This window comes from Melospiza melodia, chromosome 4, assembly GCF_035770615.1.
Source record: "Melospiza melodia melodia isolate bMelMel2 chromosome 4, bMelMel2.pri, whole genome shotgun sequence".
Classification (NCBI taxonomy): domain Eukaryota; kingdom Metazoa; phylum Chordata; class Aves; order Passeriformes; family Passerellidae; genus Melospiza; species Melospiza melodia.
In genome coordinates, this window is record NC_086197.1 from 67,148,465 (window position 1) to 67,277,418 (window position 128,954).

General features: G+C 41.4%; 4 protein-coding genes and 1 long non-coding RNA gene across 6 annotated transcripts; 3 read left to right on the forward strand and 2 right to left on the reverse strand.

The window, feature by feature from the left end:
- Window positions 1-16,764: 16,764 nt before the first annotated feature.
- Window positions 16,765-21,099, reverse strand: LOC134418077 (uncharacterized). Its single transcript, XR_010027681.1, has 2 exons — window positions 20,970-21,099; window positions 16,765-17,004 (listed from the first exon to the last, which is right to left on the reverse strand). It is a non-coding gene; the product is annotated as an uncharacterized LOC134418077 (long non-coding RNA).
- Window positions 21,100-51,160: 30,061 nt separating this feature from the next.
- On the forward strand, window positions 51,161-55,894 carry KRR1 (KRR1 small subunit processome component homolog). 2 transcript variants are annotated; one of them, XM_063155021.1, is made up of 10 exons: window positions 51,161-51,271; window positions 51,670-51,848; window positions 52,322-52,456; window positions 52,726-52,851; window positions 52,946-53,029; window positions 53,615-53,671; window positions 54,149-54,319; window positions 54,488-54,565; window positions 54,692-54,785; window positions 55,268-55,894. In XM_063155021.1, exons 1-10 carry the CDS (start codon window positions 51,178-51,180, stop codon window positions 55,408-55,410), a joined length of 1,161 nt encoding a protein of 386 aa, XP_063011091.1. In that variant the 5' UTR covers window positions 51,161-51,177; the 3' UTR covers window positions 55,411-55,894. The 2 variants fall into 2 exon arrangements, with proteins under 2 accessions (XP_063011091.1, XP_063011092.1); XM_063155022.1 differs by having other exon boundaries at window positions 51,673-51,848.
- Window positions 55,895-57,671: 1,777 nt separating this feature from the next.
- GLIPR1 (GLI pathogenesis related 1) lies at window positions 57,672-69,081 on the reverse strand. Its single transcript, XM_063155023.1, has 6 exons — window positions 68,771-69,081; window positions 64,130-64,375; window positions 61,621-61,730; window positions 59,809-59,891; window positions 58,660-58,686; window positions 57,672-58,576 (listed from the first exon to the last, which is right to left on the reverse strand). Exons 1-6 carry the CDS (start codon window positions 68,948-68,950, stop codon window positions 58,425-58,427), a joined length of 798 nt encoding a protein of 265 aa, XP_063011093.1. The 5' UTR covers window positions 68,951-69,081; the 3' UTR covers window positions 57,672-58,424.
- Window positions 69,082-78,980: 9,899 nt separating this feature from the next.
- On the forward strand, window positions 78,981-86,773 carry CCDC107 (coiled-coil domain containing 107). The gene is made up of 6 exons (XM_063155025.1): window positions 78,981-79,170; window positions 81,605-81,810; window positions 82,978-83,044; window positions 84,168-84,258; window positions 85,380-85,489; window positions 86,095-86,773. The coding sequence occupies exons 1-6, from the start codon at window positions 79,002-79,004 to the stop codon at window positions 86,379-86,381; spliced, it is 930 nt and encodes a 309-aa protein (XP_063011095.1). The 5' UTR covers window positions 78,981-79,001; the 3' UTR covers window positions 86,382-86,773.
- A 1,767-nt stretch (window positions 86,774-88,540) lies between these two features.
- Window positions 88,541-118,769, forward strand: CAPS2 (calcyphosine 2). The gene is given in 19 exon segments (XM_063155026.1): window positions 88,541-88,608; window positions 89,405-89,516; window positions 91,844-91,890; window positions 93,410-93,455; window positions 93,580-93,697; window positions 96,315-96,490; window positions 98,833-98,956; window positions 104,683-104,767; window positions 107,173-107,275; window positions 107,277-107,293; window positions 108,390-108,464; window positions 109,994-110,085; window positions 110,201-110,298; window positions 111,546-111,661; window positions 113,704-113,780; window positions 114,258-114,416; window positions 114,941-115,059; window positions 116,140-116,236; window positions 117,483-118,769. Coding segments are annotated over 18 exon segments (1,803 nt in total). The 5' UTR covers window positions 88,541-88,608; window positions 89,405-89,438; the 3' UTR covers window positions 117,659-118,769.
- The last annotated feature ends 10,185 nt before the right edge of the window (window positions 118,770-128,954 follow it).

A 128,954-nucleotide genomic window follows, 5' to 3' on the forward strand; every position in this document is an offset into this window, starting at 1 on the left:
TGATTCTTCTTCATTTTCCTTCATTTTTATTTTGTCTCTTGTGCTGGGGAAATCAGTGCCACTTTGATAAAGTGTGAAGTTGTGGTGGGCTGTCAATAATTCATCATTTGATCCTTTGGTCAGTGTGGCTCATTATCTGTGTGGGAGAGGTGGTATCTTCTGCTTTGTGTGAATTTCTTGTGGGAAAAAAGCCAAACACATCTAGCATCTGTTACGCTTTCCTTCCCAGTGTTTGGGATTATAAATAGCTATTAGCACATATTTTTTCTCCATTTTTTTTCTAAATACAAACAGACAAACACAGAGACTTGACTGTTGGGCTCACTTACTGCAGTTTTTACTGGACTAATGGAAAATGAAGCAATGGAATGATAACGTTAAGGTTACAATTAAGCCAGAATCTATAAATCAATGGGTTCAAATTATCCAGCCAGTAAATTCATCATGCATGTAATGAAATGATACTGTGAAGTTAACTCTAGAAGCAATGGGGCAGTACTAGTTTCTCTTCAGAGGGTTTATGGTGGGGCCAGCTTCCTTCCAGTGTCAGCCCACCAGCAGTGATGGCTCAGATGGTGCCCTGAGCCCACTGACAGAGAAGAACCATTGACATGAAAACCCCAAAGCAGCACAGCACCAGTGTCAATCCAATTTGCACCCATTTCCTCAGAGCCTGGTGAAGGGGTGGTGCCTGGTAGGTGGAAATTGCACATGGCTTTGTGCAGTCAACAATTCCACTTCAGCATTCTCTGTTGAGGTATTTTTGCTCCAGTTTCTCCCTTCCCATAGAACAATACATGTTTTCCCCAGCAATTAATCAATCAATGCTTGTAGTAGCTATTGTATAATGTTGCTTATAATTCAGAAACTAATGACTAGCATGATGACACCTCGGTGTTTATTTCTGGGAACAAATCCTCTTGTAATGCACACCCACGTGCACACCTAGTGAGGGTGTCTCCTCATTAAACAAAGGCAAAGGGATGAGTCTGTATTCCTTCTGCTCAGAGACTCCTGGGCTGTGAGCTCTCCCATGGCAGTCACTGATTGCTGTCTGAAATTGGGAGACAGAGGCTGTGCTGAGTTTAATTTCACAACAAACTGGCTTCACCAGAGGACACATCGATAACTGTTTCTCTTCTGCTCCACTTTTGCTTTTACAGGGATAGATTCTTGTTACTCCCATTTTGAGAGATGTTTCCAATTTCCACTGTTCCGCCCTTTGTAAAAGTCATGCCTGGTTACCCGTCATTCCTAGATGTCACTCATCCCAGTAGTCCTCTCTCCTCACCTCACCTGAAGTCAGAAGCACAATCTCTTGGCTGGTGGAGCCAAGGCTGAGTGTAGGTCCCCCCAGGGTTTGTGTGGCCTCTCCATCTAAGCTGGCTCTGCCTCTGCCCCACAGCTGGGAGCAGTGGCACAGAAGCAGCTCCATGAGAACAGAGGAGCCAGCAGCAGGCTGTGGGGCTGAGGCCTCACGGGAGGTGGGGAGGAGTGAGGGGTTGTGTTGGCATGGCTGGGCAGCAGACCAAAAGCAGAGCTGGGAGGAGGTTTAGGTTTATACTGCCCATGTTTCAGTGGCCATGTGGTGATCTGGAGTGAGCAGCTTCCAGGGGACAGAGGAATGTGAGTGGAGCTGGAGACAGTCCCTCCTAGCCCGCTCCTCATTCTGAGGCTGTGGAACTGCTGTCCAGGAATGCAGGGAGGAAGCTCTTGTGGGGCCATCAGAGCCCTCACGGCACCTCTCCACACAGGACAAACAGCCTTTTGTCCAATATCCTGCACCACCTGTCCTGTCCCTCAGTATGGTCTGAGTCACATTTTATATCCAGGGACTATCCCTTTAGTTCCCTCTATTATTAGTTTGGTTTATTTTGGTTTGAACCATGATGCAGAAGTCATATTTGCCTTGGGAGTGTCCTCTTTCCACCCCATCATCACCACTCCCCCAACAGCTGTTTCTAATCTCCTTGTTTTGTTTTTAATCTCCTTTTGGGGGTAGAGTGATACTATTTACCACCCTCCCAACAAGGGAGTTATTGCCAGTGCACGGGTATGTGTTACTTGCATTCATCATGAGGAGGAGCCGTGCAGAGTCAAATACAGGCTTGGGAGAGGCAAAAATTATTCCAGCCCAGCATATGGGTCAGGTTATTGTGAGGGAAAGTGGCACTTTGCTGATGACAACAGCACATGAGCAGTACTCTAGAAATGCAACTAAAGTATTCCCTTGGGTGTATTGGTAAAAATCTGGGGGACTGTAAGCAAGTCACTTCTTAAATAAGGAAAATTCCAAGTCCTGCAGGAGAAATAACATCCCCACATCCCCATGGACCAACATGTGTTGAGGGTGGATCAGCTGGAAAGCTGCTTTTCTAAGAAGAACCTTGGCTGAATGGCATGAACATTCAGCATGCCCTCACAGCAAAAAAGCCAGTCTTACTCTGGATTGCATTGGGAGAGAGGTGACCCTTCCCCTTTGCTGAGTGGTGGTGAAGCCTCTCCTGGAGTGCTTTGTGCAGTTCAGGGTTCCCCAGTACAAGACAGGCATGGTCATAGCAGAGAGAGTCCAGTGGAGGGCCACTAGGATGACTGGAACACCTCTCCCATGAGGAGAGGCTGTGGGAGCTGGAACTCTTCAGCCTGGAGAAGAGAAAGCTCAGGAAAGGAGATCTCACCAATGTGTACCTGATGCACCCGATGGGAGACAATGAAGATAAAGGATACAGATTGTCAGTAGTGTCCAAAGACAGGGCAAGAGGCAATGGGCATAATTTATACATGAAATGCCATTTGAACACAAGAAAACACTTTTTTTTATGGTGAGGGTGGTCAAACACTGACACAGTTTATCCATGGGGGTTGTGGAGTCCTCATCCTTGCAAAAATGAAAAACCCAACTGGACATTTCCTGGAGCAGACTGATCTAGCTGTTTCTGCATGATCAGGGGGGCTTAGACCCAGATGACTCCCAGAGGCCCTTCCAACCCCAAGCATTCTCTGATGCCAGGCTTCTAGCATCTTGCCAGAAGGGGCTTTTGGCACAGGCCATAGAAGGAGGTTTCATTATTTTAGATTAATTATTTCTTTCCTTACGTTCTTGTAATCACTCCCTTCATTTAGGATTTTTCTAATTTTGCCATCATTTTTGCTGGCAGCAAGGTACTTGAAAAGGTCTCCACTGATAAAGGCAAAAAAAGTACACATCTTGTTTCTCTGACAAGGTAACCAAAATGCCAGGCTCTGAGGGCATGCTTGGAAAATGTGAGGCCAGAAAGCACTATTGCAAAAGTTGCACAGATGGGATATACCTGCCCTTCAGCTAGAACACCCACTCTGCAGAGCTTATCCGGGCAAGGACCATGTCCAAATCAGCAGCACTTTGCCTGAAAAAAGGATACGTCCCTGCAGTTATTTTTCAGCATAGTCTGGCATTAAAACTTCTTCAGGGTAATCTGGGCTGCCATGGCCCTAGATATTTTGAACCAAATAAGTGATTTTCATGCCATAAAATCCCACTGACTTCAACAGTTTGAGGAAGAAAAACCCCAAATTTGTTTCAGGGGCTTTGAATTTTTTTTCAGCCTGGAAGAACATAAACACTGATGCTTGCTCTACTTAGAGAATGTACAGTAAATCTACATTGAAAATGTCATTTCTCCTTACCCAGCTAAAACACAGCAAGCAGCAGAAGCAACTGCAATTGTGTGTGCTGGGGTTCCCTCCACCCTCTACACAACTTGGTTACTTGATTTGCAGAAGAAATTGCCCTTAAGTAAACGTGAAAGCAAAAGATTTTGACAACAGGTGCAGCTCAGTTTTAGAAAGAAAAGTGTGAGGAGACGGAAGAGGAACAGAGGAAGGACGGGGCAGGGGGAGGAAGAGAGAAAGGAGGGAGGGAGTGGAGCAACAGTCGGAGATTTTTTAAAGGAGCAAAATAAAGGCTTTAACACTAACCTAAGAATGCATTTTATGTAGCTAATTTCTGCTACACAGAATGCAGTTTTGAAGCTGTGGTAACATTACAGTAGTGATATTCAAGTGGCATGTTCACACCATTTACAGTGCTGAACATCTCCTCCAGGTGATGGGGCAGAGCACAAAATCTGCTGCCATCACCAGTTCTGCTTGTATTCCTATAAACTGAAAGCAGGGAAAAATTAAAAGCAGAACGTCTTGAACCTCAGAAGAATAGAAAAATAGAAAAAGTCTTAAATAAGTAGTAGAATAAGCTAAGGCAGATTCACAGTCAAAATTAATCTTGTACTATGATGAAAAAATTTTAACTAGAGAAGACAGGCTAGGGTTACTACTGCATTTCACCCAGAATTTATTTCCAAATGTGCCAAATTGATCAGCTTATACATTTAGTAAAGCCTTTGAATTAAAAAACAATCAATATTTCAGTTTCTTCTCAAAGTTAAACAGTGTTCTCTACTGATAAAGAAAAATAAGTATATACATTAGATATATCTGGTCTATCTGAGGTTGGGCAAAACAGAAAATTTTCTATGCTAGAGTCATTAAGGAGGAATATCTTTAAATTAAATGTTAATATAGTTTATTCTTTTAGAGGAATATTCCTTTTAAGGGAATAATGCCCTCTGGCATCCTTATTATGTTTCTTGGAATAAAAGAAAAATTTGAAATGGGTATATGTACAAGCTAACAGCTTTTGTTAGTTCATTTAAGCATCCAGAAATCTGAATATTTGCCAGACTCTCCTGAAACTGGGAAGAGGGACAAGAATCTCTAGAAGAAATATTTTCCAGACTCTGTAATAAAATCACCCTCTTTGACAAGAGCTGTGGCTATTGCTTGCTGCTTTTTATAAAGAAGCTCATCGCTTCACTGATACCAAGGCTTGCTGTCAGAGATGTGAATTTATTAAAGAAGGCAGAGCCAGAGAGGAGAGGTTGAGCTAAACCAGCAGCCCTTCTCCTGGACTCTGATTTATGTTAGTGACCGGGAGCTCCTGCTGGTTGTGTCAAGCCCCTTGCCACGCTGGCTCTGCAAAGTGCAGGATTTGTCCCCAGATGGACAGGATGGTTCCAGGGAGGTGCTTCAAGCCATGAGGGATAGGAAAGCCTCCTTTTCAGCCTGCGCAAAGCATTAGCTCCTATTTTCTAAAAGTTACAAAGTATGAATCACAGTGCCTATATTAAAAGAAGCTGAAAGGCAGCACACTCTGATCCATGTATTCCCCTGTCTGTAGCTGTATTAAACCATCAGGCACCCCCTGTGTGGCCCTGCTGCTGGTGACACGCAGCCTCCCCTGCTGTGGTTGCTATTGGTGATGCTGCACCTCAGGAAGAGCAGGGCACCTCCAAGGGCTCTTTCACTGCTGCCCTTGCTCATCTGCTGCAGGGCCCACAGCTCACCACATGCTGGCTTTGAGGTCATGGAGAGAAATATTTGCTTTTCTTTCTTTTTCTATCAGGATTATCTTCTGGCTCTTCCGAACGATTGTGGTGTTTTATGGTGGAGAGAACAAAATAAACCTGTGACTTCGAACAACCATGGAGCCATCTGTATTTTTCAAGGGTGATTTGATAAGGGGTAGGAGCTAAAAATAACATGCAAACCCCACATTTCTGAGGCACAGGGAAAGGCTGATGGTGCTGTTCCAGGGCAGTCCTACTTCCAAGGGAAAAAGGAGTTTTTACTGAGTCCTGTCACTAGTTCCCTGCTTGATTATTGCCCTATATCCACAGCTGCTATGAGAGTAATTCTTATAAAATTGCTTTGGGTCCTAAAACTTATTCCAGAAGTATAAGGTAATATTGCTTCTGTGTCATGTTAATGAAAGAAGCACACAGATGAAGCATCCAGCAGCACAAATGCCTTACTGTCTTTGACTTAGTACACCCTCAGTTCTGTGTTATTAATTTTACTGGTTTCTAAATGTTATTGATGAAAAAATTCTCTCTTCATTTTTTTTGCAGTTACAGGGCAAAATTCAAGATATGCTTTCACTGAGCCTTGCTTTTTGTCACATAGACAGGCCCAGCCAGGTGCTGAGGAGTGTTTGCTGTTAATTAGAGGTGTTATGTTGCACAGTATTGGCACAGTCTAAGAACCAGCACAGGTGTGCTCTACTGGCAGGGGAGATTTTTTCTTACTTTGCAGCAAAGACATTTACACTGGGGTTTACAAAAGGATTTAAGAGGGTTAGGTGCCCAAATCCACAGCAGCTTAGGTGGAACTGGGGGCCTTGCTGCCTTTGGTTCTGCTGCATAAAATGGTACATGCATGAATGCGCTTCACTGCTGTCACCAGCCATAACGTGGCCCCAGATCAGTGACAACATTTGAAATAGTGGGTTGACCTCTTCCTGATCCAGAGCCTTTTTGCTCCAGTGAATTCTTCTGATGCACTCAGCCTGACATAAATCATCTGCAGGGCCTTCACATTGCTTCTCTCCACTTATTTTTTTTCAATGATGAGATGTGTGAGGGAGGAGGAGAGACAGAGAGACTGAAGATTTCAAGAAGAGCAGGGAATGCTTGGGCAAAGGATAGACCAGGCAAAAAGGGAGTCTGCAGGGCAGATCTTGGAGATCCAGGGGAAAGCATGATTTCAGAGCCAGGTAAATTAATATTTTATGAAGGCAGTGGTCCTTCTACTCCGAGCTATGGATTTCATAAGATGCTAGGTACAGTTTGCTGTCCATACACTGGCAGGGTCCTGGGTGAGAGAGCAACACCCTTAACTGTGTTTAATAAGATATAGTAGGCATTAGAGAATGAATGAAGAATATTTTCAAACTGATCCCATCTGAAAGATGCATTCAGCTGATGGCAATTTATGCATCACCTTCCTCAAAATGCTTAACACATAGTAAAGGAAAGGCAGAGGCAGGAGGCCAAAGCGTGGAGAGAATGTGATTAAGGGAGGTGAAGTGTTGTGTCCAAGGGGTTGTATGATGTCTCTCTCTCTGCCAGGACCTTCATGCCAAATTAATGTCCTCAGGCTGATGTTCAGCTATAACAGAGCTGAACAATGCCTGGAGCATTCCATCAGTCTCCTGTGATTACAAATACTGTACCTTCAGTGTGCTTTGCATCTTCTTCAGCCTTCATATGCTCACTTCTGCATGCACAGCACTTGGTTTTCCATTGCTTTGCAGCTTGAATGTCATCTGGGGAGCTGCCTGAAGGGCTCAGACCTCTAAACATAGCCCCAGGCTGCATTTTCCAATGTACAACCTTATTCATAAACTTACTCCTTGCAGAGCTTTTAATTACATCTTATATGGACTTGCATACACGTGTAAAACTGAATTACAAAAAATTCACAGTTTTCAGATGAATTCACATCAGCCTGGAATGCCTCACAGTCAATGTCTGAGGTTGAATGCTCCTTTGTAATTGCAGGGGCTAATTCCAGCAGGTGAGCAGCATTCCCTTCCGCGAGGACTCCAACTCCTGCTTCTTGTTCTCTTCCCCCAAACTAGGATACTTCACCTGACCCTGCTACAAGCTGTCAGGCACAGCAGAGCATGGCAGGGAGCTGGGGATGGAACTGGCACTCCAAGCACTTGTGGGGAGGGCAGTCCCTGCCTGCTGCCCACAGAGTTCCTGGAGAAGGGCAAAGTGTTAGGTCTGACCCTAAGTGCATCTTTAATAGGGCACAGCAGGAGTGCAGAGCAGGCTGGTGGCCAAACACCTCCAAGGGCAGAGACCTGGTGTCTAAGTGGCTCTCAGTGGGGACCTGGAGCGAGGGTTCCCACAGCTCAACATCTGGACAGCTGTGGCTTCACTGGGGCATGTGTTAAGGACTGGACAGTGGGAGTAGGAAGGAGAGCACAGGGTAAAGACTGCAGTGATCTGTTTACAGCTTGCTTTATAGCATATTCTTGATCTCAAATGCAGCCTGATTAAGAAGCTACACACAAACTCTACAAGCACAGATCAATACCTACACTGCAGCTTCATAGTTTACTGTTTGTGCATAATAATGACATGACATCCTGACTGCTAAGCCAGACAGTTTAAACCAGCTGTACCAAATCTCCTGGTTTTTATTGCTCTCCCCTGGTCTTTTGTCCTGATATGCAAAATCTCTCTACTGGGACAGTTGCAGACCCTGGAACAGATTCTGTTACCTGTGCCAACCCACACCCTGACTGCTTATTCATTCTCTCAGCCACAAACAGTGTTCTTGCATTACAAAGTAGACCTTTCATTTGAAAATGTATCATCTTCCACATCTGCAGATGTAGAAGGTATATTTTCATGAATAATTCAAACCAACAATGAGGCTGGAGGGAATACACTGTAATAATGTGTATAAGCATAGAGCCCTGAAGTACCCTGAACTTAATTTTTGGTATTAGAAAAGAAAAACATCAACTTATTTGACTTTGATTTGATAGTAAAGGAACATTTTATTTCTTCAAATACTTTGGCAATTCAAAATTTGCAGGAGAAAAGCACTTCCCTGTGTGCAGGACTTTGAGCATAAGCCTTCCCAGGTGCACAGAGCTAATGCTGAGCTCTCATGCTGGTGTGAGGGATTGCTGAGACTCAGCATCAGGAGGAATGGCTGGATACAAATACTCCTGGCTGGATGTTTGTCTCCTTTACAGAGCTTGTTGGTGGCTCAGAAAGCTTCCTTCTGAAGAATATTTTGACCCCTAATATATGTGCAATGTTCAACAAAGTTGAGGCTGCACTTTTCCACATGAGTATTTCCAAAACAACATTCTAATTCTTTCTGTTTGCTTTCACAGAATCACTGAAAGGGTGACAGGGACCACTGCAAGTCCTCTGGTTCAATCACCTTGCTCAAGCAGGGTCTCCTAGAGCACATTCCTCAGGGCTGTGTCCCGATGGCTTCTGAATATCTCCAGGGAAGGAGACTCCACAGCCTCTCTGAGCAACCTGTGCTGGTGCTCCATCACCCTCACGATAAAGAAGTTGTTCCACCTGTTCAGACAGAGCTTCCTGGAACTGCAGGTGGGACATTTGAAGCTAGAGGTCATTCTGACTCCTGACGCTGAGCTGTCAGGCTGATGTACACCCCCGCTCTTGTTTGCAGGAGGACACACCAGCTATGCTGAGGGCTGTCATGACTGTCATCACTAGAGGGAACACCAGAATATAACCCATCTTAGAGGGCTTCTTTAGCCTCTGAGATTATGAGATTTTGTGCAGAGAGAGCTTCTTCATTGATTACAAATACTTCAGTTCCCTTACTAATAGACTTGCCATTTGTCAGAGTTTTGCCTTTTGTGTTCCATATTTTCTGTATTTTTGAAACCTTTTTACACTCTACACCATAGGAAATGCCTTGAAAGCCAGTTATTTTTGCAGAAATGTAGATATACCAGCTGTTTCTTCCCAGCCTTCTGATTTTGCAGCATTACCAGTTTGGGTATGGTAAGCATTTTCACACTTCTTAAACACATGTAAGATTTGCAAGTTATGTGCCATAGTTAGGCAAAATTAGGCTGCTGTGTCTATGTAGGTGACTGCTTAGGTGATCTGCTGTTATAGTGTGTTATGTTAATTTACCCAGTTGTTCCCCCATTTTGTATAATGGTTCTGCCCTCCAGTGTTTTTCCCGCCTAAGTAATGTCTGTCATTTAGTTGTTATGGTTACTCCCGCCTCAAGTCCCGTCCATCCCCTGGTAACTCCCAGTTCTCCTCCCCCTGTTCCCTTATACGGGAGCATACTCCTCCCCAACCCGGCCCTGCCAGTCACTCCCTAATCCACCTGTTTTTCTAGAAGGTTCCTCACTTTGGGAGTTATGATTGGCTGTGGGACCAGGGCCCCTCCTTTGTTATGTATCGATTGGTTTCCCTCTACTGTCTATTATCATAAGTTCACTCCCTCTACGCCCTGGATTGGTTCTGGTTGAACCCCTCCCCTGGATTCCTCCCCCCTTTATAATTGTGTTGCACTCGTTGTTCGCGGTCACTCCCTGTTGGACTTATGTTAGGTGCAAGCCAGATTGTCCCTCCCTGGCTGGGCTCCATCTAGGCAATAAACCTGACCATCCCCAGAGAGTGTCCGTCTCTCGTCTCGTCATTCCTTGCAGCTTGATATTGGCCTCTCAGTGTGCTCTTGTCCCTACGGACCCAGCCCGAAGCCTTCAGACGCCGAGGGGTGTCCATAGGAGCAATCCTGGGGCCGTGCCACCGGGATTGACTCCGCACTGCTGCAGTGGGCTGTTGGCCGCCCTTGCTAGCCGGACGGACACTATTCAGAGGCCGCTGACCGCTGCAATCTGCCAAGCATCTGAATGCAGACTTCTCGATTTCCCCTGGGTTTATTTGTCCTGACCACCAAGACCTCCTCATCAGGAAGGAGTAGACTGGCACAGAGCTCATGTTGTCTCATTTTGAACAATTTGTAAATACTGCAGGACAAAATTCAAGAGATATTTTTCTTTATTATCATGAGTCTAGCACATTTTTTAAAATTTGCTTACTAGTCCCTTGAATATGAATTATAAAACATTTTAGCAATGCAGAAATATTCATTTTCTGTGTAGCCAGTAGATTGAAAGCAACCAGCAGAACAGTAGAAATCATGCCTTCATGAGCATAATACATCACCATGTAAACAGCTTTGAGAATACTTTTCAGTTTTGACAGTAAATTTAACCATGTCTTATCAAGAGAGTAATAGCTAGAAAATCCGATTTACATAACATGAAAATCAGTCATTACTCAAAATTGTGCATGAATGCTTGCATCAAAAACCACTTGCTTCTCTAGACACAATATCCAACTGCATATTTACACAGTTAAATTGGATTTCTCTCTCTTCTTGTTGAACTGAGTATTTGTTTAGATACTTACAAACATACCTAAAACTGTGTACACAGCCAGTCCATGGAAACCATGCAAGCCTCCCTCTGCTTCCTCGTGTCAGTCATGTTTCCCAACTCTTATTTCTCAGTGTAATCTAAAATTGTGTTATTGTGGGCAGGTGGCAATCTTTAACACCTACCACTGTAGCACAGTACTCCTGGCATAACTTGAGTTGTTAGGAGGACAGTAGCACATATAAACATTTAAGGAATAAGACTTGATGAGAGATTAAGAGTGCTAGGGAATTATTTCTGTCCTCAAAGATAACTACAACAAGAAGTACAAGCGTCTGGTTTTCCCTGGCTGGTCCACCCTTAAAGAAAAGACTCTTTCAGGGCTGGAGTGTATTTAGCCTGCTTTGCCTGGCACTTTTCTCTGAGGAAAGTCTTTCCAGTGGCCTAGGAGAAGCAGCTGGCCCCAGGGAGGACCAAGCTCAGGATAACCAGTCTTGACATGCTGGGCACAATTGCAATTTGTTAAGATGAGGCTCAGTGGAGCTCTTTCACATGGCCCAAGAAGAATGACATCTTTGGAGAACTACATTAAGAAACTAAACAAGCTTGTAATCTTCAAGGATGCAGGTTGCCCGACACTCAGATTAAATTTACACTGTATTAGGCAAGACTCACCATGTCTGAAAATCAAATTTGAGCTCAAAGAAGTGCTTCAGGGAACTGAAAGGAGGTTCCCTGACTTAAAAATGTCATCTTCTCTTCCCTAATGTTGATTTATGGAATAGTTTCCATGAACCCACCAAAATGAAAGACTCTTACAACCAGGAAAATATATTTTTTGTTTGCAAGTGCTTTTGGCCTTTTTCTTTTAAACTCTTTTTCCTTACATCCATCCACAGTATCACATTGAAGTCCACCATCACTGGACAGCAGCTCCAAGATCTGCAAGGTCCAAACCTGGCTGATGTCCCTCTGCATGGAGCACATGGCGCTGAGGCTGGGCAGGGTCCCCTCTCCTGCCAGTTCCTCAGGTGGGGCCGGCTGGGGGGAATGGGGTGCCCTGGGAAGCAAGGGGAGGTCAGGCTGCTCCCCAGCTCTGCCTCTGCACTTCTTGGCTGTAGCAAGGGGATGTTCTCAGTTCAGCCAGCAAACAACACTCCAGAGACTTTCTCCACTCACCCACCCTCTTTTCCCAGTGCAACGTATGCAAGTTGAGGCTTTTGTAGACACGTATGTATAAGAACTTCTCTAAGAAAGTATACATGATATTTCTCTGGCTCCCTGGACTGCAGTAGCAATTAGGTCAATTAGGTCATTAGTAGCAATTAGCTAAGTTTCATTGCTTATCTCTGAGTTGAGAGAAGGAGCTGCAGAAACCAGATTTTACCTGCAGGGATTAAGGACATGACCCCAAATGAACCCCATTCACTTGCTCAGCAACTCAAATGCCATCAGTCTTAAAAATCAATGAACACTGAATTATGAATAGTTTTCATATGGAAAGTTTGAGAAATATTGATGCGACTCCTGAGCATTTGGTTCCACAATATTAATATGAGCTGTGAATCTAATTAGAGCTACACACTCAGCAGAATATGGACAAAGACAAGGTTAAAGTATCCCCTTCTGCCTTTCAGAAATAATTGAGTGGCTTGCTTGAAATTCCATATTAGATACTCCCTAAGTAGGTTAAAAATGCAATTACAAAATAAACTAATAGATCCAAAGCTAAAAAGCTGTGTGCAAAGTAGGTGTCCTTTCCTTGTCCACAAGGACAAAATTTATATGACTAAATTTGATCTTTCTTTTCTTTTGACAATCTCCATGTGCTTCCATCAACAAAAGTAACTCGGTTTTCATCTCCTTATTCAGACTTTCTCTTCCCCAATTACATTTTCTTTTTCTTTCAGTGCTGAGTGCATTTCTACTTTCCCAGTCTCTCAATATCTCTGTCATGACCGCATGTACATAGCCCCTCTGTTAAAGAATATATGTCATGCCTCTCTGCCCCCTTCTAACACAGCAGAGGAGCTTCTTGTTTGAAACATTTTACCACAAAATAGTAAATGACAAGTAATTGTTGTACTTGGTCCTTTCTGCTGCTGGTGGGCAGTGGGAGAGGCTCTTCCTGGGAGGCACAATCACTGGCACAACATAGCACAAGTCTTACCAGCTGTGGTGTGGCCCTGCTGCCCTGGGAGAGCAGAGATGTAAGCATTCACTGTACACGTCCCAGCCCATGAATACCTAAGGTTGTTGCAGCAAACAGGATAGGAGGAAATTAGATTATAAATGGCGACTTGTTTTCTTACTGTTGCCCACAATAAACATATTTACAATTCAGTGGTGTGAGAAATTATGGATGTTCAAGAAAAGCCTGTTTGTGTATCAAGCATGGTGAACAATGGGTGAAATTCAGCCCCATGTTGAACTCCATTAGAATCAATGGAGTTTCTTCTTCTTTGGGCTATAATTAAAGGCCAGTTGTCTCATCTTTACCTCCAGACTGCTGCTGTGGACAGCCACAGTGGGTGTGCTGTTGGCTTGGTGGCTGTGCTGGTGCTGTTTTGCCTGATGGGGCCCATCAAGCAGCACCCACTAAATCAGGGAGCAACATTCCTGGGACCCCCCAGTAGCATTTTTCTGTGTGGTACCTCCTCCCCCCAAGGGCTCACCTTCAGTTTAACCAAGGAGATGCCAAATGCCCCCTGAAGGTTCATGCACATGGAAGCCAAGTCCTGTTCTCTGCAGTGCCTTTGCAGAGCTGATTTGTTTGGAGCCAGGTTGTGTTTGTGGCCTTTAGGGACCAGGGGCACAAAAAGTCCCTTCTCTGAATCAAACTGTCACCTATGCTGCTTTCATTGCTGAAGCTCCCTCTGCTCTGGATGCTTCAGCCCAGGGCTGAGCTCTGTCAGAGCTACAAATCATCGTGCAGCCATTGTAGGGCTGTCCTGCTTCTCTTCACAGGAGTACCCAGATGGGCACATGTCCAAATACTGTCTCAAGTTCCTGCAGTCCTACTGTTAGGGCCCCATCCTCATTCTCCATCCCACTGAAGGTACTACATCCCCCTGAAGGGATGTGATACCAGCTGATACTCAGTTGGCAATGCACGGATATTTTCATTGTAGCAGTCCTCTGTGTCATCCTGTGCAGTTTAACCTGATTCACTTTTGCCTCACACAGACACTCTCCCTCCTTTGTTGCCTGCTTACCTACTTAAATGCTGGGCACCAGAAGTCCAGGAGCCATCAGAATGGACAACCCAACTTGTTCAATTAGATTTTGTTGTTTGCTGTTCAGAACACTAAACTGAACATTGGAGCCCAGCAAGGTTTTGGGGTTTTTTCTTCCTTTACTTCTCTGCAGCAGAACACAATAGATGTCAGCACATGCAATGCCCACTTTCATGGCCATGAATAACAAAAGGCCCTAACTCTGGGTTTTCAGTTTCACAGGCAGTGCACCTGGGAATTCATAGCTGGCAGCAGCTTGGGAGAGTGCAGACAGCTACATTGCAAACTGCTACTGCGACAGAATTATTTTAACAAGGTAGCAACACAGCTTTAAAGACCAACAGAAAATATGAATAGCTCCAGAGAGAATACAGGGGAAAAATTAAACAATGAAATTATGCATACAGTTGTGTGTCTCTTGCATTTCCCAGTTTATGTTTACCTGAAGTGTGGTGAAATATTTGAAAAATCTTGCCTTTGAAAATCAGTCCTATATGATTTTCCCCAAGCCAAGCAATACCAAATGATCTTCACTGCTCAGGCATGCAGCTTTGGTGAGGTTATTACTGAGTTCACAACACAGATGGACAGTCTCATTATATAGAACAAATGGGAGCTGTCTTTATTGCAGTATTTAATTGGCCATCTCCAGACAACACAAGATAGGGCAAGGCATGGTTTTTCATAATGATGCTGGAGAATGATCACCAGGCTGTCCATGAGCTTCCCTTCTGTCTGATGACTGACTTTTTTTGGTGGAACAGGCTCCACTCTAAACCTCTGCCTCCTCAGGGGGAGCAGCTTCCCCTCCCCTCCCTCTTACCCTTGCACACTTTCACCTGTGTTTGCTATCATTGACCCCCAATGCTGAGTGTAGAAGCTGCCAGAACTGCAAATACTCAGTGTGCCAGTACATCAAAGAAGGAGCAGCATTCATCCACTTCCCCACAGCACTGTGGTTTTATGTTCCTTCTCTTCTCTGTTTGGCTGAGGAGGAGCCCTGTGCTTCCAGCCTGCCCATTGCTGATCTCCCAGCACAGGCTGCGCTCAGCCCCCACCGTGTCCCCAGCCCCAGATCACTCCTTCCTTGAGAGCTGACCTCAAGAGGACAAAAGTGCCCTTTGTCTCCTCTCAGGGCAGTGGGGTGGTTCAGGCAGTCAGGTGGGAAGCACAAGGAGGTTTTAGTGCCCCCAAAGGAGAGGAGGGAACTCAATGCTCACACTCCAGGATGGAGGTGACTGCCCTGCACCATCCAACCCTGATAGTTCAACAGCAGCCTTCCTTTTTAAGGAAAAAAAGCCAAATGTTCAGAGATGCTGGCACTGCCAGAACTAGGCAGCAGCTGCAGTCTGGCATCACATTTTTGGACTTCTGTGCTTGACACTCCCTTTCAGCCCTCAGCTGAGTGCCATGACTGGGGGTTTTGGTTGTTTTCACACAGTTATACCCTCCAGGCAACTTGAGATTGTCCTTTTAGGTGTACTTGTGCTTTGTTGTGTGTGTCCTTGGCTGAAGGAGTGTGCACAGGGGAAAGAGGGAGCCACTGCCTCAGGGAGATACTGCTGCTCTTAGCCTGCTACTGCTGAGTACTGGAGTGCAGCCCGGCAGAATTAACCTAAAAGATCACAAATTATGCACATTGCAGCTAGGAGTATAATTGCTCTGTTATTATGTACCCAATTTCTGTAAAATGGCATTATTTTACTGTTTAGAAATGTGTCTTTACCAGAAGCTATAAATATACTTGCATTCCACAGCGGGTTAATTAAACATCAATTAAAATATTTATTGAATAACTTATTAATTGACATAACTATCATGTTACATGAAAAATTGTTTAGAGATGTGAAATTGTATCTTAGACTTGTGCAGTTACAGCTGATGAAACTGTAATTTTATACGGTACATCAAGAATAAGCATTCGTACACTTTTTTTGAACCCTCTGTTTTTTAAACACTCATACTTCATGAAAGCTGATTTTTTTCGACAGTATTTTAAAATATATAGATGACAAATTAAAATGCTACATAATAGTTTTCCAGGTAAGCTTTGGAAGCAGCAGAGGTGAAGCAGGAGGTGCTGTATCTCAGTCTCTGCAGCATTCAAGTGCTTTATCCGCCTTTGTGGGGGAAGCGTTTGGTATGCACAGCGCACTCAGGAGAAAATTACAAGGAGGAATCTCTAGCAGCAGGACTCATAAATTATGTTGCCAAACCCCTCCTCTCAGTGACATCCTCACAATCAAGCTGGCACTGCTTTCATTGTGGAGGTGGGAAGCATCCTCAAGGTTACGTGGCTTTTGGCTGCCAGCCTCTCCTTCCCCTCCTCTCACCTCAGCATCACTCCAACGCACCCTTCCCTACACTCATCTCTCCTGACTCTCACCCTCTCCCTTTTTTTACCTGCCATATCACTCCCTTTACCAAACTTAACTTATCAGTGGTGATGATAAAAGTTAAAGTAGCAGAAAAATATACCACTCCCCTGCCAAAACAGTTGGCGGGTGGTTGAGCCATATTCCTCTATTGAGGAGGATAGAAGCTCAGTAGGAGGAGTTGAGCTGCTTCTACTCTTTTCCCTGCTTCATCTGGCAGGACTCTATTTTCAGATGTATTACCCATAGGCTGCTTGTGAAATGAAATACACAGGCCATGAAATCAGTGAGTGTTGTGGCACAACAGCCATGTGAATTGTTACTTGTGGAGGGTCAGACCTTTTCCTTTCCACCTTAGAGCACAGGATCACTCTGCTTTTGATGCTGGTCCAGGTTTCTAGCGTTTATTTTGAAAGCATTACTGGGACTTATCTTGCATAAACGTTGCTGTTTATCAGCTGCCACACTTCTAATTGAGAGGGATGTCCACAGGAATTAACACCATTTGCACAGATGAAGCCGATGAGACGTGGGCACGGTGCTTGCAGCTTGCCAAGCGGCACCAGACTGCATGTGAGCAGTGGCGTTCTCCAGACACACACACACACTCTTCCTCCTGTAAAAGATGTCATCATGTCTCTGCAATACTCAGACCAGAGCATGTTGCTTGCCTCTGGCTCAGGATTACCCTCCTGCCCCTCCCAATAGCACCAAGACAAACCATGAAATGATCTTTGTATTGAGAAAAAAAATGGCAAGCAATTAGTATGCTAGAAGGGAAAATATGATGCTATATGGTTTCTTTCTTGCTGCACTTAATAGATTAACTATGCCTGTAATTTAGTAAAAGGCTGTTTGTGAAGGGCCTGTGACAGAGAACAGATGCAGTGAATACTGTTTTTAAATTTTCTTTATTCAGTTATTGAGACTGAGACTCTGAAGGAGACTTCCCCTCAGACCTGAATACTGCATTCTGGGGTTTTCACATACTTTAGGCTGTAGTTATGCTACTCTGCGGATTTTGGTGAGAATCTCCCTTTTTATTAACAATTTTCCATTACTTATTATAAGGGTCTCTTTCCTGTAATGCACTGTCACAAACTGGGGACAGAGATCGATTTCCTCCTGTTTGACTTGTACTTCTGTAAATGCCTCCAGAATACATAGAAACTGAATATAGATAAGTGAGCCCCAAAAATATGAACTTTTATTGAAAACTTGGCACTTTTGAGATCAGTGGAAACCCCCTCTTTCAGTAGGGCCAAATTTTTGTCCTTAGATCCTTCTAGCTATTGAAAACCATGAGGCTGGCTGTCAGCAGCTCTGTGTTTTTCAATATTTATTTGTATATATTATTCTATGACAGTTGGTGCCACTCTGATCCTGTGGCACCCATTTCCATTGCAGTAGAATGGCTCTCACCCAAGCAGCCCTTCCAGAGGCTTCACTCCCTGCCTGGTTCCATCCAAATTTAAGGGAGGAAGGTATCAGCATGTTTCTGGCTAGGTGGGAGAGCCATTTGGTGGGAAAAAAGTGGAAAGTAGTGAGAGCCCCTGATAAGCAACTTGATCTTCTTCACACCAGAGCAGGAGAGGAGGAAGGGAATCATGAGGACTGTGAGTAAGTGCCTCTGGTTTAAGCAGCTATTACATGCTACTTGAGCCCTGTGAGAAGGAAAGTGTGTCTGCTTTCCATGCATACATACAGAGTGGCTTGTGAGGGTCAGCACACAGCTGTGACTTTGCTTGTGCAGTGCCACAGTCAGGGAGCAGGAACAAGGCATCCCATTCCTGGGATGAGCAGCACCCTTGGGAGCAGCTGGGAAAGAGAAAACTCATCCAGGCTACTACCAGCATTATGATCCATGTGTGTGACTGACAGCTTTCTGGAGCCTGGCTGCAGTGCTGCAGCAGCTGTGGCAAGCAATTCAGACAAATAAACATTAACCCCTTTTCTCTTCAGAGGCTTTGTCAGACCAGTCCTGGTGTGAAGCAGTCCCTTGGCCATGGTCTCAGAGCACTGCTGATTTGGGGGTGCCTTGGGGGTCACAGTCTACCCATCTGCCAAAAGTGTGGCTGCCATCAAGAGCCAGGATGCAGCATTTGTGCCAGGATGCAGCTGGCCAGGATACAACCATAGGGTTCTCTACAGTACCCTGTGTTTTGCAGGAGTTGTCTCTTCTCCTCTCAGCCATGGAGAGGAAATCAAGAGGCATGAGTAGCCTGAGAAACAAGCCCTTCAGCTGCACTGTAGGGACTGAGAGCTTTTGTATCCTCCTTACCCAAAGGAGCAGTGAAACTGGAGACTCTCAGGTGTGGAAGCCAAGCAGCAGTGGCATTGTACAGCTGCTTGACTCCTGAGGAGTCCCATTGCAAGGGAAGAGAGGTTGTATGTTGTTCTGATTGCAGGTGAGGAAAGTTAAAAAGACAGAAGAGAGCACCTGCCCGCGAAAAGGTGAACCTCAGATTCCTTCTGCCTGCCTTGCAGCACCACATTTTCAGGTTCCCTTTCAGTAGGGCTCACTAGCATGGGCACACCTAGGGTAGACACAGCTCAGCCCTGTGGTGGGTGTGCCAGGATCCCTTCCGAAGTGAGGACAGCACATCAGCACTTGAAGGAATCTGCCAACCAATTTTTTTTAGTACAGCTTTCCTGAGATGGACAACATGCCCACCTCTGGTTTGTGGGGTCTGTGGCACCGCCTCATGCAGCATCTCTGTTCTTTCAACCACAGCTTCTGCACTCAATGCTTCCTCCCACATTTTGCTGAGGAATGCAGTAAATAGTGTAGCTCTGTCTTTTACTCCTCTCTTGCATCACTTGAAGGACCATAAGACAGCATCTGCAAGTCCTGAGGTGTGCAGTTATCAGCAGAGTGCACTCACACAAGGACCCCATTGTACCAGACACTCCAGAGAAATTCCAGGTGTGAGAGGAAGAGGCAGAAGGTAAAGTCAGGCTTGGAAAGGGGTGCAAAAAGGATGAGGGGACAGCAGCAGGAGTTTGGCAGTGCCAGGAAAAGGCGAAGAGGATTAAGAAGCCCAGAACAAGGCTTTCCCTGTGCTTCAGCTTGCTGCACTAAGCATGCCACAGCTCATGCTGATGGGGTAATGCCAGCTCCTTTACAAGATCTGCTGACTGGAGGATTCTGTTGTGTATCTATCTGTCTATATTGATATATGTATATATAGCCTTTGGCTTCTGAGGTGTTTTTCACAACTAGCTGAACAGACAGAAAAGCAGCAGCGGGGTATTTACACATTCAGGTGTGCCCACTGATGGTTTCCTCATCATAAACTGGCACATTTGTGGGATAATTATGGACAGGGATCAGTTATATTTTGGGAAAAGAAAGCTACTAGAGCAGGAAAAATAACCACAAAAGGGAAAACATGACAGAGGAAATAGTAGGAAAATTCTCCCTGTATTGCCACAGGAGCTAAGAGCTTTATCACACATGATGGTAACAAGAGTTTGCAACGCAATGCAGCCCTAGTGCAGGGTGATCTGCATCCCTGGTTTGGCTGGGGCAGGACTGGAAGACAAGCCTGAAAATAGGAAGAGGCTTTTTTGTCTCGGGTCTATGTCTTATTCTCATGTCAGGTCACACCACAGCACCCAGCAGAAACACGTTCCTGCCACATCCTTCCTCTCTGGTTTCCTCTTCTTACACTTTCATCTGCATTTCCCTTTTCAATAAGCAGGTCTTCATATCCCACAGGAATTAATTTCATCCCAGCTCAGGAAAAGGAGCATACGTTCTTAAGTAAAGAGATATTGTGGTTAAATAATATTGGTATGCTTTAAAAGAAAATTCCAGATGCCAGTCTTGCTCCTCCTGTCCATGTCTTATCTACATCCTGCATGAATCACACAGAGCACAAAAGACTCCCTGTCTGATTTTCCTTGGCTGTGTCATAATGGAAGGTTAATGATAGTGCAAAACACAAACTTAGAACTCCTGCTAGCTGGTGCATTTAAGTATTTAGCTCAGAAAAACAGCAATGTACCTTTTCAAGCAAATGCAAATAAGCTTGATTAAAAAATCCTGCAGAAGTCTGGCACATTTGCTCAGGCCAATGAAATTCAAAGTATTGCCATAATACCTGCCTTATAAAAATGCATGTATTTCTTCAGCTGTGTGTATTTAAACATTTTAGCAGTTCTAATGAGCTTTCAGAATGAAGCTACTACAGCAATCAGCTTCTGTGTAACAAGCAACATTTAAATATTAAAAACGTAAATTAGCGAAGCTGGTTAATTACAATTTTCCAAATACTGCAGAAGTGCAAGTAAGACTATTAACTGCTTTGAAATTCAGATATCAGTTCCTCCCACTCAGGGAACATCTAGTTCAGTAGCGAAGATGAAGTTACAGAACAGTCTCCTGAGCTAGCCAAAACAGTATCTGCTTACCAGAACTAAAACCCTGCATTTTTCAGATGCAATTGAGAGATTTTAAAACTCCACAAAATGTTCAGGAAAATCCTTTTTTTTTTTTTTTAGATCAGAGCATATCAATTTCTGCAAAGAAAAATATCACCCAGGAAACAGAATTTCTGTAGAAACACAGGCTTTTACCTCTGATGCTGGGCACTGTGGTCGGCCACGCTGGGAGCAGGGCAGGCTGGGTCTCAGCTCCACAGCCTTCCAGGCATGTGAGGATTTTTCCCTCACTGAGCACACAGAGAAACGTTTGTGTCATGTTCACCCACTGCCAAGAGTGTGCAGGCAGTGCCTGAGCTACAGTTCCTCTGTCCCAACTTCTTCATAAAAATTACCCTGGCAGCAAATGTAATAGCAGCAGAGTATTTACAAAAGCCAGCTGAAGAGACATTATTTTAATTTTCCCTTAGAGAGCACAGGTTGGCTTATGCTGGCATTCAAACCCATACCATGAATCCATTTCCATTAGAGGGAAAAAAGTGAAGGGAATCCTCTTTGAAGTCACCCACCAGGAATGTCCCTCAAAGTCCCAGATCCCCATTCAGGCATTACACACACCTCCATTTACTGACAAGGGAGCAGGCACAGAGTAAATTGCAGAGCAGAAAGGTGACAAATGGCTCCAAAATTCTAACTGTACACATCTCTTGAGTGTATCATCTGCCTGTCCTGCTTCACGCTGCAGAAAAAAAGAAAGGGTGCAGAAAATTCCTCATTTCACTCTAGCTGATTGAAACCACAAGGAAGTTATCCCTCATCAATGAGCTCTGGAAGTTTTTGTTTCAATGCTGAAAAAAGCCCATATTATTTTCTCTTTTTTTACTTTATACATTGCTGCAATTCAAAACCTTATGAGTCTTGCAAAAGTGAGGAAAATGTTTTATTATACTTCTTCAAAGGAGTAAATGTTTTTGTTGCTCAAGGAAACAGGATTTCATTGCTAGCTCTGCAGTGGTTGTGTGAACATTTATGTTTCTAAAGCATCTCAAAATCATGTGTGTTGCCTTTGTTTCCTATCAAGTTATCTTTAATTTTCCATCTGTCTCTGACCCACCCTGGTTTTGCCCAAAATGCCAGCTGGCCTGTTTAGCTTCATCTGAGGTGAAAATGAAGCTCCAAACTATTTCTGGAAGACATTGTGTATTAGAAGGATCAAAACTTAGTGGCATCTTTTCACTTGCAACCCCCTAGCTGGCTTGGTTTGGGGTTGTCTTCAGGCAAGTATCTCCCAAAAGGAAGTGAGAAAATGAAAAGGTTTACTCAACTGACTTTTGAGTGCTTATAAGGATTGAACCAACACTTGTGTCACTCAAGCATACTGTAAACCAGGACAATTGTTACCATTAACAGCTAAAAACCCCATAATACTTCAGTCCAGTGAACAGAATAGCTGCTGTACACCAGCCTGAGTAACCTGCCAGCTGAATTAATGACAAGTTAGTTTTTGCAATGGTAATTTCTTGTTTATATTAGCTTAGAGTCTCTGGGTTCCCAGTCCTGGAACATCCCTCAGTCTTGGCATTGCACGTAGTGTAACAAACTGTCTTCCCAACAAAGGTTATAAACATGGGGGGTTTTTGTTACTCTTGGGAGACTGAGAAAAGAACATGCTGATTGTAAAATACCACTGTTGAGACACTGGATCAGCTCTTATTTCAGGGAATTTAGAATAAAGTTATTTAAGTCAGTGGAAGGGAATTTAGTGTTTCTCAGCTGCATAGAAGTGGTTTCTAAAGATTGTTTTTGTGGTTGCTTCAGACTGTATTCAAGAAGGTCTGTTACTGAAGTAAAGTTCAAAAGGGCTAGGCTCAGAAGGGAAAAAAAAATTGATCTATAAAAACAAAAGCTGCAACAATTGTATAGATTTCTCTGCAGAACAGATTTCATGTAGTCTTCCCAGTTAGCTCCCTTTGAAAGGATAACTTCAAAGATGTTCTCTGCAATGCCAGTACTTCAGTGCTGAACCATGGCAGCAAGGAGATATCAACAAGTTCTCTAAGGGAAGTCCTTTAAAAAAAAGACTAACATCTCATTCTGTTCATGCTCAAATGCTAACATCCCAATGGTGCTCCTTGTGCTGCAAGATTTAGAAGCAGGCATAAAATCAAGAAAACCTTACACAAGCCCATCAGTGGGAGAGAGAGCTATAGAAGGGGACACACTGCATTCTTTGAGGCATTTCTCAAGCAAACTCCACTGCTGACTGGTGTTAGTTGAAATCATTGTCATTGTCCTTCCTTTCTCTCAACCAATTTCTTTTACTGACTTGCCTGTGACTGCTTTTTCTAGGACAGAAACCCACAGTTACTTGTCATAGAGTTCATTCTCATGATTCTTAGCCAATTGTGGCTTCATCCAAAGTATCCCTGGGTTTCCTTACAGACATATCAGGCCAGATTCTCTTTTACTTTCTGTTTCCGGCTGAGGGAAGTGTTTCATGTCTGGAAAATTACAAACCAACACAAAGCTCTTTTGGACAATTCCTACATGATTATTAGCAGTGAGCACTTTAATTTCTTTTGGGGATGAAAAGGGCAGAGCGGGTAATTGCTGCTCCAGACACAGACACTTGCTGTGGATGCCTGTTTACAGCAAAATGTGTGGTTTCTCTGCCCAGGGCAAGCTTCTGCCCAGAGAAGTTACCCTTCAATATGGGCACACAGCATTTCACTGTGCCTGCAGAGCAGCCACGTTTGAAGGATTTTTTCTTTTTTGAGAGGTGACTGTGTGTAACTAATAACCGCTTCTTCAACAACAGGCCTGATGACCAGAGTACAAATACAAAACAAAACCTATTTTTTTCAACTTTTTTTTTTCCTCTGCTAGTAATTCTAAGTCATCTATCTTCAATTTTCCTGAGCCTGACTACAGGCTCACCACCAGAGGAGTGTTAACATTTTATTTGATGTTTAGGTCTTTTGAATCACAAAGAAAAGTATGGGCCTGCTCCACTGCCTCTTGTCTGATGCTTTGCTAAGCCCATGGTTAAGATACTTGTGCTATCATTCTCTCTGCTGAAAGGAGAGTAGGACCAGTTCAGACCTTAATGAGATATTTAAATCACTTTGAATGGGATTGAGGAAAGTGTGTGTGATTCATTCCCTACACCCCAAAAGGAAGAAACCACCCAGCTACATGGATGGAAGAGATGTCCCCAGCATAAGGCTGGCAGAGAAAATTATTTCTTCTCTCTGCTGAAGCCTTGGAAAGCATGGAAGACCCCATGGAAAACAGCTGCTTTATTATCCTTGGGAGAAAGCTTGGAGGTTCCTAGTTAGTAGTAAATGCTGGAAATGAAGGCTTGACTTTGCTGATGATTTTTCCTTTCTCCCCATGCATCAAAGGAATAATAAAAAAAAAAAAAAAAAAAAAAGATACTCCAGCATTAATTCCTGTAACTACATTAACCAGCAAGTTAATTCCACAATCCTTTTTTTTCTATTTTTAGCTTCTTCTGCAGAAGACATGAGTTTATAATGTTACAGTGTGAGGAATGTTTATGTTGGTAGCAGTTCTCTGACGAAGAAAAAATATTAGCTCAGTAGAGCCCAGGTAATAAGGGAAATCTGAATCTGACCTGTGCTTGGATAAACATCAACCCCGTCAAAATAAAGTATCTTCAAACTTTAACTCAACAAATTTTAAAAATAAAAACAAAGGAAATGGCTTGACAGTATCCTTTTAAATAACCTTCAGATATGGAAGCACCATTTCTGAAAGCCTATTTAAATTCCTGTAAGCATCTAAATGACTCGGGGGAGAGCAGGCAGAGGAACAGATAACAAAAATCAATACATGTTTTTAGTAAAGGACAACGGCAAAGGAGAATGAATGTAAACAATTATAAGAACAGAAGATTGCTGTAGCTCTAGTAATATTTCAGTCCCTTTCATCTTGTTCAACCTGCTGCTCAGTTTCCCTTATTTTAGACAGGGGGGTTGGTAAGGCTCTTTACAGCCAAGGAATGGAAGAAAGCAGCCTGCTTTCTTCTGTGTGCTTTTTAAAAAGCAGAGAAGAACTACATTAAAACACTTCCTGGCCTTTTCACATTTTGAACAGAGGCTTATTGGGAGTGTCCATGACTCTTCTGCACGTGCAGGCCAGCTGTGCTAGAAACTACTGTGTATTTAGAGCAATGCATTCACCTTTGAGGAAAAAAAAAATTGCTAGAGGCTCTCTGGCACCCTTCACACTGTCACTAACTGGAGCAGCCCCTCTTGTCCAGGACTCCCTGGGCATTGATCTCAGAGCTTATGATGAAGGAGCCCTGCAGTATCACACCAGTATCACTTGAATAAGAATGAATCTGCTTTATGATGCAGCTTCACAGCTACTTAATTGTTTTAAAAATTAATTATTCAGGATTCAGAGGGATGGCAGCAAGAAATATGAGAAGTAGAAGTACCTGTGCATTAAACAGGATTGCCAGAAAGACAGGGAGAGCTTGTGCACTTATTAGCTCAGCTCTGTAGTGAATATGAAGTGCAAGAGGTGATACTGGAAAGCCCAGATGGGCTTGGCTGCCACACTGGTCTCCTCAAGCCTCGCCAGGTCTGTTCCCAGTAGCAAGTGCTCAAATGCTTTGTTTGGCCCTGTTTTTACATAGCCAGTTTCAGCCTTACTACACCCCAATCAGTGGTTTTTTTTTTTTTTTTTCCCCTTTGTTTTCCCTTCTTTTATTCATGAGATATGGCACGTGTGGCGATGAATCCAGATTAAATGTTACTGCTGTTCCATGTCACTGTATGGACACAGACCAAGCAGGACCAGAAATGAAGAAGACACAGACATCTTGACTTCTGAAAGGCCCCACAGGTGAGCCTCTGCACCACTGGCTTCTGGACCCGAGCTGCTGAAGCCCAGCCATGCCCTGGCAGTGCCCAAGGAGAAGGCTGTAACTTGCATTTATGCCGCTTCAACTTCCTCCTTACCTTGGAGATGGTCTTAATCCTGGTGCAGCCATGAAAAGAGACCTCCAGACTGCCTGGATGTGACCAATACAGAGGTGTGGAGCCATGGAGCTCGCCACAGAGCAGCCCCCCAAACTGGGGTGGGACTGACCATGGGCAGCCTGGGCTGAGTCACACAGCCAGCCCAAATCTGCCTCCCAGCTTGAGATAAATTTCTGCTCCTTCCTCTCTCCCCATGCTGGATGGAATAGCCCAGCAGCTGCCTCCTGCTCTACTTACCCAGGCTGTGCAGGGGCACAGCTGCTTCACCTCCGGTGACTGCAGAGATCTGAGTCCACCTCTGGACTCTGCTCCTGTGTCATGCTCAGCACCACGGCCCCAGCGCGTCTTTGAGCATCTTCTCTGGGTGCTGGGCTGGGTTGGTTTCCCTGAAGCTTGAAATGAGACATATTTTTTCCTGAGGAATCAGTTTTTTAAAACCCAGTATAAAATCGTGGGGGAAGAGTGAGGAGGGTGGGAAGGCAGGGAGGAGGGTAGAGCAGGAGGAGTGGGCTCCAGGGATTTTATCTACATGCGCAAAGAAAAGGCTTTTGCTCCATTAGTCATCGTGTAATGGAGCGTCTGGCCTCCAGAGGCGTCAGGGGTGTCGTGATCTCATTGCAGTTGCAAGGTGGGTTCCTCCAAAGACAGTTAATAGGATCAGTTAATGCTTTTAAACCAGCACCAGCTGGAAAAATCCTGCTGTACAGCAGCTTGCCGGAGTGATGTCAGGTGCCCAGGGGCTAGGCAGGGGGAGAGCAAAGGCACCACGGGGACACAATGCACCACTGCTGCCTAAACATATGACACAAATTGCCCCTAACACTAAGCAGCCCTTCTGCTCACTGTCAGTCAGAGAACAGGAAAAGAAGCCATTGAATCTGGGTGCAGCTGCTCAGTGTGCTGGTGGGGCTGCCCTCTGCCCAGGGCCGTGGCTGCGTGCAGGGAGATTCCCTCTGCATTTCCAGCGCACATCCTGCGAGCCAGGTCCTGCCCACGCTGCCGTGGGTCCTGTGTCCTGCCTGGTGCTTCCAGCAGGGACTCCCTTTTGGGATGTGCCACAGCGAGCCCTGCTTTTCTTATCACTGCTACTGGGTTATTTTCACTGCCTGTACTGAGAGCTGCAATCCCTCGGGTTCATCCCACTCCATAAGACTCCTCTGGCCTCCAGCTGGAGGGGCAGCAGGCTGCCAGTGTTCAGGCACGCTGTCTTTGGGGAGCCTGGCAGAGGGCCTGGGTGGCAGTGGCACGACAGCCGGGTGGCACAGAGTGAGCCGGCTCTGGGTGCTGCCCGGGAGAGGGGACAGTGTCCCCCTGGGGTTTCTGCCATGCCTGCTGCCAGGGCTGTGTGACAGGAGGGCAGCGCTGCGGTGGGCAGCGTGTCAGGGGCAGGCGGTGCCAGGCTCACTGGGGCATCTCTAGTGGCATGTAGAACATTACTGCAGTTTGGGCCAGCGTGGATGTCACTTGTAGGTTTGCAGTGTGCAGGCATACTTGAGTGGAATTACAGCGTCTATGGGCAAATGACAAGTTTTAAACTGCCCTTCAAAGTTTGGAAAGTCACATTTACAAAGCTTATAGAAGAGTGCCAGAAGGATAAGAGGAAACCAGAAGAAAGCTATTATTAATAAGCACATATTAATGTGCTCTCATGTGCTGCATTCATGCTGAGGGGCTGCAAAAGTAATCCCCCCCCGAAATGTCAAGAAGTGCTAAACATCCCTTGAGAAAAAAAGCAGTGTGGTGTTTTTATGCTTTCATTTCCCTGCCAGTGATTGTTAAACACTTCTCTGTGATTAAGCATTCTCATTAACTAGACTAGCTCCTTTGCAGAACTAAATCTATGTGTAACCTGGTGCATTTGCTTATTGCCATTTGGTGACAGTGTATAGTTTGGTGCCAATGAACCTGCAGTTAGACAGAAATAAAACTGAGAGAGAAGAGATCCCTGAACACAGAGCCTGTGCTTGTGCCCGTGACATAAATATATTCCCTTGCTTTGAAGGAACATGAAATAGATCTTAAAGCTTTGTCATCTTCCTGAAGGCTGACAGTGATGTACTGATAGGAGAGACAGCAGATGAGGTACAGACAGGGCAGTGGCACACAACAGACTGCACAGCCTGATAGTCTGGTAGTCTGGTTGCTGTTAAAATACATGCACTTAAAAAATGCAGCCAAGCTCAAATCCAGACTCCCAGGGAGATAGTGCAGAGCATCCTTCCAGGGAAAGGGCAGTGCTTCCGAGGAAACTGTGACAGACTGGAAAAGAGCTGGAGACCAAATGAATATGAGCTACTAACCCAGCCCTGCTGCCAAATGATTAAAGACATGGGAATACTGAGTGGGAGGAAGTAGGATACATTACCTCCATGTTTGGCACCAGCACAGCGGCCAAATGAGTCCATTTCTGGTGTCAGCAATTCAAGGAAAATATTGAAAACTGGGGAGGATTCAAGTAAGAACTACCAGAATGTCAAAAAAAAAAAAAAAAAAAAAAAAAAGGAAAACATGAGGAAGTTTCAAGGACAGAAGTCTGTTTATCTTATCAAAAACAAGGCTAGTGCAGTCTGTGAATATCTACAGAGGAAAGAAAAATTTATTAGCAGATAACTCTTCAGCCCAACAGATATAGAACACTGTCCATCAAGAGGAGTCAAAGACAGAAACATTTCAGATTAAAAATAAGGGGTAAGTGCTTAACAAAAGGAGTAATTAACAATTAAGCTAGTTAGTAACTACCACAGATTGCATCATTTTCTTGCTGAAAGAGATGATCTGGATACAACAGGGGTTAACAGAGAAATCTGAGTTTGATGTTCTGCAAAATCTCAAACCAAATTATCTCAGCCATCTCTTCCAGCTCTGCCTTTGAATTCTGTAATAAATTCTGTTCCTAATTCAATATGGGAAAAAGGTTTCATTCCAGTATCTATGATTTCTACCAAATGGTTTTTGCATTTGTCTTCCAGTGGTTTTTGTTTCCTGTAATGAAATTTTGGCTGATCTTTAGCTCTGTGTGCATAAACATTGCTGGCAGATAACAACTGGGCTGCAATATCCAAAGCTTCATAGCAGCATTCCATAACATAGCAGCCAGTTATGAGAATAAATTATTAGATTATTACTCTAATTCTCTGTCCAGAGGGAATTTCAGCAAAAATCCATTTTTTTTTTTTTTTTTAAGAGCGGTCACAGCTTTTACCAAGGGCTTGCAAAGTAGAGACTGAAAAAACACCTGGTTGAACTCTATGTATTTCCTATAACCATGTTTTATTGTACTTGTGTATTGTAGATAAGTATTCAGAAGTAGGTAACTTAAAACATAAACCTTGCATTGCTAGTTTGTGTCAGGCCTGGTGACACTTTTTGACATGATGTGACACCTTGTTTAAATGCAGAGCTTGCTGAAATGAATCTCTCTAATGTGATTTTAGCTATCCCTGTATGCTGTAAAGTCCTAAGCAGATAGGTGTTAAAAGATATTGAGCTGTAGGATGAATATTTTACATTTGTTTTCAGGGGGCCAGAAGAGCAGGACAAGTATCTGAGCTCAGCTATCGCACTGCTTGCAACACCTTACCTGTCCTTGTGTTCAACAGAACAAAAGTTTCCTTTTTTGAGGGATTTCCGGGTCAGATCATCCACTGGTTTTAGCATACCATTGTCACAACTTTATTACAATGATACTTTCATAATTTTTATTGTTGGTTTTACCCAAAGAGTTTACAAAGCTGTGGCATATGGACACAACACCCATGGCACTTTTATCACAATTCATTTATGAATTAGTCATATGCCTATGCTAGAAAATAAAAAAAGAAAAGCAGTTGTGTTTAAGGAGAAAATGTCGCCAGATTTGAAATTTGAAGCATTTGAAATTTGAGGAATGGAATCTTTTTATTAGGGTTGGTTTAATGTGTTCTCTTAGGTTGTCTGTTTGAATAGCTCGTTCAACTCACTTTTCTGCTCTTGATGCAGAGCGGTCCAAAGCTCTTCTAGTTTCATTTTTAACTAGTCTGGTATGTGCAACATGGAGTGATAACCCAGATCAGGTGGATTGGTTGGGACACTGAACTCACATGAACACATTTTCTCCATGAATATGGATGGGGCAAGCTCACATGTTTGACCAGCGAACTTTTTATTGGTATTTTTACCAAAATGGAGGAAGCAAAGGGGACAATCCAATGCAAACAGCATGGATTAATGCCTGGACTTAGTGGGCACTCACAACAGGATTTGCTATTTACAGGGCTTTAGATTCAGTGTTTCAGGGCTATGAACTCCATTATTAAAGTCAAACTGTCAAACTCTGTTTTCATGTTTACCATGTACAAATATGCAGCTAATTCAAGCCCTCTGTGTAGAAATTACAAGAATTTGAAGGACCAGAAAGCACAGACAAAGTCAGCTAAGAAATCTTCATCCCCTGTTCCCACACTTGCTTTAGAAATCACTCCAAAGCCTTGGCTCTTACCTGTATTTCTGTTCCCATGTGAAGCCTAAAGCCTCACATGTTCAAAACACACACAGCCTAGAGTCAGAATTTGAGACAAATTTGGTCTACAGACATGTGGGGGTTGAGATGGAGTCTTCTGCCAGAAAAAGGCACAGAATCAACAGTTGTTATATCAGTAACCAGTCCAGCTTGGATTCTTTAGTCCTGTCACAGGAAAACAGATGTGGTTTTGGTGACGCTTGTGTTTCCTTGCTTTTGTTTCTTTTTCTTCTTCCCTTTCTGTAAGAGATGCCTCGTCCTTGTCTGTATTTCAAAGCAACACTCCCCACTACAGGTCAGCAGTGGGAAAGAGGAGAAAGTCATGGCTGCCCTGTGAAGAAGGCAAATAAAGTTCTGGAATTTCTAATCAGATCCTATTTTCTCTGACAAGAATGACTCTTTGGGAACTTTAAAAAAACCTATGAAAACATACCAAAACTTTTATTTAAATAAATTAAATATCGATAAAAGATTAAAAAAATTATGCAATTATGTGCTCTTATCAATTCATAAGCAACCAGTTTACCAGCAAACTTGTTCTAGCCTGGCCACTCAAATGCTTTTGAATTTTTGACTCTAAATTACTGCTAAGCTTTGCATGAGCAAGGCTGCACTGCAGAATTAGCAAGGTTAAGGGGTAAAGCAAATAGATGCCTGTGTTCTTTCTGTAACTTATCAGCTTTTAAATTCTGAGCTCTGAATGAGAAGCTGTTCATATTTCTGAATATGAAACTTACGGAGGTGTGATTTTGTTCTCAGCCTACCCTCCATCTGGCCTCCTTGCTTTGAGCCCTGAGCAGTCAGTAGCCCTTTAGAGTCCCTGCTGCAGTAGGCAACTTTATGTCAGCCACTCTTACGATCTTCAAAATGCAGTGATAGTGCCTGCTGTGAGCTCCAGTGTGCATGAGTCATTAGTCCCAAGCAAACATGCATTAGGCCCCTTGCATTCAGGGGAAGAAGAAAATGCTAAGATGGTTTTTTATATATTCCAGCCACAGAAATGTGAAAGCAGGAAGAACAGCACAGGCAAAAAAATATACCATCTCAAGATAGTCTGTTCTGATAAGCACTTAGAGATAAAAAGAGGAGTATTATTGAATGTATCTTTGAGGTACGAGTTTACACAGGACTGAGTTCTGCAGGGGTGCAAGTCACTCAAAATTGTTCTCATCAAACTTTCTGTTGGAGACACTTTCATGTATTGTGAGGGTACTTGTGGGAAATAAGTGTTTCAGACTCTTTTATTTATCTCTATCTTTCCCAGAGTTGTTAATATTTCATTTGGAGTTAGAAATGTACATGATGAAGGTGGAATTATTTCATCAGGACATCCACCCAATTAAATGTCCTCTAAGAATAATGGCAAGTGCATTTAATGCTCCTTCATGCTTCACAAAACAGTATAGGAGCATAAGAAGATGTAATTGAGCATCTGTGTCTGTAAAGATATGGTTAAGCTCTGAGAGGGTTATATATGTTAAAAACAGACAGAACTCAAAACCACAGCTTTGCTCTGTGCTCTTCCTGCATTGAAGGAGACTGAGGTAATTCACAAGAAGGCTTTATTTATGCAGTAATGACTCAAGACAAAAAAAAAAAAAAGAGAGATCTTTTAATTACACCCCAGTGACAGAAAAGTATGAAAGCACTATTCATGGTACCCTGGAGATCACACGATATCTTGGTGGCAGTTGTTCTGTCCAAACAAAATCATGTGAAGGAAACTATTTACATTTTGTCTAAATACATTCCCCTGAGGATTAATATTTATGGGCAATTTGGGAAAAATTCTTTTCAAATCAACACTGATTATTTAAATGAGAAAATGGACATTAAATAAGGAATGAAGGATTCAAGAATTTAAAATCAGCAGCAGAGAAATACAGATGCTGGGAGTCAGTCTGTAAGCCTGGCTTTCAGGAATTGGATTTTAATTGATGCTGGCCCCACTGAGGATGCAGATGTGGCATTAGCAAAGGTTGTATCCCTGGGGAGACAAAGGACCATACCTCCCCACTCTGAAGGAGAATGGTGTTGGGGTTTGTGGAGTTTCGCTTCATTCCTTTGTTCAGAGAAACAAAGACATTTTCAATGTGTATACCTGAAATCCTGCGGCTCAGTATTGCTAGCCTGGCTGGCAGAGAGATGCAGCAGCCCACAGACATGGGCATTTGCTTTGTCCCAGGCACTTTTGGTAACAGAGAATGTTGATTTTCATATGAAAAACGGGGGGGGGGGGGGGGGGGGTAAGTGTTATCTTTTATATTCCATATTAGGTTTGCATCCTTCCCTCTGGAGGATTTCTGCCTTTATTTGGGGTGATGCTGGGACTGGTGAGTTATTTTGGTCATTCTCCATATTTAAAATGTATAGCTTTTGATGTGATTTTTTTATAAAGCACAGGGAAGGGGAGAAAGACAATCACAGCCTTTCAAGGAAGGAAGGAAGGAAGGCCAATGGGGATTTTTGGTATGCTCCCAAGTCATTAATTAGTATCAGCTGATGAGTCAGAAAAATGTGGCTGTCTGCTGACTTGTAACATGTCCTAGTAACAAAACAGGTTTCTGTAGTGGCAGTTCACCGTTACTAATCCAGAGACAAGCCCTCTGTCAGCCCCACATCCAAATAAAGGGCTGCCTTTTGCCTATTGTTTGCTTGTCCGATCTCTCGGTCCCCCCTACCGACCTCTGCAGGCAGCCTGATGGAAACAGGGTTTCTACAACATTCTGCAGCACTCTGTGTGTAAATATTTATATATACATTTATTTCTTTTTCAAATTGAATCAATAAGGATACTAGATTGTGCAATAGTCAATCATACAATGATCTCCATTGTTAAGACTGCTGAAAACTGCAAAGCAGTTTCAGGTTGTTCACTGCCTGAGGCAGAGGCTGAAGGCAGTCCTTCCCCCATACATCATGTCCCACAGCAGCCCAGTGCTGCTCCTTGCTGCCCAGGAAAGGAAGCAGCAGCCCCAGCTGGGACACCCCACTGCAGAGAGCTGGCTGCATCTGCTGCAAGACAATCCCCAGGGTCAGCTGTGATGGAGTAGGACAGGGGAAAGGCAAAGGCAGGTGGCAAACAGGCTGCTCCTGCTCTGAGCCAGAGGCTGGGCTACACCCACAACCTGCTGAGCTGCCTTCCTACCTGAGTCACCCTGTGATGCTCTAATCCACACCAGTGCCACTCAGGACCAGAAGCCCTTGCACCCACTTGCCTGAGTCAAATATTTTGCTCTATGTCCTGCTTCCAGACTTTTGGCCACACATTTGTACCTACATCATCATTCTGTAAAAATCTGGCTCCTGCTCTACATCTTCAGGATGTGCACAAAAAGAAAAGGACATAGCATTTGATGTTAGGGAAATTATCCAAACCTGGTTTCTGGTAGATTTTTATTGCTTGAGATGCAGACTTGCTATCTGCTACTAAAGCTGATAGACAGGATTGTCATAAGAAACCTTAAGGACCATGACAAAAGGCATTCAGGGAGGCTGAGCTGGCACCACAGGGGTATTTGTCCTCTATGATGCTGTATGACACACTTTGCCCAAGACACAGACTGCTGTCCCTTCCTGACCAGAATAATGCTGTGGCAATGTCAGGGTGAGAGGTCAGACACACTGGGATCACAGCACAGCTCCCAGCTAGCCTGGGGTGCCACAGCATTGCATTGGCCCCCGTGCAGTGGCTGGGAAGCTGTGCTGCCTCTTTGGCAGGATACACCATCTGTCTGATCCAAGCTCTTCCTGCCTGCCCTGCACAGCTCTGTCACAAGTCTTCATTCCTCTGTAGATGCTGAAAGAAACCCATGTAATCAGGCAGGCAAAACTAAGAGACACCACATGTGCAAGTTGCTGAAGGATCACAGCACTCACAAAAAGAAAAGGGGAGGATGGACTCTTCCCTTGAAGGGCTGGGACCAGGGGAGCACCAACAGGAATCAAAGCCATCACTCATTCTCCCATGTTTAGTGAAAAAAGCAAATGATCTCTGCTTTGGGACTGCTCTCAGTGGTCAGATTCCAAAATCCCATGAGTGTCTGGTATCAAAGAGGGACTGAAAGGGCCTTGGGAAGGTGTATACAGCCACATGGATTCCTCGCAGGTGCTGGTTCACCTTCTCTGTTCTTACCCCACCAGAACCAGGACACACCTTGTTGTGTAGGTCAGCTCGTGCATCTTGTGAGCCATTCCCCAACCCCAAAACTTGCCAGTGTTCGAGCAGCTTGGAGGCTGAGCCCTGACTGCCCATCTCTGGAGAGATGTAGTTGTTCCTGGCTCAGACACGTCCCCACCAGTGACACAGGCTGCAGGCAGCTCACTCCCCCACGTGCCCCCATTTGCCCTCTTCCAGCTACCAGCCCACAGCAAGCACGGCTTTGGGCTGGATGGGAAGGCTTCAGGCAGCAGGTCATCTCTCTTAATCCCATGATCCCATCTCCTCATGGAACCACCTCGACCCCAGCGTGACTGGGGGAAAAAAGGGCATTTCTAAATGTCTGTCCATGTGGTGTGACCAGGAGTCCACAACATCTGTATTTCACACTGGGATTTGGAACTGGAGTGTCCCCAGTCAAACTAAGGTGCTGTGGGTCCCTTCACTCCCTTATACAAGGTATTGAATTATCTAAATGTGAATTATCTAAATTAGTTAATAGCTCTGATCAAATGCAGTTATCTGCTAATATAGTAAATAATTGCTGGGCCATAGCACCGTATAAATGATTGCCAACGGTACCTTGGTTCCAGGCACCTGCCAGTCATCACTCATAGTGTTTTGAGACCTGGCTGGCAAATGAATTGGGATTTTAATGTGAACTTTTTTTTTTTATTCTTGTCTGACTAGTCTTACTTTCCTCCTGCTGAAGTTCTCACTAGATGAAAACCAGACAAGCTAAAAATCTGCTTATGAGGCTGTTCTGTATAGCTTCATGGGTTTCCATGTTGGTTTTTTTCAAGCCAACTGCATATTTCTAATCACTCTTGTTTAACAAGCCCAGGGGTAAGGAGCTAACTGCCATTTATTCATGTTCAACAGCAACTCTGGCACATCTCAGTTTAATCCTGAGCACTGAATCTGATTTTGAGGACAAATGGTGCTCAGAACATGTGTGGTGTCACAGTCTGTGCAATGTTTCCTGTAAATACAAATGAAGCTAGGAAGCAGGGTGGGAGAGACACAAATATTTTGACACAAATAGACAGCAAAAGCATTTTTTCTGAGTAATTTTCAAAATAGAAATCCTGGAGGATTTCAAAATAGAAATCACTTTTACGTAATTAAATCTTTTGAGAGCTTCATCGTCATGCTTGTCCCTGCCGTGGGATGGCTGCTTTGCTGTCCATAATCAGGCACAGATGGTCCCCCCGTAGCATCCCAGTGAATCTGTGGTACGGTCAGCAGGTCCCAATGTGTTTGTGGGGCATGTGGCCTCAGCTCCAAACAACAGTGTGCCTGGGAGGGGAAGGGCTTCAGAGAGGCCCAGCTAAAATACTAAAAGAAATTAACACAGCCCCCAGGGGCCAGACTTTCAAAGGTAAGCATACACGCACTGTTTCCAGTAGTGTTCCTTGGGGAGCCAGTATTGTCCACCCGTTTTTACATTTGGAAATATGTCATCTGAATGTAAAGCAAATGGAAATGATGAGCTATTACAGACTTTCATCCCCTGTTCTGCATGAACACAGGGTGTGGAAAAAAATGTGTCTGCAAACATTAGTAGTTCTGTGCACCAAAAATAACTGGGTAGTTTTTGAGCAAGCTGCTTTTGCACATGGGTGTCTCCCTTTCTGTTTCTGTTATTAGGCTTCACAGATTTCTCTGCAGAGCAGAGAACAACAGCCTGTTATTTTTTGAGGTGCCTCTGTGTTTAAGACCTCAGCTGCAGGTATCTTGGGTATAAATAATCCCAACCACATCATGCCTGAGTGTGCAGGAACAACGCGCCACTGCTCAGCCAAGCAGCCAGCCTCGGGCTGATGTGGGAAGGCACTTGCTCCCATGGCAGATCCTGGCCGGCAGCCCTCATTCCCACAGCGGGGAGATGCTCATGGAGGGGTGACAGAGCCTGACAAACATGTCCTGTGCACTTGGAGACAGATCAGAGGAGGGAAGTAGCCCCCTGCCCAGCATGTTCTCCTGAATCACCCTCAGACCTGGGATGAGGTGCTGTGGTGGGAATGTTGCTTTATGCACAGAAAAATACACAAAGCTCTTCCTAGTGTGTGCACATGGGACCTCCCTGGGCAGACAAGGAGGGCCCCAGTGCCACCAAGGCACTGATCCATGCCAGTGCTGTGGGGGAGACAAGCATCCAACAACCATGGTGCTGGAAAGCTCCTGGAGGCTTTCCACCATGAGATGCCCCCAATGGTCCCAGTACCCCTAGGTGCCTTTCCCTGTGGTGACAAAGTGTCACCAAAGCCACCACACGCCGGCTTTGCCTGCTGCCCTCATGGGAAGGAAGGAACTGCCCGAGCATCCCCTGTCAGGGCAGGGCTGATTTTCACTGGTGCCTTTTGCATGCTCCAGGAACTCAGAGGTAACAGATGGCAGTGTTTATTGCCTTGCAGCAGCATCCCCTGCCAGCTCTGCATTGATCCAAGTCTGGCAGCACAGGACAATCCCTCCCATTCATAAAATCCTGGGATTTTCATTGTTTCCTTTGACACTGGTTTTTGAATGATACTGATTTATACTCATGAACGGTTTAGCAATCTTGTAACAAATAACACGGGTGGCATGGGGTCAGGGGCAGGGAGGCAAAACCATTTTTCTTCTTGCTCCAGTTCTCTCCCAGGCTGGGTGTGAATTATGGTCTGCAGTTAATGATGAAGTGCTGAGGCTGCCGGAACATTCTGCTTACCCAACAAAAGGAACAAAGCACATCTTTTAGCAAAAAGCAATATTTTTTTGTATTTGAAAGCCCAATGGCGCTCAGAAAGCACTGAGGCTTTGAAGCTGGTGTTGGGGGGGAGGCAGCAGTAAAGCTGACAGTTTTAGAAGCAGGGACACCTAAAAAGCCTCCTCCAATAGAACAGTGATGCATATAAAATGACCTGGATGGGATATTGGTCTAACTCCTGCTCATAGCTCTGGCTACAGCTGAGGGTAAATGATTGTCAGAATAAAATGCTGTTATGGCACAGTGCTTTCACAATCCCATATGCTGCAACAGCAGAGTTATAACCCAAAGAGCTGGTGAAAAGGGACTGCAAATGTTAGGAACAAAAGGGTAATACAGCAATAGAATAAAATTTCTCAGTATTAAAGCTGAGTCTGCCCTGGATTTGATAAATGTATGAATTGGTATCTTCTGGCATGGAGATTCAGAGAAACCCTGGGCCAGAAGGCCTCTCAGTGGGTAGCAGTAGCCTTGGATGCAGCATGTATTCCCCGAAGTGCCCCAGCTCTTGGCAGGAAGGGAGAATCGTGGCCCTGAAGCACCTCACTCCCTCTCCAGAAGTGGGACAACTGGGAAAGCTGCTGCCCCCACAGTGTGATAAACACCCACACCCTACTCACTCAGAACCCTTCACATGGTCCCTGTCCTTACTATAACTGTGGATCCAGCTCTCTGCTAGCCAAGCCTGGTCCTCCTCCATTCCCTGAGCAAGTTGGGTCACCAATTTCATTGCATGGCTTCTGTCTGGTGCAGTGGAGGTACACAGCACTGTAATCCACACTGTAGAGGGACAACAAATAAAATTAAATATTATTTATTATTTGAACAAATACAGCATATTTCTTACCAAATATTATTTAATATAAATTTAAATTTATATGGACCAACTCACGTATTATTTTAAATTTAGGGTTTTTTTTTTCCTTGAAGTAATTATATATTTGATATTTAATTCACAACCATGATGGTCCATTTTAAAGGTTATTGTAGGGTATTAAAATAGCTTAAACTGAATAAACACTGATAGATAATATTCAAACAGTACTTGTTTGTTCTCAAAGTCCTTGAGACAGCTGGAGCTCTAGGGGAGGAGCTGATCGTGTTGAGCCAGAGTTTCACCAAGGAGATGCACCAGCTCGCAGCAGCAGCAGCAGCAGCCACTTCTCCAGGTAAAGAAGGAATATCCATTTTGCTTTGCTTTAGTTGTTTAAAATCCACGACTATGGATAAGGCTTTCAGTAACCAAGTTAATAATTTTCAGTGCAAAATGTAGTGTGAGAAGAGTAACTGAAACATATGAAACCAATTTACCATAGTTTTAAATTTCTGTGCTTTTATTAAATCCCCCTTTCCATACAGAAACAGCAGGATGCAAACAAGAGTTAGCTTTTTCAATTTTCACTGCTGTTCTCTGTTACACAGAATGAAGGGCCTAAGCAAGGTGTGTTAAGTTATGCAATGGCTTAAACATGTTCATCATGCGTCACTCTGGATAGCAGGAAAAAAAGTCAAATTCTGTGCAAAGACTGTATACAAATTCAAATCAACACATCTTTGTGGTAGTAATCAGCAAGATCTACCCTTCCCTTGCAAAAGAATCAAGGAGAAGAAATGTAACAAGATTAAAAGTTAATATTTAAAGGAAGGTTCCTTGCTGCTAATTTATATTCTAATTAAAGATACTGATTGTAACCCCTTTGGTTGAGATGAGTCTATTCACGTGCATTTTTCTCTGAAGATGCCTTCACTCTTTCCTTCAACTAGAAATCATTGATCTTGGTGGAGATAAACTTTGAGGAAAAAAGTTACCCTTGAGCCTTCTGATGCAAGTGAAATAATATGAAGACCAAATCTGAAGCAGGACCTGATGGCTAGGCAAGGCAGTCAAGCTGAGAGCCATGAGAGGAAATGCTCTTGCTGTAAAAGTGGGCCAGCATAGTCATGCTCTCTTCTCCCAGCTGAAGGCCCTGGTATGAAAAGGTTCCTGAACTAAAATCTTGTCCTGTTGCAATGTATGCCCTGACTTTACTTCTCCAAGGCAGAGGTAAGCTTCATGATCCCTCTGGAAGGCATGACTGAAGGGATATGGGGAATGTTCTGCTGGTCTTTCTCGTGTGCTGCAGGAATTGTTCATGAGGTGGTACCTGCTCTAAGGTTCCTCATTCCCCAGAGAGATGTCACAGACTGGCTGTTACCAAACAGTCTCATGAGTTACAAGAAGAGAAGTTTCCTCCGGTATGAAAAGGAATAAATGATGCACTGTGGTATTCAAAACATCAGAGGAGTCATTCTAACTATGAAGAGCATTGTCAAATGGGCAGGTGTTGCCTTGCTGAGATTTCATGAAATCCCTTTAGCAACTTGGTATCCCATTTCCAAATGGCATTGCTGTATGCAGAAACCAGCCCCATCCTGCTTTTCTCACCAAAGGCCAAGAGATGCTAAAGTACTCTGGAGGCTTCAAGTGATTGCAGAATACTGCTGGCTCTCAAGAGCATAATTTCATCTGAGCTGCCAGTATTTCCCATGGCATTTATCCCTCTTGATTGTGCAGTCTCAATGACTCCTGAGTCTCCATGCATCACCCAGGGTCTGCTCTGAAACATGATGCATAAACATGAACATAAACAGCTCAAACTCTTCCACATCTTTGTCTGTTTCCCATTTATTCTTTGGTATAAGACATTTAACATGTTTTAAGTCGTTTTTTTCAGTTACTGTTGAGTCTATTATCTTTTGACCATCATTCAATTATAGTGATTTTTAGATTCCTGCCGAGTAGATTTAACTAAATTTGTTTGACTATTCTCATTTGAGAATACAATCTTCATTGCAATATTACCTTTCTTCCCCTCTCCTTTTTTTTTTTTTTTTTTAGCAATGAAGCAGTGTGTGGTGTCAATGCAAATGCTGTGACATTTGCAGAAGTTCAGCTGGGAACACACTGCCTGCATGTTCCTTTTATTCCTAATTTGCTGATGATTTCCAGCAGTGTGAGAGCACAAGCAAGCACTCTGTCTGATAGCAGTGTCTGCTGGTGCCCTTTCCTCTTTTTTTGTAGCCCTTATCTGATTTTGGCAGGACCGCAGTTCCTGCTCTTACACCTGATAACAGGATCAGCACACAGCCCAAACTTAGAGTAAAAGGCTTTGAGAACATTTAGGCAGGATTCTGAGTCCAGCCCATGCTGAAGTGGGGACACCTTACCCATGGGACAGGGTATCCTTTGGTTCCAGTGAGCTTGTTGGGTACCCACAACCCTAATAATCCCAGCACCTTGTACTGCAATTGGCATGTCTTGTCTGTCTTGCTGACCCCCTTTGTTCCCTCTCTCCTGATTTGTAAATGGTCTCAAATACTAAGTAAGATCTGCTGCTTAATCACAGTGTTTTGTAAGTTTTTACATTTCCTAATTTATTTGTGGCTTCCATGGTGAAAACCTTAATGTGTAAAACAATGTGAGGAGAGAACTAGGAGGGTCACCAACTTTAAGGCAAGAAGGATCATGAAATTAAGCACAATCACATGCAAGGAACAGAAAATTTAATTTTGAGTGTTCATATATTGAGAGCAGTACCTTGTGTTAGACTAAAGCATATCAGCCAGAAAGGCAACAAATATCTGCTGATGCCATCAAGAAGTGGAGAAACAATTTACATCTCAGCCCCTCTTTAACCACACTTGTACTTGTGTACAAATGTACTTGTGTAAAAAAATGCATTTCTTTTTTCTGCTACCTAAACCTGATAATTATTATCTGTTGATAATTTAAATATTACCACTGAGTCATTTATCTGAAATATTAATACCTTCTTAATACTAGGCATTTTAAGACACAATAGAAGCATTGTCTACAGATTTTGACAAATTATATTTTTTACAGAGCTCTTGGCAATTTTCCTGTACTCCAATTCTTTAGTAGGTCTCTTCTGCAAGTTAATTTAATTTTGTAAGAAATGTAGACACTAACTTGACACAGGTGTTCAGGATCACCTCACCAGTGCTGTATTTAATAAGCATTTACATCACTGTGTTGCTCACATTTTCTTGTCCACATATCTATTTTTTTTTTTATTTTTTCACATAATTGTTCTGAGCACTTCAGTTGCATTTCTTGACCTCTTTTAATTCACAAACTCTACAGAATAATTTCTTTCCAGCATCCTATTTCCACCACACAGATCCAGCACTCCTCATCCCTAGATGAGTGGTTTTGCATTGCCTGGTGTTAAAATCTTTCTTGTTTGGGTGCCTTGAGCTGTGCAGGTGCTCCAGCTCACTCTGCATGACTGCCATGCCATAACAGACTTCCCTTGCTGCCTGGGCATCTTCCACACACTGGCTCTGCAGGGTTCTGGAATCACTCTCAGGTGCTGAACAAAACCTGTGCCTTGGTCCTAGGCTGCCTGACTCAGGAACACAGAAGTCCATTTCATGACTGCTCCTCGCTGTTAATCACTGAGGGCTTAATCCACTGGGTCTGTCCTGTATTGTGTACTGGGGAGTTTTTGTTGATTCTGGTGGGGTTTTTCTGAGATAACACCCAGGTGGCTTGTTACAACAAGTATGGATTAGCAGCCTGTCGTGTCCATGATTGCCTTTTTCAGACAAACTTGTAAGTCAGAAAAGTAAGTGATATGTTAAACAAAGTCAGCTTGCTCTTATGAAACAACGGTTTCAGTGATTAAATGTACATCTTCTTGATCCCTGAATTGCACATCAAGCTTCTCCATAGTTTCACTCAGAATGAAAATCTTTCAACGAGTGACTTCCTACTTGTCGTTTTTAATTAGCACATCACAATCTTGTTTAAAATTTTCTACAATGCCTCCAGTACTTACGAAGTTACTGAAAAAAAATCATTCCCTTATCTTTTGGGATATTTGGGATGTGCATGACATGCTCTGGTCCAGTTAAAAGAGCCAGCATCCTACATGTTCCAAAAGTTGAGAAAAAGCACTTTACTGAATGTTTCTGTCCTTTTTTGGTCTCATTTGAAATGTATTTTAATCTTTAGCTATTGGAGGCCTTCAGTCATTTTATGTTCTTGTTTTGAGTAGGTCTATCTTGAATAATTCTCCTTGAACAAGCAGTAGATTGCTACAGTAAGAAGATGCCTCTATCCAGCTTTGTTCATGACACACTAGGGGCTACCATGACGGACTTTCTCTGAGCTCGGGAACATCCTAGCACATAACTCATGCAGCTCTGGAATAATGGGACAAACATTGGGATGGGTGCATTTCCATGCTCTGTATGGAAAGCTGTGTAAGGTTCTCTCTTCCTTACAACCTTGTGGTTGTTCTAAAGGAAGGCAGGAGCCTGGAACCCGCTGCCTGCCCCATGACTGTCTGCCCATTCTAATTCCACTTTTCTTTGGAGGCTGAAGCAGCAACTTTGAGCTTTGCAAGTGTGAGTTCACTTGAGAGAATTCCAAAGCACCCTGCAGCTTTCCCAACCTGCTCAGACTTGGAGTCTCCGTGTATGACAGCCTTTTGAATTGGCCACAAATATGTTTTCTCGTTACCCATTCAAGTATTAAATACTCATCTCAATGATGAAATGCTTGCCTGGGTCTCTCTTAATGAACAAGTGTCAGATGTTTAGCACCAGTAGACTTTATTGCTCAAAGGCACAGGCTTCTTGGAGTTCCTCTCAGCCACTTCCAGCTCTGTCTGACTCAAAATAATGGGGAGGGGGAAGGGGAAAGGAAGAGGCTGTTCCTGTCAATGGGATTCCAGCTGGTTTGTATATAAAATCTTTCCAGGACACCCAAAATGCTTTATTCACCAGTTGGTTGTCATATTCTAAATAAAACCAATTATTTGGTTGACATCCACAACCCTGCTGAGGTATGTGATAATGGTGCCCCTTGTCTGCTAAGACAAACACACCATTCTCCCTGCAGCGAGCAGCCAAGCAGCCTGGCCAGCGCCAGCAGTGGAAGAATGCACCCCTATTCCCTATTCCCTGTTCCCTATTCCCTATTCCCTATTCCCTATTCCCTATTCCCTATTCCCTACTCCCTGCCTCTTTCCCTCTCCGCCGCCCGCCCCGGCCAGCCAAACCCCTGAGAATACCCTGGCATAACTTCCTGGCAACAACCATCATTTTTATGTTGCTTTTGGGCAAACTTCAATGACTCATCTTGTATTCATGTTCATCTATGGTTGGCTTTTCTAAAATATTTTTTCTTCTAATGTACTGATCTGCCAAGCTGCGAGTAGTTTGCTTAACAATGTGCAATGCCTGGAGAACAGATGGGCTCTTTTCTTTACCCGGTAGCATGCAGAAATGAAATTTTATCCATCGAACTTCAGCCTGTGACATTTTATTTGGAATGGTTGTTTTAACAGCTACTTTGCCACCCAGCAGCTTCGTTGTATTTCCTTCTGCAATAGATATAACTTAATGATAAACTCAGCACTGAGCAGTCAGCAGTCTGTATTGTGGTGGTACTTCACACAGGATTATCTCAAATTGCCCTCCTGCACAAACATATACTTAGAAGAAGTTTGTGTCCATGAAAATTTATGGTGTAGGCAAGGAAAATGGTTTTCCAAGCATAGTAACAGCCCTGGAAATGGATACCCAGGTTCTCAGGCACAATGTAGAGCTGACTACACTGATGGACTCCCCTTTTCCAGGACTGGTGAAAACTGTTATTCGAAAAACATATTGGAGAAATAACACAATGTCTTTCCATGTGCCATTTCACAAAAAGCTAAGGAAAAAGATAAGAAGGAATAATGCTTCATGCTCTGCTGCTCCACTTGTTCAGACTGCCTTTCCTGGGGGTTGACTAGTATAATTTTTCTCACGGAAACTTTGCTTGCTGCCTTCAGAAGCCAAATGGCACTTTCCTCAAATACACACTGCTCACTTCCATGAAATACCAAGGGAAACGGATGAAATCAGAGCTAGCCTAGGACTACTGAGAAAGTCTCATATAGAACTGCTGCATTCCATACACTCAGTCCAAAGTGTTCTGGAAGCCCTCACTGCCATCTGTGCAAAGAAGAAAGAGTTTGTTCTTTAGCTGACTGACATCCTTATTTCCCTGTAGGTAAAATAAAATGGTTGTAATAGATTGGACATTCCCATATGTTGCTGGTGAATCTCAGCTTCTTGAAGCTGTTGATAAGTGGTGCAATCTTGCCTAGAGCAAGAGCAGCACACAGACATGATAGGCTTTTGTGAGCTTTAAAGATGGATTAAAGCAGAATATTCACAAAGGCTAATTAAGCAACAGCAGCTGCTCTTCACAGGTCAGTCTGCAGGCAGTGGGCAGAGGGAAGCTCTCCTGGAAGTGACTCAGAGCACATCCCTACTTTAAACTCTTGTTCTGAATCACCTCCTGGGAGAGCCTCTGCTCCTCTCACAGATGCCCATCTCCACCATTTCACATCATTCATCTTTCCAGCTGTTCCCCCTGGGCCCCTCTGCTGTCACTGTGGACACAGGCCAGGGGAAATTGCTGCGAAATCTATTGCAGGTGGAAGGATAAGCATGTTGTAAATGGCTTCACAGACTCAAACGGAGTTTGATCTTTCCAGTGATGAAACACAGCTTGCTAAATTCTGTGTTTTGAAACTCACTGCTAATATTTTAAAGTGAAAAACAATAACCATATGGGATTTAGCAATTCGCATGCCAGGTTATGATGAGCTGCTCGGTTTGTCAGTTCCCAGCTGCTCCTTTGAAAAATCACCAGGGGATTTCCTCACTGACTGGGCTGCCAGCTATCCTGGGGTGAATACAGGGAACAAGAAGTTTGTATTAGATTTTATGGGCTGGAACCTTCAGCATGCCACGATCCCTCTGAACCACACGAATGTGAACCAAGGACAAACTGACTCTCATTAATCTCTGCATTTATGGGGAAAGAGCTCTCCATGTACACAAAACTGGTGGAGGCAATGTTCCAGCTCCATATTTCAGACACGTGTCCTATGGCACAGAGAGGTAGGAGGATGGAGGATATGTGGGAATGGGGCTCCTCTGCAGCTCATCCTCTGCCTGCTGGTTTCCTTTGAGCCTGAGCTATGGCTGCAGCAGATAGGTGCTTTTACAGCTTCTAGGGACAGCTGTCCATCACCTACAGCTACACATATGCACACTTACTGACACACACACACCTAACAAGGGCAGGAACTGAGGTTTTATGTGCTCTGTGGCACAGCAAGTGTGGGAATGTTCAGGATGAGCCAGTGGGCTGTTGTCATGACCTTCACCCAAGGGAGCCTTATCAGACTTTGCCCCCCAGAGTGTCTGGCACCGACAGCAGCAGTGAACTCGCCCACACAGCCTGGCCCGGCTCAGTGCGAGGAGAAGCACTCTGCATCTCAAAATTAATTTGCCTGTGGTTCTGCTGACACCTTCTGATTATGCTGCTCTCCCAGTAAAAGAAAGGGTGTACTGACATCAATTTCCCACCCCCTATTCCACTGCAGATAGAAGACAAAAGATATATTGCTAATTAAAATGTTCTAATCTGCTGGAAAGCAGTTTTGTAGGATTGATTTGAATAAAACTGATGATGCAGCCCACTCAGATCACTGGGAAACGACCTCTCTATTATGAAGTCCCAGAATAACATAGCCAAGCAATCTTGATTTCCTAATATCTGTCAAAGGAAGAACTTCTTAGTTAGTTACAGCATATAATATGGATATTCCTGAAATGTCCTCTGCTTAATGAACAGCTGATATTGGCTAACCTCATAGAAATAAGAGAGAATTAGTACCAGCTGCAAAATCATTCACTGAATAGTGAAACTGGCAGTTGGTATTATGCCTGCTATAAATATTTTTAATTAAAAATTGTTTTCTGTCTCTTCAATTGGTATAATAGCGATAATGCTTACTGAGAGTTACTGAAGATGTAATAGGATTCCCCTTCGTGTATAGCAGAGCTATTTATTCTGCCGTAATATTGCTAGAGTGGAAATCTGCATAATAATGTCCAGATTCTAGTGCAAGAGAAAAATAGACTGCTGGAGTGCTTCAGAATAAGGCACATGAGCAGGCAATTTCCGAAATAAAAACCAGGCTCAAACTCTGTTTTCTCAGGTATGACTTTAAAGTTATATTAAAAGACCTTTTGACAGGGGGGAATTTTTCAGCTTCAATCCATAGCCCTGGGGTATGGTATGCCTCTAAGAATGGGTTTGCTGTTTGCATGCTTACAGAGAGCAGTACAGCAGATCCTGTTGTGCTGCTCTGGCTAGGCCCTGGCACTCTCTCTCAGGGAGGATGGGGGCTTGGGGGTGCTTCTCCTGCCCTCATTCAGACAGGATCATCCCCTTTCCCCATTAGAAGGGCTGGCAGAGGCACTGGCAGAGAGGACCCTTCAGTGCTGCAGCAGACACGATCCTCTGGGCACCTGGTGTCCACTCGGTGCTCTACTGCCACAATCATCCACAGGTGATGAGGGACTCCTTTGGGGAGTCAAGAGGCATTAGACCAGCTATGCCCTGGCAGGTACAGCCCATGTTAGGCATTATCTAAACAGGATGGATAGTGCAACAGCTGGAGAAATCTGTTAGCTGTCCCTACTGGGCCTTTGGGAACTCCTGGTTGCTCTGGGAGATTTTCTAAACCTGATGGTTCCAAATGCTTTCTCATCCCCACTTGACTCTGTTCCTCTCTGAGGCTTTGGACCAGTATAATGATTTAGGCATTTTCTTCCACTGCCTTCCTCAGGCCCCTGCCTTTGTCTTCCCCAGCTTCTGATACATCTACCCCTGACCCCCACTCACCTTCACTCTCATTTTCACTCCTCTGTGTATATCTCAGAGGTCCTGGTGCAGCTTGCCTTGGTCTGGTGTTTGCTTTCTGACGATTCCCAGAGACTCAAGTCAAGACAAAAGCCTCATTCTGTCAGTCACTGTATGAATACATGATTAGGCACATTTCCTGCTCCAAAGACCTTTTGATCTAAACCTGCTGGTTTGATTTCGTGACACTAAATTCCTTTCCCAGTTTGGCTCTCATCCTTTTCTTGCCCCTAAACTGACAGCAATTTTATTGCAAACAAGCAATTTCCCAGACAAAGCTACGGTCTCTTTTACCCATAGGTTCCTCCTACTTATTCTGGGTTCTTCTTTCTACCCCAAATTATCTGTGCTTCACTATTCCAGCCAGCCCTTTAAGATGCATTTGTGGCTTACAGTCCTCTCATTTTCCAGCTCCTTGTTACCTGAGGGTTCAGCAGGAACTGTCCTCTCTGCTCTCTTTCAAAGGGAAGGATGCACTCTGCTGCTGGGGCATTTCCTGAGCTCACCACGGAGAGGGCAGCAGCCCCACTGCAGTGGACACCAATACCATCATCTGTGAGCACCTCTGCAGATCAATGGATTCCACAGCAAAGACAAGAACAAAACAAAACCAGACAAGTGACTTACACCCGTGCCCAGATAAAGGAAGAGAGAGAGGGAGATGGAGAAACGACACCACAGCCTCATCCACCTGAGGACACAGAGGTCGTGTGAGCCGGGAAATTAAATAAAATGGACTTTTCTGAGGGTGGCTGGGCAGGAGAAGTTTCTGTTTGATTATTTTAATTCTTCCAGGCTACCTCCCAGGGTCAGGTCACCTAATTTTATTCCAATAATGAAAGTAATCTATTACAAAAAAGGACAACATGTGATTTTTTTTTCTCCATCCAGTCCAATGAATTGGTTTTGGTGGCCAGTTTGAATGCTATTTTGACCACTTTAAAGGTTTTATATAAAACACCTGGTATTTTAAGAGCCTGTTACACCAGGAGAAAATCTCGGTTGTCCATGTGCCTCCTGCCTTGTTGTAAACTAAAAGAATTAAGAACACCCTAAGCCAAGATAAATTTGAAATACAATTCTCCACTTATTTGAATCAAAAGGCAGTATTGATTATTTAATTACATAGAAATTATCCAGATGCTTAGCATTTACTACAGATTAATGACTGTCCCAGAGCAGTTAATGGCCCTTCTTGCTGCCATCAACAAAAGCTGCTTATTAATCCCTGGAAAATGGCTTGCATAACAATCATAACCTGCTGCTAAAAGTTTATAAATAGATAAAAGTGTCACATGGATTTATGAGTGCTAAGGCTGAATGGGATCTGTGTGGCGTTTCTAGTAAATGAATGCCATGTGCATGAGCTCATCTGATTGCCTGAATTATCACAAAATCCCAAGTCGCTCTTTTGGATTGCAAAATGGCACGTAAGAAAGTGCCAAGTGGCTGGAGTCCTACCTACTGACTGGGAAATAATTACTTTGCTGCATAATAAAGAGGCACCTTCCTTCTAACAGCAGTGCTCTGCCTATTTATCCTATCATATAAATGTGTGTAAGGGAGGCTGTGCTGCTTCGTTCCTTCACTTTATTTTTAAGAGGAAAAAACCACTTGCACATAGACACACACACCCACACACAGAGCTGAGCCAGGTCCCCCCAAGCACAGCAATGGCTCCAGCAGGTGTAGGGATCTGTACTACTCAGACAAAGGTCTTTGAAGGAGCCCTGTGCACCTGGGTCTCTCCATCCCACACTGCATTGGGTAGAACACTGAACATGGTATGTGCTGCCAGTGAAAGGTGATTTTGGAAGGCGTGTTGTTCCTGGAAGAGCTGGGAGGGCATGCACACCCTGGGGGAAGGGGTGGTGCAGTGATTTACAGCATGCAGCAGCACTGCATCCCCACCTGTGGTAACTGGGCCCCACCACTGCGGGGGCACTCACACTGTCCCTCCTGCCTGGGAGCTCAGCTCCAAACCACTGTGCAGAGGACCCTGCTCCTGTGGGGTTGCAGAATCCCTGTCCCAGTCACCTGGACAGCAGTGCCAGTCCCTGTCCCCTCAGTAGCCATTGTCCCTGTAGCTAGCTGTCATCAGCTTCCTAACCCCTCTGAATGAGCAGTAGCTGGTTATTGCATTTGAGCTGAGATTAGTAAAAATTATATACACGTACTGCTGGCTGGAAAAGCAGAGAAGGTCTGTGGGAGCATCCTGATCTTATTAGGAATTTAGAGAAGTGGCTTCCTTGGATCCAGCCAGACTGCACATACTGAGGTAAGAGAAAGATGAGAAATTACTGTCTCCTTCAAAGAATCAGACAGGAGGGGCCTGAGGACCCCTCTCAAATCACATCTTCCGAGTCTGTTAGCATTACTGCCTCTATTTTCTGTTATTTTCAGTGTATCTGTCTTGATCAGGCAAAGAGACATTTCAGTGCAGCACCGGATCACAGAGGGTTGCCCATCGTTAAAAAAGAAGTCACAAGGCCACTGTCCCTTGCCCCTTACCCCACACACCGTTCTCTTCTCCTCCAGCACAGGGGCTGGGGGCTCGGTGACCCCCCTGGAGCAGCAGCTGGCCGAGGGGCTGGGATGCAGGAGAGGACAGGGCACATGGGTAGGCTGTCACTGCCACTCAGAGGCGTGGGATGTACACACAAGCAAGCAAGCACACTAAATTGGACGTTGGCAGGCTGGAGGCTGCAGCCTGTAATTTCTCTTCTATGGATTGCAGCCCCTCTAACTCTCTCATCCCACCAGGAGCCTTACTCCACTCGCCAGCGCTGAGGACATGCCCCTTCCACAGCCCACTCCCGTGATTTTTTCAGTGAGCTGCGCCACAGGAGTCATCAGACACTAAACAAGAGCAGAACTAAACTAATTATCATCCTTCAAGCTCTTTCCAAATCTGTTTTGCTGTGCTTTCAAGACACGTGTGCAGGATTCAGGTGAGAGACGCGCACCGTGCTCTTCATGCGCTCCACCGCGCCGCCTCCCCAGGCAGGAGCCGCAGCGCTCCCTTCGCATCCACCGGGTGCCTGTAGCGGGGCAGGAGCCCGTCCTGAGCTCAGAGGCTTTGCAGCGCTGAGGAATGCCAGCCCGGCAAGCAGCCCTAGGAAGCTTCCGGGCCCAAGAGCTGAGAGAGGCAAATCTGCCTCCTTGTGCTTGTCCAGCGGCACTGAACCTTTCCATGTCAATGGCATTCGGCATCCCAAGCCCGGTGCCGGGCGGGGCAGAGCTGCGTGGGCGGAGGGGGGAGCACATTCCCCACAGCCTCCATCCCTCCAGGTCCTGTCCCCACCCCGGGCGGCAGCTCCGTCCGGGCGCTGGGCTCAGCGCGGCGGGCAGCGCCCTCTAGCGGGGCCGGCATGGTAACCAGCCTCCCCAAGCGCCGCCAGCACCCTCGGCCAGGCGCGCCCGGGCTCCCCTTCCCGCTGCTTTCCCTTCTCCGGGAACCGCTCCCGGCCCCTGCCTGAAGGATGCTGGCAGACAAAAATTAACACGAATGGCTAAAAGCTTGCATCAGCTCGATGTCAGGCTCGCAGACAGAAAGGACTGGGAAGTCCTGTTCGTTGTGGGAGATGCGGGTGAGCAAAGGGCTGGCACATTGAGCTGGCGAGGAAAAACAGGAAGGAAGGTCCGAAGGAAAGGTTTTAGGAGGGTCAAAACTGATTTTTAAATTAGTATTTTATTCAGGTGTAGATCAGGTGATAGAAGTCTCTTACTCATCATTTAGGTAATTAAAAATCGTATATTGCAGGTTTTTATGAACAAATGCAGTGAACACCTGCCAAAGACAACACTGTCCTGCCTCAGAGTGCTTTTGCTCTTAAAGGTCTCCTCCAGTTTTTCACCCCACTGGCTTTTCATGGTCTTCATAGAAGACAGCGGAGGAGCCACACTCCTGCTCTTTCATTGAACGAAACGCTCAGGTACAGGTACAGGAAGGGGCAGGGAAGAGGATGAAGAGCATCCCCCAGAAAACCTTAAATTCCTTATTTACTATCCAGATTCATCAGCTGAGCAGTAGGTTATTCAGCCGAAGAACCCGGTCTCGCCAGGAGCCCGTGTCCTGTAGCTACGAGCCCCGCAGCACCGGGGTGTTTCGGCACGCGTTTGGGGCGCAGGCTCCGGCCGGGCGGTCCCACAGGGCGCGGGGGAAGCTCCGCGCGGCCCGGCCCCGCCCCTTCCGGCGCGCGCGGACATGGCGGCCGTGCCCGAGGAGCAGGCCGGGCCCGAGTCCGGCCCGAAGCACAGAGAAAAGCACAGGAACAAGAACAAGAAGAAAGCGGCGCCAGGTGAGGGCGGGATGCGGGACGCGGGACTGGCGGCTGGCCGGGAGGGCCGCGGGCTGAGGGGGGCTCCGGGGGCGCTGCGGAGGGCACAGGCGGCTGGTGGTGCTTGGGGCCGCCAGCGGCGTTGCTGTGTTGTGGTGTGCCCGCTCTCGGCTTCCTCGCCTCACTTTGTGCCTTGTTCCTGTGTAATATACTTGAATAATCATCTTGTGTATACCAGATCAACAGCGCATATCTCAGCTGCGGATTTCTTCTTCGTTTTTTTTTTTTTTAATATATATATATATAAAGGATTTAAAGCAGTAATTTTTCTAAGGTCAGAAGAGATGCAAACCGCACTCAACAGTGTATTAAATCAATCTTCTTATAACAATAGTTTTGGTTTTTTTTCTTTTTAATAGCAGTTGATGAATCTGAACTTCTCACTGTGCCAGATGGGTGGAAAGAGCCAGCCTTTACAAGAGAGGATAATCCCAGAGGGCTGCTGGAAGAAAGCAGTTTTGCAACGTTGTTCCCGAAGTATAGAGAAGCATACTTGAAAGAATGCTGGCCACTTGTCCAGAAAGCCTTGGGGGAACATGTATGAACTTTTAACCGTTTTGATACTGCACTTTACCTTTTGGGACATATAGGTCGTAATTAAGCTAATGAAAACAGTGCAAGTTGCTCTTCTAATACCATGTTCATGAATTTCTACTGTGCTTGCCTTTTGAATTGGCAGTGTCATTTTTTGTCATCAAAATCGGTGAAGAACTGTGTAGCCAGACTTGCAGTTCTTTGTAAATGCTGTCAGCACTGTATTTGTAGCAGCAAATATCTCATCATCCAAGCACTGACAGCTTTGCTGTGCTTGAATTCAGGGAGATGAGAGAGGTGGTGCTTTGGGCCTTGGACACATATTCAGTCTGGGTTTTGTCTCTGTGTATGTGAATTTTCTTAAGCTAAAAGTCACTCAAGAAATTTTGCAAAATAGATCTACCTTCTGTTAGTTAACTGCTTACTGCCAAAGCTGAATTATGATATTGATCTGGTGTTTCTTTTCAAATACTGCAGTATGTGAACGCAGCGCTGGATCTCATTGAGGGAAGCATGACTGTCACTACCACTAAGAAGACTTTTGATCCGTATGCAATCATTAGGGCTAGAGACTTAATAAAACTTCTGGCAAGAAGTGTTCCATTTGAGCAGGTCTGTAATAAATCCTGAAAATTTTTATCTATCATAATGCCTATCTTTTGTCTTAAATCCTATCACAATATTATACTTAAATTCAGTCATAATACTCATAAAATACTACGTTTTAAAAACGTGGGAATTTCAAGGGAGTCAAGTAAAAGAAAATATATATTTAAAGTAAATATATCTGAAAGCAAAGGGAGAAGAATAAACTGAATTATTCTCTTGATTGCAATGAGTAATACATTTGAATTCAGATGACATTGCCTGCATCTCTTTAGGCAGTTCGTATCCTTCAGGATGATGTTGCGTGTGACATCATTAAGATAGGCTCTCTGGTGAGGAAGAGAGAGACTTTTATAAAAAGAAGAGCACGGCTTCTTGGGCCAAAAGGATCTACTCTGAAGGTATTTCCTAGAGGCGTAGTAACCACACAATACTGAGACCCAAATTTGTGTCATGTCTTCATATTATACTAATTTCTTTTCATTTTTGGTGTAGGCCCTGGAACTGTTAACAAACTGTTATATCATGGTGCAAGGCAACACTGTTTCAGCTCTTGGACCCTTTAGTGGCCTAAAAGAGGTAAGATGAGGTAGATGAGCCATTTGTGTAGCAAACAAATTTCTGTGCCCAGCTCGAGGGTGGGTGATACTGCCGAGGTTGCCAGATTTTGTGTATCTCACTGACTTTTCAGCTGTGTGTTAGTAAGCTACATTTGCATGAATGTCCACAGTATTATCATCTTAGCTGCTGAATTTTGTTTAGACTCTAAGATCTTTCTGTCTTGGAAGAAAAATTATCTGTATATATTTTAATAACTATGTGGAAGAAGAATGCTTGTCAAAAGTAAGTTCCTCATGACACCATAAGATTCATGGTAACATGAAAATAATGTTTATGGGGCCTGCTGGAGTCTATTAGAAGCATGACAATAGTATTGGCATTTTTGAAGTGCTGTTCCTTCCAATTAACCCTGTGCTTTAGCTTCTTAAAGACTGGAATCAATGATCTTGGAGATCTTCTCCATCCTTAATGTTTCTGTAATTTTAAATGTTACTACTTTGGGGTGGCAGAGGAAGCACAGTATGTTATAGCTGATATTTTAATTGATTAGCATATGAAGTGCTTGATGAGCTTTCCGTTCTTCTTCTTTTGTACTCAATACAGGTTAGAAAAGTTGTTCTGGACACAATGAAGAATATACATCCCATATATAACATCAAGGTTAGCATGGTCCACTGCATGTTTGTTTACAAGAAAATGCGATTTCTTCCCAGAGGGTTGTATATTAAAAAATTACATGTTTCTGTGTGGTAGTCTATTTTGAGAATTTCTGTAGTGTGCTGCTTTATAAAAACCACTGACTTTAATATCCTTTATTTTACTAGGATACGTTGCCATAACACCATAATGGCAGTATCTGCAAAATCAAAGGAAAACTTTCTCTTTGATTGTTGGCTTGATACTTGCTCATTTAAACTAAAGCACCTTCTCCTGTGCATTCTGTCCCTGTTTTGAGACATCTTTCTGGTTCTGTTCATAATTAAGCCCTTCTGCTCTTACTGAAGTGAGATGTGCAAGGTTTGAATGTAGTATATTCCCTCTAAGAAAGTCTAGTAAACTTCTATTTTGGATCTCTTGGCTTCTATTGTAATACTCTTTTTTTAATAACTTCTTTGTGATGTTCTGAAACTACTGAAGACTTTGATGATCAAAAGGGAATTAGCAAAAGATCCTGAACTGAGGACACAAAGTTGGGAAAGATTTTTGCCTAAATTCAAGCGGAAGAACTTGAAAAAACGCAAGGAGCCCAAGAAGAAAAATACTAAGAAGGAGTACACACCGTTCCCACCTCCACAGCCAGAAAGCCAGGTCAGTTGAATCTTTATTTGGTTATGCAGGAATATAGCACACCTGAAATTGTGTTCTTTGTAAAAAGAGGTGGGGAGGCCTTTTCTGTCACGTTCTGATTTCCTGATACTACAGGTCTGGCTTATAATGCCTAATTAATTAAGGCTTCTTGCTGCTTGTCTTACACAGATTGATAAAGAATTGGCAAGTGGTGAATACTTCTTGAAAGAAAGACAGAAGAAACGCAAGCAAATGGAAGAGATAAAGGTAAAGTTGTATCAATCCAGGGTCCAGTTAAAAAGCGTTTGATTGCTGACTTGGAATCTGATTTTTTTTTTTTGTCCTTTTTTGCCCTCCTCTGTTGCTGCTTGACTTTTTTATTGGCAACTTCAGGCAAAGCAAGCAGATGCAGTCAAGAGAAGACAAGAAGAAAGAAATAAAGCTTTTATCCCACCAAAGGAAAAGCCAGCTGTGAAAACAAAGAAAGGTAACCATTTTTTTCCTGTTGTAAAATCTTCTGTTGTCAATTTCTAAGCTGAGTGATTTTGCAAATACAGCCTAGGAAAAAGAGAGATCGTCCAAAAAGTCCTGGTGTTAAGATCCATGCCCAGAGATTGCCAGGGACACTAGAAAGATCGTCTAGCCAATAATTTTATACCTATAAAATTCTCCATTGAAGAGTCAGTCTCAATTGGTTGTTTGAGCTTCATCAATTTTTGCCTTTCAGTTTTACAGTGATGCTGCCATAACTTTTACATTCAAGTAAACAGAAAGCGATACTTAGTTGAAAAACTTACATCACAACTTTGGTACAAGATAGAGTAAATAGTTCTAACCTTTTCTAATAGTTCTAACTTTTTCTAAAGGTTATAGTAAAACCACACTATGTGCAGAGTAAGAGCTTATGTTCTCAAATGTTTTATTTTTTTAACTGGAGAAACAACAATCTTTGTATTTCTTACTGTGTAGCCTCCACTGAGAAAAAGATTGATATTGAAGCAATCAAAGAAAAGGTAAAGAATGCGAAGAAGAAGAAATTAGGAGCACTTCCTGAGGAAGAAGTAAAGTTAAAAATGGCAGCAGATGAAAAGAAAAAAAAGAAGAAGAAGTAATTCACCACCCAAGATGTTTACTTGTCACCTCTGATAATGAACATTTTTACACTCTGAAGATGGGAGATTTTTTGCTGTCAGTATGATGTGGACAAGAAAAGACTAAGTAAATGATCATTCTCTTTTCCAAAGTACAGTTTAATTAGAGGACCTACAATAGCTGTACAAGCTTGGCGAGATTGGTGAAGAAAATCTGTGCTACTGTGTTGTTTGATGTAGTAAGAGAATGTATTTGGATAATATCCATCTGTCTAAAGGAGGAGTTTAAAGTGGAGTGTTAAACATTTGGGCCAGATAACTCTGGGAAGGTTAAAGCTCAAGGTAATTCTGTAAAAGACTACCAGACAATATGCAGCCTCAAGTTGTGGTGATAACTTTTGCTAAGCAGGCAAGATTTATTACTATATAATGCTTTTATTTTTGTAAAAGCTGATTTTTTTTTGTGTGTGTCTTGTCTCAATGTCAATAAACTATTTTAATACAATGTTCTGAAACCATAGTTAATCTACTGCACAACCTTCATTGTGTTGTCCAGGAAACCACTGATAAACTGTCATTTATTAGCATTATCGTGATGGGTTTTTACACAGAATATGGTACAAAGCAAGTGTCTTTACACAGAGATTGTGCTGCAGGGAAAGCAAAAAGTTGTGTTATTTACCTTTAAATATATTCTTAGTTTAGTTCCTTCTTGCAAGAATATCTTTAAAAATTGTGTTCCTTTTTTTTTTTTTTTTGGCACTTGCCCTATTTTAAAGGAAGTTTAGAGGTTTTTCAATTTCCCGAAACTGTGAAATGTGATGAAATAAAGTGCACCAGCAGAGCATATGTTGTTTATTTCATAGGTCTGGGATTAAAGAAACAAATGTATTGAGGGGGAGATAGAGCAACACTAATGTTATGATTCTGAGTGCCTTTGCTAGGGTTTGGAATTTTGATCACTGCACGTGCAGTGGAAATGGTTCTAGAAGGATGCAGCTCTATGCCTTTTAGTGACCTTTTATTTGAAACTAGTAGGTGAAAACACATCCCTTTTTTTTTTGTTTGATAGATGCCACATTGTAAAGTTTGTTTTTGTTTGATAGATGCCACATTGTAAAGTTTGGGCATTTATTCCCCCTATGCCCACAGGTTTTTAAGGGAAGGTCTTTCTTAGGATTTCCTAAGAGCTGCTTAAGTATATAGTTAAATGAAACTGTTAACATTTTGAACTTTCAGGGCTCTGCATTGCTTCTGTTTCTTCTCCTGGAGACCACACCGTAATTAAGCAGTAGAGAACTCCTGCTGAGCTCATTTTAAGCTCCTGGGACACAGCAGCTAATCTTGTTCTCTTTCCTGCCTTCCTCTTTCCAGTAGTAGGACACTGCCCCACATGGGGGGCAGAGACTGTCCTGCAAGGTCTGCTGTGGAGCCCTGTGCAGGAGGAGTACCCACACATTGCGTCCTGCTGCCCAGGTGCCCCTTGTCAGCTGATTTTTAGTTGGGACTTTGCAGTACATGGAACTTGAGGCCTGGGTTTCACACAAGAGTGTCTCTGAATGTGCTATCTTGGCTATGGAGGCTCCAGCAGTCACCAAAGATGTGTATATATATAAAGATAGATCAAGCATGAAATTTGTAATTTTGTCCCCAGACATATTTGCATTTTGAAAAATTATTTATTCAAGGAATGTTGTGATATTGAAATGATTCTAGTATAAGAGTACTAGCAGATAATGATCTGGAAGTGTAATGTGAGAAATGTTGGGTCCCAGTTCCAGTGTTTTCAGTTAAAATCCATGTCAGTAGTAAGGTCAGGGTCAGGAGTAGGCATGCAGAAACAGTGACAGGTATTGTGGTGACAGTACTGCAGAAATGAAGGGGAGAGGGGAACTTCCCCCACAGCAGTGTGTGCAGAGGGACAGGGTGCAGAAGCTTCTAAAAGTGTAGACAGGGATTGCTGTGGTCCAGCTGTGAGTTTATGCAGCTCTGCTGCTTCCAGACTCAGCTGGAGCTGGGTGACTGTGGTTGGTAGAGGACGTACCGAGCTGAAGGCAGCAGCTGTCCCCACAGCCTTCTGCCTGCTCCAGATGTGCAGGTTCCAGGAGATTTGTTCTTTGGCAGCTGTTGAACCAAACTGGTAACTATGGGCACAGCGTGATTTTATTTGGAGTTCCATGTTTCCCAGTATTGTTTCTAGTGTTGTGCAAGTTGGAGCTCAATCTGCACCAGCAGTTAAGCTTTAGGTCATGTTGCAAATTCATGACTGCCATACACAGGAATCAGGAAATAACAATTTATTGTTTGAAACAGCAGTAAAACCCCTATACTGAAAAAAAATAAAAAACCACATCAGGAAAGATTGCAGTGATACATAACCATGTAAACACAGGTGAAACTGTTTAGGCACAAATGCCATGAGTTTAAAAACAATTTCTGAGCAAAGCAAAGTACCAATGGCAAGTGCTCTGTGAGACTGGGAAGTGCGCTGCCTGCCCCAGGATGCAAATGCCAGAGTTCACAGGGATCCAAAAATTCCTTTAAAAAAATTAAATTATACAGGCCACTCTGCATCTTGCTGTAGGAGTGCCCAAGGTAAGAGTGCAATAGGAATGAGACAGGTGCATACTCTGCCTGTGCTTTGGCTGTGGGCTGGGGCTTGACTCTGGGGCTGGACACTCTCCAGCCCTTCCTAAAATGTGTTGGGCAGCTGCCTGCACCTTAGTGTGCTGCCTGGACAATGTGCCCCCATACCCACCAGATCACATGCACACTGCTCCACTTTAAAAATATTTTAACTTTTTAACTTTTAAAACAATTTTAACATCTAAATCTATTTTAACTTTTAACTGGTTCTGAGCAATGAGAAAGCTGCTGATCAGTGCTTGTAACTATGACCTGCAATGAAGATGTTATTTCTGTACTTGTAAATCACATTGCAAACAACGTCTCTACCGATGTTTGTGCTGCCTGTAACTTATGTGAATGGAAGAGATGAGTTGAGCCAAGTGCTCTTGTGGTCTTCTACATGTGTGCTACCCACTGACAGGTACTAGAGACCAATATTTTGGTAAGAGCCAGGCGGCCACAAATGTCAGTATAAGGAGTATTAATCTTAAAGCAATAATGGAGATGCAGAACTCATCACACGTAGGCCTGTCCCACTCTGGTTGCCACCTGGTATTCTCTGTAAACAAAACAATTCACTTGTTTTCAAGTATAACTGCAACAAGGGTAACAAAAGGAAACAATAATTCCAATGGTACTTACCAACTACTTTGTCACGCTCTTCATTTTCTGGAGAGAGAAAAGAAGTAAACAGAAGCACACATAATTTAGAAACAATTTGACTCTAACCAAAAGGGAATGAAATGTGAGCATCACAATGGGCTTATAAATACAGGAAAAAGCAGGAAAAGTGTTTTTTCTCAGGAAAAAGCAAAGACCTGCTGACTCTGGGAGAGCCCTGCAGTGACTCTCAGAACTCAGGTGAGGAGTGGTTTATCACACTTTTTTGACTTCTATCACCAGTGGCTGGTATAGAAAGAACTCCCCCCTGGGTGTGCTTCCCAAGATCATTGACTTTTGCCTTGTGGCCTGTGTTTTGAGAGCCTGCAACTAACATTAAACAGCTCTGTGAATCCAAGACTCCCTTAAATTCCTTAGGTACTGATGTTTTAACAGCATCTTCCCACTCCTTTTAGTTCATCAATAGTTAGAGTGCTGGGGCAAAGTGTGACCATACCCTCAGCTCCCCACAGGCCAATGGCTACAGCACAGTGCCTTATCTTTACAGAAATTTCAGTTCTCCTTCCCTCCTGACTCCATACAGCCATTAAAAAGACAAGTGCAGGCATATCAGGAAGGCTGTCAGAGCACTGCATCTCCATGAATGCACTTGCATGTCAGCCTTGTTCTCTCCCAGTGCTTAGGGGAAAGCAGATGGCCTGGCTGATGGTCATTGGAGTGAGCAGTGCCATGGCTGCTCTCCCCACCCGCAGTGGCATGGCAGGGGCAAAGCTTGCTTGGAACTGCACCAGCTCAAGCCACAGCTCACACATCAGGTGTGGATAACCTGGAGCCCCCAGGACAGGTATCCCATTCTCTGCTTTCAGTTTCTGCTAGCAGTAATTTCTGGCAGGGGTAATAACACTTTAAACTGCAGCCACCATATCTCCTGTAACACACCCTCCAGCACCTGAAGAGCAGACCCCTCCCATCACTCCCCAGGGTAGAAAACAGGCTCCTGCCCTCATCCCTTCTCTTTATGTACCACTACCCACTTGGCTTCTGACTGCAGGTTTTCAGCCTGTATTTAGGAACAGGAGAGTTCTGTGCCTGCCTCCTGCCACTATCTTTTGTGTGCTCTTTCCCTTTCTACACATGCTTGGGGAGGATGTCTGGTTGTCTTCTACTTACGACACAAATTCATGGTACACGTCTCACCACCGCACTCGCTGCACGCTTCTCCCGTCTTGTATGGTTTTACTGGGTAATTCCCACTGCAAAGGAAAACACCACTGCTCTCAAACAGCCCTTGGGAAGATGGCAATACCTACTGCTAATTAGGTTTTAACCTGAGTTCTGCTTCACTTGTGTTGATAGAATGATGGGTTTTTTCAAGAGTCCCATCTGAGTGCCCTGTGCCCAAGACATGCAGAGAAACAGAAGAGATTAGGTGTACTGGGACACCCTGTTTAGGAATTTGGAGACAGCAGCATTGCAAACCTGGGAATTAAAGGACTCTCAGAGCTGGGTAATTTGTGCATGGAGACTCTGGAACCTCACAGCTGGCTCTGGCTATGGAAGCAAGATCAGGTTCAGTTACTGTGTATGTATGTGTGTATTCAGCCTTGAAGAGGAAAGCTCTGGTGTTGGAGAACCATAGGTGGTGATTTCATCCATTTGTTGTTTAATATTTTGGGAGTGATGTAAGACTCTCTCCTGCTACCTCCCTCTGCCAGTGGTGTGAGTGGGACCAACTACCTCTGCTCAGGCTGATACTGCACCAAACACAGCTTCAGTGCTTTGCTCAAAGTACGGCCAAAGCAAGACTTACAGCATGCCTCAAACTGCCCATGAACACAGAGAGGGATTTTGTAAGCATGAAATCGCAGCAGTGAGATGAAACTTCATGGTAAAGCCTCATTACTTTCAGCAAGGCAAGGCTTTCATTGCTTGGTCTAAGCTGAAGAGTACATTCACTTGAGGCAACTGTGTGTGAATCTTGCCTGGGCCCTTGGCAGAGCTGAAACAAAGCAATGAAGCTGCTGCTTCTCAAAATCAACAGCTGGATGTGACACATTCCTCCACTTGTTAGCATGCAACTGACCATTTGTGGTGTCCTCACCCAGCAGGGAAGGGCCCAGCTTTAAAGCCCTCTCTAGAGCACCTTGCCTCTCCAGAGAGTGCCCTGTCTGCTTTGCTGGATGCTGGTGAAGGGACCACTCCTCTTCCTCATGCCAACACAGGGCAAGAAATCCAGTGGGATTTTGGCCCTCTGCACATTTAGGTGTGGGGCTTCTGGGGAGAGCAGCAGCTGTGTCATTTCAAGATATTTACTCAGGGGTACATATTCTTCCAAGCATGAGACGTGGGCAAAAGGAATGCCAAACTTGCTTGAGCTCAAGGGCTGCCTGGCTTTGGCCCAACATGGCTTGGCCAAAGGCTTTTAAAGCTGCATTTATACTGAGGTGGTATTAATCAGCTGGAGAAGAGAATAATACATCTATCCTAGCTGGATATCCTACTGACTATGCACATGAAGGACCTCTGGATCAAATTTTGTCTTGAGCAGCCTCAGCCTCCTAAGCAGCCCTCAGCTGCTAAAACTGCAGGCTGCCAGCACTGCACACTTCAATGTTTACCCAAGCCATTGACTTAGGGCTTAATTCCTCAGGCACATGTGGGAATATTTTCGGACTTGGCAACTGTCTGGGGCCATCTTGGCATTTAGGAGCAAGGGATTAACTTTCAGATGATCGTTTCAGTATTTGCACGTCAACATCTTATATTTAATCCTTTCTTCCAGTCCAGCTGCTTTTTGTCTCCAATATACAGCCCTCATCTAGCAAACAAAAAACAGCTGGTTGGACAAAGGTGTACCTCTTCTCTATTTTGGAGACTATTTCCTCTCACAAAAAAAAAAGTACTAAATGGACTGATCTAATAAATGTGCATGTTGTGGAAGGGAAGGGGTAGGACCCAAATAGCCATAACAAAAAACCTTACGGTGGCCCATAGTTGCAGATGAAGTGTGCTGCGTTGCGTATGGAGATGTATTGCACCGTGGGACAGTATTGCACAGCACAACCAACCTTGTAGCTTGTAGCCCAAACTACCTGCAAAGACAGATGGATACACTGGTGAGAAGGCTTTGATTCAGCACCTGAAGAGTTAGGAGAAGACATGGTCTCCCTTGTTTTATCACATACAAATGGAATGAGGAGGACTCGTTTGGCAGGCTTCACAGGGAAAAGCAGCAATAATGGATCTCATAAATCATAGTTTGTTCTGAAAAAAGATTGATTATTTTACCCAATTCACCATATATTTGTTAAAACTGTGCAGAAATGTCGCAGACATTTTTTTACAGAAATACTTTCTTTCAGATTTGTCTATCTTCTGAGAAGCAGAGGCTCCAGAAGAGAATGTAAACAATGATTATCAGCTGCTGTGAAATGCAATAGAATGCACCTGTGATTGGTTCGTGTTCTATGTGTACAGTTGAGAGCCAATCACAGGGCAAGCTTTCTGGAACACAAAGACAGAGAATTCTCTTGTTTTTAGATTTTATTCTATTCTTAGCTTAGCTTAGCAAGCCTCTGCAACTTCTCTCTTTATTCCTATTATTATAGTTATAATGTATTATATATCATATATCAATAAATCCAGCCTTCTGATCAAGAAACAAAATTCTCATTTTTCTCTCACCCCAAGCGACCTCCTCAGGTCGCTGTAATACAGAAAGAAGACACAACTGGCTGTAACAGGTTGTTTTCCTTTCTTGCAAAGAAGAAAGGTGAAATTCACCTCCTTTGTTTCAACCTAATCCATTAGCATTCTGTCTTTCTTGCTGGTGGGAGCTGAGTTCACACCTGTGCAGAAAAGGCTGCATGATCTGCTACAGCTCTTATGAGGGCTGGCTGCCCCTTCACTAAATCCCGTGGGGACATAAAGCAAATTTTCAGAAGGCACTGGTGCTTTGGGAGGAGGATTGTGTTTAGGCTGCACTCCTGCCTTTTAACATCATGGCAGTGACTAAGATAATCTAGGGGCAAGGCCATTACTTCACTTACTGATCCTCTCTCTACCAGAAGCTTTTCTGTGGAACCCAGCATCCTATCAGAGTGCAGCCAAATGCTGCAGTCCTGAAAATTAAGTCCCATGACGGCAGCAGAGGGGAGACAAGGGCACAGCAGTACTTGAGGGTGATAAAACAGCAGCAATGACTGACTGCATGGGCAATATGGAAGGATCCCGGCAACTTAGAACATAAATACATTTGTGCTTACTCTGACTTAAAGGGGAGGACTGGCCCTTTCTGTTTATACTTGTTTGGTACCAGCTCTGGGAAGATGGGACAATCCTCAGGCTCCTGAGGGTTTTCTTAGTGCAGTGGCAGAGCAGAGGTTGCTCCTGGCACCAGCTGTAGATAACTTCTTTCATGATGACTGTGAAGGACTGAATAAAAGGACCTTCCCTATCCCAGGAGGCCTCTGACTGAGCAGTGATTTGTGGTAACTGCAGTAATTGTGCCCAGGGAAAATTCTTTTCTCCACAGTTGGGAAGAAGAGGAATGATGAGTTCCCTGACAGGAAAGACCCAAGGATACCTCCTGAGGCTGTCACATATATATCTTCTAGCTACAATCGCTATCACTGCTAACTCCAAGTGAGAATAATCTTATTTTTTTATTGTACACCCATGAAATTGCATGCCCACTCCTCTACAAAGACCGTGGTCAACAGCACAGTGCTTTTAGTGTCAGGTAAAGTGTGCTGTGCAGTTTCCAGGTGCTGACTCTTGCAGTGCTCATGAGAGCAAGATCAAAGAGCAGCACAGTCACCTCTCACAGCTCCTGCATCCAAATATCTTCTCTGCACACAAGTTCAGACAGCCCACCAGCTTCACCTCATCTACTCAAGTCCTAAAAGCACATGTGTATCTCTGCAAAAAATATTAAACAGCCTCAGGTCAAAATTTAAGCCTAGAATTGCTGTTGCAAGCTGTCCTGCTATCCTATAGCTGTGGGTAGTGACTGCAGGGTTGCATGGCAGCTGCAGTCCGTTTCCTCCCTTTGCCTGCTTGCTTTGGGAATAGCAGTTGGACAAAGTGTGCACATGATGTTTGCAGACACCTCTTTTCATTATGGTACTTCTCCAGCCATTGGCATTTGAAGTCTGCCTGACAGAGCTGGGACCTCATTCTACTCATGCACTACAGCTCACAGCCACTGCTGTTGTCTGTTTTTCAGCCACCTCTTGGCTAATCTGACTGCTTGATAGCTGCACTGTTTCCTTCCAAAAAAACCCACAAACTGCCACATTTTAAGTAATAACACAGTGACTCTTTTCCTCCCATAATTTGGAACGCAAGAACAGCTTGTGCACACAGACCTGTAAGTAAGTAAGACCACAAAACCTGGAAAGATTCACTGAATCTTCAACAGAAATGTAGAGGGTTTGTATCAAAATGGCAAAGCTGGTTCATGGTTTAGATGGAGAAATGCAATGCCTACCTGTGTATAGTGGCCACATACTCTAGAGCACGCATTGGTGTCGTAATCGTAGAATTCGACCTCGCCGTACCAAGCGGCGAGGGCTCCTTTCACGGTAAAGGCAGAAGCGGAGCCAGTCCAGATGTTTTCTCCAGCAAAGGCAAATTTGGGGTGAACTTTCCCTCGCTCTTTCAGGTATATATTATGTTTAAATAAGCATTTCTTTGCCCAAGCTTTTGCAGTCTTTGCCAAATCTGGATCCCAACTCTGCAAAATAAAGACAATTAAAAATCACTTTGTTATGCTGGCAGTGCAGTAATTCAGAGCAACTCTCAGGAAAAGCTGTGTCTCAATTGTGTAGATGCTTTTGGTTCATTCATTTTTTACTTCTGTGGAGACTTACAGATCTACATGGTAAATCAGCTTATAGATTTGTTTCTGATTTGAACTTAAATTGCTGATTAAGCTTGAAGAAATTTTTTTTGGGTGGTGAATGATCTTGGCTGACTGGCTCGTTGGACACCAAGAGCTGTACATCAGCCAAATACAGTGTTTGTGGCACAATGAGCATTTCAAGGCTGTGCTGGCCATGACTGAACATTAATGTAAATTAAAATGAATTTACATGGAAACTGGAAAATGAGGGTTATGCCTACCATATCAATAATGCAAAAGTCTTGTGTAGCCTCGTATTTGCTTAAGGCCATGGCTGGCAGGTCAGTTCACAAGCACACTGCGATGTTGGGGACAGTTTAAACTCAACCCTTTGGTGAGCATCATTGTGTTTGGTGGCTTGAAACCTGAGTGCTGAATTCATATTTGTGGAATGACTCATTCACTTGCTATTCAGTTTTAGAGAAAGTGGCTATTTAAGCAACTGAGTTATGTAAATGTCTTTTGTTTGCACTGGAGGTGGTGTCTGCTCTTGCTGGGTTTTCTTGTGCCCACACCTTGAGTAATTACAACATTGTACCTCCTGGTAGATACAGTACCACAAATGTATGCTTGTAGTCCTAGTTATACTTTGTGTTATGTAAATGAAGTTGTCCAGCACAGAACTAGTTTGTACTGAAGTTTTTTGTTTTTTTTTTTTAAATAAACTTTTTATTTTTCCTCTTCTGAATTAATTAAAATAGCTTACTTGCTTCTGCAAATGATGGAAATGCTAAGGAAATTGTTTTGGATGGATCAGAAATTATGAAGGAAAAGGTGCATTTTAAAATCTACTTTTTTGTAGATTTTTTGGTAGAATCTAACAAAGATAGGTAAAACATAGACATAAAATCCAACAACCTAAGTAACTTTTTTTGTACCATAGCTAAGTCTGAAACAATGTGTATTGTTTACACTACCAATTGGTAATTAAAAACCACAAGACCACGCCAAAATGCATCTATGGAGATTTAAAAATATTTTTTAACCTATGTCTTACATTTCTTCCTTTGCCTAATGTTTGTGGAGGGTGTATTTTCCCAATGTGGTGGGGTGGACACTGGCTAGGTGCCCACCAAAGCCACCCTATCACTGCCCTCCTCACCTGGGGAGGGGAGAGAAAATGCAACCAAAGGGTCCCTGGATTGAGATAAGACAGAGAGAGATCATCCATCAGTTACTGTCATGGGCAAAACAGATTCAGCTTGGGGAAATTAATTGTATTTATTACAATTTTAAACATCTTCCCCGCACCTCTTCTTTCTCCCAGGACATAACTTCAGTCCTGATTTTCCACTTCCCCCCCAGCAGCACAAGGGGACATGAATTGGGGGTTATGCTCTGTTCATCAAACACTCCCTCCTGCTCCCTCCTCCTCAGGGGAGGACTCCTCACACTCTTCTCCAGCTCCAGTGTGGGGTCCCTCCAACAGGAGACAGTCCCCACAAACTTTCCAAATGTAAGTCCTTCCCAGGGTTTCAGCTCTTCTGCTCCAGCAGGGTCCCTCCCTCAGGGTGCAGTCCTTCAGGAGCACACTGCTCCAGAGTGGGTTCTCCATGGGGTCACCACTCCTGCCAGCAAACCTGCTCACTGTGGGCTCCTCTCTCCACGGGGCCACAGCTCCTGCCAGGCCCCTGCTCCAGCACGGGTTTCCCACAGGGTCACAGCCCCCTTCAGGCCTCCACCTGTCCCAGTGTGGGCCCTCCCCAGGCTGCAGGTGGATCTCTGTTCCTCCATGGGCCTCCATGGGCTGCAGGGTCCCATCCTGCCTCACCCTGGGCCGCACCATGGGCTGCAGGGGAATCTCTGCTCCAGCGCCTGGGGCACCTCCTCCCACCCTTTCTGCCCTGACCTTGGTGTCTGCAGAGCTGCTCCTTTCACATGTTCTTACTCTTCTCTGGCTGCAATTGCTTGTGCACAGCCTTTCCCCTTCTTGAATGGAATATCCTAGAGGCACTGCCACTGTGGCTGAAGGATTTGGCCTTGGCCAGCAGCGGGAAATGGCTCTGTGGGACATTCAGGAAGCTTCTGGCAGCTTCTCAGAGAAGCCACCCCAGTATGACCCCTCTGCTTTCAAAACCTCTTTGTGCAAACCAAATACACCCACAAAACTAGGACATAAATAATTTAGATAGGATCTCAGTACATCAGGTATGAAATTTGGGGCAGGGAGTCTTATTTCAAGTAAGCAGTTGGTATTTCCTTAGATACTTTTAAGGACAATGGATAAAATCTGGCATTGTACAGAACTTATCTTCCAGTCCTGGAAGATAACTCGGACAGTTAAGACAGAAGCTTCATTTTACATCTTGTCAAGGCTCTGGGATGATCATTATGAAAGAAGTACAACAGTGGGGGATGCACCTTTGCATTTCATGGTCTCTTTTTTTCACATTCTGCTTTTTAAGAGTCCATGCACCTCCTCCCCTCATCCTATAGTAGTAATAGGTTTAAACTTTGATAAAGGTATGAATAATACTAAGTTTAAAGTTGCATAGTAAGTTTAAATATACTTTCCATTTTGTGTGAATACTTGATCTGGCTGACAGATGAAAAGCAGTGTACAGAAATGTTCACAATGATTTTTAGTTTAACTGCAGTTACACTCCATATTTGCTTATAATAGTGCACTTAAAACAGAAAGATTGGACTGAATGGCATGCAAAGAAAATGCACAGGACAGGGAGATTTGCATATAGATATCACTGCTGTTTAAGGAAACAATACTTACCTTTTTTTCTCCCTCATTAACTGCTTCTCAGTTTTCATTTTATAACAAGTTGCTTGGTGACTTAAGGAGGAAAAATTTAATGCATAATATGTGAAAAATTATGGAAGGCAGTACTAATTGAAAGGAGACTGTTATGAAGCCCTGATGAAACTGGTGAGACTGCTGTTTTTGAGGAGCCTTAGAACAGAACTAAGTAGTGCTTTGGGTGGATGAGAAAGGGCTCACATTTGTCAGGTAAAAAAATTTTAGATCAACGTTCTCATTTTATAATACATGTATTACAAATGCCAATGGTTGTGCTTTGTTACTTGCAATTAAAGGAGTTTCTATTTTGCATTTTCTTTTAAAAACTACTTTTCCAATTATTATAATGCCCTGAATTCAATCTTAATTTTTACATATCTAGGTGGACAATTACTTCCAGCAAAAAAGAAGCTCCTTGTGAAATAAAAGCACCATTTTATTTTCTGCCTTTTGGAAGTGCAAAAGGCCACTCAAAATACTCTTTTCAGTTCTAATGCTTTTAGTTTTGTAATAGATTTTATCATGTATTGCACTGCTATCTCCACATTAAATAGTTCCTGGAAGAGGTCATATTTAAGACTAGGGATTTTGTGGTATTTTCAAAGAAACTTGCCATGATTCAGTTTCTGGTTTAGATGCAATTTATTTGTCTCTTTCTTATGCTTCCTTTTTTTTTTTTTTTTTCAGATTTCAGTTCTTTACTTTTTCAAAAGAAGAAATTAAGCACAATTTAAAAATACAAACACTGCACTTTTAACACATCCTAACAATATTTTGATTGTTTAGGGTCAGTAAAGCAATGTAGAAAATAGAGAGTCCAAGGAACATGTTCTGAAGGCCAGGATGCACAGCTGAGGAGAGCTGATCTAAAAGATGCATCTAGAAGCGAAACTAAATATGTTTCCCGTCATGTTTGCAATTCAAGTTTTATTACTGTGCGGTTACACCTCCTAAGTGGGGCACTTACCTTTTAGTGTCTGACAACGGAAAATGAACTTGGCGCTTTCTGGCTTTCCCTGCAGGCCCAGCCCCTCGGAGCTGCCGCCCTGCTGGCTCAGGGTGAGAGCCCTGCAGGGAATGCGCAGGGAAAGCTCTCCGGGGCTGTTTGGCAACAGGATCTGCCCTCGCCGACTGGAGCAGGAAAGTTGTGCTCAGATGAGCACAAACCCCGCAGCTCCGGCCGCCGAGCTGCGTGTGGCGCCTCGCAACCAGAGGCTCCTCACACAACCCAGCACAGCAACCCCGCTGGGCCGAGGGCGGGCGGGGGAGGAACTGCAGTCACCCCTAAACTGCACGTACCCCACCCGATAATTACAGCCTTCTTCTCTGCTTTGAAAAGCGGTCAGTCTTATGACCCCAGGTTTTTTGGGGGTGTTTTCTGATTTTTTGCATTTGATAACAAAAGCAATCTTTGAGAATCATAAACAGCATCACAATGCTACAAATTTGTGTGTAAGTCATGAAGATTCCCTTACCATCCAGAGCATGTTGCTGGCTGGTGGATTCACTCCGGACCGCAATGTGTTGTGGGTTTCCACACATAGCTTAATAAACTCCGGATCCCGAGAATCAGGCAATTTCGACGGATCAAAAGAATCAGAGGAACAACAAAAGAGTAGTAAAGCCAGCGCACAGGTAGAAAATCTGCCTGTCATTGAGAAAGGGAGAGGGAGAGAGATGGTGCAAGCACAAAGTCACCACGGTGGATCTAAGGGCATCCCTGGACGTCCCGAGCTGTGGTGCTGAAAGCCGGCAGGCTCTGTACCCGGTCGCCGGTATTTATAGAGCCCCTGAGGGCGGCTGGGCGTGGCCTGGCCCTCAGCGCGGCCGCTGCGCACGCCGGGGGTGGCGGGGCGCGGGCCGCGGCTGCTGCGGGCCGGACGGGGCGAACCCCGCAAAGTCCGGTGTCCTTTGGAGAGCCCGCCGCCTGTGCTTGTGCTGCCTCTCAATCTCTGCACAACACACCGCAATGGAACGCCGCCGGGAAAAAGCATCGGTGTCGGTCCTGCCCCCGCAGGGCCGGCGCCCAAAGTCTGTTCATCTCTGCGGTTTGTGCACAGGCATCAAGGAAGTTTTCTTCAACCAGTTCCGTCACCGAGCACTTGCTGAAGGCATGCACTGCAAATGTCATTAGTCCTTCCCTTGCAGTCATGCTTCTCAACCTCTGGTCTTTGAGCTTTAAAAGCAGACTGTTTCAGCTGAACGAAGTGGTTTTAGCTCAACCAGCAGCATTTTGCTCGGAAGATTTGTGGGCTGGACTTACCTTAGCCATGGTAATTGAATACAAAGCTAGTCACAGGAAACTAGTCATATTTCAAAAACACTGCTATGAGAATAAGGAAGTTGAACTATAAGATCACATTAGAGCTGTAGCAGCCTTGTCCCTTTCTTTTTTCTTCTTTCTTTAATTGTGGTGGGCAAATGTCTCTCCTGTCCTTTAGGCTTCTTTGTTACTATTTGTTTGGCCCCTGTAATTCTATTCATAGCAATCACTATGTATTGCAGAAAAGTTTTGGATAAATTTTCTTCTTTTGATGAACCTAGATGCTGTTAAAGCTGTTGCTTTTTCTCTTCCTTATATGTTTTCTTCCTTTCCACTACAACCAAACTGTTATAAAATAAAGCTGCCTTATTTGTTTATTTATTTAATTTATATACTAGTCATTCAGTGTCATTTCACTCTAATCCACATTTATTTATTTATCTATTTATTTACTGGTCATTCAGTGTCATTTCACTCTAATCCACCCCAAGGGATCTATTAACAAGAGCCTCAGTTGGGGCCCATTTTTATTCTGTGGGATGGCATGCTGCAATGTGGCTCAGAATTTGAGTCTGTGTTCTTAAAACATTAGAACAAAGACAAAAGAGCAAAAAACAGCTTTAAATACTGATAGCACAATTATGCATTGCTAACATCAGTCAGTATCTCCTGGCTTGAAAGATTCCACTCACTAACAAACTTATACTGGAAGAGTGGGGGTCAGGTTGAGGGCTAAATGTCTAATAAAACAAACTGAATCCATCAGAGGCTTGGGCTTTTTAAATGAGGCTGAGATGTTCCATTCTTAAACCAGAATCTGTCCTGGGCCCATTTCATCTTCTGTCTGTTTCCTGCTACCCAAAAAGTCATGATGGCTGCCATCTACTCTCATTTTAGATATTTTCACTATCTCACATCCTAAAATTAAGGTTTCCCCATTGACACCCCACCTTAATCCTTACTCTGGCAACTTTCCCTTCTATTCTTCTTCTTATGGAGAACAAGGATTAATCCTGAGAGGAGAAGAATGGACTAGTACAACTGACAATAGAGTAATGGACACTGAAACACATAGGCTAAATAAAGCAAAGGGCAAGCTTTACTCTTGTTAATAAAAAGTAACTTATACATTTAAATCTCCATTACTTGGGGGAAATTGTGTCTGGGATAACTGAAGGTTAATGAAGATGAATTACTGCTTCTTTGGATATAGTATGCCACTGTAGACATGTCTTTGTGATGCCCCAGGCTTCCAGGAGGATTGTTAGCACATGGAGGAATATAACCTGCACTGCAGTGACTTAGCTGAATTCAGACATCTTTAAACAGAAATTTGTTAAACGAGTTCATTTCCCCTTTTCTGCTTCCCATCACTGCCTTCAGTTTCTTTCTCTCACTTGACATTTCTACTCTCATAACACATTTCTGTCTTCTTTCTTCCTGATGCATGATCTATCCACTGTCCTGTTGTATCTGACTTGTTAATATATTTACAGCTAGAGTGCAATCTTTAAGCTGCTACACCTGGAGGGGGTAACTGTGTGAAATTTGCAGCTGTAGAGGGGCTTGGAGAACTTTGTGCCTAGGAGATGTAGGCTGTCCAGGGATTTGCACTTGGCAATTATTACCAGACCAGATAGGAATTCTGTTCTGCTGGCCAGGACAGAAGGAAGAGTCACAGCTGCTCCCTTCCTCAGCTCCTTCTGCCTCTTTTTCCTTCTCAGCAGATGGACAAAGCAAATAAAAGACTCACTCATCTCTGCTGGGCTGAGAAGGAAACACTCCCATACAAACCAGTCTGGCAGACTTGCAGATTTTAGGTTGACAGGTAAAGTTCAGTACAGGGAAATTCAAGTTAAGGGATGTGAAAAAAAAAAATGAGTTCATGTTCCTAATAACAGGTTTGCAGATGGCTATTACCACTTGAAAGTAGTAGACTAAAAAGCAAACAAAGCATTAGAAACTCTTTGCAAAGGAATAGAGAATAAAACCACATAATCACACTTCTGCAGAAGTCCTGTTAAATGCTGGGTGCAGCACAGCACCCCACCACAGGAAACTAGAACTAGAAAGGCCAGAGAGAACCTGGAGCAGGATGATCATCTTCAAGTTCAGAGAACTTTCATATAGCAACAGAGAGTGCTCTGCAGCTTCAGAGACACCTGGACATCTTGTGTGAAATAGGTAAATAAAAATCATCAACTTGAGTCTTCCAATACAAAGACCAGACAATATTAAGTGAAGCTAGGCATTAACAGGCCTAAATCAAACACAAGAAAACAGCTTCACACAACCTGTGGTTAGTCTCTGCAGCCCTTTGCCATGAGATGATAGAAATTATAAAAACTTTTATGACCTCAAGGCTGAAAAAAAATTTTAAAAATTCCATTAAGAGCTTGTAAGTACCATGATTGGTACACCTTGCAAGTACACCTTTGATTCAAGAGGTTTAAATATATTTGTCCGGCTGTTATTCCAGAATTGCTGGGTCTTCGTTCTGAGCAGGTAAGTTTACTCTTTTGCACTAGCTTTTTTAAATTAAACATTGTTTTTAACATGGCAGGAAATTAAAGTCACTGGTACTCTGAATCTCATTCCTTTACTGTGAGTTTCCATTCCTAGAAATTATTCATACTCTGCATGTGGTTATGCATTTAACTTCCTTTCCAGCAATGCAGCAGTGCTGGAGGGCTCAGAGGAGTGACATGCACTGGCTGGGGTTACCTCCCTCAGCTAGCTATACGCATCTTTCCTTATGTATTCCACTGAACAACATGTGGCTTACCCATAACCTGTTCTGATATTCGCTGTATTTGTGGCAAGCTCTGCTTTTCAGCCTAGATATTACTGTCCCTAGTCTTCAAACCCTGCTACAGCAAATGAAGATCAGGTATCTAAATGGCTGTCCTGGAAAATCCCTTTATTCAACACATGTTCTAGATTAGAAGAAACAAGAAGAGATGATGGATTTTCAACAAATCCTGTTGCAGACTGCCTCCTCAGAAACCTTTCAAAAAGTCAAACAGCTTCCAGGTATGAAACCTGACCTGATATAAACCTCTCTTAGAAAGAGGTAGATGACATACTGAGAACTGAACTTTATTTTTTGCAATACAGCCCTTTACTCTGGCTGAAGTTGAGAGTAGCTAAATCTTGTGCTAAAAAAAGAAATTCCCTTCAAATTATTAAAAATTGAACAATACTGTGCTAATTAATGTATTTTATATTTCATACCAGGAACCAACATATATGTTACAGAAATCATTAACTGTAGTGGAAAGAACATCACAGTAGAAATGAGAATAAGGTGGGCTAAATCAGCAGCCCAATCTATAAAAATTTCAAAAAGGTCCCAAACACCACCTTACCATGCGAAACATATTGCTGGCTGGTGGATTCACTTTGGATCGAAATGTGTTGTGAGCTCTCACACAATCTTCAATGAACTTTGCATCTTCTATGTCAGGCATGGGATATTGCAGAGAAGCATGAATGCAGCTGAAGAAATCCAGTAAGAGCAATGCAGCAAAGAAAAATGTGATGTTCATAATTCACCAGTGTTTTTCATAAGTTTTAAAATGAAAAATCTCTTAGGTGGAGGTGGTACCGGCAAGCAGTTTTTCGGAGGTTGTCGCTGGGTGTAGAAGCACTTGAAAGTGTCAAACAGGAAGGAAGAGCAATTGCTTAATCAGGTACGACTCTATCTGACATCATAGCTGGCAGAAAGGATAAAGCGTGAAACCTGCCTTGCATATCAGCAAGGAGCAACACTCCAAGCATACTTCTGTCTTTTCTTTGAGTGTGCTCCATCCTGGGTGACTGCCAAACCACTCTGTGATTTTTTGTCTTATCTGAAGAGATGCTGCTGAACAGCTTTCTTAAAACCTGCATCAATCATAAAAAATGCAGCTTTGACAAAACAGAAATCTGCTATTCATCTGATTTTCCAATAGTATTGCTTAGTCATACCAGCTTAGTTACAATTATGCTGCAGGACATCACTTCCATATTAGAATTACTCAAGAAATAAACAGAATTAGGATATCTGTGCTTCAGCAGGAGGAAAAAAATGGTTCCTGAAGAGCGCCTTGCTGCAGAACAGACATTCTGGCTTCGTTTGGTGTGTAACAAAAAATAAAATTTGGAAATCCCAGGCTCGAGTATGTGTTGATTCTCTCCTCCTTAGTTATTTGCTATTACCTGCTAGCCTGAAATCACTGGAGCAGCTTCCTGTGCTCCTAGAGAGCAGCTACAGGATTAGCACTCCTGGCATAACATTCCAAGTCTGAGCACTTCTCAGGGCAGTAGGATGGTATGTGTTGGCATTTGTATTGTCTCCCCAACTGTTCTACAAGCTGGCTGATTTTTTTTTTCAAATCTAAGCCAAATTGTACAAATATGCAAGAGCATAAGAAGAACCATATGTTTTAAGAGTTATGGTCTTGTAACCCAGTTTTAGGTAGGTTTACAGGGAAAATTTGTTGCAAATATTTGCAAAATATGTTAATGGGTCTCATTCTCTGCTTAGTTTTGCTGGTCAGGTTTAATGTAAAACCATGATTATATTACAACTACATGCAATTTGCACAAAAACACCCATCACACTAAAACTGCACCATTTAACAGTACAGTGATCTTGCACTTATATATGCATGCAGTTAAAATTCTGTGTTTGGAAATGAATGGAGATTTTATGCAGTAGGAAATTTTGATGGGTCCAGGATAGTCCAGGTTATAAAATGCTTTCTTGCATTTCTGGCTCCATCTAGTGACTCTATCTATAAATAAAGCAGAAGTTCAGCCCACCCTCAAGCATCTATGATATTTTCCCAATAAGAGAGTTTTAGACTTTTGCCAGCATTAATCAGTGGATCTTGACAATTAAGTTTTGGGATTTGGATAGCAAATTATAGCATTATAGCACATTTGGATAGCACAGTCTGGACAATACAAGCCATTGCCTATCCACAGATCTCAAGTGAAATTTAGCACCATGAGCTGGGCACATGCCAGAAGATTTACAGCCTCATGATTTTGAGAAATTCCCCATGCTTACATCCCACTTTTGCACTTCTGACCTGCTTTTAGTTCAAAATGGCTGGAAGAATAAAACCTCAGATTTTTAATTTTTCCCTAATGTTCTATTTAGTCAGAAGACTAAAAACTGGTGAATTACAGCCGATTACAGATATCCATGACGCCTGGGAATCTGTGAAATTACATTTAATCTTATTCTCATCAACTTCCCCACAGCATTGTTCCTTTTGTAGGGGAGGTCTGACCTTGACTTACTAGGTTCATTTGGACAAGTGGGGTGGATCTACTGGGTTTTCTTATTCTAGCCACAGGATTAGGCAGCTGCAAGATCACTTGGCGCCTTCCAGACCTTTGAATAAACAAATATCCTGACATGCATTGCTGCTGCTATTACACAATGGCACCTCAGGGCACAAAACAGATTACGGGACAGGACGGTGTCCTGTCCAAGAATTTCCACAAGAATTATTCTGTAAGAAACCATTTTGTGTTCATTAAAAGCTCAACAATCCTAAAATTATTTTGTAATAATGAGGCTGTAAACACTTTCACAATTAACAGAGGAGGCCATTAGTATGTGGCTGGACTGCAGATAGTTTTACTGTAATTTTAAAGTGATCTGGATGATTACTCCTGTAAATTTAAGTATGAAAGCTTTGGCACTGCAAAATTTTAGGCCAAAAAGCCTAACTTGCCAAACTTAAGAGAAACAAGCATTACAGTTTAGACATCTGCTTTTTCTTAGGAGATTCTTCCAATACCTTCTGCACATGACTAACCAAACTGTATTGAATTCAGGTAAAAATGTTTAATACTATATGTAGAACATCTGGATGATCATACATTCCATTTCTGGAAGCCATGCAGACATGGTAGCTTCAGTCAGTATGGGAGTATCTGTCCAGTAGGAAGGGTACAGGCCTCAGGTGGACACACTGACTCGAACGTTCCCACAAGTTTATATCTTCAATTATAAATGAAAGAAGCTGTTGCCTTCATCAAACATAACCACTTTTTTAAAAAGGATCTTAATGTTTAAAGTGGTGTTACCTGAATACTGCATTAAGGACTTAGCATTTCAGAGGCCTTTATGTAACAGCCTCACATACATTTTTGAGATTTCTACCATCTTGAGATTCCAGTGTTGTGGGTCTCTTAACAGGTCTACACAGCCCACCCATTTATGGGTCATAAATTTTACCCATTTTCAATTTTGTGTCTGTGTCTTCAAAAACGCGACTGCTCTTGGATCATGCATGGTCTTCGATTATCAATTCTGATGACACAGGTATTTTTACATGTTCACAGTGTTAAACCCATGTACACTGCTTGTTCTTTCCAGTAATTAGTTTCCTTTGTAATTTTCCCTGAAATGTTGCCTGAAATGCATAAATATTTTGATATTACTTAACTGTGTATGACAGGAAAGGAGTAAACAATCAAGGGAAAGAAAGTTCAGATGTGAACATCCCTCTAAGAGAAATGTGTAAAACCCTCCAGAATTCTATGCAGACAAAGTTGAATTGCAATTATTTAAATGTAATAACTACCTTTCTAGGTTACTTTTCATAATTTATTGTGTCACAGAAAAAATGAAAAATACTTCCCTATGATACTGTCTACTTCTAGCCTTCTAAAAAATCTACTGCCAAATAAACAGCAAAACTTAAATCCTCCAGCCTTGTTTTTGGTTTTGTTATAGGCAGAACCAGGGGCAGAAAACAAGAATTAACACTTTTAGAGCAATAAGCGAGAAAAGACAAAAAGAACTGAAAAGAAAATGCTCCATAAATGATTCTGGCAACTATTGGTATTTTCATTTCACAATCCAAAGCTTACCAAAAAAGAATCTCACAGATACCATTGTGTCTGGTAACACAGTGGTAGGCACAGTATTTTCATCTGTAATTTACAGGGAGAGCAGTCTAAGCATCTTTGAACACTGAGATAACAAATTTAAAAGCTACTTTTACTAGATAAGATCTACTTGACATTAAAATTATCATCTGTTTTAGATTAGTGAAATATCATGTATTTGCTCATAGATAAAACTGATTCTACTGCAAAGCTTATTTTTTCAAGATGGGAATGAATAACAACACTTAAAATATTAAGTGTTCAAAAGAAACCTTTACGTTCTCAGCAACATTAAGCTTCTGTGAATTACCACTGAGAAATCGAGAAATTAGAATAGAATAAATTTTGTTGTTGATTTTTTTATTTTCTTTTTTATGAGAATTATAAATTTATTATTTAAAATAATTATTTAATATTTAAATATTTATTATTTATTTTAAATAATTATTTAAATAAGGAAAAAAATTACTTTGGCTGGGCTTTATCCTTCTATCAACATTTTTACTAAGTAATACCCACAGATATTCTGCAATTACTGTGAATACTTTGAATAGCATCTCCAGAATTATAGGATACTGAACTATGTGGCTTGGTAACTAGAGAACTGGAAGTTATTGTTTTATAAAGTTCATGTAGCAATCACGCAGTGAAATGAGAAGTGAGGCTTTCAGTGAGGTCGATGTGTGGACAAGAAGAGAGAATTATTGTACAAGGTACTGAGGTGAGCCAGTGCAGGGGTAAGGCAGTACAGTCATTGCTTGATGTTAAAAAAGACAGTGAGGTGCCAGTGGCACCCATACGGACACCCCTGTGTTATTTACAGATGGTACTGATTTACATGGTAGGCACTACCCAGGACTCTTCACCACAGACAACTCTTACTTGAATGTAACAACCACAAACCTTAGTACAGTTCCACGCTACACAAATTAAAAATCTGACCTCACCATACCAATTTAATCAGCAACATCAAAAACTTCATAACCTCCAATACAAATATTCTCTCCAATGTGAAATTAGGATGGTACAGATGTTTCTTACTTAAGTATATATTATGTTCAAAAATGCATCCATTTGTCTATGTCCTTGCAGTCTGTGCCAAAGCTGCATCTCAAGTCTACAAAGCACAAAAGGTGAAATAGTTGTGCAATATTGAGTTAGAACAAAATCTTAATCAGATAAAACCAGTCAGCAATAAGCAGATAAATATAAAACACTGGAGTTTCATAAAGAAATAGTTTCCCTTATTTAGGCAAGTACCTGTGGTTTACTTTAATTTACTTTTTCTATTGCAGCACAGAAATATAAACTAATTCAATTAGGCAAGTTTTTCCTCCTTTAACTGTTGAAAATTAACTTTGTAAGAGCAATTGCTAGCAACTGAAAAGATATTTGAAATGCAGTTTTGTCTTCAGACAAGGAATAGCTGGCATGGTAATTAAACAAAACTTTTTGGGTTTTATTGGTGAATAGGTTATTAAGGATTTTGAACTGACGCATAAAAATTAATTCAAAGTAAAATGCACAGATATTTTAGATTCAATGGTACAAATATTTGAAGTATTTTCAAGAGAGTCTCTGGAAACAAATATTTACTCTTGCTACGGTATGGCTTTAAATACACATCAGGGCATTTTGCAAGGACAGCTTCATGAGGTAGAGGTACCAATTCCTGGCCAGTAACTCATCCTACTCCCTCTTCCTTCTTTGCAGCTGGTTCCCAAACATGAATGATCTTCTCTATCTGCCTTCCATTCATGACTGTTTCAGGAAGTTAACCATTAAAGTACCCAGTTTCATATATTAATAGAAGATGCTGTGATTTATTGCTTAGATTTACTGCTGCTTATACATTTCACTTCAGTCTTAGTTTCTTTACAATTTACAATTGTAAAACTTTACAATTTACTCCGCTGGCTGCTGATACTCTTTCCTCCCTAAGGCCTTTGTTTTTTTTCAAGCTATACTTTCCGTCATAACTTTTTCTGTGTTTCCTATTCCTGAGCATTTAAAACCGTGTGTGGTGTCCTTTGCAAACTTCATCTCTTACCAAATCGCCACCCCTCCCCTTATCTGGCAATCCAGCCTAAAACCCATCCAAGCAAAGGACGTTCTTTGCTGGATAAATGCGTGCTCCAAGTGCGCTCGGGATGCTCATCATTTAGCTGCCCGTTGCTAACATGTTCCTCTTGGGGCGCTAGGCGGGCTAAACATCAAACAGCTGCTTTTTCTGCATCTTCTTCACTTTTGTTTAACCCTTTCCAGCAAAAATTTTCATTTGCCAGCGGAAATGCCCTTCAGCACTAGGAGTGCAGTCACACCTTTGCCCCTGAAGGAGTGCCCGGCAGCCGGGGCCGCGGGCGGCGCTTGGGGCTGTGCCGTGCTTCGGCCGCGCCGTGCCGTGGGGCGCTGTGCCGCGCCGTGCCGCGCCGTGCCGAGCCGTGCCCTGCCCTGCCCTGCCGGGCCGCGCCGTGTCGCGGGGCGCCGCCGGGGGCGCTGTGGCGCGGGGCGCGGCGCGGCCGCGGGAAGGCGGCGGGCGGGCGGCGGCCATGGCGCTGTCGGCCGTGCAGCAGGTGCTGGTCTCGGCCGTGCTGGTGCTCTGCGTCTTCGTCGTCATGCCCAGGATGTTCGGGGGAGGAGGCGGCGGGCGGCCCGGCCGGTCCCCGCGGGGCGGCAAGGCCGGCCCCGGCCACTACGATCCCCGTCAGCACGGCAGAGGTAGGAGCCGGGGCGGTGCCGCGGCCGGGGTTCCGTGCGGGAGCCGCCGCGGGCTCGAAGGGAACCTCAGGATCCAAGGGGGATGTGCCCTCGTCCGGCGGGGAGCTCCCGGTGTACGGGGGCTGCCGACGGAGAGGCCTGGTCAGAGCGCTTCGAGCTGGCCTGTGTGCGCCTGGAACACCCCCACCTCCTGCAGTGTTTTGCTGCTCCGGTTCGCCGGGGCTTTGGGCTCTGTCTGTGTTGTCTTACCGAAACTGCTCTTAAGTGCAGGAAGCAGCCGGTAATTGTTAGTGCCGAGCGGTGTGACCAGCAATGCCCGCAGGGCCACAATCGAGCAAATGAACCGAGAGGTGTCACTGGGAAAAATCAATTGCAATCAGGAAGCCGAGTGTTACTGTTAGTAAATACACGCACAGACATACAAAATCTGTCCGGCAGTATATTAGAAAAGAGTCCAAGATGCTTGTTTAGAACATCAATGAATGGGTTACAGAGTTTACTACTTGTAGGAGCTGTAGTGGTATCCATGTATGTTAAGCCATGGCAGTGCATGTCATGATTTAGCTCAAGGTCGAAGGGTACACCTTAGTTTTTGGCAATCACTAAAGGCCTGCTTTTGTAAGGTAGCTCTGTGATTCATTGATGATGCCTTCCGAGGTGTAATCCTCCAAATGTGTCTGTGCTTTTCCCTGCTGGCATAAAAATGGAGGCTTGAGCTGCTACCATGTTCTTCCCACCTGATATCAAACTTACAGTGCTTCATAAACTCTTGCCTGGCCTGTTTCGCCTGATTAGCTTTTATTTATATGGAAGCTGTACATTACCTATAGATCAAATTATTTTAAAACCAAATCCTAAAAAAGAAAATAAACACTTCGCATGCCTGTGATTCTACTGAAGTACTGGCCCAGCACTGGATAAAATAAATTTCAGACAGATCTCCTATTTTCACCTCTCTGGGTGGTTCTTTTTCCTGGTTGGCTAGTAACTCCTGTTTCTTCTGTGGGATAAACTTGGTGCGGAACACTCGATCTCCACTAGGATTCAACATTCCTCCTTCCACCCTGAAGGTGTTTCCCTTACCATATTCTTATTTGTATGATCTGTAGAAAATTTGTTCATCTGTGATAGTAACTATTTTAGTAAAGCTACTCATTTACTGTAAAAACAAATAGAACTTAAAATAGGGGGAAAGGTGAGTGTAAATGTAAAACTAGGAATCAATATGAAACATTCTGAAAGGTGGAAAACTATATATAATATAAAATGTGATTTCCAGATTAGTTAATGCAAGTTTAGTTAGTTTAGCAAGTCTAAATCTACTTATCCTGAAAGGACAATGCCTGCCTGAATTTGCACTGAATGATGAAGGTAGCTTGAGTTCTGATTGTATCAGCTAGAGCATTGAGGTTTTGTGTAACATTAATTTTTTCTTTATCTGATCGCGGCTGTATTTTGCACACTTGAGTTACGTTACTGTGAGTTCCTGAAATGCCACTGTTACAGTATTAATTGATAAGCAGTGATTTGCATAATGGGCTTTTGTTTGGGAGTTTTTATAGAAAGTGAACCTTGCCATACCCATTCTCAGTTCTGATACATTAAGGTTTAAGTCTAGGCACTCATTTGAGACATCAGTGTAAAACTCCACAATCCCCCCTTCCCTGCTGTCTGTCTCTGCAAGCATCTGCATTCTTTAGCTGATGGTACTGTTCCATATGTGCATGCCCCATGAACCTTGATTTAACTACCAAATAACCTGTTTCCTGAGTTGAACAATGACATTGGCTGTTTTCTCATCTGCTCCCTGTTCTGGTAGGCAAATTACATGCAAAAATACTTCTGACTTCCAAGGTTGCATCTCTTGGGTATTGTATAATCTTCTTCTGCTAAATATTTGATTTGCAGAGGTACAGTACTTCTAAGCCTGTGGGAATATCCATGTAAACCTGAGTTTACTGTCAAAATTATGAAAGCAGTGTATTTCAACAAAACCTTTTTTTTCTGTCACCAGACAATTCAATTTCTAATTAACTCAGTTCCTTTGGTACAAAGAAAAAATAATAACTACTGTTTTCAGCATTATCAATAGTTTCTCTGAATATGCTTTAATTTCAAAATTTAAATTGTTTATTGTTACGTCTATCTTTCTGTGATTTGCTGAGGGTTTGCCAGTGTTGCTGTGAAGAAGCTTAAAAATTGTACATTAAAGAAACCAAGCTTGGCTTGAGAGTTTTTGCTGCTTAGATATAACTGTGCATCCTGTTAATGTAAGAATAATTCTTACTTTTTAAGTGGATACAAGGCTGCCCACACTGTCTTAGAAGAGTGATGAACAAAGATGATTACACAAGAAGAAAACAATTTCATTCCAGTTGTGGGCTGCTGATTTTATTTCTTACGTTGTTGTCTTTCCCTCAATTTTATTTTTAAGGTAGTCCTCAGACAGTTTATCAAGTTCACCGGACTCCGGGAAATTCTGACAGTAATACTTACCAGAGTTTTCAACAGATGAGAAACGCAATGGAGAAAGAGATCAAAAGCGAGAGAACGAGAGGAAACGGTCGAGAGTTAGCATTCACCCTCATGCCATTGTATGCTCTTGGAGTGGGAGTGTTTGCAGCATACAAACTTCTTAAGGTAAGCCACAGGAAAAAGCGTTAAATTATTGTAGTTAGGGGGAAATGTAAATTCTTGGCTTGTCTGTTTTTCTAATTCTGAGCCCGTGTATAGGGTTGTCCAAAAGCCATTTCTTGCTCTGTTTGACTTTGAATGTGAAGTCCAAAGTTAAAATGTTAGCATATCTAATTCTTCTGTATGAAGGCTTCTGGCTTAGGTATTATTAGGTGCTTGAAAAAGTGAGAATCTTACTCACCCTGCAGCCTCAAATGAGAATCTGAGAACCTGAACAGTGCTGCTACCTGAGTCTGTAACCTAAGTCTCATCAGCGTTCCACTTCCTTTTCATTCTTCAGAATGAGATTGAGCATGGGAAGGAGGCAGACAATTCCTGCAGAGCAGTGATCTTAGATTAGCAGTTAGGTGGAACAGTGAGTAGACTTGACCTTTTGTTTGGACTTCTCATGTGATCGTGCAGTTGCAACATGCAGGTTTATTCATGTTGTGGGATACCTTTTCTGCTGTTTGTAAATTCAAAAAGGAGAGCACGTGATCGGTTGTTTTGTAAAAGGAATCAGTCTTGGAATGTATTATTTATAGTAAGAGATACACAAAGCTGAGAGTACACCTGGAATATCATTGCGTGCCCTCAGGGAAAATAAAAATAACCAGGAGTAAGACTGGAGACATGCTTGTTTCTGGAGTCAGTTCACATTAATCTTGTGTATGAGAAAAGTATCACAGCTTAGGAAAATGAGTATTAGAGGTTGCCCAGTTTAGTACAAGATTTAAAAATCATGAAAACCATATTTTGGGTGTTACGATTCTTTACACTTGGGCATGTGGGATTAAAATGTAAATATTTTTATGATTGTATCTTTATTACTTTAAGAAATAAATTTTATATTGTAATTAATGATAGGAGACTGGATCAAATAACCTAGAAGGTTTCTTCTGTTTCTTTTTGAAATAGCAACTGCTTTCTTTTAGAGCTTTTGCCAGTCATGTTGTGTTTGCTTAAAATCAGAAATGTTAGTTTAAGACTAGGTGAGGCATCACCGGAGAAAAGTTTCATTAATGTAGCACGTTTTTATGGTTGCTGTTTACTTTCATTAAAGTTCTAAATGCAGTTTTGCTTTTAGTACACAAGTAGTGATGAGGCTGTTTATCTTGACTGTATTTTTTAAAGATGAAGTCACATGAAGAAAGTAACTCCAAAAAGGAAAAAAGTACAGAAGACAAGGCAAAGGAAACAGGTAAGACCCATTCAGAATGCATATGTTCAACAAAAATGCTTATTTCCTACTGTAACAAAACATGTTTTCATTGATGCAGTCGAGCTAAATGAAGTCAATCTCTCAAATTACTGAGAGCACTTAGGAATCTACAAATACCCACTTCATTATTCTGTGTTTGAAATGCTTGTTTGAGGTTTGTTTTAATTCTCCAGATGTAATGCTCTTTAAAACAACTGTAGTAATGCAGTATGATTCTCTGCCTCTAAAATGTCTGATGTTTTTCTCACTTAAGATCTGTTCAGTTTTCTTCAGTTTAAATGGGATATAATTAAATAAAAATAAATAGCGTATTTAAAAATAATATAATGATCTTGTTTAGAACTGAACCATATTGATAGTGGAACAGTGTGGCTAAACAATTAAGAGACCAGTTGTCATTTCTAGACCAAATGGCAAACCTATCACAAACATTCAAAGTTGATGCTGTTTTCATACCTTTTCCTCCTTGTAAAGACACATTTTTAGTGAATTAAACAACTAGCAGCATCTTTTGGTGTCTGTGTACACCAAGTCTGTAATGAGGCTCAGCAGTGATTTGCTACACTGCCTACTCATCATCCCTGTGTGTTGCATTCTTCTTTCTTCTAAGTTTAATTGTATTTTCAGAGGAATGACTCCTCTTGATTCTAGTGCATTAAGCATTAAATATATTTGTAAGGTGTGAATAGGAAAACACATGAAACCATATTATGTATAAATACAGTACTTAGATCTCAGGAAGTCTTGCAGCTGCATAGTTATTGAGACTAGGAAGGTGAGCTGCACATTCTTGCTCAGTCTCTACAAAGTGCCCTCTGTTTGGGCACTATTGGGGATAGGTTGCTGGGTGGATGGGACTTCTGTTCACACATAATAAGGCTTCTGTTCTTACCCCCACCACTCCCTTTTCATATTGTCAAATTTTTTTGATGAAAGAAGCTTTCTGGTTTTTAATCTGTCCAGTGAAAAATATAAATTAATATCCTAATGATATTGTAAAGACATTTTTACAATGCTCTTTCTCTCCTCATCCCTCTCTCCTTCCCCTCACACCTCCCTCTTTTTTTGTTGTATTGTTTTTGTTTGTGTTTGTTTTTGTTAGAGCATCAACTTTTAGAACTGGAACAACATCTAGCACAGACAGAGAAAATGTTAAATTCTTTATTGACTCAGTTGGATCCACTTTCAAACTGGTGAGTGTTTCTAAAAAAATCTCACTGTTGTTTCCTGTATATTGAAATTCACCAAAATGTTAACGAAGAATTCTTAAGATGATCCTTATATATAGGTAAGGAAAGTTTTAGGAACCTTTTTTGATTGCTTACTGTTTCTGTAGCTTTTTACAGGTGGTACCAATTCTGTCATTTGTGAACTTTTTCACAGACACCTCCCATCTCTTGGTCACCAAACATAAATGCAGAAGACATGATCATGTTACTGTGGCTTAACAAGATGAACTTTAATATTGAACCAAGGAGACTAATAGTGAAAATATACTTAAACTCAGTAACATTTGAAAGCTCTTGTGGGAAATAGATTTTGGTAGTAGAGTGAGTTTCTTCTTTTAGATGTAATTATAAGTAAAAATAGTTATCAAGGTACAGCTGCTTATTTTTTGTGTTTTGAAATATATCTGTGAAGTGTGTGTATTCCAGTGAAATAGAACTTGTCTATTTTACTAGGACAAAGGAATCAGTAATATAAAAACTGCTTATAGTTTTAGAGAAGTTCTGTTCTTAAGAAGCCTTAAGAACTAGAACCTTACTGATCTACTAGAAATAAAAGTATCCTTGCAGTTAATTTCTAGACTGACATCCTTCATGATACACAGGTTAAAACATGCAGAATTTCCTGATGGTTTCTGCAGTGTGCTTCTGAACTGGATATGTGCTGAAACTATTAAACAGAAAAGTCACTGGCCAGTCTGCCTAACAAATTTCTAGTAGTGGTGGGGTGGAAAGTTAAAAAACCTTAAATGAGAAAAGCCTTCAAACTCTGAAGTTCTACATTGGGCATTGTTGTATTATTATGGATAGTAGTACAACTTTGCATAATTGTTACTTTCAGTAGTCATTACTCGACCTTGGCCATTGGGGCTCCCAAGCCAGAGGTCAGTGACATTCAGTAGTTGTGTGATGTAATGGCCTCCCCACTGCTCAAGAGATAGTTCTCAAAGGAAAGCTTGACCTGAACATTTCACAAACTTCACTATGGTACTTATGCAAAGAAAGAAATATTGCAATGAGTGTATTATTATCAAACACTCCCTTCCAAGATAATCTTTCAGCTGTTAACATTTGTCTTATTCTTCTAGTGTCAATGCTTTAGCTTGTGAGCAGAAAGATGAAATAATGACACAGCTCCAATCAATTAGACGACTGATGAAAGAAAGTGGATTGGATAAATCAGAAAACAAGATGAAAGGTAATTTAATTTTCAGACAGATAGATAATGAAATAGTTTATATTTTAAAAGAATAAATAGATCTTACTATAATAATGTTCAGCTTCTGAATCTTGGGTAATTTGTGTGGAATTAGTTTTATTCTGGAGGAATACCATTCTTCTTATTTGAGATGTATCCAATTTCAAATTTTTGATACATCATGATTTATTTAAGAATAGCTGCTCAAGACATTGAACTGGGATGGACCACACAGTCACATTCTCTTTTGATAAAACAGGCTTTTGGAACATCAGTTCCTAAGTAGTCTGTTAGTACTGGAATAACTTTAGGCAAAGGATTTCCAATTGGGGACCACAGAGGCTGTGACTAATGCTTACAATAAAACACTAAACAGCAAATTGTATGTTAGTTTCAACTGGAGACTTCAAGAGCTGCATGGTAGCCCAAGAGAAGTCTTAAATGTTAAGAATGGTCCATTAGAAATTTGGTGATTTTTTTGTGTTATTCGAGTCTTAATAAAAGAGAAAAAAGAATTTAAAAATACTCTACTTCTAACCTGACCCTGAAATTCAGAGCCTTACCAGTAAACTTTAATTTTGATTTTTTTTTTTTTGAATTTTAAGATCTTGGACACATTTGTGATGAGAAACTTGAAGATCTCATTCAGTCGTTTGCCGAACATTCTCAAGAGAAAGAAATGGACAACGGAGAAGATGACTGTAATGGAGATTTGCTTGAGGATATTGATAATGATTACAAAATAGAAGAGCATGAATTACATAGTGAATGTGAAATACATCAGTTGGAGCCAGATGTAGAAGATGAAGAAATGATAAGCAAAGATGCCATTGAATCAGAAGAGATGGGACTGAGGAGACGCAATAGATGTGAATGGAATCTGCATATGTAAAGCTTCCAAAAGCTTATGAATTCTTCTTATAATGTTGTATGCACTTTAAACTGAAATGAAGTTATGTGCACTGCTATATGCTTTAAAAAGAGGGGTGAAATACTGCCTTTGCTCCTATCTATGACAATTCTGTAACTGACTTCAGTGGCAGCAGAATTTTACTCAGGATGTTTACATATTTTTTCTATTTATTTTTTCCCTATAAAAATATTTCTGTACTCTGTATATAATGCACTGTAATTATATCTGATGCTTCACTAAAATATTAGAATATCTTCTAGTTGAGACTATAAAGAATAGATGTTTCATAAATGTTTTGTAACTAGAAAGCATTATGCCACTTGAACTGTGACTTTCTGGAGTTCATTAAAGAGCATGCACTGATGAATTCAGCTCTTGGTGGAAAAATTTTCTCTGGGAGTGTGAAAAGCAGTATGCATTAAGTCTTTGATACTCATGCATAGTTAAGTTTCTTTATTTGGAGAGAGAAATTCATGGGCACTATATGAAAATAATGATGTCTAAATTTGCAGTCTCCTGATTAATGATGTTTAGTTTTGTTTGTCAACTTAATACCAAATGTATTACACTGGATCACTTAATTTCTTCCCTACGTGTCACTTGTTAAACTCAGCAGCTGTCTAGTAACTGATTGATACCCATTAGTACTGTATCTCTGTTTCACATTTATTTTAATACCATAGAATGTGACCTTTTGATTAATTTCGATACCCTGATTTTTTTTTTTTTACATCAGAATTAACAGATGTGTTGCTATGTACCATTCAAGAACTGAGGGGTGTGGGATCTTTTTTCAATACATTATGCCAACTTGATAGCTGCCTTTTTAGGTCAGTATTAGGAAAAGCATTATTTTCCTTTGCCAGAATAATTTTTTCCACCCTTTCAATATTTAATAACTTTTTTGTTCACTTAATGCACACACCTATGGTACTGCCCGCCTTTAATGACAGGAATTGCCTTAGAGGTAGGTCTGATAGTATGGCACTGTTACATTTTCTGTTTTATAATTGCATCGCTTTTAACTAGGCCAGTTATGATGCCTGAACTCTTCTGGCATCCTTATTCTTACAGGAAAATAGCATGTGAATTTGTTTTTATGGAGGAAATGTACTGTACTTAAGGGGACTAAATTTATTATCATGTCACTCACTGAAATGGAATGAATTGTTCATTCTGGTGTAGACACATGGTATGTGTTTTGTTCTAAAACTGGATCACACAGGCTTGGAAGTAGCAGCGCATCCAGAAATACATCCTTAGCATCAGTGTGTTAGTAGTTTTGCACTTAGTGAGATTTTGCCTAACTTTGGAAAACTGATTGACTACAGAGCCAGGGTTTCTCAAGAAGTGGCAGATTTTTTCCCCAAGACAGAAGCGGTTAATCTGGTACTTTCTAAAATCAAACTCTATCCAAGTACCAAGATCCAGTACTTGGATGCAGTTTGATTTTAGAAAATAACTGCTGTTGCTCCGGGCATTCAGGACAAATGAAACTGAAAAAAAAAATCAGTTTCATTGAGGCTTTTCTTTGAAATAGCTAATGTATTAAAGTGAGCTAATGTCAAAGCCATTGATCTGCGGGAGCGATGGAATGGGAGCCAGGTGTGCTGGCTGCCGAGGTGTGTGCAGGGTACAGGTCAGTCCCGCTCCTTCCAGACGCTGGCACCGGTGTCCTTGGCCGCGGCGGGCCCTTCCCCGCCTGGGGCAGCGTTTGGATCATCACTGCTGTGCCTTTCACCCCCGCTAGTCTGCGGAGGCTGCTGCCGCTCGAGGAAAGGCCTTGTCCGAAAGGCTCCGAGCTGCCTCGGGCTGATCGCTGTATTTCGGCCCCGGGCTACAGGCACGCAGCGTGCGCTCTCTCGCCGCAGTTCGGAGGTCTCGGTTCCAGCTGCCGGGGTTTGCCGGGGGCAGAGCCCGTGCGCTGTGTAAGCGCCCGCCGGACCTGGCGGGGCTGCGGGGCGGGCAGAGGCGCCGGTGGGCGCGGGGAGGGAGGCACGGCCGTGCTCCGGGCGGGGATTTCGGCAGGAGCAGTCGGGAATTGCGGTTCCCGCTCCGCCGGGGCGCACCTTGCGCATCTCCGGTGCGAGGCCTGGCTGGGATTGGCCCCTCCGCGCTGCTGTAGCGGCAGCCCCGGGCCGGGCACCGTGGAGACGGTGCGGGGGTGCGGGACGGGGCCGGCAGCCGTGAGCCCGGGACCGCTCCGGTGAGACACTGCCCCTGCCCGCCGGCGTCCCGCGCCTCTCCCGGGAAAATGCATCATTTCCGTGGAGCTGCTGAGCTCATAGTGTTTATTCCGCCTTTTGCGGCATGGGTGTTCGGTAAAAGTAATCTCAGCATGTGCGCCATGAAGTACAACAGCGCTTTCTGCGCCCGGGTGGGAGGATGCTCCGTTCCCGGAGAGCCTCCTGGCCGTGCGCGGGCATTCTCCGTGCCAGGGGAAGGGCTCGGCCGGAGGGCTGTGCGGGGCTCCAGCAGGCCCCGCTCCTGCTCGGGAAGGGAAAGGTGCCTGCGGAATGGGAACTGCTCAGTGCCGTCCGAATGATGGGCTTGTGGTTCGAACCTGGCTGCGTGGAGGGAGAGCCAGCAGAGCAGCAATGCTTGGTGGCACGGCAGCCTGGAGCCCTCAGGCGGGCAGCCCTGAAATGTTCCCAGGGCACTGAGCGATGGGGAGCCAGGCCGCGGTGTGAGCAGAGAGTACCAAAGGTGGGATGTTGCCAAGGGGTAACAAATTAGTAATACTGGGATGAGAATGTATCAATAAGTATAAGGGAAAGGAGGGAGTTAGGCTTGAGGCAAAAACATAAATTTGAACACAATCTGATTAAGCACTAGTAATAAAAGGCTGAAATTAAGAGGCTGTGAAAAAGAGAAACCAACAGCATTTCATAGCTTGCTTAAGACAATACCAAAATTCTTTCTAATGCAGTAACATTTTTCCCCCCAGAAGTACTTAGATAAAATAATACATGCTTTTCTGAATAGTATTTTCTGTTTTTCAGTTTTTTTCTGAAAGCTGCCAGCCATTGAATTTGCATGGATTTGGAAGTTAAGGGAGTTGCTGCATCCCCTCGAAGAAAGGCTGAGTTGTCACTGAGGGGGAAGAAATGTCAGGTAGTCAATGGAAGGCTTGTGATTGTTTTTCTTCCTTACTTTGACATTTAAAAAATATTTTAATCATACTTCACGAGCTTCTTAGTTTGAGGTTAAAATCCATTCTATAGACACCTTTTAAAATAATTATTTTTGTCGGAAAGGGATAGTTTAGTATGACAGCTTCTCAAATGAGGGTGAGAAATTCCAATATAAACAGCTGTCCAAGAATAACTGCTACTCTGAGTACTTAATTGGAATGTGGGGGATTTAAGAATGAGCTAGTACTTGCAGTTAAGAGCAACCGAGGCTTGAACATGTACTGTGTGTGCTGTCTCTGGCTGTTGGTGAAACTGGCAACAGGTGTGTCTGTGTTTTTGTTTTGCAAGACAGCAGTAAAGTAAAGCAGCCCCCATAATATAATTTGAAACGGCATGATTTTAGGTTGACATGAAAAATGAATCTCAGTGCTCTGTGTTCAGTATAGAGGGAAATTACATTTTCCAGGAATTCCTAATAGTCTATGCTTTAAAATAAGATAGGTGTGCAACCCTCACAGGTTCACTGTAGTAGAAGCTTTAGGGCTAGCTTTTGATAGTCCCTAGGAATATAATCTTGGATCCTGAGGGCCATTATTTTCCTTACTGCTCATGTAAATACTAATATTGTTAGTAACAGTTGATTGTTCTCACAGATACTGTGTACTTTATGTCCATGAAAGAAAGTTAATTGCTAATCCTCCCTCAGCCCCCAAGCACCCATTTTACTTCCTTATTTGTTGTATGACCCCATTAGGAATTCTTGGAATTTGCCAAGTTGCTGGTCTTCTTTTCAGTTTGATTTGGAATGAAAAAAGACCTTTTGTGAACATTAATACACCAATGTTATAATGTTACTGTTAATGTTTTAACCAGATTTTTGAAAATTAAATACCTGTGGACAACAAGAACATTTGGGGCATTTAGTATAGGTTGTAAAAGGAAATAGTTTTGATTTTTTCCTCTAATCCCTCATCCCTTTTTTCTTTCTTTCTTGTGCAACTAAGTTTCCAAATTTAGACTCTTTAGTCCACATGATTTTTGGTAGTTTGCAAAAGTAAATCTTAAATTAAAATTATGCTGAAATCACATGCTTCACCCCAGTGTTCACAATGTTTTTTGTTTGCTTTCTTCCTGATTTGTTGACTTCCAGAAAAGGAATTATGTTAAGGCTTTAGCATCTAGGATTAGGTGTGTTCTTTGCCTCACCACAGTGAGAGGTACATAAAATATGTACAGAAAACAGTACAGAAAAAAGAGAAATGTGGGATGTGATGCCTTGTTTTTGATGCCCCGATGGTGTTAGGTAGGTGACCAGAGGGTGGCGGTGCTCATTGCGTGCGGAGAGCTCTCCCACCTGGGCACCGGGCTCCTGCTGGAGTCACTAGAGGGTGGTGTTGCCGAGCTGGTGCTTCGGGAGCAGCCAAAGGCTGCGTGGCAAGGGAGGAGTTACAGCTTTGTGCTCGCTCTCAGATCGTGAAGGATGTTCGAGCACTGCTGGAAATAGGATTCTGCTCAGTTTAGGCTGTGATGCTGAGATTTATGAGCCGAGAAGTGTGAAAACAAAAATGTTAGCCCTGGTTCTGAGTGTTCCCAAACAATTTTTTTTCAGACTGGGAGGCCAGTTAGGTGAATTGTTACTTTGTGCTTGCCCCAAGCAGCCTTCCCTACGGATTTGCTGCTAGCGGTTTTCAAAAGCCATAGGGGGATAGGTGATGCTTTGGCTCGAGTCTTTTCTCCTGCTGTGTTCTTGCTCAGTTGAGTTTGGAGATCTGTGTGGTATTCAGCCTCGCAAAATAAATAAAGTGAACGGCCTAATGTTCATCAGGACCGCTATAGTAAAGCTGAGATGGAACAGTTACACCAAATATCAGGGGTTCTTTGGGGTCTGAGCCTGCCCCTTGTGAGCCAGCTGCCTGTCAGTCTTGTGGTTTTGGTTTAAGGGCTGGTTCCCACCCAACAAGGACAATGTGACCTAAAGCCTTGTGAGCAGTGATGGTACAAAGCCTCAGGAGCACACATTATTTTTAATGTATTATTAATAGCTGGTGTGGATGCTGTCTAGATTCTTAATGGCTGGAAGTCCTACTGTCATGATGAATATTCAGTCTGCTAGTCCCATGATGTGTAAGAATTAGCTTTCAATGAGAAGTTTTTGGTTTTTTCCCCTTGTTAGTAGTGTCTTAGTCAAGTATGTTAGACAGATACATTAAGCCTCTAATTTTAAATATTTAAGGAGAAATTGAAAAGGGAGAACTATGTATTTTAATCTGGATCCCCTAGGTATGTAATAATGTGTCGTTCTTTTAGGGTTGGAGACCAAATAGACAGGCTACACACAGTCCTCACCCACCAGAGTAAGTCTGTTTCTATTTCTGATCAGCTTGTTTAATTGTGTGTATTATTAACACAATGCATTTGCATTTATAGTGACATGCAACTTAGTATTCCATGAAATTTATCATCATAGGTTTGTTTCCTGTGATTTGTATTTGGGGTAGAATATTTGATGTATTATTTACTTTGGAATTAAGTTGATTTATGTTTGGCTGAGTGGAGGTTTAATTACAGAATGGGTAAAGATGGAAGAGACCACATTGGGTCTAACCCACTGGTCCATCTGGTCCAATCTCCCTGCTCAAGCAGGGTCATCCCAAACCACATTGCTCAGGATTGCATCCAGGTGGTTTTTGAGAGGGAGACTCCACAACCTCTCTGGGCAACCTGTTCCAGGGCTCAGTCACCTGTGGTGAAGGAGTTTTTTTTGGGTGGAACTTCCTGTGCATCAGTTTCTGCCCTTTGCCTCTTGTCCTGTTGCTGGGCGCCACCAAGAAGAACTTGGCTCCATCATCTTCAGAGGGTGTCACTCAGAGCTACATATTTATACATTGTTTTGCTTGAATATTTTTAAAGTCAAAAGGAGAAAAATGGTATTTTAGCTATTGACTGCTTTTACAGGTATTACAGTAAAAAATACAGAGTAACTATTGTGAAGGGTTTTTACCAGCAATGGGAAATTTTGTTTGTGCTTTTAAAATTTAAATCCTTATAATGACTTTGGCACATAAGGAGTATCTACTCTTCCAAGGACCATGATTGATAGTTTAGCCAGTTTTGTTTACTGAAATGCCTTAGAGCCAATGCATGTAATTATTTTATAAGTGTTTGTGACTATGACCTTTGATTCTTCCAACCAAAGTCAAAACATTCAAATTTCTGTGTACTGTCTGTCATTATCTAATAAAAAAAGCCTGTAAGATAAGGAACTCTCTTATTCCAAGAAGATATAACAGAGTTACTTGCAAATCTTGGTGGTAAAATATAAAAAAATTATGTATTCATGGTGCTCTGCAATATACCTGAAATAAAGGCAGAAGGCACAGAGATGCTTTGATGAATTGGAGATGTTTTCATTTCTTTAAGCAGAACACGATACTGAGGTATGGTTGCCTTCTACTATGCTAATCTCCTATGGAAAGTTCACAAGATTTGCATCCCAAGTAGCAATTGCTTCCCTTTTGCTCTCTGTTGACTGATTATAGAGGAGTGTTGACATGGATGTGCTGTGGAAGACAAGAGTAGAGCACCCCTCATTTATGATCATGTTGCAGTAGCTCCTGTTGGGGAGTGAAGAGAAGCCAATGTGGGAGTAAAGAGGATCCTTTTCAGCTGACAGGGCACTCTGCTGCTGGGGAAGAGAAGCTCAGTGGCACTTGCTGAGCTGAAACAGAGGGGCTAATAGAGATTTGCTGAGTAGCCCATATCCAGTTGCATGGATATTTTTGTGAAGGACCTAGTAACTAATAGGCAGTGCTTTTATTGTAGTTAAAAAGTAAGGGAATGTATTGCTGTTAAAATTGTTTTAACTCCTTGCAGGGTGCCGTGCCTAGATCTAGGGAGGCTGGGAGATTCTGATGAACAGGTAATTGTAAATTAATTTTGTCTCAAAATTAATTTAGAATTCACATTTTTCAGGAATTTTTAAAAGTATTGCTCCGAATATAAAACAATTGTGATTGCTTGTCCTTTTTTTCCTGTGATTTTAGGATGGGGACTCTCACATGCCGTACACTGGAAGTTCTTCTCATATGTGCCAGCAAGATTCATCTTCAGAGTGGAGAATGTCATTACAGACTCCATATGCACAGCATCAACATGTCAGTCTGTCACTACAGATATCTTTACAATGTAGCCCTTTAGCAGTAATTTAGGAAAGCTTGTATACATATTTTTTTATCCAAGTTCTTTTGGTTAAGCTCATATCTCCAAGTGCTGTTGGTCCAAAATATTTTTAGTACTGAGATTCTTTAGAATATTTGGAAAAAATATTTTATTACATAGCTTAGCTCTTTGTTGATTGATGCACTTACCCTTTTGTTGTACTTATTTTTTAAGAGCTATATTAACAGTAGAAATAACAAAGATTAGTAGTAGTAAGTGTAGATTGAAGACAAAATCCATGTTTAGAAACACTAAGTATTATTTCTATGGAGAAGTAGCTACTTCTGGTGAAAAGAAAAGTTTTGGAGTTACTTGCAGCCATTTAATGTTTTTTTTTTTCCTTAGGGCTGTTGTCTTTAAAACAGAACTGGGACATAAACTTTGGAATTGTGTCTAATTTTTTGATGCACTTTTTATTGTTAAAATTTCCTCATCATGTCAGCTTTCCCCCCCCCAGATGACTGAGAAACCAAATCACCACTAGTCTTAGGTGCTTTTTAAGGAAAATCAGGAGCCCAGATGCTAATATTATGATTTACAGTACAGTGCAACATTGTTCATGATCAATATCCACTATAAAATTTTTAGAGTTAATTTAATTACTCAGTTATTGCACTTCCCTGAATGCAGGAAAAGAGTTGTTTTGAATCCTTATATCTGAATTAAGTATGAACAAAATAAATGTGACAATTTTTTATTTGATCATGATACATCTTATTTCCTGCTTTCCTTTAAACAGGTGTCAAGAAAATTGTGTCAGAACAAAATGGAGGTAAAGATGTTAAAAAAATACAGACTGACAAAAAGTCTTATCAGTTCAGTACTGTGGTATATGGTGTGAAAATGTAATATGTTATAATTTCTTTTATTCGAGAAACTATTAGCTTATTGGAGAAACTATTAAGATTAAATTGATTAAAATTATTTCAAAATATTTAACTTACGTACTCCTTGAAATAAATAATATAGTAACTTGAAGGGGAGAACTCCAGATTGGCTGGAGTTCAAGGTGAATCTGCCAAGATCACTATTTTGTATGTTCCTCTACATAACCAAATGGTTTCTCTACTTGAAAAACAATTTTATTTAAGTAAAAACTGAAATGGTGGGGGTTTTTTTGTCTTTTTAAAATAATGTACTAAGAATATACTAGTTTTTAGAATACATGCCCAACATAGGTATTTATACACGTCTCCAGATGTAACTGTAAACATTTAACTACAGATAGGTTATTTTCCTTTCTACTGCCTTGTACATGTGCAGTGCAAGCTTGCTTCAGTTGTTATGGCCTTTTTGGTTCTGGATGCTTATGATTACACTGTTTGCTTTACCATTTTTTTAAAACAAAGTTTCTATGTATAAACTCTGTCAAGCTGCAGGAGTGCTAGTAGAAGGTTGGTGGGGTTTTGTTTCTCAAGGTCTTTCTCCCTTTCTTTTCTGCTTTCCTTTATGTCTTGTTGCTTCCTTTCTGCCTTAATTATGTCTTAAATACTGAATGCTCAAAGAATTGGAATGCATCTTCTGTTTACTTACCTTTTCTGTCTCTCTTTCTCCCTCTTTCTCTCTCCCTTTTTGCCTGACTTGCTACCCATCTTTTTTTTTGTGGAGAAGATTTTTAAGCTGTTTTAAAATGTTTTAATGTATTCCTCTGAGAGGCCTTTACTTCTGCATTTCTTGCTTCTGGGGCCCTGACCAAGCTTTCTCTGAGCCAGATAGATTCCAGCTTCTTCAGTAACTGTGTAAGTAAATCTTCCTAAAATAGGTCACTTTTGGAAGAAAAATTTAAATGTACTCTTATAATTCAGGAATTAACCAGGGAAGGGATGTGAATCTTCCTTTGAAGGAGAAAGTTGGCTTTTCAAAAACATAAATCTTTTTGGGTTTTGGGAAATGGTTTTCTAGAGCAGGACTGTAACACTGTTGTTGCAAGATGAGTTGCAAGTGTTGAGTAGAGATGCTAGAGAAGGCCACCTTACTTTTTTTTTTTTTTATTAGCACCAAGGGAATAGAAGTTAAATATTGAAGGTGTTAGTAACTCAGGGAGACAGAAGAGAATGGAATCTTGGACTTCTGTCATTGCTGCCCTTTCTACTGGTGCCAGCCTCTGTTGTGCAGAGCCCTGGAATGTTAGGTTAGAAAGGTACTCAGCTGTGCAGCTGACGTTGTTCTAAGGAACAGTGTCCCAGTTCTCATTGGCCATACAAGAGTATTAGAACTTCTGACCAAAAAACATCCATCCATCTATTTTCAGCCTTCCAAAAATCAAATGTCAGAATTTCCATTTTAGTGATTTTATGAGACAGAACCACTGAATCTGACTTCTTTCTTTAAAAGTGATGCAAAACCATGTGACTGTGTATGTTTTAGATTAAAAAATGGTAGAATTTGAAGAACACAGTGAAAATTAAGCCTGAATGTGCAGTCCTGTTTGCATTTTTTCTTAATTTGAAGCATTGTGTCAAGAGGTTTTAGACATTAGACATTTTTATAGGAACTAAAAAAATACTGTTCACATTGAATAGACCAGACAGAGGCTTTTATGTTAATTACTAATTGCTTTAATATTCTGTTTTGGAGCACAGGACAAGACCAGAAAATCTGCCATCCCTCAGAGACAGATCCAAGTTGAAGCATGGTCAGTATGAAGCAGGTATGAAGGAAGAATATAAGCAGCATCCTCAGAGAATTGCAGAAAAGAAAAAAGACCACCTCCAGTGTCCAGATACTTCAATGAAGGTAGCTGGAAATTAGAAATGGCATTTTTAAATAGCAGATGTACATCAGTATTTCATTATAGTGTTTGGAAAGGTTTGCACATGTATGTAATTAATTTCATGTTTTTATTGTAAATTAAAACATCTGATGTTGAGGAGGAAATAAACTGTAGGAAGGTTGTTTCAGTTGTTGCAGAGAGAGAAACTGAAGTGCTCTGAGAATTTATGTCTGGTTGTGTTCTCTGGTAAAAAGGTAACACTGGCCTTCCTAGTGCACGTCTAGTCTGAGCCTGAAGGTTAGCATGATTGATAAGGGAGAACTTGAAGCCTATCAGAAGAGGAGAGACAGCAGAAAGATCTTGGTAAAGTGTTATTTCCAAAACAAGAAGTTCATTCAAACTTTTTTAAGTCTAGAAGTACTTTAACTACTAATCTGTATATTGGGACTTAAAAAAGGAGAAATTAAAGATTGAATCTGTTTCTTAGAGGACTATTAACACTGAAAATGCAAAAGAGTATGGTGTTAAAATAATGAAAGATATTATCTGTACTTTTTGCTTTGATATGGTGTAAGATTCAGTACAGTTGGACTGTAAGCTGTACTAATTCTGCCAGGTTTCTTTTGTGTTTTCAAATTAAGGTGGAAAGAAGGTTAGAGCAGTGGAGAGAAACTGGAAAACAGAGGGGTGAAAACCCCCAACTTTAATAGTGTTCGGATGAGATAGTGGAGGAGAGTGTTTGAACAGGGAAAGATGCATCATTGTAGGTGTAAGGAGGCAGGAAACCTAAGTAACAACAGCTGTGAGGACTGGTTCAGTGCTGGATTCTGCTGAGGGTAGATGACCATTTAAGAACCTTAATGGAAAGTTAAGTATGCGAATGTTGATAGAACATACTGTGCTCATTGCTTTTCAGAGAAAAGGTTTGTGATGAATAACAATGAGTTTACTGAATTTACTTTCTTAACATTCAGTAGAATGAAAAGGGAAGGTTTTTCTGAAAAAAGATTGTTTCACATACTTTAGATAACTTTAAAAGAGCTTTCTCTTCAAATTGTGCCTCTAGTGATCAGATAAAGGAGGATCTGAAAAAACCTATTAATAAATATTCTGTGAATAAGAGGTGAATGAAAAAAAAAGTTGTGGAGTTTTGTGGTTTAGTTTAATGTTTAGTGGCAGATAAGGTTTTCTGTTCTGTAGTTTGGCGGTTTTTTTGTTTTTTTTTTTTTTTTTTTTTTTTGTTTTTTTTTTTTTTTTTTTTTTTTGTTTTTTTTTTTTTTTTTCCTTTTCTAATGATTCCACTCTAATGTACTGGTCTAATACCCATATCATCTGTTTTTCAAGGAGTGAAGGAGTGACTCCTTTATATGCACTACTGCAAGCCCATCAAAAGGGTATTTACAGGAGCAGCAAAGTTATCTAAAAATGAAGAAATAGATGGCAAATGTATGCTAGGAGAGAAAAAGCAGGACTGGCTTTTTTTTTTTTTTTCCCTGGTGATTTTGGGTTCCATAAAGATACTTGTTAAGTGCTAGAAGCATGTGTGTTAATTCTTCTCACAGATTTTAATATAATGTCTATCAGAACAATTTTTTTGTGTTAGATATTATCACTACCTGATTGGATGAATAAACAAAAAGATTTCAATGCACTTGTTTTGCTTGATTAGTGGAACTTGTAACAACTTCTCTTTTCTGTCAAGAAGGTGCTCATAGAGGAGATTGCTAAATCTGTTTCTGTCAAAACTTCCTGCATCCTTTTTTTTCACATCGTCCCTGTAGGAAATATTTCTGTAATGCTCTGGGACTGGTTTACAAGTCTGTTAGAACCAGTAGCATGCTTTGGCTTTTCCCTGTCTAGGCTATATTTAACTTCTTCACTGGTCACAAAGCAGTATCTCTACAGTGAGCTTTGAGCTTTATACCTAACAGCAAATCCTCTGCTTCCACTTGGCTGTTCCTGTGCCGAACAGAAAAAGGATGAGTTCTTTGCTTCTCCTCAGAGATACTAAAGTCTGCTTTCTCTGACTTGCTGCTGTTTTTTCACAAAGCTTGTAGGAACACAGTATTTTTGAGATTTAAAAAATTTGTTATTTATTTCAGTATGAATGAAAACTGGTAAGTATTCAAAAGATACAAATCTTGCTCTCTAGTCTTTCCTTGTAAGTTCAGTTTCTGTAAAAAGCTAGGCTTAAAAAAATTTCTCTTTTAGTTAGCATGAAGTGGAAGAAGTAGACACATTAAAAAGTAAAGAAGAAAGTAGTATTTTTAAATAAATTATTGAGGGAAACATATGTGGATTTTTTTTGTTTGTTTTTATTTAAATTCATTACATTTGAGTTATTAAAGAATGTATTTTTCTGTAGGGTACACAGCTTGAAGACGGACACGATGATTTTTTAACCCTTGATAAGAAAGCTCTCCTGCAACAATGCTATACAAACAAACCTTATAATATGCAGCACAACATAAGGAAATCAGAAGCTTTAAGTATTTGGACTGGTATTATGCTGGTATCATTGGTATGTATGCTATTAATCTCCACTTAGATGTGGAGAATGGCTTCCCAAAAGTTCAACAGAAGTTATGCCTTTGGAGATTTGGGTCTAGTATGTAATTGCATCCATTGAAATCATGTGAGTTTAAACATTTCTTTCAATGGGAGCTGAACTGAGCAATCCAGTGAGCATTTTAAAATCTTATCTGCAGTGCTTGTATTTTGTGCAGTCATCTATATAAATGAGAACAAAAATTATGAGTATTATGTACAGATACCTTCATACAACTAAGAATAACTGAGGTAGTTGAGTGAACCTAAACATAAGGTTACATTCAGTGTCAGAAGCTGGACTTTGATGATCCCTGTAGATCTCTCCCTGCTCAGGATAATCTATGATTCTAGGATTTCCTCTGATCTGTAGCTTTTAGCTGAGCCTCTATTCAATGGATTCCATAATTCCATCAGCTAGTATTAGATTGGGTCAGCAACAACTTTGGCTCTGTCTTCAAGCTCTAGGGATGGAGCTTCTACAGTGTCTCTAAGCAACATCTTCATGTACCTGCTACTCTCTGTGTGAGGAAGTTCTTCCTATTGTCCACACCAGTCCTGCCAAGGCTCAGTGTGCAACCTTTACCTTCTGTTATACTCTGGGCTTCTGTCAAAAAAGTTTGGTTCTCTTTTCTTTGTAACTTCTCCTCAGAATGCCTTATAGCTGCTGGTTCTGCAAACTAAACAAACCCGAGCTCCCTTAGCTGCTCCTTTCAGTTGCTTTTGCTCTGGTCTTTAGTCAGGTCCTTTCTGAGGGAAGGAGGGAGCCCTGAAGTCTGGAAACCACCATGGACTCAGTAGCATGCAGAGAGGGGAATTAAAACTTTCCTCACATGAATGTACCCAATACACTTCTTTGATTTATTACATAGATGTGAATTTTACTTTTTTTTGGGACTGAACAATAGGAGTCTTGCCCATCTGAGGCAGGCCTTGAATTTAGGATCATTTACAGGGATGAAGAACCTTGATTTGATATTGCATGATTCAGTATTTGCATATGCAGAGTGATGGCTTTTAAAACTGGTTTTTGAAGGGATTGCTGAAAAGGGTTATGCATTCTAACTTTCTCATGGAATAATAAGCCATGGGAAATGTTATGATTTTTTTAAAGTAAATAGTAATTTTAATTAATTTTATTTGCTCGTCACTATGCATTGAATTTTGCATCATTGCAACCATTTATTTGATTTCTATTCCTGTTGAAATGAATATTGCTCTGCTGAGGTCACTGTTAATTTTCATGACAAGAAAATCTTTTGAGGAAGTACTTAAGCTTTTATTTTTAGAATAAATTAAAAAATCTATACTACTGGCTAAAGATAATGGAAAAAAATCTTGAAGTATCCCTAGAGTAATTACATAGTGCTAAAGCAAGTACAGTGAAAGCCCTGAGAAAGGGAGCAGCGCAAAACTACAAAATACAAGATATTCTGTAGCTGCCGTACATTAAAATTAAGCCAGCAGGTGTCTGAGCAAGATGTTACTGAAGCTCTTCAGAACCCTTTTTATTTGTTAGCACTCATGGTCAGCACAGGCTGACTCACTCTCTCTTTTGAGGACCATCTCAGGCTCTCCTAGGTCCAGCTTCTGGTAGTGGTAGAATACTGGAAAAAAATGGCAGTAGTAACTTCATGTGTATTTATTCCATTTTGTATATGTTGCCTCAATTGTTGGCATTTCATTTTATCTACCTGAAAATTTTGCTCAAGCCTACACAATGTTAACATGTCCTTTTACTGTAATCATTACCACAAAGTCAAATGTTTAAGTAGAACTTCTCTTGATTTTTCTGCAATTTGGGATGAAAGTTTGCTAGTGGGGTTCTGCAGGGCTCCATCTTTGGCCTTGTGCTCTTCAACATCTTAAATGACTTGGGAGCAGGACAGGAAGGGATACTGAACAAGTTCACATATCATACAAAACTGGGAGGAGGTGCTGACTCCCTCGAAGGCAGAGAGGCCTCAGCAATCAGAGGGCTGGGCAATCACCAGACACATGAAGTTCAACACAAAGTGCCAGATTCTGTACCTGGGACAGGACAACCCTGGATGTAAGGACAGACTGGGGAACAAGATGCTGGAGAGCAGTGCCATGGAAAGGGACCTGGGGGTCCTGGCAAGTTGAACATGAGCCAGCAGTGCCCTGGCAGCCAGGAGAGGCCAGCCCTGTCCTGGGGTGCATCAGAGCCGGGCAAGGGAGGGGATTGTCCTGCTCTGCTCTGCACTGGGGCAGCCCCACCTCAAGTGCTGGGGGCAGTTCTGGGTGCCACAATATCAAAAAGACATGAAGCTATGTCATGGTTTGGGCCTGGCAAAGCCAGAGCCCCCATGAGTATACCTTCTTCCTGGTGTCTGCTGTGAGATGTGACCAGGAATAAGCAAAGCAGGCTCCAGCTTAAACATAAAGAAAAGTTTATTAACTAAACTACACAAACAAGTACTAAACTACACACAAAAGAAAAAGAAAACACAAGGAAAATGAAAACTTCACAAAAACACTCTCCTCCTCCTCCCCCCTAAATTCCCAATACAATACATCTTCCAAAATCACCAGTTCTGGGTCCAGCACCACCCTTTAGAATGCTCAACTTTCAGTTCCTCAAGAGGAGAGGGAGTCCTTCCGTGTGTCATGGTGGCCTTTTCCGTCCTTGTTCCTGTGCTCTCACCACCGAACAGGGATCAGGGCTGCTTCCAGGGTTGTCTTTTTAAGAATGCTTTGTCCAGTTCCAGAAAAGCACAGTATCTCACCTTTGGGACATCTGTCCCCCCCATATTTTATATACCCCCTGGGGCCGAGGGGTACCCACACTGAATCTTCTTTGGCACTGGGACATTTCTCCCCCTGGACTCAGTCTCTGTATCACACGGAAACATGGCTCTGTCCATGGCTACACAAAAGAGTCCAGCATAAAATGCCACTCCCTCTTTTCCATTCTTCCAACATCTCTCACTCTCTCTTTGGTCCAGACCTCCATCACTCGCTCATTTCCTTCATCCTCCTCCACTCTCATCCCTCGTCTAGGAAGGGTTAATGTTCTGTAAGGTTTTCATTGTCCAAAAAGGGTTAAAAACTCCTCCAGGCGGCTGGACTCCTGGCTGCACCCCCCCCATCTCCTCAGCCGGGCTGCCTGCTGCCAGCACACGTTTACTGAATTTCAAGGTAACGGCCACAAACACAGGCTGCACTCTCTCTCTCTCTGTCTGTCTCCAAAGAAGAGGGGGGGTTGGGGGGATGGCTGCCTGATGTCTCTTGGGGCTCCTCCACCCTTTCATCCTCAAGGGCCTCCTCACTCCCATCTCTGTCCAGGCCCAGGCCTACCACATGGCTGCCCCTCCCCCGCCCAGCAGCAGCAGCTGGATGGGGGAAGGGAGATCCGTCCTCCATCCCTCGGAGTCCCAAGAGAGCCTCCCAGGGCCGAAGCTCTGGTTTTTAACCCCTGTGTGTTCTCAGAGGTGTGTCCAAACCCCACTGGCTACACCAGGTGCCAATGTCAAAATTCAAGCACCCATTGGTTTGACCACAGCATCCCAGAATTCCCACTTCTTCCTGGTCAAACAACCACAAGCTATTAGAGAGTGTCCAAAGGAGGGCAACAAAGATGGGAAAGGTCCTAGAGTGGAAGCTGTATGGGGAGCAGATGATCTCCTCACTTGTTCTGTTCAGCTTGGACGAGACTGAGGGGAGACCTCAGTGTGGTCTTCAATATCCTCATGAGGGGAACTGGAATGACAGGTACCAATCTCTTCATTCTTATGACCAGTGACAGGACCCGAGGGAATGGCCTGAAGATGTGTCAGTGGAGGTTTAGGTTGGATATCAGGAAAAGATTCTTCTTCCAGAGGGTGGTTGGGCACCAGAACAGGCTCCCCAGGGAAGTGCTAACAGTACCAAACCTGACAGAGTTCAAGAAGTGTTTGGACAATGTTCTTGGGTACATGGTGTGATTCAGGGATGGTCCTGTGTGGTGCCAAGAGTTGGATTTGATGTTCTTTGTAGGTCCTTTCCAGTTCAGTTTGTTCTGTGACTTTGTGATTCACAGTCCATTGCCAATAGGTGTCATATATAACCTCTGAAGGAGGTTGGTTTCCTCTGAATGCTCATATTTAGGGAACAACAGTAACTACTTTTGCAGTGAGAGCTGCTACAAATTCAATGTTTGCCTCTGCCCTTGGCATTTTTGTAATTTTATAGCAGAGCTTTTGTCTAAGAACAGAATGGAAGATGTTTCATGAAAGATTACATTCAGTGACCTAATTCAACTGAAACTTAGGGTGTAAGGTTTTCTTTGTTTATTTTTTTAAAAATCAGATTCTTTTCAGCATGCTATCTGGTTTGGATCTGTAAGCTGGGTCTATGGAAAATGTTATAACAAATACTGCCCTATACCATCACCATGTCCTCCTTTAAATCATTCTTTTTGATACATCTGTTGCAACAGTTAATGGGTAAAGAATCAGTAACTCAGAATAAAGCACCCTGTGGTTTTTGCACCTGATAGGTGCAAAAATGAAACATGAAATCAAATGAAAAAGCCTCCTACCTCTTACAATTCCATATCTGCATGTATGTATGTATCTGCATGTAACATTCCAAACTTAAAATCAGTTTGGAATAACCAACAGCTGGTCTGATGTTGCATTAGTCATTTAGATTTTTTTGATTTGGCTTTTTTTTTTTTTGACTAGTGCCAGTCAGTATTTATTTGAAGATTGCGAATTCTGCCCTTAACATCTCCATGCAATTAGGAATTCTCTTATAGGTACCTGGGAACTTTTCAGTTCTTCATCCGCACAAATGCTAGATCTCTAGGATTTGCTTTGCACACAAGACCAATTAGAAAATTATCTTAATTCTTTAGTTTCAGAATATCTAAAAGTTTGCATAAACCCCCTCAGTAACAATAATCTCTATTTTCTCATATATAAAATTAATTTTTTGGAATAAAAGGCATAATAAGTGCAGTAAAAAACTTCAAGAATGTGGAAGATTAAGAGAGGTGCTGAGGCCTGGTTATTGCTGGTGGTCTCCATGCTATCCTGGATCATCCTCGTGTGCTTTGCTTTCTCTGTGTAACAGGTTATGATCAATGTCTGCACACTTTACAGTGAATGGCACAAAGTTATGGTTCAGTGTTACTTTAATAAAAATAAAAAAAGACCATGTTCAATCCCCTTTCCCCTTTAGGATGATATTTCCTGAAAGGTTTTTCAGATTGATCTGTCTCAGCAAAAAATTACTGTGGCATGCAGGAAAGAGAAATCTTGCAACTGAGACAAAGTCTTAAAAGATTTTTTTTGACTAAATATTGCTGGAGGTAAAGTTTTATTCTCTTAGTTGGAATCTGTGTCACCTGAAAAACCTGGAATAATGCGAGTCTCCTCAGGCTCTATTGTACTTACAGAATGTATTAGAAACAATACAGAAATAAGGATTTTGTCTGTAAACTTAAATACTAGAATTCTCATATTTATTACAACTAATATGCATAGAAAAATTGAGTGTGTAGCAGAGAATATTATATGTCTCTTTTTTATGCAAATAGACTCTATTAAAAATTTAAAAAATATTCACTGTGGCATGGGTAAGTTTGTGACCTCTGAATGCTGTCTTAAAGGGTAACTTCTTATTTGAAGTGCCTGCTATTATATATTTCACTTGTTCTTAGCCAGTTTTTCATTGCAGGAGGATGTTGCTGCAGAGAGGAGAAAACAGGCTGTTGTAGGACAAGTTATGGTGGATCAATTATGTAGGTAAATGAATTTATAATGTAAATTTTCAATTTTCCCTACAGAAGAATTTAGATCCATTAGTGTTTGGCTTTTCTTGCTTCAGAGGTGTTTTGATCATCTTGTTCCAAATCTTACAAAGTCTTATGTAGTAGTATTATTTGCAAAAAATTCTTTAAGTGAAAGGCTTTTTAATGCAACTTAAAATATCAGTTTAAAGTGCCATGTGTGTGGGTTTTTTTTTTTTCTGGGAGTAATTCCTAATTTTATGCTTGAACCTATTTTAAGGTCTTTACAATAGCACTAGCTCTCAAAAATAACCCTCTTGCACCTCAAGAAGATCAGGCATCCATGTATTTACATATTTATAAGAATTTATAAGATCAGGCATCCATGTATTTACATGGATGCCTGATCTTATAATTACATGTCCTCAATATTTATTGTCCTTTCTAAAAATCTTAGCTCTATTAATATTTATTAATCCTTTATTAATACTGAAACAGCACCTCTCAGGCATAAAGGAGTATTATACCAATGCTGGGCATGTAGGAAAAAAAGGCACTATTATAAATGAGTTGGTCCAGGTTGTACAGTACCATCTCCTGCCTTCATTGCTATCCCTTTAGCTTGAAGAAAGCATTGCTTCTGTGCAGAAAGATCCCTCTATTTTAAGCACGCTTTAATAATTCAGGGCTTTATGCAAGCTGTCTGGTTATGACAATATAAGAAGATGCAAGCTAGTTTAATATAGTTTCATGTTACTTTATACTTACAAAAAATGATCTGTGGGTATGTCTAGATTATTTTGCATTCTGTGCATAGTTTACGGTCTCTGGAGTCATCTGCACTGGTGTTCCAGCCCCTCAAATCCTGAGAATTTTAGGTAGAAATGTTGTTGCACTTCACCATTTTAGTTTTTATTTGTTTCTGTTACAGTGGCACTATATTGTTTGAAAGTCTGTTAACACTTTTACACTGTTTAAAAGCTGACATGACAAGAAGGTTGCCTGAGGGAAACAAGACTGTCATGAAACACAATATTAAATTCCAATTTTAATCCTCAGGATTAAAATTATGGAACTATGCAGGGTTGAAGCCCCCAGTTTTCAGATAAGTGCTTGTCTTGTGTCATATCACTTTAAAGATTATTACAGAGGTGATCTTAAAAGTATGCTGGTTATGTTGAAGTGTTGTAGTTCTACTGATGTTGCATTAAAAGTACAGCCTTGTCCATCTTGGATCATGGATGCCCGTTCTGTGTTTTTCCTCCTTCTGGACCTTTGCCTTATTTTTTCCATGTCTTCCTTCTCCTACTCTGAGCCCTTCTGTTGATAATGTCAAAACAATATTCAGTAGTGCTGCAGCTGCATCAGGATGAAGTTTTAATATAAAGAATCTCTCTGTTTATGTTCCAAATATAACTCTGCCAGTACTTCTAAACAAATTGGAATCAGATATCAGGATGTTAATCGGAAAAGATTAGTTCAAAACTGTTGCATGAATAAAAGCTATTTAAGGAAATTCAAAGATATTTTGAATATTTTTTTAGTAGAGCAAATCTTGCAATTAAATCAGTGTAACTGATGTGTACAAAGATGTATCTGTATAGATCAGAGAGCAAGTTTAGAAAACTATAATAACCATGCAAAATTATTTTTTCCCTTCTGATAACCATTTCAATAGCATAATGAGCATCTAATTTATTTTTAAAGGTTCCCTTCTTTTGTTTACTTGTTGAACTGATACAGAGAATATAAAAATGTTCAAAACCCAGTTAGTCCATTCCTATTTGCTTGTTGGGACTTTGAGATCCTCTCAGCTGTGTAGTTAACACTTTGGGGGAGGAAGTGCCAATGTTTTTGTTGGATGACAGATTGGATGGGGCTCTGAGCAACCTGGTCTAGTGAAAGGTGTCCTGCCCTCAGCATGGGTTGGAACTAGATGATCTTTAAGGTCCCTTCCAACCTAGGCAATACTGTGATTCTGAGGAGATGTCACTGGCCAGTGCTAGTAAACTGATATCACTGATATTGGAGGGAGCCATGCTTAAAGAATATCACTGATGAAATATTACAGAAGTAGTAGAAATTATGAAAAACCCCACAAGCCTTCATAATAATAAGATTTATTTTATATGAAGATATATAAAATATACTTTAAATAATATGTATCTGCACTTAACATTACTACATAGCAGTGCATGGCCAGAATATTATTGCATATGTTTGATTTTGTGAAATAGACTTAAGAATTTGTAAAAATAAACAAAAAATTAGACCCACAAATTTATGCAATCTTAATGGATCACTCCAAGATTGTATTGCTGTATTATTCTTGGGTGTTTTATTTCCTGCATAAAAATATGTAAGACGTGAAATCCAGCCATACTAACAGTCAGAGGGTTTCTCCCTGCTCTTTGTGATCAGAGCTGTTATAAGTGATCCAGAGCAGTCCACATGTTCTGATGCTTGCAAGGAAGCTCCAGGACTTTTGGGAGTTGGGATGGCACCAATGCATTTTAGAAAAAGGGACCCTCCATGAAACAAAGTAAGTTTATAAAAGTAAATTTTCTGCTATATATTTTTTTAAACTCTGTAAATTTTGTTTGCTTTTCCAAATATTCTGTTTTTGGCTTGGATCCACCAGCTTCATGTGAGGCCTTTTTTGTAGCTTTCCTGTGATTGTTATTGCCTAGTGAGGTAATAGGGACCTTTTTCTGTGAATTCTCTGTGAATTATGATTGATTCATAGAATTTATAAAAACTGGGAGAACATTGTTAAGCTTATGTTGATATTATTCATCACAAGGATTTGCCAGCCTTTTCTAAGTGGTTGGATGCTTGCAATCCTTTCAGAGATTCCTATCCTTAGGCGCATAAATTGCATAAATATGCATCTGTAAATGCTAATGTAGACCTTCACAATAATCATACTTTTCTTTCATGTTTTGATTTCTGCTGCAATAATTAACCCTATTGGCATTTAAATGACATTCCTGGACTGTCAGCATTGAACTAGTAGCTTCAAGGACTTAAAAAAACCTGAGGAAACACTGTGATCCATAAAATTAAATGAATCTGCAGGTCTGAGTTTTGTTCTATTTTTCTCAACATTCAGGCAAGAATTTCTGCTTTGTGCATTTTAACATCCTGCTCTTAAGTCTTCCTTGTCAAATGTCATCTTTGTATTTTTAAAAAAAGGAAAAAAAGACAAAAATAACAGTCTCAATTTCTTACATCCATCACATAGACAAATCTTCATTTCTGGAACAAGTAATAGGGCCAATATAAAATATTTATGTGGGTAAAAATGCCCCCACCTGGATATTTTTGCAAGAGAATGCATTGTTTCATGGAACTGTGGTGGGTGGTAGAGGTAAAGGTTAATTCTTTATGTAAGTGTATGTAAACAAAATTTCCCATTCATATCTATGTTCTCTGTGAATGTACTCTCATATTATATAATAACAGAACACTTTTGAGCTCTGAGTTGCTTTCTAATTCAACTACAAAGGATCATCTCCTCAGCCAGTTGCCAAGGATACTGTATTTCATGGTTTTTGCTGTTGGAAAATGGTTGAGTTTTATGTAACAATTATCTGGGAGCATATAGGTATCATTAACATGCTGCATTATTTTCACAGAATAAGGACCAAATCAGGACTAACTGAGAACATGCTCTCCAGCAAGCTACGCTTCGATAGTAGGATTATATCGAGGTAATCACAAATTTTGTGAAGTTTTTCAATGCTCTCAATTTGTGAATGAGGATCACTATCTTGAACTGATTAATTGCACTGAATATTTCTGCTCTCTATGTTGAAGGAAAAAAAATGTGTGGGTGTCCATGTGTAGTACAAATTTTGACATGGCTATTGGATAGTGGCTTTACAGTCCCGCTGTACAATGTTAAGATCTGTTAGTTGTGTTATGTTACCATCATACCCATAGCCCTACTCAGGACAGTTACCACAGGGGCTGTCTAAAATAGTGCTTTTAGCTGTTGCATCTCAGTTGTTTAAAATTATTTTAGCCTTATCTTAGATGTGACAACTACTATAAGTAGTAGTGGCTTTGCAACTTGTTCATAGCTGCTTATGTATTAAATTTTAGAACATTCTGATTTGAGTAGTGGTAGTATAAACATATTTTTCAGTTTTGAAAGAGATGCTTTTCTGCAGCTGTGAGCTGTATACTTGTTAGACACAGCTGAATATTCAGCAACATACTTTCATATACCTCAATGAATGCAGTAGTCCTGGTGTATGTAATCCTTTAGTTAATCAGTGAAAATTATATTGGCATACTAAAACATGAAGCCTTGAGAGGTGTTTTAGCATTATGGAGAATGGAATATTGAATTAAAATACATGACTGTATCCACAACTTGAATTTCATGGTGGGTTAGAGAAAATAGTCAAAGAGCTCTTTAAAAAAATCAATTGTACAGCATGCAACATTGGAAATAAAATGGATACTGAGAGCAGCCTTGAGGAGAAGAACTTGGGGGTGCTAGTGAATGAGAATCTCATCATGATCTGGCAGTGTGCACTTGCACCCAGGAAACCAACTGGGCTGCACCAAAAGAAACATGGCCAGCAAGGCAAGGGAGGGGATGTTTCCACTCTGCTTCTCTCCTGTCAGACCCCACCTGCAGTGCTCTGTCCACCTCTGGGGTCCCCAGCACGAGAAGGACCCGTTGGAGTCACCCACAGGAAGGTCACCAAGATCATCAGAGGGATGGAACACCTCTCTTAGGAGGACAGGTTTAGAGAGTTGAATTATCCAGTCGGGAGAAGGGAAGGCTCCAGGGAGACCCTCTTGCCTTCGACCCTTCCAGTGCCCACAAAAGGCTGCAGGGAAATTGGAGAGGGTATTTTTTTAAAGGGTGTCGAGTAATAGGACAAGGGGGAATGACTTCAAACTAAAAGCAGGCAGGTTTAGATGAGCTATTAGGAAGAAATTCTTTACTGTGAGGGTGGTGAGGCCCTGGAGCAGGTTGCACAGAGAAGCTGTGGCTGCTCCATGCATACAAGTAAGTGTTCAAGGCCAGACTGGATGGAGCTCTGAGCAGAGTGGTCTAGTGAAAGGTGTCCCAGCCCACACCGAGGGTTTTGGAACTTAATCATCTTTAAGGTCCCTTCTAACTCAAACCATTCTGATTCCAAAATAAATGTTACTTATGTTTGGGTTGAATTGGATTTATGTAGATGAAAAACATAAAGGTGCTTTTCAATTTTCCTTCTAGAAATGGTCATGATGCTTGTCGGGAGTTGATTGGATTTTTTTTCACGTGTGACAAATCCCTTACTGTGTATGAATTTTGACAGTTTGGAAAAAAACAGGTAGGATTAATTACTTTTTAAATGGGTTTTAGAAAACATATTTCACTTGTCCAAGCATCCAAGGAGCTTAAATAAATATAATTGTTTTAGTACCAGTTTTGAATTATTTCACAGGACAAATTCCTTGCCTTTCATTCAGAAGGGAGTTTATCATCATCAACGTGGACAAAGAAAGGGAAAAGCTTATGATCTTAGTGACTTCTACGTTGTAAGTATTCTTCTGCTGAATGTAATATTATTTCTTTGGTGGTAATATTTGTATACTTGAATTGTAAATTGTGATCTAGCCTTCCAGGAAGACCAAAGTCTTCCCCTTAAGTGACATTCTTTGAATTAAAGACTTTCAGAAGTCTGGATTGTTTTGTTGTCCCACGTTTTAGAGGTTCCAAATTTAGGTTTCAGATGAAGCTGTACTTTGCAGTTCTCCCCCTAGAGGGCACAAGACTGCTGACAGTCTGGACCTTTTTTGGACGAAGTGATCCATTTCTCTCGGGAAGGAGAATCCCGAAAGAGACCCAAGTACTTGCTGAAAGTAAATAATCTTTGCAAGGTCTGCTGGCAAACTCGAAGCAATGATTAAATATTTTTTAAACATGGAGAAATTGCAGGTTAATTGTTTTTAATCTACCATTTGAAATGTAAACAACAGCTGTTTAGAGCAAGTGTATGAAACAATGTTAAGCTTTGTCTGCCATCTAATCTGGTGGCTGATTAAAAATCATATTGCACCTTCTGTATTGCTGTACTTCTGTAATGGGTAAAGGGTTCATGGTTTATAAATACTTGAGAAAGTTTTCAAGTACAGACTGTTTTCACCAAAATCTTCAAATCCTCCTGCAAATCTGAAGTTTGGAGGAAAAATCATGTTTGTGAGAAATGTAGAAAGTAAAAGATGTCAACATGAGTTTTAGTGTGTTTTGTCTAATCAAATGGCTATCCTAACTGCTTACACAACCACCTAAGAATTTAGAAGATGAAATAGATGAGTTATGATATGGAAGATAAAGCTTCTTGTTGGGGTTTTCATGTTTTATTGTCATGTGTATTTCTGCAGCCTGCAGATGGAAGTGTGTTCTGGATAAAGACGCATCCTAAAGTCATCCATAAAATGTACTGAACTGAGTTCAGTACCTCTTTGGGGTGATGCTGTGTCTGTGAATTTCCATATCTGCTATCATGCTTCCTGGGCTGACATTAAAACATGCAGATCTCTCACAAAGTCCAAGTGGTTGAGACCCTTGCACAGGAACAGTGTCTCTGTCTCCTCCTTCCAAAGTCATGAGTTTTGGAGACTTTATAAACCAAGCCTGCCCAGATATTACAGTTAGAGCTACTGCAATTTTTATTCTTCTCGGTCTTCTTTGCTTTTAGTTTGCTGCTTTTCTTTATTTCCCCTTCCCCTCTATGTATGAAATACACAACCTATTTTTAAGTCATTGTGTGCTTTACCAACAGGGAGCCAATCTGACTTTCCGAAGTGTCGATCATAACCTTCCAGAAAGTGTTAAGCAGAACCCTTTCTTCACCCTTCGTGTGATCAGTATTGATGAAGCAGCTATGGATTATCTAAAGTAAGTGCTCATAACTGCTTTTCAAATTACCTTTCCTTCCTTAAGCAAAAAAATTAAAAATATTAGCTCCTAATACTTTATGGTTTATACTGCTTAAAGCAGAATCTATATTTAGGCTGTTGTTAAGGTAAATTAGTAATTGATATTAGAAGATTTTGCGTAGTCCAGTATCTTCCTAGAATGGTAAGGAGTAATTTTAAAGAAAGGATGCAAATGTGAATCTGTTCTTTTGCTTTTTTTGAGGTCATTTATATACAAATCATATACCTCCTTTGTTTTAGTTTGGGTACTCTGCCTCTTGTCTTGTCAACAGGCAAGACTGAGCAGAGCCTGTCTCAGTTTTCTTTACTCCTTTCTACCAGGTACTCGTATGTGCTTGAGGCTAAGACCCCTCAAGGCTTCTCTTCTCCAGGCTAAACAGTTCCAGCTCTCCCACGCTCTCCTCATATATCTTATACTTTGATCCCTTCCTGATTAGGAAGAGAATAATTTTAATTTCAATTAAATATGCTCAGTATCTAAAGAGTACTTTGTTAGCAGAACTTGACTATTATTTTCTTTCTGCAATTGTTTAGACACCTGAAGCTTGTTCTCAGATATGGTAATATTCACTTAAAGTCCCTTTAGACTGAAAGCTTTGCAAAGGAGCCATAGTAAGCTAACAGTGCATAGAACAGTAAATTCAAATTTAATTGGTTCTAGAACTGTATAGTTGTGTGATGCTTAGTGCTAATTGTTCCCTCTTGGCTAGGTTTCAGTGAAATAAAACACAATATAGTTTAATTTCAGCTAGTTTATGTAAGACATTTTACATCTCAGAAGCCTATAATTCAAGTAGAGCAGCTTTTTCTATCATTTGTGGCTGATCTTATATCTGTGAAATTTGGAGTTGAATCAATGTTATCTCTGAATAGAAGAACCATAAAGAAGAGCAGCTCAATGGGTTGTAATTTTGGATTTTTTACTACCTGCGGTGGAATTGATTATTATTTCCTTTTTTATACTCTCTCTGTATTCTTTCCATTGGTGACTAAGTTTCAGTCTATCTTTTTCTTCTGTATGAGGATGTTATTGAGCTCTCTATTCTCTGGTGCATAAGTCTTGAATTGAGTCCTCTTACCTTCATTACTCTACTGACAGAAAATCCTGTTCAGCTGCAGTCCAAAGTGTCTACTGCAGGTTCCCAGGAGCAGCTATGCCCTTCTGTCACAAACCATGAATCTTTTGGTTTACATATGTTCTAGAAGGAGTATTTGGTCCTCTGCAGGTGCTTGTTCACTTTCCAGTTTAGGTGATTTGATGTAGGTAAGCTTTTAGGGGCTTCATAATGGAAGGTACCCGAAGTGGAGATGAAAAGTCCTACTAGATAGCAGAGAGGTAAGTCTTTGGCCTCAGAAAGCAGGAGTTTGTCATGGCAAAACGCTGGTGAACAAGCAGCTCAGAGTTGACAGTAATGATTTTCCATTTTTTAAAATATTCTGATTAAAATAATTGTAGGACTTTGTTGGTTTGTTTTTTTTTTTTTTCCTTCCAGTGGGTTCTTCCAAAATATTTTTTTATCAACCTCTATAGTAATTTTGATGAAGGCTTGTGGGAAACCCTTCTCAGAAGGGAACTTAGCAGAAAAAACTCCACAAAATTTAATCATAATTTCTAGATATACTTTTGGTCTACACCTTTGCTATTTGTGTTCTAAAGAGAGATTTGAAAAGTATTACATGTTATTTTCTTGTTGGTGATTAAATGTAATTGCTTCAACAAACTCTTCCAGTGGTATATGAGATTAGGATTGAACTAAACTTCTGGAGATTTTATGCATGGGAGGAATTATCCATGGTTAATGAATTAGTAGAGGCAGTTTAGTTAATATTGTTAGAAGAGAATTTCTGCATATCTGCAGCTGGTCAGCAAAAACTTTTGTGAGTGCCCTCTCAAACTTAAGCAATTGGATATTGTGTTTACAAGGGTAGTATATGAATTAAATAAAAAGTTGAGTATGTTGGCATTTTTTTACCAATCAACATTAATTTTGACTTCTGTAGAGCTTCCTCTGTGGAACTCAAGGAAGAGTGTTCCAGGCAAATGGTTGATAGCAGTGAAGTTTTCAAGAAAATTCAAGGTTTGTATCTACCAGAACTCATTCAATTTTAGTTTCTCTATCTTTGTAGAATAAAGAAGCAGCTCTGTGTCTCATAATGGAATTTCTTTATTCTTCTGAAGCAGTTGTTCCAAAGTTGCTTTGTATGGTAATCATGACATGTAATCAGTTCTCACAGTAGTTGTCAGTTTTACAGTCTGAACATATTGAGGGCAATAGCCATTTTTTCTTTCCTTGTGTGGTCTGTTTGAAAAAAGTTTATTAGATATTGCCTATTAGACATACTTTATATGGTTGTCACTCAAATGTTAAATAACTGGTGATTTACTTTTGGACTGGCATTTTTTCATCAAAGACAAGGGAGCCTGAATGCACGGGTTTGTCTTTCTAACCAGCACCATCACATATAGATGTGGTGTTCTTTACTTCTCTATTGTCTCCATGGCAAGTGGACAACTTCAGGTAAATGTTGTGTCTTTAATTTCGCTAAATTCTCAGGTATATTCAGAGAAACACTAAGAAAAAGAGGAGTTCGGGTTATAACAGGCTTAGGAAAGTATTTCCTACAAATGGACAAGAACAGAAATGGTTTTCTCTCTCAGGCAGCCTTGAAAGAAGCTCTAAAAGTTTTCCATTTGGAAATGCCTGAAGGGGTGAGTCTAGCTGGAACTAAATGTGGGTATTATCTTTCTTAATTTATGGCATTGCTCATTTTCTTTGCTTAAATCAACCTGGGTTCTGCATGTTTTCTTTAGGTGGTATTTTTTTTCCCTTATGATATATTGGCATTTCTGCACTCGGTACTATGAGAAGTTCTTAAAAATGAAAAATGATATATTTCAAAAGATGCAATCTTTTTTTACATCAGGACATGAAGAAGCAAGTGTGATTGCAACCCATTTTTTCTCTTTAGGCTTTTAAAAATAATTTAGTTTATGCTCTCTTCTTAGCTTTTTTCTTTGTATGTTGTAAAAGTAGCTCACAGCTATCAGGACTGTGAATAATGTGAATTATGGTCATCAGTGACCACTTGACAACATGCGTTATTTTAACAAATCTCTGAGTGAGTATGGATCTAGAAGTTTGGGGGTTTTGTGAGAATACTGTAATGTCCTATTATAGCAATTGTTCTATTTCAAGATGTAGTGAAGAACTCTGGCAAATTATTTTTAAATTGCAAGACTTTGAATCCTTATGGCTTATTCTTGATGACAGCAAGAATGATAAGGTCGACTATGGAGAATTTACTCATGCCATATTTGGAGAAATGAATGAATACAGGAAAACATTTGTAAGAAAAGTAAGTTTTATTGCACATATTTTAAGTGTAGATATTTTGCAGTCTAAATTTGGAGCTAGTCACTCATCATATTCTAGTTGTTGGGTTTTGTTGTTATTTTTCTTAAGTTCTATACCTGGAAATTTACTTATTGAAGTTTCAGATCAGTTTATCAACAGAAAGGTAGATTAGTGGACTGCATGCTGTTCCATTGTTAAATTAGTTCATTTTAAATTCTAGAATTAATTCCTTTATTATTTTGAGTTTTCATGCATATGTGTTGTTCTTACAGTTCAGTCCCATGTATAAAGTGTCTGGCACCCCGAGACAATCTCTTCCAGAAGCCTGTTTCCTTATTCTGGCAAATGACAAATTTTGGCAAATCTGCATGTGTAGACTTTCTTCCTGAAGTGCCTGAAATAGGATGCAGCACTACCTGTCTCCTTTGAGACCAACAGAAAGAGTCATTGTATTTGTGAGACATGTTGTATGTGAAATGCCACTTGTTATTTGGCTATAATGTAATGTGCAGCTGTTTTCAGTATCAGACACTGATCACAAACCAGCCAAAGGAGTAGCAACTGGATATCAAGATCAAGAAAAATGACAAATACTTTCATGCTTTCTATCATGGAAGATGTGACTCTCCTAGCTTTATGTATGGAGCATGTGTATTTGAGTAAACAGAAATGCAAATGAAGCTGCTGTTAGCAGTGCTGGAGAGGCTGTGGGGAGGCTTCTGCCAGAATGATGCAGAATCTTAATAATTGGAGGAGGCAGAAGGGAAGCAGCTGAACTTCTGGTTCTAAAGATGAGCTAGAAATTAGGGAGAGGAGACAATTTTTTTTTTTTTTTTTGTGTTGACCAGGGGACACACATTTGATTTGATGTGAAAACTGTTGAGGTAAAATAATCATGAAACTGCATGATCTAGAAGGATTTTCTAGTATCTGATGCCTTACATAAAATAGGTGAATTGACATCATCCATTGCACAAGATCTAAAAGTATGTGCTAGGTAGTTAAGTGTATTTGATCTTTTTATCTTTTCACTTTTTTTTTTCCTGAGATGCTAATATGAAAGTCTCTTTTTCCCCTGTAGGCCTATATGAAACTGGATTTCAACAAAACTGGGAGCGTGCCTATGGTAGATGTCAGAAAATGTTACTGTGCAAAGAAACATCCTCTAGTATTGGCAGGTAATTCACATGAACAAACACACAAAAATCTGTAACTACAGAAATCTTCTTGTTAGCAGAGATAGCAGATCCAGAAACTGGTTGGAAATACAAACCGTTTTCATATTTACTTAGACTTGAGCTGTTAGAGGGGAACTTTCTTCATCTGAATTGAGTCTCTCCAAACATAACTATAAGTAGTAATGTGTTCATATACACAATTTTAATACTTGCCCTTTATCAAGCTGCTAATACTGCCTGGATGCAGAGTACTTCTTTTTCCTACCTCTGTAAGCAGTTATTTCACAGCTTTCATCTGTAAGTTATCAGTGGCAAATATGATATTATCTTTCACTTAGTAGGATACTCTCATTTTCACATTACTGTTTTCCATCAAAATGTGCAAGGATTCTAACTGACATGGAATGTACTCAGCACCTGAATAATTTATTCAGAAGGAATTTTATTTCTGGGACAGGTTTGTCATCCCCTACAGAGGAAACGCTGGTTTCTTCATTATTTTTTACAGGATTCTCAAAAATGTTTAAAGTCTGATATTGAAAAAATAGGAATTTAAATACTTGTATGTCTGTTTTAGAAAACAATACCTCCATGTAACAAACTAGTCACTGTGAAAGTCTCCATGATGTCATGACCTTTCTTTTTTACCTGTAGAAGAGAGGGGCTTTTTTATATTGCTAGTGATTTTAATGATAACACATGAAGCCACAGGGGGTATAGGGATACAATATATGATTTTTTTTTCCAATGCTGTAATGACATATTTTTTGTACTTGTTTCCTCAAAGAAATAATCTTGATTATTATCTTTATAAAATTTCTAAGACACAGATGTAAATTGCAGAACACTTTTCAAATACCAATTTCCACCTTAAAGTTTTCCCAGAACTTTGAAGTTTTATTACAGTAAACATGCACTTTCTTACAAGATAACTTGAGAATTTTAGTTTACAAATGCATTATGCAGTCATTTGATGGAAAATATTTTCAAGCTCTCATAATTCATTGTGATTGGATGACCCTGTGTTTTCTGTGGATACTTAATTCTGTCATGCTATTAAAGTAAGGTAATTTCTACAGGTGGTAATAAGTGAACCAATGACTTAATTCTGAAATCAGAATATTGAATTTATTAATGAAAAAATATTTGCACGCTAAAATTTGAAAGTTTCTTGCCTGAAATATATTAAATACTACATATTCACTCTTCTTTAAAATGTATTTAATAGAAAAATATACTTTCAGAGGCAAAACTGCAGAAGAAGAAATTAAATCATCATTTCTAGAAGCATTAGGAGATTCCTGCAGCAACCCCAGTGAAGTGTCCTATTCTGAGTTTGAAGATTGCTATAAAGGATTAAGTTTTGGAATTGTGGGTGATGATGATTTTGTTAATATCCTAAGGAATTCATGGGGAATTTAGAGTGGAATACGACAAAAAAGAAGAAGGGACACTTTCTAAACAAGGAGTGACTAAGTAAGAGAGGATTTAATCTTGATGGGCATTACTTTATAATTGGTGTCTTAAACTGATATCAGGGACAGAAAACTTCAGACGCTTTCAGAATAATACATGGCAAATTTCATGGAGTGTCTGGTGAGTTCTGCTAGCCATTCTTCTAATAAAAATGCTCTTCGTGTATTTTCACTGGAAATTATTAAGGCTGTTTCACATACAAAAAGCCATTTTAAAAAATATTAAAATAAAGTTTCCTATTTTAAAATAAGAGGGAATTAGAATGCTAAAATGCCTGAAGGGGTATGTGCAAGAGAAAATTTTGTTTTCTGATGCATTGTGAAAAGCTTCACATTTGACTGCGGAAATGTGAATGGTAGCTTTCCTTCAGAAATTTTCTTTTAACATTCTTTGTCTTGTTTATTTTTTCTCATGCTGGTACTTAGCTTGAAAGAGAGCAGGTCATCCTTTTCCAGTTTTGAGGATGTCTGCTGTACTGAAAGTGCAGAGATGTTCACAGCATTTACCCCTTGACCTGTGCACCCTCTTGACTGATCTTGCTTTGTCATTTTGATCAGGCATCTGAAGCTGAGCATTGGATCTCAAAGGTTTTAGTAATCACGCATTTATTTTATAATGCATATTTTTCTTTCCTGTGTTTTGCTAAATGGTTTAAAAAATAATTTATATTTAAATATCTGTTATCTTTATATTGCTGGGATTTTTAAGCTAAAACATAGCAATTATATATTTTGTCAAACTGATATATAGCATCCCCTATCTATTCTGAAAGTATAAAACAAAAAATATTTTTAAAAGGTCCAAAACAACCACCTCTGCAACCACAAAAATTAAATTATAAATTAAAATATTCTTTTCTATTTCAAATAGTTCTGACAGGTACGCTTTTCAATGTAATACATCTTGCTAATTCTGTAAAATTCTTTGTGTTAAAAAATAAAAATACACAGTTAATGAGAGAGAGACGTTGATTTTCATACGCCTGTCACTGAAATTAACTGTATGTTGAACTGCATTTCTTAAGCCTATGCAATTAAAATATATAACTTTCCTCTAAGCTTGTCTGCCTGGTTTTGAATTTATGGTCTGTTGTTAAAGCAATCTTCCTCTGAGACAGAATTTGTGTTTCATAGAATTAAAGGGCAGTCCTGGAATGGATGCTGAAATAAGGGGCTTTGGTCCCCTGTGGCTGGCTAGCATATTCGAGATTTAGTACTTCCTTGTTCTAATAACTTGTGTGCTTTTATGTCTGGATTGTTTGACCATTGTATGGCCTCAAATGTAACAATATTGGAGGTTCTATTCTAAATCCTCAAATGAGGGATCTTGGGTGGGTTCTTTTGGGGTTGCAAAAGTCTGTACATGTTTTTTTACAGAGAAAAGCAGATTTTGTCAATGCATATTCTGAGCAAGAATTCTGACTCATGATTTTCTTGTTCCCCATTCTTGCTGGAATTTCTCTCACTGGAAAGGTTTTGTTAATTAGTATTCTTGGAACTGGTGATTCTGAGAAGGGCAGGTAATTCTGAGAAGGGAAACTTTAGCTGGTTGTAGAGGTTGTCTGCTCGTTAATGAGCAGACATTCAAATATCTGAAAAAATGCCAAGTCATATTTTTTTTAGTTTTTTAAAGAATCGTGCTCTATTTAGACTTTTTCACTTAGGAGAATTGTACCAACAGATAAAACTGTAGCTCAATTTAATGAATGAAAGTGATTGTGAAATGAGGTACTGACATATTTCTTTATGCAATGTTTAATTTTATTGTGAAGCTTTTAGGAAAATTGTTCCACATTTTCCTATGGAATAGAAAAATTCAAGACAAATAGATGTATTCTAAGTGGGTCTGCTTGTCAGAAGAAGCTGTATAAGTCATGTCTACTACAAATTTATTTTGTTGTTATCATGGAAATGAGGTGCTGTTATAAGAACATAGCTTTCATAGTCCTGTTTTTTTTTTTTTTTTTTTTTTTTTTTGAAGAAAGATCCTTAACAGGATAATCTAAGATAGATACTAAAGGCCAGAATTTTCCTGAAAATGAAAGCATTACTGTGGGAATTATGTGAAACCTGGTAGCTATGTAATTTCTATTAACTACAAGGTCATTTACACAGGTTCTGCTTGACCACCTTTCTCTCCTTTTATGATCAAGTGACCTGCCTAGTGGATGAGGGAAGGGCTTTGGGAGTTGTCTGCCTGGACTTGAGTAAAGTCTTTGATGCCATTTCCCCCAGCATTCTCCTGGAGAGGCTGGATGCTCATGGCTTGGACAGATGCACTCTTTGCTGGGTAAAAAACTGGCTGGATGGCTGGGTCCAAGAGGGTGGAGGTGAATGAGCCACATCCAGCTGTTGAACAGTCACTGGTGGTTTTCCCTGGGTTTGTAGTGGGGATAGTCCTGTTTAATACCTTTATTGATGATCTGTATGAGAGAATCAAGTGCCCCCTAGGTAAGTTTGCAGACTGTGTGGGAGTATTGGTCTGCTGGAGGGGAGGAAGGCTCTGAAGAGGGATCTGGGCTGGATCAATGGGCCGAGGCCAATTGTGTGGGGTCCTACACTTGGGCAACAAGGCCAAATGCCAGGTCCTAAATTTGGGTCACAACAATTCCATGCAGCACCACAGGCTGGGGACAGAGTGGCTGGAAAGTGGCCTGCTGGAAAAGGGCCTGGGGGTGCTGGTTGGCAGCAACCAAACAGGAACCATTGTGTGCCCAGGTGGCCAAGAAGGTCAGTGGCATTCTGGCCTGTGTCAGCAATAGTGTGGCCAGCAGGAGCAGAGCAGTGACTGTTCCCCTGTACTGGGTGCCAGTGAGGCCACACCTCACCAGTTGTGAGCCCCTCACTACAAGAAGGAGCTGGAGCATGTCCAGAGATGGGCAACAGTGCTGGTGAAGGGTCTAAAGAATAAGGGGCAGCTGAGGGGGCTGGGGTTGTTTAGCCTGGAGAAAAGGAGGCTCAGAAGAGACCTTATTGCTCTCTACACCCCCCTGAAAGGAGGCTGTAGCCAGGTGGGGGTTGGCCTCTTCTACTGGGTAACCAGCAACAGCACAAGAAGAAACGTGAGTTGTGAAAGCTGCAGTGAGGGGAGGTTAAGATTGGACATGAGGAAAAAAAATTCCACTGAAAGGGTGATCAAGCATTGGAACAGGCTACCCAGAGAGGATGGAGTAAGAAATGACTTAGCACATGGTGTTTAGTCAAAGGTTGGACTCTGAGATCTTTTACTGTCTTTTCCTACCTTACTGATTCTGTGATCAGTTGTTGCCTCATTAGATGTGATGTCTATGATGAATTTTTAATGGCATTCACAATAGTCAATCTTATTTTGCCCACAGTTTCTCATTGTCTAAACTTCAGATGGTGGCAAAGAATTCAAACCAAATTCTTCCCAAGGGTTGCCCACCATGCTTACTGTGAGTAGAAAAACACAGGAACTATTCAGACCAAGGTCTGTGGTATCTGATTTTTTATTAAGAGTTGTCTCAATGGCCTGAATAATTGTGTTATGACTTGCTCTTATGTACTTGTGAACATTTAATGAACTGAATTCTTTCCTTTAATCAATGCTTTGTAGCTTTAAAACCATCTGGGTTTACTGGGTTTACAAACTACTGGGTTTACTGTCTTTTAATGCATTTCAATTAAAGCTTTCTACATTTGCTATCTTTTTAAGAATTGCCCATGTTTTCCAAATTAGAGTGTGTTCTTACTTAAAGTGGGGTTCTCAAAGAAGATTCTTCACTGAAATTCACTGCTTAATAAACAGTTGTTATCTTCATGCCACCATGATTTACATTTCTGCTAAAAAGTTATAGCAATTTGCTGTAGTTGAGAACATCAGAAGTGCATTATGGTGTGAATGTATTTTGTTGTATTAGATGTGCAGGCTCCCAGAAGACAAGCAGAAATTAGTTAAGTGATTTAACTCCTTATTCCTAAGGTCTGTAACTACTTCATTAAGTGAATATGCACTGACACTGTAAGCTGGAATATTTAAGAGCACTTTGAAAAATCGAAGCACAGGCACACAAAGAGCAAACCTGCAGTAGCTTCACTTTGTCTGCTAATGGAAATACAGCATCCTCACCATGTTTGGCTTTGTTGCTGAGAGGAGGCATTTTTACTGATTCACACTCAAAACCTCATTTCTCTTCCATAGGTTACTGCCAGGTGATCAAATTGTGTGCATGTTTGTGGCCAGAACAACAAAAAGATTAAAAACATATCTGCCACTGTGCGTTTGTAGGGACATGCTGCTTACTTTTGGAGTTTGGGTTTTTGTTTTTATGTGCATTGGTTATTTGGTTTGTTGGTTGGGATTTTTTGTTTATGCTTTTTTTTTTTTTTTTTTTTGTGTGAGAGTGTTTTTTGTGTTTTTGTTTTTTGTTTATTTGGTTTTGTGGTTTTATTTTTGGTTTGGTTTGGTTTTAAGCATGATATTTTTGCATAGTAAAAAAGCCTAGAACTGATTTCTGATATGTTGAAGAAAACAGGTAAGTTTCTGTGCCAGAAAAAAGGAAGGTAGAAAAATCACATGCTTTTTTTTTCCTTGATACTCTAATTTTTATCCTTCTTCTTTATACTTAGCAATTCAGAGAGCAAGTTAGTTCAGTACTTGCTTTTCATGTTGTTAACCATCTTGTCTTTGACAAGTTGAGTCAGAACTATTCAGTTGTAACCATCAGCTGTCTCCACTGATGCAAGAGGTCTGTTTAGGTATTTGTTTCACAGGGGACATTTCATAATATTAACCAGATTGGAAGATACTTAGGAAAGAAATTTGCTAAGACATTATTTGCGTGATGACCCAAGGAAATATCTTTATTTTGTGACTCCTCTACTTTTGTGGTGTCCCTTTTTGACTGTGAGGAACTTGAGGCCTAAAGTTGATAAAAAATACCTTTGAGCAAAAAAAAAAAAAAAAACCCTGAAACAAAGAGATGCTTATCACAGGTTTCTTAATGTTTATTAGAGCATCTGTTGTGTTCATCTGGAATTTGTAGTGTCTGACTACCTCTTTTCTGGGTATTTTTTTCCTCCTCTCTCATTTGTTACATATTGGGTGGAATTAATTGGATATGTGCACAGAAACTTCAGTATCAGCATTTGCTGCCAATGTCAGAACTTAGTGTGTCCAGTCTCCCCAGAGAAGCAGCTCCGAGATAAGAAAAGTAATAGCAATTTCTTTGTGGTTTGATTTTTTGCTCCATTCTCATGAAAGATGTTTAATATTTTAACAGCTTTTGTATGCTTTTTCTAACTCCTGTCTTCTGACCTTCTACTGTAATTTCCACTCCCAGTTTTACGAGAAAAGAGGAACCTTATAAATTCTGAAAAATGAAGGAAAACCGGTTTTTAAGAAGGTGTGCTGGGTATTTAATTAATGAGAATTTAATTTAGGTATCTAATTAATGAGAATTCTCCCTCTAGACACTCAGCATGGCTTTCAAACTGCCCTTTTGAGTCATCTCAAAGGATCTCTTTGCTGGACTCCTTCCCAGAGGAGCAAGACCTGCGAGGTTCTCTCCTGGGACAGCTGAGGCCAGCAGGCACAAGCCCTGGTGAGAATGGCTGCCCTGGTGGGGGCAGGGGCAGACCTGCCTGCCTGTCTTTGGGGTTGCATTCTTCTCCCTCAGCCTTGTTCACTTCTGCCTAGACCTGAGATAATAGTGTCACCTTTATCTTACCCCGATTTCCCTAAGCTTGCTTAACTCACACTCCAAAGTTCAGTGGTCAGAGCTTCTTTATACAGTTTTGCCAGAAAGGGCAAAAAGTGCTTCATAACAATGTTGAAGCCATCAGCTATAACATTTCAGTCTCTCACACCTTGGGCAGGGACACTTTCCACCAGACCAGGTTGCTCAAAGACCGATCCAGCCTGGCTTGAACACTTCAGCCTCTACTTTTCCACGTATTTCCGTTCTATGCCATGTCTTATATAAATCTCTCCATTGAGGAAGACTCCATAGCCTCTCTGGCAGTCTGTTCCAGTGCAGCCAACCATAGTCAACCCTAACCATAGCGGCAGCTTGGGGTTGAGCCTGAGGACCCCAGGAAAGTGGGAGGCCCAAATTGGGAAGGTGTGAAAGGAGCAATGCTGATGCTAAGCCGTGCTCTCCTTGGCATGCTTTTTCCAGCCCAGGTATCCCTGGAGCTGTAGGCTCTGTAACTCTCTAAACCCTAACACTAACCCTAATGGTGGCTGGGGGCTGAGGTGACATCCTCAGCACCCTGGGGGGCCCACACGAGGGGACAAACCTGCTTTGGGATGAGCATGCCTTAAATGATAACTGCTTTACACTGCTGTGTACTTCACACGGGGAAACCCCATTCTGCTATAGCAAAGCACAGGTTAATATCAGTGAAAGCTAAAATAACAGCTTTGGAGATGTATCTTAAAGCAACCTTCCTTTTTTTCTTACAACTTGTGTTGAGTAAGTGAACACTTAATCACTCCTGTGTCTAATTCTGGGATCCTATGATTTGTCTTGGCATGAATTAAATCCTGCACTCACAGTGGTAAAATTATTCCCCTGAAGTAATTTCTTTTGACAATAACATTTGCCTTGCAGATGCAGCGATTAACTGCAGGCTTCAGTTGTGAATACTGCAGTTGTTTTCATCCTCTACACATTCTTGAATTCTTCTCCGTTCTCAATGTTTCATGACCAAAGGAAATAGCAACAAAAGTTAAACCAGTGCTTTTATTTTTCCCTTAGAACAATAATTTTGCAAGTGCCTGATGTAGCAACACAGTTTAAACCAAGATATTCTGCTTTTTATGGGCTTAATATGCTTTTGAGAGGTATCTGTTCTAGATATTATTGTTGCATAGATCAAAGTAACCACAGGAAATAGGCACTCTAAAAATTCAGTTATTTATTTATTCAAACCAGTGCAGTTAGAATCACTTGTCAGTGCCAGATAATTAACTTTCCATATTCTTCATGTTTATTTTTTGATACTTTTCCTCTTGCTTGAGACTATGTGATTTCTAAGTTCTCTTTCCAGTTTTATCTTGGTATGCCTCCAAACTTTTCTTTTGGGAGCATCCTTCTTGGAAATGAGCTTCTTCAGTAACACCCATAATGCTAAAATATGTTCAGAAATAATTCAAAATATGAACTAACATCCAGGAAGAAAAGTCCCTGGGGAAAAGGATAGGAGACAGGACAGATAAAAGCCATTATTAGCTGCAATGGCATTCCAAGTCTTTAATATTTTTTGTTCATTCATATCTTTTGACTTTCCTCTTCCTTCTGGAACACCAGTCATAAAGAAAAGCCTACCCTGCAGTGCATGGTCCATGTAAATACTCTTCCTTCACATTAAGTCAGAAGAGATCTGCCTGGAAGAGATTTTACAAGGCTGTCTACTCCATTCTTCTGTATTATCTGAAAAAACCCCACTTGTGCTGCTTTCTCACTTGTGATGGAGACTCCACCACATTCCCAGGTAATCTGTTCTGTTGCTGGTACAAGTTGCCTGTTGATTGACCTGAATATTTCTTGCTATGGTTTAAGCTGATTACAGTTACTGCTAGCCCATCCTTCCCTTATGTAACAGCTTTGAAAACTATTATTACATCCCCTTTGATCTGAAGTCTGCTAAATGTGGCTGTTTAGGGAAATTGCATTAACAGGACAGATTGAAGACCATTCTCATTTTCCCCCCATAAGTGCCAATGGTTACTTTCCTTGTGTTGAATTCAATGTTCTACACGAGGTGCGGTGCTCTGGTTAAGGTCCTGCCACTGAGGTACTTGCATTATGTAGCTTACTTTTATATCATATGTCTTTCCTCCCTCTCTCTTTCCTTTCACAACCTGGTTTTATTAAGTCTTGCTGACATTGTGGCTTTAACTCACAAATTTTCTTCTCAAGAACTGCTTTCTTCTAGCATTATTTCAGTTGAAGTGAAAGGGTGAATGCTACCATGCTTTGAGATATGGGGAGATGTTGTTGCTGGAAAATCTGGTGTGTGTGTGTGTCTCAGTTTTGTGGGAGCTTTGTGCTTATGCTTCTTTTCAGGCTCCTAACAGGTTTGCATCAGCTTTACCTGACTAGAAGTATTATTTCTCCTTCCCAGTTTAGCTTCATAGGATACCTGTTAGTGAAATCCACAGCATAAACATGGAATCTTTAATGGAAAATAAAGAAGAACAGAACAGTTTTATTGTTTTTAATCCTTACTTTTTTAAGAGCAGGGCTAAGGGTAAAAGGAAGCCAAACCAAAATGTAAGGTGTTTAACAGCAGCTTTTGTCAGGTGCTGTATGTAAATAGTCTCTTATGCATTTAAAAAATGTAATATAATTATGTGTGTAGGAATTTATTAGAATAGGTTTTACCATTGCTTATTTTTGATACCATATGGAAATGGAATCTATGGAAAATACTTTGTTTCAGCTCAAAATATCTTTATTTTGAGACTTTGAGATATGTGGCAATCCCTGTTGCAGCCTGATGCACAGGAATGCAGGTAAGACAAGCCAAAGCTTGCTTCTCTACAACCATGTTTAAGATGTAGGATGTCTATTTCCTGCTCCTCTCTTTTCTTTTTTTACTTAAGTTAGGCTGCCTCTAACTGGGTGAAGTGAAAGGTTTTATTCAGTGAACATAGTGGAGGACTGCTGTTTCCAGGTGAGATTTTTCTTCAGCCCCCTTGTCAACTTGCTACTGTATTAATGTCTGCAGTGCCTTCCTCCTCCTCCTCCCTGTGAAGTTACTACCATAAATAATACATAAATCTGTGAACTGCCTTTCACCCTGAAGGAGTAATCCACAAGGTTGCTTTAGACACTAGTCAGGATTATGTCAAGATTACTAACATTTTAGCCTTCTTTTTGGCTTAATTGCATTTTTCTCTCACTAAAATAAAAGGAGTACTAAAAACTGTAGCTGTATTAGTTCCAAATAACATGGACTACAAACTGTTCCTTTGCATTTCTACTTCAAAGACTCTACTTCAGTCTTTTTGATAATTTGTTAGATTGAATTGTACTCTTGGGCTGTAGAGACTATTTGATAGCAGCATGAATGTAGGTTGTGAATTCTTAACATATCTATGAGCAATTTAAAGGTGGAAAAAGATGTTTTTTTAAAAAATCAATGCAGAATGAGGACAACATCAGTTTAGACTGAGTTTTAGTTGTTGGTTTCTAATATCTGTCTTGATAAAAAGTGTTTAGTAGCATCAAACAAGAATTGGTATGATAGGTGTCAGTTTAGGTAGGGATCTATTAAAATGTAAATGGAGGCTGGTGTCGTGTCTGTGCTTCTGGAAATGCCTTATGTCCTCTCTATAGCAGGAAGCTGATTGTCCTGTCACCAAAACAGGAGGTGGACATGCTTTTCCCTTTAGAAGAGATGATCAACCAGAGGACTTCTTGCCCAGCTTGAATGCATTTTGCCTATGGGAAGGGCTGGGTGGCTGTAGGGTGGGAGCTGGCACATGGAACTTCCCCAAGAAATTTTCAAAATTAGTATTAAAAGCTTAAGCCAAGGAGTTATTAAAACATGTAAATGAACCTGATAAGCAGTGCTCCTTTTCCCCTCCCCCAGGATTTGCATAATATTCACATTAATTATGATACTGCTAGATTTTAAATTAGAGCTTCCTTTTATGGAGGAGGAGTACAAATCTTTTAGTCACAGTAGTGGGAGAAATTTAAAGGTATATTTAAGTCAGCAGCTCTGCTCTCAGAGCATCTTTTTGCATTTTTTCTTCTACTCTGCCTCCCCTTTTGCTGCTGAATCTCTTTGAGCTGGGACATCAGTGACTGTTTCATTAATGTGCTTTCTAGCTTTGAAGAGCCTAAAAGATGTGTCACAGCCTGAGCAAGACACAATGCACACCACTACATTGGGATATAATCCTTGCCTCAGAAAATTTAAAATATGAGTTGGAAAAAAATATGAGACCTGGAAGACATGAGGATGGGAGACAGGGATATTATGTTAATGATACAAACAGCCCACTTTTAATGTAATAGCAAGCATCTCAAATTGCATCCTGCTTAACAAGTACCTATGGCAGCAATTTATAGTGTGAAAAGATTACTGAAGAGTCAGAGCCAATCTTCAACTCTGCATAGTCTAGCAGAAACACTAAGATACGTCCCTAGATAGGTAGGGGTTAAAAATATTACAAGGATTTTCTTTGTTTAGGCAATTTTCAAGCAGATATTTAGAAGCCATTATTTTTTAGAGAGGTCCTTTGAATCTCCCATGTGATATTTCCTGGCTGCATAAAATTCTATAAAAAACAATTATTACATGATATAAGAATACTTTTTGTTACATGAGAATACTTCTTCCATTTGAATACTGAATACATGACAATACTTCTTCCAATACTTCTTCCACTTTGACAGTGACATTTGTAAAAAAATCTAATAGGGAAGATTTTGCTGGCTTTGTGTATGTGCTGTTGTGAACCTTGATCTTGAGAAAAAGCAGATGAGGACCTGAGTGGAACACAATGACAGCAAGGGGCTTCCCTGTGCACAACTTGCAAGCAGCTGTCTTGCACATTTAAGTGGTGTTCCCAACTACAGCTCATTGACCTCTCTCTCTCTGCCAGTCCTCTTAAAGGCCAAATTGCAAGCTAAGTAGAAGCGTGAAAGTTACAGAACTGGCACCTTGAATTCCCACCAGAAGCTGGTAGGAAGTTTGTACCCATGCTGCATATGAGCTGGGATCTTGAAGTGAAAATGTCTTCTTAAAAAGGGATATTAAACTTTCAGGACATTTTAGCCTGCGTGCTTTCAAGCTGGAGGGAAATGGAGGTTTTACAGCAATCCATTCTCAAGAAAAGGTGTCATGAGAGTTGTGGCAGAGTCTCAGTTAGTCCCTGGCAGGAGTGTGCTGATTTAGGCAGCTGTTTTAGGGTACCTCTGTTGTCACACTCTTTAGGCTGCCTGCTTATTCCAAAGAAAAAGCAGAGCCTTCCAGAACTTTAAGGCACGTATTGTTCTCTTTCTGAATATGTAAAAGTTTATGGAAATCACCACAGCGATAGTGACCAGCAAAAGTGAAGTGAGTATTTACTCTTTCTGTCTGACACAGATGTTAGAGGTTGATCCCCATTTCCCTGTTTCTATGGCTGAACGGATCAGATCAGTCTAGGACCTGTCTCCTACTGCAGGAGTTGTGCAGGGTCTCAGATAAGACTGTTTATGCCCTGCTGGCCCCATTCCTTCAGTCCAGGCACATCCCTCCACATCTCCACTTACACCCAG

Bases quoted from the DNA above. Each gene is read 5' to 3' on its own strand.
- GLIPR1 (XM_063155023.1), bottom strand. From the start codon at position 68,950: ATGACAGGCAGATTTTCTACCTGTGCGCTGGCTTTACTACTCTTTTGT. The intron at 61,731-64,129 runs GTAGGCATTGCA...CTGTCTTTGCAG, and splicing joins TATGTGGCCACTATACACAG to GTAGTTTGGGCTACAAGCTA. The intron at 59,892-61,620 runs GTAAGGTTTTTT...TTTCCTTTGCAG, and splicing joins ATCTGCAACTATGGGCCACC to TGGGAATTACCCAGTAAAAC.
- KRR1 (XM_063155021.1), top strand. From the start codon at position 51,178: ATGGCGGCCGTGCCCGAGGAGCAGGCCGGGCCCGAGTCCGGCCCGAAG. The intron at 51,849-52,321 runs GTATGAACTTTT...CAAATACTGCAG, and splicing joins AGAAAGCCTTGGGGGAACAT to TATGTGAACGCAGCGCTGGA. The intron at 53,672-54,148 runs GTTAGCATGGTC...AAACTACTGAAG, and splicing joins ATCCCATATATAACATCAAG to ACTTTGATGATCAAAAGGGA.
- CCDC107 (XM_063155025.1), top strand. From the start codon at position 79,002: ATGGCGCTGTCGGCCGTGCAGCAGGTGCTGGTCTCGGCCGTGCTGGTG. The intron at 83,045-84,167 runs GTAAGACCCATT...TGTTTTTGTTAG, and splicing joins AGACAAGGCAAAGGAAACAG to AGCATCAACTTTTAGAACTG. The intron at 85,490-86,094 runs GTAATTTAATTT...TTGAATTTTAAG, and splicing joins ATCAGAAAACAAGATGAAAG to ATCTTGGACACATTTGTGAT.